The sequence below is a fragment of the Phyllopteryx taeniolatus genome, chromosome 16 (genome assembly GCF_024500385.1).
Source record: "Phyllopteryx taeniolatus isolate TA_2022b chromosome 16, UOR_Ptae_1.2, whole genome shotgun sequence".
In the NCBI taxonomy this organism is placed as follows: domain Eukaryota; kingdom Metazoa; phylum Chordata; class Actinopteri; order Syngnathiformes; family Syngnathidae; genus Phyllopteryx; species Phyllopteryx taeniolatus.
Window position 1 is genome coordinate 12,535,122 of NC_084517.1, and position 105,538 is coordinate 12,640,659.

Genomic DNA, 105,538 nt, shown 5'->3' on the forward strand with positions numbered 1-105,538 from the left:
TTGTTTGCTCAAAATACACAAATGATAAATAATTACAGCACACTTAACATCCACTTGCGACAGTTACGGATGGCAGGATTCTGTCTCATGTTAAGGCAGGGAACACCTTTCATTACCATGAGAACCTGGGGAGAATCTAGGGCTAGGCGAGGGCTACCCAGTGTTGCCAGCTTAGCAACTTTGGCACTTTATCAATTTTTCCGACCTCGTTAACAACTATACTTCAAAAGGTGACTAGCTTTGACACTCCCTCCAGAGCAGGAGATGTTCACCGCTCTGCGCAATTGTATTTTCACTCATGGAGGCAGCATTTCACCACGTCTTGCTTACAGACATATTTTCGGACCTAGGCCGCTAACAAAAGATTTACTTAATCAACTCCAGAGATTCCAATAATGCTGTAAAAGCAATTAGTAATTCCTGTATATATAACAAAGAGCAATAATTCTGTATTCAAACAGAAATGTAATATTTAAAAAGCATGTCAGAGTGTAAGAGAGGCCATATACTAGGAAAACTACAGTACCACCTTCATTAATAGTTGGTGCCCTGCCATTTGTTTTGATACAAAACCGCCAAGGGTTCATATACGGAACTAATCGTGAGTTGTGTCTACCTATAGTTCCCTTGGGAATTGAGCCTGCATCCCAATGTTATCCCTCATTAGTGTGCACTGTAGTAGCAGAGCTGTTGTGCTGCCTTAAGCAGTGAGCAAAGGAGGTTGAGGTTCGGAGAGGTGAAAAGGAAACATTGAGGTGAGGTTGAGGAAAATTGCATAAGAATGTGGAAAAATGCCAGATCTTGTAGTGTCCTAAGTGGACAAAACAACATCACAATTACATGGCAGCCGATTGCTGACCGTAACAGCCTGTGGCGACAAAAGACGCTTGCATGTCATTGTTTTCAACTAAACTAAGGCATCACATGAAGGCAGCTTCAGCCCTGCTGGTAGGCTATAGAGGCTGTTTTGATTCAAACTCTGATATATACTCAAATTAGAACAAGCCTGGAAGCTTTAACTTCCTTCATAGCAGCAGAACCATTCCATTTTGTCTTATCCCTCTTACCCCACTGGATGGCATTAGCTCAGGTTAGTGTTTACGCCCAACATGCATGGAATATCTTGGGTTGCTCTGAACATGAAATCTTCTTAAAATACATCACAGGCACACACAAATCCCAACTTTATTCACTTTAGATAATTCGAAATAAAGATTCTGGTATTACAGCTTTTACAGTAACCGGTCTCATTAATTTGAATTTTAACATTATTAACCAACTCAATATCCTGTTTTGCACATTGTGCAGTTCATACAGAACAGAGAAGTGCAACAGCCCACGCGTAAAATAGCTATATGTACTACAACCTATTGTCGCCGTGATAACGTTAACATGACGGGGTCAGCATTTACTTTCTTGAATGGCAAATGCATATTTTTGTATGTATAGTAGCATTGCCTTCATACCTTCAACGAGGTCAAATGCAATTACAGTGTTGCCTCATTCACTAACACAAATGGTTCATTCACATATTATAATGATTACTGAAAATAATTTTCATTAAGTTTTATTATTATCATTAATTTGAATAAAATATGCATAAAAGAAAAACGAAAATATTAGCAGCGGCACGGTGTGCAACTGTTTAGCATTTCTGCCTCACAGTTCTGGGGACCGGGGTTCAAATCCCGGCCTCGACTGTGTGGAGTTATCATGTTCTCCCCGTGCCTGCGTGGGTTTTCTCCGGGTACGCCGGTTTCCTCCCACATCCCCAAAACATGCGTGGTATATTGATTGAAGACTCTAAATTGCCCGTAGGTGTGAATGTGAGTGCGAATGGTTGTTTGTTTCTATGTGCCCTGCGATTGGCTGACAACCATTTTAGGGTGTACCCCGCTTCTCGCAGATAACTGGGAGAGGCTCTAGCACGCCCGCGACCCTTGTGAGGAGAAGCGGTACAGAAAATGGATAGATGGATAAATTATTAGCATTGCTACTAATACTGCTACTACAAATTTAGTTTGTAAGGCGCAGATCATATACATAAAATTAATTTTTCATCTGTTAATTAATTCTTATGTATATATTCCAAACAACATTTGTCATGTTTTAATTAGTGTATTCAAAACTACAATAGCATAGTCCTCCAGAACGGACATTTATAATACATTTAAATCAGTTAAATATGAAAAGCTACAAACTGGGTTAGTCTTAGACAGCTGCAGATGAAGCTATTGTTAGAAAGACATGGAGGGTTTGAACCATCTGGCAGTGCTCATGAATATCATGAATACTGGACCTGCATCCCACTTAGTAATGTGAGCTGAAAAAGATGCTTTTCGTTATTTTCGCAGGATGAGCTGCTAATTGTAAGAGACTTTGTTGATGCTTCGATGGATTGTATTATCCTCGAAGTGTTTTCATGTAGTTATTTACTGCGTCCATCTGCTATCACTTCTATTGAAATAGAAAAATGTACATGTTGCACACGATGTGATGACACCTAAAAAGTACAACGGGAAAGCTTAATTAGCAGGAGGCTTAAGATGTTTGAATGCTGCTACAGCATTTTCTAATACAGTATAATGTTTTTTAAGGGGTTCCCCCCCCCCAAATATCTCAAAAAAAAAAAAAGAATTAATAAGGATAAGGGGTATAGAAAATGAATGGATTTGTCTAAAAACATGACAAAACTTTAAAAAATTGTTTGATTTGGCCTGAAAAACGTTGATGTTATTGTGGGCAAGTTAGCTGACTGTCCGAAGTGAATTTGAGTCTAATTGCTAATATACAGTAGTTTAAGTTACCTCATCCAGCACAACTGAGTTTTCAGGCCCCGGGCAGATTAACTTCAAATGGCAGCACATTGAGGCTGAAATCTGATTGGATAAATAAAATAAATAAGAATAAGATAATAATAATGATCTAATTACAGTGGTAGCAGTGCCAACAAAATAGAATAGACTATTGAGAATAAATTAATACAAGTTCATGGAACAAATATTAGAATTGAGGTGGTAAATATACTGTAGGTCAGTGCTTTTGATAATGTTTAGACCAGCAGAGAACACTACTACTATTACTACTACTACTACTACTAGAGACACCATTTTGTCTCTACAGCTGAGCTTAATGGGTTCCATTTTGTAACAATATTTTTTAAGCTCCAGTAGTTTCTTTTACCCTGCGATTGGCTGGCAACCAGTTCAGGGTGTACCCCGCCTCCTGCCCGATGACAGCTGGGATAGGCTCCAGCACGCCCGCGACCCTAGTGAGGAGAAGCAGCTCAAAAAATTGATGGATGGATGGATAGTTTCTTTTACAGATGTGGCGTTGCATTTCAATTAAAAAAAGAAAAAGTCGCCTAACAGATCATTTGGGCGTTTTCATCAAGAACCTACTGCTCAGATTTGATTGACACTGATTGCTACATTAAAACAGAATATTATTATCTTGCTGAAGGCATTTTATGTGACACAACTCTTGCTTTGCATCTCATTAGATTGTGCAGGTGTACCTAATTTTGTGGTGACTGAATGAGTCTTGTAGCGCGATTATACGTTGTTCCTGAATGGGTGCTTCTCATTCAGCAATCGCAAAGACAGTTGGCTTGTATTGGTTTCATATGAAGTAAAGGGAAAGGCCGGCCAGCCAACCGACTGAAAAGATGAGTGCAATAATTACATTCTGCAGGTGCCAAATGTCGGCGATGTGAAGTGCGCCTGATTAAAAAGTAGGCCCCGCATGAGGAATCTGCACTTTGCTGCTTTGTAAGTTCTCTCGAATAAAAGAGACGGAATGGAATTGAAATGGTGTGTACAGTGTACAGTAATTGAACCTTTGTCTTCAGTGTAGAATAATCAGTTACCCCGGTACCGGGTTTGTTTAGGATCTTTTTCATGTATCATTTCACTTAAAATGTTTTCTGACAGTAGCTTCTGTGAAATTTTGGGTAAATTTGAACTAAGAGATATGAGATTCATGCGATTCATTCAAGTGGGAAAAGTGATAGCTGTAGTGTAAGAAGGAGAAGATGCTGCGCAGCCTTCTTTCTCTTTCAAGAGTGAAGAAGTTATTTCATGGACACATTTGTATTTGTCCTTTGCTGTCTGATAAGCCAGTGGAAAAATAGTATTAAAGATATTTTCTCTTCGCAGAAGCAGAGCGCAGACAACACCAACAACTACACTAACAGCAGTCACCACAATATCCTCTTTATTATTGGCATGTTTGTAGGCCCCTAAAGTTGATTTATGATCATCTCCAGTGGAGCTTCATTAGAATGATTGCATTTAAGTATGAAGAATTAGTCAGGCGGCTCCAATCAGCAGTACGAAAACAGATAAATGGTGCTAAGTGACTGGAACATTTGCAGAGCCTACAGCTGTGAGATACCATGGTATGGGTTTAACTTGTTAAAGTTTATATGTTACAACTTCAGATACCCAGTGGGGTTTTATATATATAAATAGTAGGGCATCAATACAGGGGATAAAAGTGCAGAAGATTTCTATTAGAAGTTAAGCTAAAGAATTTTTTTAAATATTGGAAGTTTTATTCAAATTTATGGGCAATTAACTGGAAACCTGGGGTAATTTATAGAGACATAGTTTGTACTGCATGATATTTTTTTTTATCATAATTGTACTTAACCGCTTATCAGGAAAATTACTGTACTCTATTTAAAAATCGAATTTCTTTTTATCATCCATTTTTCTTACATAATTTTTTATAAATTGCATAAGCAACACAAATTACTGAAAGTTTTAGTAAGTGTAGCTGCAGAATTGCTCTGATTTTCTTTTTTTTGGGGGGGGGGGGGGGGGGGGGGAGGGCGGCATTTAATGTTTACACAACCACATTTTGTGTGTGTAGAATTTGTGGGGAATAATCATGTGTACTCCTAAAACCAAATGAAATAAAATGGCATTCACCAGCCATGCTCATTATGCTATTTCATTCACAACCCAAAATGCAAAGAAAAGACGGCATGATCTGATAAGAACATGGACTGTATTTTACAGAAGTCATACCCAAAATATTGATGTTATATGAAACATGTTTATTATTATTTACAATCAAATCACTGCTATTTAAGAAAAAAAAGTAGCAAGCTTTTTTCCTACCACTGCTCAATCTGGTGGGAGACTGACCTCCAATATTTGCTCCAAATCGTGATTCTAACAGCATAAACACCTGAGTAATGTTTAAATTAATGTAAAAAATTACCAATGAAAATCATGTTTTTTATTTGTCTGTTTAGATTTTCAGTCATCCAGGTGATAATCCACAAAGGTTGAATCTGTGCAACTGGACTCTTCTTGTTTGTTGAATTTTTATTTCTTGTTTTCTAAAAACATTCCAAAATGAATTGGGTAATAAGAATGAACTCTGAAGATCATTTGAGTCCTTGTGTTTGCATAAAATAAAAGAATGAAATTGTTCTCTAGGCCAGTTGTTCTCACTTTTAACACAAAGTACCGTATTACCTAAGAAAACAACAACAACAACAAAACACTTCTGCTGACCAAGTACCACCATCGTGACCAACATTAAAATACAGCAGCATAGTAGCCCTAAGTGTTAATAATAAAAAAAACGACAGAGGTTTTGTTCCCAAAAATTAATTTTAAAATTATTCCAAGACTGTGACATTATGCACAGTGTGAACATTAACATTGCATTAACTGTAAATATAGGAAAAAAACTGTACTTGTAATGATTCAATTTAAATGTACTGCACATTAAAGTAAAATAAAAATTGTACATAAAGAAGTACTTAAAAAATGCAAATCTGTTGAACTGAAAAGTTAAATACTGAACTGTACTTGGGAATTAATTATTTCGCATACCACTAAAGAGAGCCTGCGTACCACTCGTGGTACTCGGACATCACTTTGAGAATAACTGCTCTAAGCTATCAAATAATGTACAAGTAGTAGACCAAAAGGTACATGGAAAAAACTAATGCAGGAATGCATGGTCAGCTAAAAGCTAATACATTGGTGTATAGTGGAAACCCTTCCATCTGATTGATAGCTTTGGATTTGGAGGTCAGTCCGGGTCACCGCCCAACATTACAGAACGGGCGGCCTGATACCTGCAAACTGACTGACTGATTTACTGGATAACTTACTAACTTTGCTTTCCAAGAGTTCCTGTATAAGAGTGCGCTCGCACACACACACACACACACACACACACACACACACACACACACTAATTACGGATGTGTCCAATAATGGATTTCCGTAAATTTAATTAATTTTGTGCAGTACATCTTGGCTGTACCTATATATCAGCTTTATGTGCTGTCTGCTGTCCAGCTCTCCACTGCTGATCATTTCCCTTGAAAGCAGATGTATTGATCGGCCCTTGTCTTCCTTTTATGAAGTAATCAGTACTGCTTGTATCTTTTTTTTTTCTCATTAACATCTTTGTTATTCTAGACAGAGAATTGTAATTTCCACTGAGTGAATTAATTGAAATGTTCTTTTTTGAAAGAAAGGTCAAACTGAATATGTAGCTGAACCCCTAAGGTACAAAACAATCTGTTCTAGGTCAAGGTCAAACTTTCACCATCGTAACCGAGTAAATGGACTGGATATTATTTTAACATATATAGTGTGATAATAACATAAAACAAATAAAACCCATGATGATGGATGGGAGGTTTTCTGAAGGGTTTTTAACATTCCTAACTGCTATGAAAGTGTAAAAATAAGCCAATCGCTGTATAATAAACCTTAAAAAAAAGAATAAACTGTGAACTCATTAGAACCCTGATGTGTGAAAATCTCTCTGCATGTCTCTCTGCCTCTCTGTCTTCATGAAAATTAATGTTTGCTAGAACCCCAAACCTAAAGATCATATTAAGCCAGTATTAATATTAATATTAAGCCTGAAAGAGGTAATTTTATGGATTAAGGCACAATAACTGATTAATCAAGGAGAAGGGGAATCGTGCATGTGAAGTGTTAGTTGATGAGTTACTTCTGAATATCAAGCCTGGTAGTCAAGTTGAAAAATATTTTAAAAAATAATAATAATACATTTTCCATCCATCCATTTTCTGAGCCGCTTCTCCTCACTAGGGTCGCGGGCATGCTGGAGCCTATCCCAGCTGTCATCGGGCAGGAGGCGGGGTACACCCTGAACTGGTTGCCAGCCAATCGCAGGGCACATAGGAACAAACAACCATTCGCACTCACAGTCATGCCTACGGGCAATTTAGAGTCTCCAATTCATGCATGTTTTTGGGATGTGGGAGGAAACCGGAGTACCCGGAGAAAACCCACGCAGGCACGGGGAGAACATGCAAACTCCACACAGGCGGGGCCGGGGATTGAACCCGGGTCCTCAGAACTGTGAGGCTGACTCTCTAACCAGTCGTCCACCGTGCCGCAATAATACATTTTCAAAATCAAACATTTCCAATCAGTTGAACTACCTTTCCCACCCTAGCTACTTCACTCTAACTGTCTTTTAAAGGTCCCATATTTTACCATACCAACTTTTTGTAGTATTTGGGATGTAATAGTCATGATGGTGCCTCAGTAAATATGAATTAAAATCCTCCATTTTCTCCCGAAAGGCCCGAATTCGGGTCCTTTGAATTTTTCGAGCTCATCTATGTCACTATTAAAGCTCTCTGCCTTCCTCTCCACTCCCAAGCCAGCACTGTGAACACAACAAACGTGTGCTCTAACAAGTGGGTCTTCTACATGGAGGAAACCAATCAGAGGCAAGGGGGCCGTCTTAGCCAAATATGGGCAAAGCAGATACAAATTTGGGTCAAACAGCTGTCAGTGGTGCCTTTTCTGGACACTCGTTTGACAAAACCAAGGTGTTTTTTCAAATGAAATTGACACTTTGAAAACTAAGTCCATGTAGGAGAGTCACTCTATGGAGGTCTAAATAGCCAAAATATGGGACCGTTTATAAAATTACGCTTTGGAACACATGGAAAAAAAATCCAGATGATGTGACGTGGTTGTTCACCACCATGCATTTCATGTCATCATGTTACATACGACATACTGTATAACGTGTTTTCTTTTGTGCCTGTGCAGTTTCCTTCAGGTTGAAGTCGGAAAGTAAAAGCAGAATAGTAATTTCTCACTGATGCTTTATACCCAACCGGTCTGTGGGACATTTGGTACTGGGCTGCACAGAGAGACTGAACAAAAATCAGGTGCGGTTACCCGTACCTCATGTCAAACTGCTTGTCTCAGCCACATCACACGTTATTAAAGTAAGCCCACAAGCATGCTTCCTTTTCCCACATCCAATCTTTGTGAAGCTGGATTTTCTGTAATGATGCCGACCAAAACAAAATTAAAGTGTACACTGGACAACAGTAATTAAGGAACACAATGGGTGTCACTGTTTCCCATTACCCCAAGATGGTACGGGCTAGCTGAAGAGAAACAAGCCCAGGGCTCCCGACTAAATAAAACAGCTACATTCAGCATAATAGTGAGTTGTACTTTTTATAATTTGTGTTTATTTGTTTCCATGCAGGCCCAATAAAATATTACTTTACATGAAAACTCTCTTGCAAAAAATAATGAGGATCACTGCTTTATGCCATGTTATTGATGCATTTGACATTGGTGGTATTTGACTCAGTTTCCTTATGTATTGTTATGAATGAGGTTATTTTATTACATTATTTTCCGTCTGAAAAATTGAGAAGGTCGTGCTACTGATGAGAAGGCGGGATGGTGATTTTTTATTTTTTTTTGCCGTGAGAGGGGGCGGATGCAGACTGAGCTTTAGATAGATCGGGACGTGCTCCTCTTCAGGAGAATTGCACTTTAATTGAGTTTATGAAGCGATGAATGGTGCAGATTGACAGGAGGCATCCATCCATCAGTACCATAAGCTCTCACCTCATGATCTTCTCAGCCTTTCTCCTTTAACTCACTTACTGTCCAACCTTTTCCACTACATTTCCACCACTTCTTCTCAAACAATTTCATATCTTGATGTTCCCCCTTCCCCAGCATTGTCCCCAATCCGTTTTTGTCTGTGTCTCTTGCTCCCCTCTGATATCTTTGGGAGAATGTAGGGTTGCCTTTTACCCATACTCGCATGGCTTGAAAGAAGCACGACAGGATACTGCCTCTCAACTGTCGCTAGCAGAACCTGCAGAGCTGCGCATTTGCATGTGTGTGCTTTGTCAGTATCCTTGTGTCCTTGTGTGTTCTCTGAGGCGTGAGAGAGAGTATAGATTGAAGCCTAAAAGGAAAAATGAAAGACGGCTTTTCGTTTTTTATGTGGAAAATACTAACGAGTGCATGTGAGAATAAAATCGCAGAATGTGATTATGTGTGCAAATACTGTAAAAGGAAGCAGTTAGTGACATCTCTTTTCATGTTGCCACAAATTGTGCTAGCTGTCGCACAGTTTTGTCACGGTGATTAAAATTCCCAGCCCCCATGACAGTGCCTCATTAGTTGTTTACGTTTACTCTTATTTAAAAATAAGAATAATTGCACAATTTTGTTGCTCCAAGTCCCACCCTACAGTTATGGATTGTAATATTCTTTTCAGTCACTGTGATGAAAACAAATTCACCTAACAAGACATGGTCACACGAGATCATGTCATATACATGATTATAACATCTACTAAACCTTGAATGATAATTTTAGTGTGCATCAAAGTGCGGCATACATAAAGGACCTTTAACTATACCTATAGGTGTTGCTATCAGATTTTTTTGATATACAGTCGTGGTTTAAGTACCTGGCTTAAACCAGAATATGCGGAGCATTATATAACACAATATATTAAATAATCAATTATTTAACTCTGTAAATGAATTAAAATCATTAGAAAAAAATTATTATTTGAATTGACCAATTTTAGACCAGCTCTAAATTAATACAAGAGCAGAGTGGGCCATGCTTTTGCCACCCTTGTTATAGAGAACAGAATTATTATTATTATTATTTTTTTTTAATTGGAGGGTAAACTCGAGCTATGGTATAACTTTTACTAACTATACAGGTTAGCATTTAATGTCATTCAAGTGCAAAAACAAAAAACTCGTTGGAATATCTGCTTCCAGTACAAGCTGGACTGCTACTTTCTGTTCCGTTTTCTTTCGAAACAATTATTAATATTGCTGAATTATTGTTGAATTGTATCCATATTGTAGTGAACCCAGAACAGAGAAGTGTATACTGCGTTCCCACTCTGTATAAGTTAGGTTGATGTACAGATGTCTGTATTCTAGATTTGTATAGTTTTTGAACGTTTTGTTCAAATTCCAATTGGTTTGACCAGAAAAACCATTCAGTTGTGCCAGAAGTATATGGAGAGCTAATTATGGTCTGGTGGTAGCTTGACATTGAACAGTTGAGTGGGCAGTGGCCATGTTTGCTGCTGTCAACTCTTCATCAACAAGACAAACTGGATTAACCTTCACACCGGTTGTGTCTCACTGAGCAACACACTTGCGTATGCCCTTTGCTTCTTCCTGCCTCCTTGGCTTTTGGTGCCTTATGTCGCCTTCTGTTCGTGGTGCACGTCTCTCGTCTTCCTCCCTTCGTCCCTATGCAGCTGGAAATGTCATTTCCCTTTTCTCTCACGTCTTTTGTCTTGCCTTTATTCTTTCTGTATTATCTGGGACACTCTCATTCATGCCATCATTCTCCTTTTGACAATGTTTCTTCAGAGGATTGATGCACCCCCTTAACTTCCTCTCTTTCCTCTCCTCCTCCTTACTTTGTGTGCATATTTTTTTCCTTTCTGTGAATGGCTTTGTGTGGTAGCTCCTGTCTTATCTGGCTCTGTCAGGTGCCAGTTAAAATCCATTCATTGGAAGGCTGCATAAAGGTGAGCTGGTAAAATGCCATTCCTCCCTTTTTGTTGCATTGGGAGGAATATGTTTTGGCAGGACAAACTGGCCTACTTGGCACGAATTTGCTTGTTTATCTAACTTTCTGTCAGCGTAGAGTGGGAATTAGGTATCTTCTTTTATTTCTGTGTTGGTGACAATGGAGTCAGACCATCAATTTTCTATTCATTTTGACAAGAGATGGGCTGCACTCCGGACTGGTCACTAGCCAATCGCATACTGTATGAACAAACTTGAACCAGTCAAACTCACTCACAATGTTTTTGGAATGTGGGAGGAAGCTAGAGTACCTGGAGAAAACCCAAGCAAGCATAAGGAGGCAAACTCCAAGATGCTGAGATTCAAGCCCCGAAACTAAGAACTTTGTGGCAGCACATTCAATTAATTAGAATTTTACGAAAGTCTTTTCTCGCTATTTTTAGGTCAGGTGTGCATCTATGTTCCCTTTTTTTTTTTTTTTTTATTCACACTCACAAGTAGATAGTGAGAAAGTGAACTAGGAAAAGACCAATGGTTTTAATTTATTTCCATTAGGTATTTTACAGGTAAATGGCATGCAGAGCTGTGAATTTAAAGTGTTGTTGTTTTTAAATAATTTTCTTTGTCAGTTTCTGGTCATTGTTGTGTCGATTGAAACAGCCGAGCAACAACTGAAACAACAAAAACAACAACAAAAAAAAGGATGTGAGCAATTCTGTTTCACCATCCGTCACCTGCTAACTAGCTAAAACATTATTTTGCACATCGCAAATCAAACGTATGCCGTCAAATCCTATAGAGAATCATATTGTGTTTTGAATAATGAATTAATACATGCAGCAAGGATATTAATGGATTTTTTTTTTCTTTTTCAACTGCAGTTTTGCTGAGAGGAATTTCTTAGCTGATATGCTGCTTTCCTCTAACTAAGAGGAAAGTTGAATAAGTAATGCCAATGTTATATTGCAGAATCCTCTGACCTGAATAAGAGCATTTTTACACTTGCTATTCGCCCGCAGGAGACTCACTATGGCCATGAGATACTTGAACTTAGGACAGCTGCGAAGTATGACAACCTTGCTATTTTTGCATGAACACAAACTCTGCAAGGTTCTGGGTCAAGGGGCGCAATAGTCTATCCCAGATGACTTTGGGCAAAAGGTGGACTGGTCCCCAATCAATCACAGGCCATCCTAGAACACTGAAAAACAAATTGACATTCAGAGTGATAAACAATGTTTATTACCATGGTTGTAGTTTGCAGTGGCGGAGAACCGCATTGCGTCATTTGGCGTATTTAGTCATTTGGGGGCCCAAGGCAAACCCAGTCATGGATTTTAAATATGAATGTTTATCATCAACTAAAAAGTGGGAATTTGAGAAATGCTCCCATTTTCTAAGATAAAGGATTTTCTAGAGGATTGTTATCTAACAGGTGAAGCATCCCATCACTTTTGGTGTAATTGATAAGAACACTAATCAATATTTAATATGGACTGCCCCTTTCAACCACTTTAATACTCACATCGTCGTGATGAAAAACTTCACTTGTGTCACTCTCCACTTCATATCTACCGCATACTCCTCGGCTGACACTGACAGTAGTGCTACTGCAAGTGGAAAGAACGTCCGGTTCTTGCATTTGCAGGGAGTTGCAGTCCTGGGGGGAGGGCAGTGGGCTTGGCCCCTCTGTGCCCCCACCCAAAAATTGACATTCATGAAATGAAATGAAATTGACTCAACATTTTGTTTTGATGTGTTTTTATATTATAATAATTGCTTAAAATTGAAGAAAACGTTATTCATTTGTTTTTTTTGAGAGGTTCGGTGGGGCCCCTTGAAATCTTGGGCCCCCAGGAAATTGCCTGTGTTTCCCTAATAGTATGTCCTGCTCACTGGTGCACATGTCACAAGCACAAAGGTCAAACACTCCTTACCAAATAGTTTTCACAAGCTATGCCGTCAACACTATCGAATATTTTGGAGATGAGACATGAGAGGGGTACCCATTACATTAACAGCGCTATTAAAAAAGGAGCATTATCTGTGTTAATACAGCTCTGATTCTGATTCTGAAATCTCATTAGATTGTTGATCCTGTTGTACCAGTTGAATGGAGATGTACTGTGTGTGCTCACCCGGCTCATATCGCTAAATAACTGCTTATAACTGACTGCTTTGCTCTACTTCTCATAGCCATCTATTTAAATACCCAAATTAGTGATTATAATGTCTGTGTACAATATAGAGGAAAGATAATAGAGGCTTAATGCTCTCTTTCTTAATGTATTCCTGTATTCCTCTAAATGAGGAATCTTTTTTAAATTATTATTGTGCTCCTCTCATGGAGCCAAATAAGTTAACCTAGATAATGGAAACAACTCAGCATAATGAAGTGCAGTTCTACGCCAATGCAAACTACTTACCACAGTAATAAACATATTGTTAAGCCAGAATGTCATTCAGTAAAGCACAGACCTCTGATATATCCGAACAATCATTATTTGAGTCAGTACCCAATTTTACAACTTCATAACGTACTGCGGATGTCTGAGTTTTTTTTTTAATTAGCATTGATGTGAATACATATTCAGATAATATGAAAAAAAAAATGCTAGCCATCTTTTGTAATCCTACACTATTAACAAAACTGTTGTCTCTGGACCTTTTATGATGTTTTCGATGTTGAAAACACACATTGCCAGCTCATATGCCACAGGAAACACATCCGGTTGAATCCCACAAGATGTCAGAACAAATCAAGAGGCAACATGCCTCTTTTGAAGCGCAATACCTAAGGCCACACATGACAAAGAGAGAGAGAACGACAAGCATGCAAAACAAACATGCGGAAGTGCGATGCTTCTTTGTGTTTTTATGGTTTTATTTGAGGACCGTTATCCACGAATTACATCACCTTGTCCATCTTTTCCTGTGCAGTACGATAGTGGTCCGCAATGTAAAATTAGCGTCAATGCCCACCGGTTGTCATCATGACGTTAGCTGAGATTTGCAAAGCGATTATCACATTCATTTTCATTTTCTGTACCGCAATTGTATCCCAAGATACATAAGATTTACTGTGCTGTACTGATGTTGGATACCACCAATTTCGTTTCCAGTCCAGTACAAGGTAAAATTCAAGCAGGGTATTGGTGATACCGATCCCATACCAACACTTTGTGCAAAATAAACCTCTGGTAAATCTAAAATAAGATAAAATAGTAGTGTATTTTATATGACAGCTTCATAAATAATACAAGAGAGTAGAGTGATCGATATATGTATTTATTTTAAACTCAAAAGTATATTGCTCATAGCTGTTAGACACATGCTGTTTTATAATACTGGGTGACCCTAATTGAAATTGCCAGTAAATATTTAATTAAATAAATAAATGTCACAATAATTGCACAAGTTAGTCAATACGGTACATGCATTTTAAAATAATTATTTAACAGTGAAAGCAAATTAGATTGACTATAAATAATAATAGATATATTCTATAGATAATACGTGATTTTTCATCCAAATTTTCCGGTATATGTTTTTCTAAGTTCACAATGGCGAGATAAATTCTTTGGGAAAACCTTACCTGAATGAATCTATCCTGTTCCACCTATATGATATTATCTCAATGATACAAATATGAACTCATGCAGCTATTTGTTGAAGCATGCATGCATTTTGCTACTTCTTTCATAACCGTATTTATTAATTTGCACAACTCCAACAGCACCTATACTTAGCGATGCTTTAAACTCCACAGTTTCTTCTTCCTTTGTAGCCTACCTGGATTGTTCCTTTCTAAAAGTGGAAGAAAAAGTAGTTCCCAACAACCCTGTATCATTTTGCAACTTTTCTCTTAATGGTAGGTTAATTCATGTGCAACTAGTCATCTGTTTTTACCATCTCAATCTGAGGTTTCTATTAAATGTATATACAAACAACAACAAGCGTGTTGTTTGTTGTTACATGAAAATGCAAACTTGTAGAACTGCATCATGAGAGCTGTTTCTAATACTTTGGGTAGCTCCATGACAGAGGGAGGCTCTCATGTGATCAGTACATTTCTACATCACTATGAACAAGCAGGCATTGCAATAAATCACAATACAATTAAAGGGCAACACAAGATGACGGCTGTATTACACAAAGATTTATTCAAACAGGACACATACAGTAGGCCAATGCCATTTTTATACGTTTTTATGCATGAAAATCTGTTTATTATCCCTTCTTCCCTAAAAAACCCCCCAAAAACTTCCAAATAAATTTGACTTCAGTTACAATGTGTGACATCAGATTACCCAGTCTGCTTTAATATCTATAAAAAGCCCTTATATACTGTAAGCTGAGTACCCAACACATTTCACAGCAGACAAGTGGAACAGCATACATACTGTATATACACAGTTAATACATAGCAATCAAAGGCGACCGACCTACTGCTGCCTGGTACAATTTATCATGAAATTATGCATGATTTTTATTTTTATTATTATTATTATTTTTTGCAGATAGAAATCTGAATCCTCCTCCCACATTGAGCTAATGTGTTGGCAAAGCACTTTGATACAATGTAATATGTTATCACATTAATTACATGAGGGCGTGTGTACCATACAATGTCGAAAGATCACAAGCTTCAAAAATATGACATCCTCTGGTAAGAAGGGAATGCGAGCCAGGTGGGGGAGGGGGGGGGGGGTAAAGGTCGTGCAGCCATGAGTCTAAAATCTGGAAGCACGTCTAACTTTCATTGGTCAGATGAACATATCTATATATCTATATCTATTTATCTTTATATATATATATATATATATATATATATATAGTAGTTATTTCAATTCTTGTAAAAGCACAATACAAAACCAATCAAAACGACCAACAAAAAACAGACAGCAAACAAAAACCCATACACCGTAATCTATATATTGCTAGGGATCTTGGAGCCCAAGTATGTCTACCAGGTCGCATTCATGAAAACCTGTGGTAGAATACTTGCATTTGTTTCTTTTGGAGAGATTTACAAACAACAGTCAGTTAGCGCCGAGTTTAGCCAGCGTAGCCATAGTTTGTCATTTATGAGGAGAAATTACACACTAAGCTGATGATCCAAAAACGTCTCGGCATTTACACACTTTTGGATGTCAAAGTATCAGTTTGGTGTACTCACGTTTTTCCCTTTCAAGGCTTTTGGTCCTGTTTTTGAGCCGCAAGGCTGTGGACAGTATATGGAAGATATCATTAGTATTGCACCTCTCTTGTGCAAGTATTTACATTGTCTTGTACATTACAGGCCTGTGTAGCGCTTTGCCAGCAGTGTTTTTCCAAAGTCCATCCAACACTGAAGAAGAAAAAAACATGCTGCATTGCTTCCTGGATCCAGGTTGGAAATAGAAAACCTTGTGTTCTCTTGTTCACCAGTAAATGCATCTCTGATGACGAGTTTCTCCAAAAGAGCACAAGGATAAAAAGGTCTTAATCCACCATTCACGGTGTCTCCTTAAAATCTCACACCCAAAAATGTCCCCTAGAGCTTGCTGCAGGTTCAAATCCATACCAGTAACCTGAGAGCCGTAGGTACTGATTCCAAGTTCCACTCTTTTAGCTCCGTTGTCATAACCTCAGAGGTCAGTGCTGCTTGAAATACATTGCTTACAAAAATTGATAGAAATGCAAAAATGCTGAAACTGTGCAGCTTCAGCCAGAGAGTGTGTCCTTGGTGAGTGTTTGCGTAGAGAGAAAGAACCAAGACATCATGTCAAATCTGAATGTAAAATCACCAATTAATCCATGCAATGCCTTTTCTCTTTTCTGTCTCATCATTAACCAACTAACTCTTATGACTCAATTTTTTCAGTTGGGCACTTATTGCTTCCCTGACACATAACTGTATTGCTTGTTTACTCACCGTCATTCCGTGTTTGTTCTAAACCTCTAATGCATTCCGAGCTGTTCAGGACAGAACCCCACGGAATATTTTGGCGGAGGCTTTTTCCTATGAAGTGACCCACTAAAAGTGTGGCGCCCTGCGAGAATAAGTCAGTGAGAAGGGGAGGCCCCTGACAAAGGAACCTGCAGCATGATGCATTACATAGTGTGCGTCGCTGGCAAGAGCATAAGCGCGAATGTGTTTGATGCACATCCCATTGATGCTTTTGTATTCATGATCCCCGTTCTCAGCTGATCCCTTATTACAAAAGCATGCCAGTAGCACTGAGCACCGCTCCAACAGCTTGCCTAACAGGTTTTTCACATCTTGAAGTGGTACAGTGGAGAAGCCATCGCTGCTGCACAAGTGGGGCATTATATTGCTAATTTATTCTCTCGTATTAAAGTTTAACTATGCTGCTTGCCTCACCCCCACTTGTGTACATTTGTGGCTCCTTAATACTGAGATGTAAATTGGAGAATCTGGATGACTGACTATGGCAATAAAGTATGTACACCAGAAATGCATTGTCTTTGATGACCACAAAGTATAACTGTGAGTATCAGAAAAATGGTTCCACAAAAAAATCAGGTTCCAATAATTAGTTAGTTCAAATTAAAATTATCAAGTGTCTTTATAATGATGTTGAATTTATTAGACAATGTAATAATTACAATTGAAGAAAGCTTTTTTGCCCCATGCAGACGTCTCCAGTACTGTTACATACAAAATCCCACATGATGGCCATGATATGCTGAAAATGCTATATTTTACTGTCAAAATGCCATATTTTATAATTGTAGCATTATTTTCACTGAATGAATTGTATTGGAGGGGAAACATTGGATTCATAGTAGTTAGACTTGAGTTGGCTAAGATTATTATTATTATTATTATATATATTTTTTCCCTACGTAGAACAGAGGTCACAGTTTTATTTGGACGATGTGTGCATTAGTACCAGTATGCGCCATCTCAAAATTTAAGAAGAAAAAATATATTTTTGTTAAATTTTGAAGAAACTATGGCATTTATTGCTCATATATCCTAGTCACTAAACAGTTTAATTTGAACTGACTAATTATTGGTAACAGATTTTACATACCGTATTTTCATGACCATAAGGCGCACTTAAAAGTCTTAAATCTTCTCCAAAATGGACGGGGCGCCTTATAATGCGGCGAGCCTTATGTGTGCACCGAGTTCCAAAATCTATAAATGTTGTTGTGTGATGAGCACTCCGCTTGACTGACTGGGAGCATTTCCTGCCGACATGCTGCTTATATAGAGGAAAGGTGGACGTGACTGAGGACAGCATGCGGACGTAAAGGGGGAAGGGTCCGCGTGACAGAGGACGCTAAAGACACGCCCCCAGTAGGTATATAGTTCCGATATGTGCATCGGTTTGGCTAAGGACCCCCGAAAATGACTGCGGTCAAGCCAGCCGCCACTTGTAAAGTAGCAGTCAAGCCAGCCGCCCCTAATTTTGTTCATATTAGGCATTACTGTAATACGTCGCCAACTCGCGGCGAAAGCCACCTTCGAAATAAAAGCCTCCCAATAATACGGACGTAGCTCATAGATTTTAACAGATGTTTTCAGTCAGGGGTAATGACACCAAAATATGCAGTTTTCAGACTTTTATTTTGAAATACAATATCATATCTTCATCAAACCTCTTTTAGTGGAGTCCTTGGTGGTCTGTCGCACAGATTTGGACTTGTCTTGCGATACCAATGGGATTACGTTGGGGTGGCTTTGGCTCAGTAGGTAGAACAGGTTCGAATCCCTGCTACGACTGTCCGCATGTCAAAGTGTCCTTGGGCAAGACACTGAACCCTAATTTGCTCCCAGTGGGCCTGGCAGCGTCTCGCATTGCAGCAGTCGCCCATTGGTTTATGAATGTGTGTATCAATGCGAGGCTTTGTAAAGTGCTTTGGGCACTGTGATGGTGTAGATAAAGCGCTATATAAGTGCAGTTCATTTACCATTTATTTTTCCCAAGATATCAAATAAACTACATTTTTTAAATGTATCTCAAGATTCAAATTAACTTTGCTGGTTGCATTCCTTAACCGAAGAGCACTGACGTCTGCATTATTGGGAAGCTTTTATTTTGAAGATGGCTTTCGCCTCAAGTTGGCGACCTATTACCGCAATGCCTAGTATGAACAAAATTAGGGGCGGCTGCCTTGACTGCTACTTTACGAGTGGAGGCTGGCTTGACCGCAGTCGAGGCTGGCTTGACCGCAGTCGAAAACCTACAAAGAGACACGCTTACGAAGCACAGTTTAACCCGTAAGCTATCAGTTACGCGGAGGAACATGGGAATCGAGCAGCCGCGAGAGAATTCAAGATCATCGAATCCATGATTCGCAAGTGGAGGAAGCAGGAAAACGAGCTTCGCCAAGTCAAGAAGACAAAGCTGAATTTCCGCGGAAACAAGGCGACGTGGCCCGAGCAATGGATTAATGAGCAAAGAACAGCCGGGAGAAGTGTCTCTACACTCACCATTTGACTGAGTGCAATAACTCGGAGCTTGACAAAGCTTGTGGATGCTTGGGCTAACGTGTCTGCTTGCACTGTTGTTCGAGCTTTTGTAAAACCCGGCATCATTTCTGAGGAGCCGCACGGCAACGAAACTGACTCTGACAATGACGAGAGGAAACCTGGCATGTTTGATGGAGAACTTTCCCAGCTGTTCATTTCGGATACAGAAGATGAGGACTTTGATGGATTTGTGGATGAGGATTGATCAAACATAACGTGAGTACATTGTTAAATACTTCAATAAAGTACAACCAAACTCAGTTTTGCTCCCGCTGCCTTTTTAAAAACATTGTTTTAGCGTGCATGCATGCTACCGTATGTTTTAAGCTAGCGTATGCTTTACCATGCCTGCGCCTAATAATACGGTGTGCCTTATGTATGTGTTAAATACAGAAATAGACCCCATGACTGAGATTGCGCCTTTTAATACGGTGCGCCTTATGATCGTGAAAATACGGTACACATGCTTTATCACAAACATATGGAGGATACTTTAGTGGGACACGTCGTGGTCTACCTTATTCATATACTTCTGAAATGAAATACTTTCTGAGTAATGCAGCAAACTGTATTAGTTTTCTACTCATTGCAGTGATTCGCTTCCCTTCATAACTCTTATGAGAGACTTACTCTGGAGGGAGATTAACAAGGTTCAGGCAAATACTGCAAGAGGTTCAGGATGGTCTTCTAGAAGGCTGTAAGGCAGCAGAGTGAGACCAGGTGCTAAATTGTGTGTGACCCTGCTGGATGATCCTGTTCGATTAGGTTCCAATGTGATAGGTTCCAATGTGATGTACTAGCATGTGCCAAGCATACGAGATGCTCTGCAGCATGTCCTGATGAAAACAAATGAAGGTGAATTCAATGAATAAGTCAGACTGCTTGTTGGTCTGTTGTGTGCAGTTCAGACGGACTGTGTCACAAGGAGGCTTGGGACAACTTTGCTTAAAATAGTTGTACAGCACTAAAGTACTCTGCTGCATTTAGGAACTTCCATACTAGGAAAGTATGCATCACTGGACTCTGACACGGACTCACTCATGATTTTATCATTAGTGTTGATGAAGAGACTTCTGCAAACGTGTGGCTGTTGCCCTCCAAACACTATTATGTTGCTCTTGAAAGATGCGCATGAATTGAAACTATGAAACTATCCTGTAGTATAGCTAGCATGGTTAAAGGTCAACCTTTGTAATTAAAAATAATTTTCATTTTGCATGCAGTGTAAGTGTAAATGTTTCAATTCAAGCTTGCTGGCTTTGCAGCAACCACTAAAGTCATCATGCTGATACATTAGAATTTTAAATTCTGTTGATGGGAAGGGGAAAATGACTTTAAAAAGACCTTGATAGTTGCAATCTTTTGCGCTTTTCAGCTATTGTGGTTCATTCTGAAGTATGTGTAGCCTTTGCGGGATCACAAGGGAGTCTGACTGGAATTACCTACAACAGAGCTTTCTTATTCATGTGCACAGTTTCTGAGGCTGCTGTGTGATGAGAGAGGAATATGTATTTTTTCTCATGCTTTGGGGGTGGATGCGACTGTGGTTTCTGACGCTCCTGGGTACCCTCTGTAATTTTTGACAAGTGTGTACTCTGTACCACTCTTGTAGTTCACGTTCCTCTCATGCTCTTATTTGCCGCTGCAATAAGGCAAATAACCCTCACCCTCCTCTCTGGTATGAATTGCCAGGCTGATCTCTCACCCCTCTGCTGGCTGGAGGGCGGTGGGAACTGACAACATGATGGCATTGTCTCTGGTGATGGGAAGATACAGTCTCGGGGGGGAAACACTGCCCTCGCAGACTCTGATAGGAAAAAAATGGGTAGATTGAGCTGGTGCATGCAGGGTAAATAGGGCCTTCATGTGGGATTTCTTGCCACACAGCAATGCCGAGTCACTAGGGTGGGAACGTTTGGGATGGAACGGAGTTGAGCGCTATGCCAACACACTGAGAAGCCAATCAATTATTTACATCACAGCCACCACCTTCTCAGCTTGTCTGCTGTTTTGATCCAGTAATCTTCCAACGCACACCCACGTTATTACTGTCAAATATGATAAGGAAAAGGCAGTTTAAAAAAAGTCTTATCATACACGATATTTGCTCGCCACTCCCGCAGTTAGGCCGTGGATACAAAAGATATCAGAGCACATCTTTCAAAGTGTATTCTTTTGTTTCAGATCTCTTCGCGTTCAAACAGTGACCTCTGTCTTGCTGTTGGTAGGCAGTCCCTTGTGCTTGGGGTGTGTGTGCGGCGAGTGGCCGTAGCCCAGCGGTTGGGAGAAGAGCTCGGGCAGCGTTTCAATGCTGAACTGCCGTTTGTTGGAGTAGGCTTGGCGCCGGCTGTTGGGTTGATGGTGCAGTGGTTGGTGATGCTGCTGCTGGATGGTGTGGTGATGCTGCGGGCCCTGAAGGACCATGTGTGATGCAGCCGGGCGCTGGACGTGACTCTTGCTGGGGTCCCAGGCTTTGAAGGCTGATCCCGACGTGAGCGGGTGCGTGTTGGTTTTGGATATTTTGGGTTTGGGGATCTGGGAGGCGTTGATGGTAATGGCCAGCGGTGCATGGATGTCGGGTGGCGGGAGGAAGGACTTTTCCTTCGGGTGGAATTTGATTGGCTGGAAAGTAGGAGGAGACTGGCGATGGGTGTAATCTACCATTGGGTAGCTCTTGTAGTAGTCTCTGGGAGTTGTGTCTGGATTGATAAGAGAGAGAAAAAGTCACTCTGACTTACAAGCTCATTTCTTCCATGACCAAGCTCATAACTTAATTTACTTGAATGTCAAATCAGTTTTCCCCATTGAAATGCCATTAATCCATTCTTGTACCCTGCAAACACCACTATTTTTTGTTACGCTTTTAATAAATAAAAATAGAGCTATATTGTCTTAAAACACAATAAATCATAATAACAGACAATGTAAAGAAATAAACAGGTTTTAAACGTGTAATTACTGTCCATACGGTAGTGTTTGTGTTTTGGATGTTTGCCTTTAATTGGTGTGGTCTAGTGTGTGACGTCAAGCACTAGAGTTGGTAGTTCAGCGGGAGCGTCTGGGTGTAAATTGCGGTATACAGCAGCTCCTTGTTCTCATTTTGTATGTGTGTGTTGGACCGTTTGTCACGTTCAATAAATGACTGAAAGTGCTCTCCTCCGCTTTTCTTTCACGTCACTCGTGTGGCAGCGTATCTGAAGCTTGCTCAAGTTCACCTCAAATTTTGGCTCAAGACAAAAAACTAAAAAATCCACCAAGCAACGGCTAATATTAAAAGAAAACTCGTAACTCGGGGCACTCGTAAGTCAAGGTAACACTGTTCAATAGCTTCAACTTGTTACACGTACATAAACTGTCCAAAAGTATTCATTCCACAGGTCTTCTTTTAGCAATCCTACAATGACTATATTGTTACTAGAATATTACACAGTAGATCGCAAACCTCCACCAAGGCCCCACTCTTCTCTTTATTTTCGGCCACGTCGTCTCTCTGTAGCAGCCCGCTTCTTCTCTAACTAGCGCTCTATATTTTTATGGTTTAATAAATGTGATAAAGTACCAAGTACAATAGCCATAAAAGCCTATACAAGCTAGCCATTCAGGGCGTCCATATATGGAATCATTCACTGTACGGGTGTGAGCCTCCCACTGTCATTCTTTTGCACGCCTTAGACAGAAAATGTATTAAGACTAAGTCAACAGCACCTCTGCTGGTTGCAGCCAACTAATGCACTCCATTTTGCCTCAAAATGCTTCAAATCCATTCCACACAATCAATAGAATCCTTAACGATCAATAAATCAATTATTATCCCCATTCCTAACAATCTGTCATTTTAGAACAAATTAAAAAGTCGACGCAAAGGAGATGAAACCTGCAGGCTGTTTGCATCACAGAGGATACGAGTGCTGCAAATCATTCATTTACCCAAACATTGAATTGTCTGCATGCTATTATGAAAAATAGGGAGAACAACTTCACCGAAAAACAGACAACTACAAAAAAGAGGGAGAAGCAAGATGATGAGGGTGTGTTGCACAAAACCGTACAGAAAGAAAGTAGAACGGGTTCAGCATGTCATGACGGATTAAGCGCCAACTCCCTGAGAAGAACACAACTGTGCTGTTCGGTCATCACCATTGCAGTCCCCTCACTCCGCAACACACACACACACAAGCACCCACACATGCACACACAGACACACACTGGCCTTAAGACACCATCAACCTTGTTTTCCTTTTTTATGAATAATTTCCTTCCTCAAGAAAAACCAGCTGTTTAGAAAAAAAGGTGGACTCTTTCAGTATCCTGATGCATATGTACAATACATATGCAGTTTGTGTTTGCGTGGCCATCTGTTCTGTCACAAAGTGAGAAAAATATGTGATGTATATGTAGAGCTGTGTAGAAAAGTAATTTTACATTTGTACATCTTACAATGTGTAGCTTTAAAATCACAAGTGTCTAAGGTCTTCTGTGGTGTAAAATGTGTTCATAAAGACTGCAGAATGGCTCACACACATGCTGCATCACCTGGCAAGCCACCAGTGACTTGTATGTGTGTGTTATTATTATTTAGTTTAACCTATTCTTCCTATTCGAAGTATGTCTTTTTTTAAATATACTTTTTGTAGGAAATAATTCAAACTTGAGTGCAAGACTGTTCAGCTACCTTGTCTGTGCATTTTTAGTGAGTAGTATTTTCCTCGTTGCTCACTCTGTTCTTCTCATTTGTCAGAATCTAATGATGGTATACATGTGCACGTGTACGTCTATGCAAATGATTACACGTTTGTGTTATGTGAACCTACTGTATATGTAAATGTTGCATTAGGGTCTGTCAGAGAACCCAGAGGGCGAGTTGCAGGATTGAACATAGTCGCCTCACCCTGCCTCTGTCCAGACTGTTGTTACTCACCATTAACACCTCGCTTGGGGATGCATGTGTACTTGTGTTGCATTGACACAAACAATACGTCATCTTTTTTTGTGATTTTATTATTGGAGTCGAACTGTACATCATGCAACTTTGTCCCATCTCGATCCTTTTTCCTTTTTCTTAACAGCAAGTCTAGTTTGTCATTGCTGTTTACTTTCTTTCACAGGCTCACATTTCTATTTAGAGAAAGGTCAGCTGTCAATAAATGTCAGCGTTCTAGTGGCTGAGCTTGAGACAGATGAGAAACACATCCATAAATATGTGCTGATCCCAGTTATAATCAATACTGGACTTCCCCGGTTTCATAATGCTAATGGACTATTAATGCGGTTCAATGTTATGCATAACTGAGTTCCAAATTCCAAAAAGGAAGACAACTACAGTGGATATAAAAAGTCTACACACCCTGTTAAAATCCCATGTTTTTGTGATATAAAAAAAAAAAAAAATGAAAACAATATAATTTCAAAACCTTTTACACCATTAACGTGACCTACAGCATAACCCATACTACGTATAACGAAGTGGTAGTGCTGGGGATTTAGTTGGTGTTTGTAACTCTTTTGCTACTTATCTCATGTACAGTATACCATATGTCTGTATTTATTATCTCAGCATATTTTAGCGAGTGAGTGGTATACTTACCTACACCCTTCAGTGAGGAGTACTTATTGAAACCGATTCCCAGGTTGTTATGAGGGTGAGACAAGGCCATGGCTGGACCCAGAGGAGACAGGGCTGCATTATTCAAATGGTTATGATCTAAAAGTAAAAGAGAGCAAGAGAGGGAGAGAGTCTGCATTAAAATTTAGCCCTAAATGAAAAAATAATTACAAGAAGTTAATGTACCATTAGTTTTTAGTTATGATTCTGCAAACCATGGCCACTGTATTCTGATGCTACAAGAATCGGAGCACATGTAATGATTATCAGAGGCTCAATGGGCATTTGTGCTTTTGCGTCAGCCCCTTTACATAATATTTCAGTTTGAAATTTAAAAAAATCTCTTCATATCGCCTTTAGAGGTGCAACTCAACACACACTATGACAACAAAATGACAATTTGACCACAAACCTGAGAGCTCACACACACATTATCTCTCACACACATTTCATCAAATGCTACTATGTATAATACGTAGTATCACATCATTTAAAAATGCTGCCCCACATGTTCTGCCCAAAAAAGCAAAACAGACATACCTGTAGAGTTTTAATCCATTAGTGTTTAAATTTGTTCTTCAGTTCTCACATAATATTCTGATCATGCATCCTTCATGGTGGCAGTTTTTGTAAAAACTTTAGAGTTACATTCTCCCTGAGCATTTTAGTGGCAGTCAGAATCGTAGAACCTCAGGGGCAAACAACCTTGAAGCTTCCACTGTATTCTCTGCCTTTACAGACTCATAAACCTAACACCTGTGTCCGCCATCCCTCCAATGCCTGAGAGTCCCATCAGTGGGAATCCAGAGGAGTGGAAATGGGACAGGGGGCGATGTAGGGTGACTACCATAGAGTGAGAGATGTGCCACAAACACTGACTGATTGAATTTGAAGCACATCTTCAATTCCCCGTGTAATTGATATGCAGCGATGACATGCTGTGTGCGCCGCGCTGAGCTGAGAGGCACAACTGTGTGATGTCATTTTATCTGTGCGTAGCTGCATGCGACCACCGCTTGTTGCCTGGCTGGGGCCACCTGCACTTCCAAAATAGACATCATTTATGACCTATAAATTAACTACGCCAAACAAACAAAAACGTGATGTGTGCCTGCAATTACAGATCTTTGAGTGTTTTTTAATAACAGTGATAAGGGGGAGAGCTTTTGCTCTTTAAGTATCCTACATTCTCAAGCATTCTTCGAGCAAACACTAGTGGAAATAACGGGACAGACAGGGAGAGAGAAAGATGAACAGAACCAGCAAGGGAGTCAGCCAGCGATAGACTGCCGGAGGGGGAAAAAAAATCAACTAATTGATGGAAAGATCCTTGGCCAGTCTCCAGTTTGACCACAGGGCTGTTCCCAGTCACCAGAGAGCTCCCAGAGAGTGTAGCACAACCACGTATGGGTCCTTTTTGCTTTTCTGGCTTTAGTTCCTGCTCCTTTCTCTTTTATTTTTGATACATCTGTTGAATTATTTCACTACAACTAGTTTTGCAGCAGTGCACTTTAGTAAAGTCAAACTAAAAGTCAGAAAAGACGAGCTAATTATTTGACTCCTCGACAAGCATCCAGAGTGAAGTCATTTGAAATATACTGTACATGTTGTGACATGCTATGTTTCAAGTATATATTTTAATGGGGAGATTTTAAGCATGAACCTGACACTAACCTAATCAAAATCCACCAAAATTTCACATGGCATTTGCACAATGATTTATATGGAATTCATTATGAAGTGCTTTTATATTTAAGCGGAAACACAATTCAAATATAAGGTAAGTGACACTATTTAAAGCGGCACGCCAGATTATCAGGAAGTATAACAATGTGATTTATCCAAGCCAACCATAAAAGAAAGGTTATGATGATTAAAAAAAAGTATATCATTACTTTTCTAACAACTATATTGATTGAAAAAGTAACTATAATCCTGTAATGTAGGAGCAAAATTTAAGTTGGTTTCAAACAGTTTGCCACTTGACATCACTACATCTTTTAGGCTCAATTTTACATACAATTATGAGTTACTACTTAAGCTGGAAAGAAGAGGTTACCTCATCAATCAATATGGTATAGACAATGCATTTAGATAATGCATATATGATAACATAATAATACATATTTCTGCCCTTTGTTTATTTTATAATTTGAGACTGTGTAACTTTCCTTCCTTGGAACATCAGCAGTGAGCAAAATGGAATTTCAATTTACAATCATTTACATTTTCATCACCAACGTAATACACATCTATCTATTTTAAATTTAAAGCAGCCTGTTTTTCTCAGAGTGTCACATCTTCAACCTATTTTACATTTTGTGTGCTTTCATGTGTCGTTCCGGATGCTTCCCGTCTGCTTTGTCAGTGTGGTACCATTGTAGAAATAATTTAGGAGTGAGCGTGAGAGAGAGGAAGAGCAGATCGAAAGGAAAATGTTTCCTGTGTTTTGTATTCTTGCATACATTTCCCCCAATGCCCCATTTTTGCTGTGAGTGTGCACCGCGTTTTTGATGCGCTATATGGTACGGGGGGTGGGGGGGCCCTCCGAGGAGAAACACTCATACGTATTCAAATTTATGTTCATTACTAAGAGGCAGAGAAGCAAATGAGGACTTAATCAGTATATGAGTGTGCTTCACAAAGTATGCAGGGACATAGAAATAGGGAGAATAGACCAATTTGGGGCATGTTTGAGTGCAGAAGGACTTTATTTACATAAAGCACCGTGAAGGTCCACATGGCCTCCGAACTACTTTAGTTGGAGTTGAAGCATGTTGCAAGTGCATGCGCTTCAATCAGCATGTGTGCGCATGTGTGTGTAGGCCAGCAGGGCTCAGCATGAACGTAGAGGACTGCTGGAAGGGCTTCTGCCAGCCTCACTCTGACATGAGAACCAACACACACACACATACATATACACACAGAGGGGTGAATGGCATGGGTGGCATCGAGATGGAAGGAGCGACCTGCGCTGTTTAATGCATTAGGAATGAAGAGATTAGCCTTGCTCCCCTCACACACAACGCCGCTAATGATAAAAAGCCAAGCGACTTTTATCGTATACAGTTGAACCTCCGGGGTTGAACACAATCCTTTCCAGATTAGATTTTGGTGATAATATTTTCCCCCATAGAAACAAAGGAAACAGTTTGCATTACTAAACCTCACTATAAAGTCAATGTTTCAAGTCAGTGATTCCAACCAGTGTGCTGTAAGAGATCCTCAAGTGTGCCACAGGAAGTTATCCAATTTTACTTGATTGGTCCCAAAATGATTATCTATTACAAATAATATATCACCTTTCTGTGTAATAATAAGGATAGGACCCAAAAATGCACGACTCCACTACAAATGGACAGTCTCAAAAAAGAGTGGTTTAATATACGGGCAGAGGTCGGTACACAGGCAGGCAATCCGAAAGGCAACAGTTTCCAAAAACATGAGGCAAAAAGGCAAGGTCGATAATCGGAACAGGGTCTAGTCGTACTGTGAGTCGTGGAAACAAGGAATGCTGGTACGCGACGACAAGGTACAACGAACTGGCGACTAGAAAGAATGAGACACGAGGTTAAATGCAAGGGGTAATTAAGGTGAACGAGGCACAGGTGGTGAAGATGCTCTCAAGAGCAGGTGTGTACGAGACAGGGGGAAGATAACAACCAGAACACACACCCATGACAGTACCCCCCCGCCCCCTTTAATGGACGGCCCCAGACGGCCCTGGAGCCCCAGGATGCGCAACGTGGAAGTCCCGAATGAGTGAGTCATCCGCAATAAACGCAGACGTTCCTCAGGCCCGTAGCCCTCCCAGTCCACCAGATATTGGAACCCCCCCCCCCACCCCACCCCCCCCCTCCGACGAGATGACAACAGCCGCCTCACAGTGAAGACAGGGCCCCCATCCACGAACCGGGGGGGAGGCGGTGGCCTGGAAGACGGGATCAGAGAGGACTCCCGGGTGGACCCGCATTGACCTTGGGAGCCTAAGCTTCATGGTGACCAGGTTGATGATCTTTGTGATGGGGACCTGGGAGCAAGCTTCCTGAACTCCACGCGGAGTGGAATATGTTTGGTAGAGAGCCAAACTCGCTGACCCACTTTGTAGTTTGGGGCCAGTGTCCTCCTACACAAAGTCTACGGAGATGTCTGACCAAGGACGTTGTAGTATTGGCAGGGGTCGCAACTCCCCAGAAGGACGTTTACGAGAGGGCTTATTAGCAGCACATACCTGGCAAGCATTGACATAGTTGATAACATCCCTTCTAACATTGGGCCACCAAAAGCGCTATTCGACCACAGATTGAGTTGTGGCAATGCCTGGGCGACATACAGTCCGGTTAGTGTGAGCCAAGTGGATGACTCTTCCCCTTAAGGTTGGAACCACATAAAGCCTGTTTTCAGGGCAACTTTCAGGGCTAAGAGTGTTCTTCAGAGCCTCTTTTACCGCAGTCTCAATGTCCCAAATAAAAGCAGAAATGAAACATGACTCAGGCAAAGTGGTTTTAGGGTCGGATAAAGAATTCGCTATGCTGAAAATACGCGATAAAGCATCTGGCTTACCATTTTAGAACCAGGTCGGTAGGATAACGTGAAAATGAATCTTGTGAAGAACAGAGCCCATCTAGCCTGCCTCGCATTTGATCTCTTAGCAGACTTAAGATATTCCAGGTTCTTGTGATCTGTCCATACTAAAAACGGAGTATGTGCCCCCTCTAGCCAGTGCCTCCACTCCACCAAAGCCAACTTGACTGCCAGCAGTTCACGGTCACCTATGTCATAATTTCTCCTGGCTGGAGTCAGTTTTTTAGAGAGATAAGCACAAGGATGTAATTTACCATCCTTGAGACATTTCTGGGAGAGCACTGCTCCTATACCGGCATCAGATGCATCAACTTCTACCACAAACTGTTGTTTGAGATCTGGCAAAGTGAGGATGGGAGCGGAGGGAAAGCTCGATTTTAGTTTCTGAAAAGCTGACTGACAAAGCGGGTTCCATATGAAAGGTCTGTGTGGCAAGGTAAGATCATGCAAAGGCGAGGTTATAGAACTTAAATTTCTAATGAACTTTCTGTAGAAATTAGCGAACACTAAGAACCTGTCTATGTCCTTGCGTGACATGGCAGTGGGCTAATTAGTCATGGCATCAATTTTGCAAGGGTTCATTTCAATTTCACCTGGAGCCAGCACGGACCCCAGAAAAGAAACGGACGCCTTGTGGAGCTCACATTTCTGACATAAAGTTGATATATTGACATAAAGTTAATTCTGCAGTAACTGCTGCAACACAGAGTGGACATGAATGATGTGAGTCTCCTTATCCGGGGAGAATATCAACCAGAACACACACCCATGACAAGATTGGCCATTGTATATGTATACACATTTTTTGTTTAGTGGTGTGCAGTGAGATTTTTCTTTTTCTTATGTAAAATATATGAACCTTGTCTCAGTAAAGGTTGGGAAATACTGTTTTAACAAGTTTGACATCTTTAATGGAATACCAGTACAAAAAGGAGTGAAACACTAGTGAGAGTAATATGATATCACAATAAAATAGCAAGTCTTGAGTTTAACAATAAATGACAAACACGCGTCTCAATTTTATTCCATGTGCCACACAGTTTTTATGATGCTGGTGAACTGCGTGATATGCCGACATCATGCATGACAATGATTTGAATTAACCTTATGTGAGACACAGGCGTATAAGGAAGTCCTCGAGTTACGACGCACTCGACCTACGACGTTTCGGCTTTACGACGCCCGTGCCTCGTTCGCCATTTTGTCCCCAGCAACATAATGTTTCTGCTTAGCTAGTGCATAGTGCTTGTCTGTGTTTGTGCGGTGGGAGTATCTTTGCCTTTTTCGCCCTCCTTTTTTTCACACTCTCAGCAGTAAAGGCAAGTACAGCATCTTATTTTTTTATTTTAATGTATTTTAGTTTCTTTATACGAAGTGTTAACCTTTCCTGCTACGGTCACCTGAGGAGTTAACTCCCTTCTCTCGTTGCACAGCTGAGCTGGGTGGCGGCAAAAATAAAGGCACGAAGCACCGATTTGTTGCTTTAATGACTTTATTAGCTCCTCTGTACATTCAACGTCAACGGGTCCTCCACTAATCGCTACTCTTCCCCGGTCGCCGTCACTACACTTGCCACTGTACACGCACCGGTGCGCACTCCTTCCTCCTTCGCAGTCCCGTCTCACTCACACATCGACGTACACGCCCACACACACTGAGCTTGCTGTCACAATCACCTGGGACAATACCTGTATTTCGCCGTAAATTTCGACTTTAACGGTGAAATCCAACTTATGCGGAAAATCGTGTTACGTCGCCAGCGTAGGAACGGAACTCGTTCGTAAATCGAAGACTTCCTGTACTGTATTTCCCCCTTCTACCTCAAAGTCGAGAGGTTCTGGTCTCCAATGTCAGCTCAGGCTTCTCACGTAAGGTTTGTGCTTGCTTGGGTTTTTTCCCATTACAACCTTCTCCCACATTTCAAAAATCCATCCATTTTCTGTACCACTTTTCCTCATTGAAGACTAAAATACACATACTGTAGGTGTGAATGTGAGTGTGAATGGTCATTTGCCTATATGTGCCCTGGGATTGTTTGGACCCTGCCACCATTCCAAAATCAGGGGCAGGCTCCAATTCACCTGCGACCTTAGCGAGGATAAGTGGTATAAAAAATGAATGGCTGGATGGATGTTCCCCTCAAATCTTTGTGGAAGAACTAATTGTACTTTCTGCAGAGTGTATGACCTTTGAGGTTCAACTGCAGTTTATACCGTCAGATCTGTTCAAATGAGAGTGAAAGAGAGGGCAGACGAATATACTACATTACACATACATGCTGGGAATGTACCAAAAACTAAAAGGCCTTAAAGTAAAACAAAATGTTTGTGAGTCAGGCTTGCCTTCTGGCAAATGTGCTCATTTAAATTAATAAAGCATAAACTTGAGTCCATTTTACCCCCAAAACTGAGTTTGCAAGGGCTGTAATTGTGCATAATTTGGTCAATTTATTTAACCCCCTTGGAGCAAAGACATTCCTACGGGAAGTTAGCAAACCCTTGTCCTTGCCTTCATCCTCCTTTCCTCTCTCCATATTTTTGCTAATGCATCACCTTGTATCACCTTCTTATTTTCTGTCAGTGTTCATGTCGCTGTGTGATGAGGCTTTTAGCCTCTTCTTCCTTTCTTCCTTTACTGTAACTTTATGTACGAGGTAGGCCATCTGTTGTCCTTTATGAATGAAGCTGGGTGTAAGGACAGTCCTCATGCACTATTAAATCACTTTATCCTTGACCATCCGTCCCAGGACTATTTATACTATACTATTATACTATTACATATTGGATGATATATTGGGTGTATATACCTTTCAGTTCAGATGTACAGTTTTAGACATTTTTATGAGGTTTTATTAAGTCCATGCAAAAAAAAATGGTCGTCAACCACCATCCTGGAATGGATTGTCATCTATCTTCAATATTGGTTGGCAATGTACACGCATGTTTTAAGACAGTGTTTCTCAAACTGGGGTACTAGCTGTAGCTTGGGGGTGCACAAAATAATTAGCAATAAAGTATAATGTAGTATTATTTTAAAAAGTGCATACCTGTATATGGGGAATGGCTTACCGATGAAACAAACAAACAAACAAACAAGCACACAACAACAAAAGCAACAAAAATTACTCCCTACCTTAGCTTTGGGCTCTGATGTGATTGTTATGTATCATTACATAAAGCTGGCATCCCTGTATTATTTAAATTGTTGTTCTTGTTGTAAAAAAAGGGGCATTATTACAGGAATAAAGTCACTTTTTTTCGAGAACAAAAAATACATATTTTGAGACAATAAAGGGCATTTTTTCTAAAATAAAAAGTGTAGGACCATTACAAGAATGAAGTTGTGTTTTTCAAATGAACAAATTAAAACAAATCTATCCTCATCAAACTTTGACTTTAATATCATAATATTCTGATTTTCTCTTTGGAAACAAAAATATTTTATTCTATCCGGACAAAATATTTTATATTTTACTTATTTTTTTCTTGAAAATATATGACTTTATTCTCATAACATTGACTCTCCCCCCTCAAAAATAGGCACCTTTTTAATTCCTATGGCATTTAGGGTTTTTAAGTTATATATAGGGTAGTTGGCATTAGGATTATAAGTGGTTGTTGGAAAAAATTCTTCCCTGTAAAGGGTGCCTGGATGCAAAAAGTTGGAGAACCCTGGTATAAGATGTGTACTGATGTGAATGAGTTCATGAGTTGAACTCTTCGCTGTGTTGTGTGTTGTTTAGAAGGGTCACCTTGGAACAACAAGGCTCTGTGTTTGAACCTGGTCAGTTTTTCATGTTCCGAGAACCCCACGCTTTTCTTGCGGGGTTCCCCACGGATGCTCTGGCTTCCTCCCACAGACATGCACGTTGGGTTAATTGGACATTGTTGCTCGCAGATGCTATTGAATGTGTGTGCGTGTGTGTGTGTGTGAGTGGTTGAATGAAATCACGTCTGTGATCTGTGAACCTCGCCCCATCTTTGCTTGTGTATGACAATGCGCAATTCAGGGAAGCTTCTTTTATACCCAATCATGGCACCCACCTGTTCCCAATTAGCCTGTTCACCTGTGGGATGTTCCAAACAGGTGTTTGATGAGCATTCCTCAACTTTTTCAGTCTTTTTTGCCACCTGTCCCAGCTTTCTTGGAATGTGTTGCGGCCATAAAATTCTAAATTAATGATTATTTGCGAAAAACTATAAAGTTTGACACATTTCTTCATTATTTTCCTCACCTTCTGGTTAAGACCATACTTGAATTATTCTTAATACCACCCCTATTCCCACATTGTGTTTATTTCTATCATGTTGTGTACTGTTTGAATGTGTCAAATCGAGTTAATAGAGTCATTTTAGTCTCCCAATACCAATAGTCTTGCCTGATTCGCTCCATTCCTTCTCTACTCGCACACAATTTGCAGGGTAACTGAAGGTTTATAACCCCATTACAGACTGCAATAAATTTGGCTACTTGTCCAGTCAGCAATTTAAACAATCCAAAGGCCCACTATGCATCTACATACAGTGAAAATAGGGGAAATAAACACAAGGCAACATGAGATGAACAGGTGGAACTTGATATAGACAAGACCTTTTAAAACTCTCTCTCTGTTTTAAACGTATTGTTTGGGATAGTGTGCATAACTTTGGCTGGGAGACAAACATGAAATTAGGGTAACCAACTTGAAAATTCAAAAACACACGTTTCCCTGGTATTGTTTTGCTACCTATTACAATTGATATGTTCATTTTTTTCCATTTAACATAATTGTTCATAAATGGACTACATTGACCTTCAGTGAGCTACTCCATAAAATGTTTAATACTTCAGCCTCATACTGTACTACAAACGCTGTGCTGATAATAATACTATCGTTTATATAGTCTCAAAGTGGATAAGTGGCTGAAACATTTTCTAATAACTTCCATTATATTAGTCTTCTCATCATTTGTTACAGTTGTATTCAGAAAGTAAGAACTGAGGTTATCATTTGCTTTCGAGGTTTTTTGCACTTAAGAAAAAGCAACAAATAAGACAATGAGGAGTCAATATACTTTGTGTTCATTACTCTTAAGATGCATTTCAATTAAATATAACCTTACATGTCCTACATTCTTGAGTGATGACTTCACATTCTTTGAACTAGAAATGTGTTTATCCAAACATAAATAGTCGAGTCAGGCAACAGACAAGTGTGTGTTATTTTGGTCTATACACCGAAACAGAGTTGATGTGTTGTGGTCCAACTTCTGTACAGTATGCATTTGCATGCTCTGTGTGTGAATTAATTTTTGACTCTTGTTATTTCCTTTTCATGCCATACATTCAAAGAGCTACTTTGATTTTGACAGGCATCGAAAGTCCCTCTTGACTCCTTCAAAGGCATCGTGACTCGTCATAATTTCTCCCTCCTACTCTCCTTTATGCTCTAATCGTCCATAACGGAACAACAAAGTGATACTCTATTGCCCGATGTCTCTCTTCTCAAAATGCAAGGATTCCCAAGATGTAATTGTCCGGCAGCATCATTCGCAACCTGACAATACTTTTAAGCATGCACGTATTCCTGTAATCGTCTGTGAGCGTCAGATGTAATATGCGTCTTTGGCAGTGTTGTATAATCATCTCCAGCTCCCCATAACAGCTGCAGAAATTTGGAAGGAGGGGAAAGAAAAAAAACATGTTATGCAAGAGGACTCAATTTGGGTCCAAAATTCATAAGCCTCATTTGCCCCAATTAATTTGCCAGGAAGTACAATGGCTTCAGATTTCTGATTAGCAAGGCGTCACAGCTATCTGCAAAAAGATTATATAATCTAGCTGTCTAAAATTACATTTGCTTATAGCCTCAGCATAAGCATTTTCCACCTGAAAGTAAATCCTTGGCGTACAAAATTCTCCCAAATAAACGCTTCTTTATCCGACTGTCCCTCTACCTGTGGAACTAATGAATTGATAATAACCAATGGTGATGCGTCTGTGCATGTAAGTCACACTATAGCCGCGATTCCCTCAGTGCTGCAGAAGCGATGAATTATTGAGCTAATCTGAGTTTTGAACGTGTCCTTTCATCGCAAGGGCCAAGCAGACCCTGGAGCTTTTATACTTTACACTCACATATATTTTTCCAACTCAAAGGCTCCATCCCTTAAGATAGAAGTTCCCTCGAGTCCGGCTTGTCGAGCGTCTGCTCTCCTACTACAGACGCAGCATATTTTTACTGTGAAGAACTTTGGTGCAGATCCAAATACTGTATTTATAGCATATCATGATCTATTACATTTTACACTACACTGAACAGGTCGTAATGTTTGCCGTTGAGATGCATTATAAATGTGCTGACTCTGTGGGTCCGTGTAGATTTAAAATGTCTTTTTACAGGGAACTGATGGGCCTTGGAAGACGTATATACGCTTTCCTGTGTGTCATTCTACTCTTTATGTATTCAGGCAAAGACCGAAAAGGAATTCAAGATTTACATGTTCTGTGCTCTTAACCGTTGAGTGTTTTTTTAAAATTTTAAATCACAATTTGAATAATGACCATTGTCAGTCCTTCTGGCACAAGGGATTAAAAGCCTCTTTCTTTTTGTTCATGAACCCATCAAAGCTGTAACCAGAGACTTATGTTGTACCCATAAAAGATGTGAGCATAATAAAATAATTGATACATATGATATTATCTTTTTCTTGATTAGGGCCATAAATTCTTTCGCAGTTCGCATCATTCCTCAACCGTCCTTATGAACACAGTTCATGCATGTTCATGTTTGGAACATCCCACATGCATGCATGTTCATGACAATAAAAGATGATTCTTCTTCTTCTTCTTCTTAAAATTGTTTTAATGCTAGCTTAGTATTGCTAGTGCTGCTGTTTTGTTGAAGCTGGATATGCATTCTCTATGAAGTTGAGCATTACGCTTGTGCACGTTAGTGGGGGGCGTGGGTTTGGTCAGAGACTTGGGGGGGATTATTGAATGGAGGCTACATTCAAATCCTGATAGCAGTTTTAACACTGCAAACTCACACTTTGATTAATGATTTTTCAAAAAATATTTCTTTTTAGTAAAGCAGATAACCTCTGCAGAAGTTAAGATGTTGTTTTGAGCAGAAGCTGATGGATCATACAAGTAAAATAAAATATTTGATGAGCCATTGAACTACGAATTATGCCGGTTTTAAAATATTGATAACATCATGAGCTTTGTGTCAGAAGGTTTGACCTTACTATTCATTGAGTTGACAGGATGTAGCTGTTTGTCATAGAAAGTCAATAATAGATTTATGCGTATGTCCTCATTCTGACACAGACATTCTGGACAATTGCGCTTAAACGTGTACAAACTAGACGTAAAGGCTTGAGGTCAGTTTCTCTTGTTTAGCGAAAGTAAGCGGCAAGTGAGGACTTAATGTATTCTTGCACACAAAAAAAAAGGTCATGGGGCTATGCATATTATGTTTCCCATGAAAAATTACAGAAAAGACCTTTGAGCCAGCCAATGGATTGCAATAAAGAAGCAAAAGAAAGGGCCATCAGGAGAAAAATAGAGCAATGCCTAAGGAGGAGCACAGAAAGACAAAAGAGGATGTAAATGGATGTTGTACATGTTATAAGCTTTTAGTTACACAATTGCCTTTCTTCAGTGTCACTTTAATAGTTTTGAAGTGGAGGCAATCTGGTGTAATGTAATTTGACGTGCAATGCTCGATGACAGTGACACAATATTGTGTGCGTGTGTGTGTGTGTTTATGTGTGTGTGAGAGAGAGAGAGAGCGAGCGAGTGAGAGAGATGTGGAATGGTCTACTATTAATGGAATAGGCCTGATACACTGGATGGCGATGAAGCAAGTAAGCTACCACACACATAAAGATACAAACTCACTTGAAATGGCCACGATTGTAGAGACGAGGCACTCGCAAGTTCGCAACTTTCTCGAGCACCCATACTTTCTGAGTGTGTGTGTGCGTGTGTGAGTGAGTGTGTGTGCCCGCATGAGTAGGAATGATCTCATCCATATTCTTGGGATGAACCGCAGTGGCTCAGCTCGCTGACTTTACGTAGGCCCATAAACCCCCCCTGTGGCCATCCACCACGGTCTCCCATAACAACACTAGGCACCACTGATTGCGAATATTAAATGCACGCATCATAGGTGAAATACTCATTCACCCTCTAAAAATTAAACTTAAAAAGACATTGAATAACAAAGAATGTTTTTGTTTTGTTTTGTTTTTATTTTTAACAAAACTGTTACAGCTTTTTAAATACCAACATGTGCAGTGGAACCTCTGCGCTCAAACACAATCTGTTCCGGGATGGTGGTTGACCTTCAGTTTTCCCATAGAAATGGAATGTTAACATTCCATTCCAGAGTCTGACTCTAACCATCATAAACCATTTATTTTCCACACTGTTAATCTTTTAGTTAAAGTGGAATTTGACAATTTAGAGCTTCAATGCATGTTTATGGAATACGGGAGGACACCGGAGAAAACTCACGCAAGCACGGGAAGAAGATGCAAACTGCACATAGGAACGCCCGGATTCGAACGCCCGACCGACCTCAGAATTGCCACAAAATAATCAGTCATTCACAAAAAACACCCACTCATCAACAGGCAGCCTTTCCCTCTGCCCACCTTTTTGGATCAAGAGCTCTGCTATGTGTTTTAGAGCATAAATCTCCTGCCAGTGTGCCCACCCACCATGTCTAACAGAGATCTATGCCTCACACACACACACACACACACACACGCACGCACACACACACTGTGTGGGCGAGATACGTGTGTGTGCTAACACACGCCGGTGTTTGACCTTCAAATCATCTCCCAGCCCTTGCTACCACCTTCCAGCCCCCGTATTTGTGCTTTCATCTTGAGACTGATACCTGATGAACACGGTGGTCTGGGTTGGTGATGCAAAGGCCATCTGAGAATTGGACTGTAGCGTTTGGATGTGTTACTGTGATTTTTACGTGTAGCTTGAGGGAGCGGGGACAAAAGGGAGCGAGCAAAAGAAAAGAAACGATGGGACATTTTTAACAGTAATGGGACTGAAATAAAGACCACGTGAAAGGCAGCAGATGGCTTCGAATAAGAATAATTGACAGGAGGGTGAGAGAAGTTGACAAAACATTGTGAACATTTCAGCTGCCGTCTTGTCTCAGAACCACCTGCTCTTTGTCATATTTGGCCCCATTACTTTTTCCTTCAACACTTGTTAAAACAAATATCAAATCTTATCACGTCATGTTTTTTAATCCTCTCCTTATAAATACATGTCCACATGCACATATAGCTCTACGGTGTACATCAGTTTCTCAGCCCACTTCCTCCTCTTGTCATTTCTGTCGTTCTCTCTTTTTCCCTCCCACGAGGAAGTGATTTGTGAATTCTGTCATATGCTGTGCCCCTTAAAGCCAGGCAAAACATAGAGAGAAGTATAAAAATGAGATGACGTCTGGCAAGATAATTACATGTTCCCTGTCTCCCAAAATAATCCGGCTATCTAAAATATGTATTACTCTCATTTTGAAGAAGTCAGAAATCATGTTTCATATGCCTCACCTTGATAATAAAGGGCTTTACATTGAGGTTTGGGATCCAACACGAGGCCTTCTGTGTGTTAAGGATTGTGTTAAAGTGTGAAGTCTGCTAGAATGCATGTGCAGCTCTCTTTGCAAGTGTGTGAAAATGGGCATTTTGACAAATGTTCCTTCATCTAGCACAAGGACATTTAACAGTTCATCAATTGATGCTTTAAAAAAAAAATGCCATGGTGTGTCCTGCCTCTCTCCCAAAGTCAACTGGGATAGGCTTAAGCTCACCCTTGACACTAATGAGGATAAGCGGTATACAAAATGAATGGATGGATGATTATACACTATTTATATGAATTTGATATGGTGGGGGAAAAAAATAAAGACTTCCCTAGCCAGCAGCCTAGTGGAGATTGAACAGCTGGTTATAATTAACAAAATACTTACAGCAATGATTTTTTTATATCCATCCCTACAACTGAAGTCTAAAGACAAATAACTCAGTGAAACCATTCCATAAAATGAAGTGTTACCTCGGGAGTACAAATTGTTTGACAAGTAAGACGTAATCATCATAAAGATTACCCTCTTGTAATTATTCATATTTATGATGGCAGCTTTCTCTCTCGTGACTTTGTATATTAGGCACAATAAGGATTAGCACAGTTGCTAATAAATCACTGAATGACACTTGCAGCTTTGGGGGACACTTAAAGAGAGAGAGGAGAGCTATCGTTGAAGGGATCAGCTGCACCTGTGCCTTTCCTTATTTAACTTGTCAAAATATCCTGTAAAACACCAGGGTGACTTAGACATGGAAATGAAGGCGATGTTGGAGGCCTGTAATTTGTCATCCTTTCAGCTTTGTGGGAAAATGTCTTTCTTCCAAGCAATTTGTAATTATTTTCCACCACATATCTTTTAGAAACTATTATTTGAGTCACACCTCAATTACAAAGTCGTGAACAGAATGTTCATGTAGCTGCAGACCCATGACCAATACGTACATATATTTTACTGTATACAATCAAATGTTTAATAGCAAAGCAGATTTTTTTTGGATTGGTATGACACCCAAAGAACGCAAAAAGCCATTGAGTAACAGTCGTGATTTTATAGAGCAAGGTCACAACTTTGACGTTTGACTCGATTTGTTATTGATGGAGACAGAGTGGGTGAAGTGTACCACCTCAGGGTGCGGTTTACAACAAACTCATAGCGAGCCACATGACTTCACTATCCTCGACACACATGTTTGTATTTCATACTCAAATTGCGCAACACCTAAGTCTTATTCATACTGAAATAAACATCACTGTTTTTGTTGCCATTGGTGTTTACATTGTAAAGCACTGTGGCTCACTGCTGTTTTTCCATTTGCACTCAGAGGTAAACTGAGTTGCTAGAGGAGAAAGTTTAGTGCAGCTTTTGATTGCAATTTTCAGTTCATAGACAACAAGGTTAGAAATGATTGTCTTGACAGTTTTGTAGGTGATCACAAGAGGTGAAAGCAATGAAAATTACTTGGGGACAAAAACAAATTCCAAAGGAGTGTGCTCTCGCTATTTTTCATCCAATGCATTCCGTCCACCACAGTTGCTCATGTGTTGAAAAATCCCGTGACCTCAAATTTTCTCTCTCAAGGACTTTAAATGCATTCTTGAAGCGCAACCCGTGCCTGTGAGTGCACGTCAAATGATTCTTAAAAATCTAATTAGATGTACAAGATGTTGCCAGAGAGGGATGAATTTGTTCACAGATCATTTTACTAATGTATTACTGGTAGGCTTATACTGATAGTTTTAACAAATATGACAAAAAGTGATTTGTTTTTAACTGCAAACTCCCCTTTAATGTCAAATGCATATTTACAATGTAAAACAGTACAATATTTCACTGAAACATGATGTAAGATTTGATTTCATACAAATGCAGTACTACTGTATTTGTTATATTTGTGCATGCCTCGAGATTCAAAAGAAAATGACCCAGTGACATGCGCGCGAGCAACATACGCACCCACACACGCACGCACGCCTGCATGCTGTGTGAAAGACGTCAGCAATTTCTCCATGCTTGACATTTGTGTTGCTCTGCAGCCAGCACATGGAAGCTGTCCAGTGACATTTCTCTCTCTCTCTCTCTCTCTCTGTTTCGCTCTCTCCCTCTCTCATTCTCTCTCTTTCTCTGTCCGCCCATATTATCGTTCTCACTTCCTATTTTGACTTTCACTCCCTGATTCCCACAATGTTTCTCACCTCATTGTCACCCTGTTGCCGCCATCTGTCACACAGATGCACATACATGCGCAAGCATATGCCTGTGCGTGGATACTCAGGCACACACACCTCTAGTCTCCATATTTTTAGCATCCTAATTCTCACCCATTGTCTTACTCCTGCCTTTACTTAATTTCTGTTCCTGTTTTCTCCCTTCACACATCCACCTGTGTCTTCTCGGAGCTACGCTGCGAGATGGAGACTCCACAGCGAGTGACGGGCTGTGATTGAAAATGCTGTTAGCGCCTCTGTTAGTCCTTGTCCCATTATCTCTTCCCTTCATTCTTTCTCTATTCCCGGGGGCATCAAGTAACTGTGTGGTGGCCAATGCTGGCCTCTCTTTGATCCCCCATAATGCATTGTGATGGCTGTGTCAGCACTCGCCCTGATCTCACAGAAACAAGCTAAGATCAACAGAGCAGTGTTGCCAGGGAAAAGGGCTCCCCTCTCTGCTCTGTCTGTGTGATTATCTCTTTCTTTTAGTTTATCCTTTTCTTTGGTCATAATCAAATTTTTTTTTACAGTTCACCCCCCTTTTCCCAACCTTTTTCAACCCACTCCGTGCCTCATATCGCTTTCTTGTCAGTTTTCTTTCTGCAATTTATCCCGTCTCTACTGTATGCATCTACCAGTTGCTTCTCCAGAAGTCCCTGATGCACATGATACATGGTCTTGTTATTTAAAAGGAACACATTACAGAAAATTGACTTTTTAAATGTTTGTATACAAATAGTTGGGTGTCTGTTCTTGCCGTACCGTAAATATTTAGTGAGCTGCCTATTTCCAAAAATGTCTGATTGTCTTGGGCATAGAAAATGCAACTGGTAAGAAGACCAGTTGCATGCACAATTGCATGCAGTTGTTGAATTCAGCACAGAACACTAGCTTCATTCATTTGAGACAATCACAAACACTAGTCACGTCATGATTCTTGTCCTTGTAAGCGACAAAACGCAATGCTGTGTGGGATGTTGGCGACTGGGGGCTTCACACAAAAGGCAGTCATGTGTTTCAGAGCATCAATATGGGAGCAGAAGAAGCAGTGACAAACAACGTCCTTGTGTTCGCGACCCCACCTCAAAATATCCCAGTGCTAAGAGTACTCTGAATATGAGGGTACTTCCAAGGTAATTTTTTTCCCCCTAGAAGAAACCAGTCCAATGAGGACAGGTTGCAAAAGTGCTCGGATGACAATGAAGACTGTAAAAAGCAACATTATGTAGTTAGAAGGGCATTTAAATAACAACTAAGCCGGTTTAAGCAAACATATATAACAATGTTCCCCTAAAATAAATGCAGTACTTAACAAATAATTTGGATTTAACACTGACTTGTAATAATAACCCACCCAGGAACCCACACAAGCACAGGGAGAACATGCAAATTCCACACAGCTGATTTGGCAAAAAAATAAAATAAAACAATTGCAGTGGCCTGCAATTGGCTGGCTGCAGGGATAGGCTCCAGCTCTGTGACCCGAATTTGGATAAGCGGAATGCCAGATTCGATTTTCAACATTTAGATTCATCCATCGTCTCAAGCTCACGCGACACTCCTTTGTTAACTGTTTTCTCTTGCAATTTAACTGAACACAAAACATTCCCATAAGAGCTTTCAAAGCACACATTGCTTGGATCCAGGGGGCCTGCATCCCACAGTGCGTCTGCTTACGATTTACCGCTATGGAAATGAAACACACAATTAGTCACTCTGTCTGCCTCAAACTCTTTGCTTCCTGCTCCGACCCACATCCCTGTCTCCGACGTCGTCGTGCTGCACAGGTCTTGTGTTGTGCTACAGTTCAACGCATGTGTATTAAAAAGCAGGCTGTCGGTGGGTGCTCTCGAAAGCCCGTGGCTGTCACACAGCACATCGGCTGTCATAACAGACCTGACTCCCCCATCTGAGGTTCACGCATGGCTGAGTGTGATTAGGTTAAACACGCTTGCTGAGATGATTTGATGTGATGTCGCGTTGTGCGTGTGCCTGACAGATAGGGGAACGAGAGGGAGTGCGGGATGTGGGTTTGCGTCACATGCGTCCGTGGGGTGATCACGTGCGGGCAGTTTGTGGTTTCTTGTACGCTCCCCTGCCACAATAATAGGTACACCTGCATCAAAGGAAAGTTTCTCTCTGTCAAAAAAAAAAAGCTAATTTAGTGACTATATATGTATTACCAATAGCATTTCTCTTTGTAGGTCACTGATGTCGTAGTGGTTCATTTGCCTGACCTGGGATCAGTTCCCACTCAGTGAGTGTGAATGTTTGTCTATCTCTGTGCCCTGTGATTGATTGGAGAGTCCAAGGTGTCGTCACCTGGGAGAGGCTCTAGCTGCATGCGCCCCGAAGAGGACGAGCGGTGATAGAAAATGATAGATGCATATCTTTTGTTATTTTTATGTGTCACCCTCTTTGCAGCATGTTAAATTACACTTCAACCCTATTGATTTCTGCTGACAAAAAAGGATTTCAAAAACAATTTGGGGTTCCATTACCGCATGTTGGCATGTATTCTTCCAATTTCCTGTGGCCTGTGTTTGTTTATAAGTCCCGCCTCCCTGCACGTTCTGAATGTCCAGTCATTGGTTGGCTATTCAGTCACTGTTCCAGCAATCATAGTGTTGTCTCCATGTCAGTCATTATGTAACACCTTGATTGTCACTTAACTGCACACTTTATGTGTTAATGGTAATTTAGTTGATGTTTCTTTTTAAGGCCAAACAATAAACTAGACTTAAGATCATTTTAATAAATGAAAAAAATCAAAAGCTCAATTTTAAGTAGGCTGGTTTGTATTTTTCATTTACTACATAAAATGTTCAGTTCTCTGTTTTGTTGTAATATTTTAAACACTCTTTTTAAGTCATTTTTATTACAGCCTTTTTATTGGACAGCATTAGATGATGATGTAACAAAAAAACAAAGACAAAAAAAGAAAGGCACCACTGGAATGTTATGTCTGCATCATTAAGTTTGTAGTGACAAACCCAGAGCTGTCTTCCAAGAACACTGGCTTTCTATTGAGACTGGTTCCCGTCAGACACAGTATGTTTAAAGCATCAATTAGCTAGCAACAACATAGACGCTCACATGCGTTGGTGTCACATTGAGGTCGCCTTTTTTAGCGATAACCATACCTTTTCAGATTGCCCTTCCGAAACACAAGAAGACAAGGTTATTTAAGACATGTCCTCCCTTATTATCGCTTATTGGCATTACTGGTGAGCTCATTTAACCATGAGCCGTGAAAATCTGACACTTTTATTATTCTTAATACCATTTATTCAACAGTAATTGGCAAATGCTTCACGGCAGCACAGCTAAGCCAAGCAATATATTATTGGAATCAAATTGAAATGTCACCTTACTGAAAAGAGGATCAAATTCAAGCGATTCTTTGTTCTAGTATTATCTTAAAACTCTTTTTTTTTTTAAATTTATTTTTTTAACTTTTATTGGACACTAATTAAAGTGGACATTGTATCACACTTCTCTCTGTACTTCACGTCACATGGTACTGAAGAATCACTGATACATAGATCGCTGATAGATTGTTGACCAAAGAAAAAAAATTCAAATAAAATAAGAAATACCCATCTCTAATTTCCATCAGATTATCATGATCAAAATGCTCATAAAGTGCACCAATATGGTTTTCACAGGTCAGAGACGATAGTGGTACTGGTGTATCCGTACTATACAGTAAGAAATAAAGATACAATATTTTGTCCCATCCCTGTAACAGACAGTAGTTAAACTCAAGGCCTGGGGGCCAAATCCGGCCCGCCACATCATTTTATGTGGCCCACGAAAGCAAGTCAGGTGTGTCAACTTACATGATTCTTGCTAAAATCTGTACCAACATTTCTAATCATATATAATGAATAATAATGTTTTTTAAAGTTTTTTTTGGTTTCCAAACCCTTTTTTACAGTAACTTGAACAATAGTTGAAAACAATTATAATCCTTCTTATTTCAAAACTAGTTATCTGTCAATTTGCTGTGTTTATTTATGAATATGATGAGGCAATTAAACATTGCTATGGTTATAACAGCCCTGTGAGGGAAACTGTATTTACAATATGGCCCGTGACAAAAATTAGTTTGACACCCCTCCACATACATATATTTTTGGAGTGTGGAAGGAAAAAAGTTAAATAGTGCAAATCACTTCCAGACAAATCCATAATTACATACAAGCTGGCTTTACCATTAGAGGTTTGTGTATTAATTTTAACCTTCATTTTAGCAGGTAGACTATGGGATTGTAGACATAAAGGTTTTTTATTCCTTATAAAAGCACTTTATTTGTTGGAATTCCCCTTAATGTGCTTGCGTTTCCCTCCTACTCTTCATCATCCCGCTTTTCTGCAAGTCAGCACATGGGCAACCCTTGGCCTGATACATTAAGCAGGAAGACGTTGAGTCCTCAATGAGTGGGGTTATGGCTCATTATGGCCTGATAGCGATGCTGAAATGGAGCGCTATCCCGCCCTTTCCCTCCATAACATTAACACTATCAGTAGGCCTGCAGCAGTGGAGGATAATCCTGGCAGTTTAATGTATCGGCACATGCTGCACCGCTCAGCAGCTCATATCGGTGTCCACGGACGCACACCCCTCTATACGCTGCCCCCCGACACGTTGCACGTCCAGCACGGCAGGAATATTTCAGGATTACCTCTAACATACACGACTGAAACGCTCTCATATTCACGACTGAAATGCTCTCATACACATTACTGAAACGCTCATACACACTACAGATTTTTTTTTCTCACCCACACAGCCGAAACGCTCTCGCACACACTACTAAAACACTCTCACACAACAAACTGAAATGCCCTCTGAGTCACTGTTGAAATGCAGACACACATACAACTGAAATCCTTTCACACATCACACTGTAATACATTCATATAATATACTGAAATGCACATTACAGTACTGTGTATGAGAGCCTTTCAGTAGGGAGTATGAGAGCTTTTTAGCAGTGTGTATGAGTGTTTCTGTAGTTTGCATGAGAGTCTTTCAGTAGTGAGCATGAGAGCATTTCAGTATTGTGCATGACAGCGTTTCGGCAGTGTGTATGACAGCGTTTCTGTACTGTGTATGAGTGTTTCAGTAGTACATGTGAGTTTTATTAGTGTATGTGAACGGAAAAAAATCAACAGTAGTGTGAGAGCATTTCAAGAGAAATGTGAGTGCATTTCTGGGGCATGTAGGAGAGTGTTTCTGTAGTGTGTATGAAAGCATTTCAATGGAGTGTATGACAACGTTGCAGCAGGGTGTACAAAGCTTTTCAGTAGTGTATATGAGTGCACATCAGTAGTGTCAATAAAAGTGTTTTCGTCGTGTGCGTGACAGCGTTTTAGTAGTGTACATGAGCAAAAAAAAATACAAATCGGTAGTGTGCATGAGTGTGGAAAAGAAAATCAGGAGTGTGTTTGTAAAAGCGTTTCAGAGGTGTGTGTGTGTGTGAGTTAATCTTAAATTATGTCCCTGACGTCCCCTCACACTGTAGCTAAGTGCCACTGCATGCATGCGCATTAGAACAACACTCACGCACGCATGCATGCACGCACACGCCATTCATCAATGTCAAATGTGCAGAAACCTGTCAATGTATGGTGGGGGACCCTCAGGATTGATGTTGGTGTAGAAGGTGAGATAAACGAAGCCCCTCACATATACACACGTGCGGTATAAGAACAGGCACATACACACCTGGTGTGGTAAGACAGCCGATTGGCCAAATGTATCCTCTATACTCTCAGTTGTCTCTATAGAGCAGTGGTCCCCAAACTACGGCCCGCCTCCACATTTGGCCCAGCCCCCTGAACAATACCAGAGACGCATTATGATTTTTTTTTTTCAGTCTGGCCACGCGATCGAGACTAATACATGAATAGAACGTGACATTCTATTCCACCCTTCTGCAGTCTGTGCCCCTATTTGCTCAGCAGAATACATTTGTACGTATTTCCTGACTTTTTTTCTGTTAAGATCCCGGAAAGGGTTATTAATATTTGGTTATGTTTTGTTTTCTGTAAAACAATAAATGTTTATGTTTAGGCACCCCTGCGATCGTCAAACTTTTTCTGTTACAAACTGGCCCCCCATCAGAGAAGGGAAAGGTTATGTGCCCCTCACAGGAAAAAGTTTGGGGACCCCTGCTATAAAGCTTCAATTGTCCAATTTCTATCATGGCTGTCACTGGGTGTGTGCGGGAGGCGGCCCTGTCTATATTGCTTTGATGCGTGTGGCCGTAGAGTGGGGTGTAGTGTCCTTGAGTGAGGAAAATCTATTGCTCTCTTGTCAGACACACTAAGTCATGTATTTTCACTCCACATCTAACGTGTCAAAGGCTGTAGATCTTTAAACTGCAACGCTGCAGGTAAAATCCATTTTACTCCCATGTTTTTCTTTTCTTTATCCCTTTAAAAAAAAACAGATCATCCTTTGATTAGAATTCGGTTTTATGATGTGTCAACATTTCCGTTTCTTGTTTGATCCACCCACTTTATCGACTTGCAAACTAGAACTCATATGCATGAAGAATATATTCATAATATTTAATTCTATTTGTTGAAAAATTATGTCAGAAATGACAGGGTGACCTTATTTGTGTCTCATTGTGTTCTCATGTTCACAGTAGATTGTATACAAAGTTAAGCATCATAGTAGACTTTTCCAGTAATGAGTCTCATAGGTAAATATCATACTATCAAAAAAAAACTTCCACTAGTAACTCCAAAAATATGTTATTACATTTCACACAAAATTCAATTACATTCTCATGAGAACTGAGTATTTTTTTAGGCATATGTATACCTGTACATACAGTAAAATATAGTATGTAGAGTTAGAATGATTCTTAAAAAAAAAAAGAATCAAATGGGAAAAAAATGACTCTCAGGTTACACACTATCTGTTCCGTCAGCTGGCCCAAACAATCTTTGCCATTGGAATCAATAGAAACAATAATAATATATTCCAGTGTTGAATTGGGTCAGAAAATCCAAAGAAACAGTAAATCATGGCAAAATAATCTTTTGATGCTCACTGAACTGTGCCATATGCTGAGGTCTTGCACAATAGGCCAATATCAATGGTGGAATTCAATGTCAGTAATGATTTCTCCATGTTTAAGAAGTATGCGTTTCTTTTTTACTCTGCAGTCATTCCCCCACATATTTCACACTTTACGTTAAACTTTGCTGTTGCCCATTTTGCTAAAATATCTGATAACTGCTGCGCTGTGTTTAGCTTCAAACAGTCCGACTTCCAAGTGTGAGTCTTGAGTTTTGTGGATATATGTTCAATTTAAAATCCACAGATACTGACAGAACAAGAATGAATGAGCCAAAACATCCAGACAAACTATTACTACAGTACTATTCTGGTTTGTTATCTTGTACATAGCAATATTGTTACAAGTTTCAGATGATCTAGGGTTGATTGAATCAACGCAGGGCACACACAGTGCAAATTAAGACATCAATTTATCCCTTTTCTATACCACTAATCTCCGGCTAACTTTAGGTGAGAGGCGGGGTACACCCTTGACTGGTTGCTCGCCAATCACTGGGGACATATAGACAAAAAACATTCATAATCATATTCACACCTATGGACAGTTCAGAGTGTTAACTTGCATGTTTTTGAAATGTGGGAGGAAACTGAAAAAAACAAACAAACAAAAACTCCACACAAGAAGGCCAGAGCCGAGATTCAAACTCTGAACCTCAGAACTGTAAGCCAGGCGTGCAAACCACTATATCACTCTGCCTGCACTAAAGCATTTCCAAATACACAACTTAACTCAATGTCTTTTGGCTTTATTCCTGTACGCCATGAAGTCATGGCTTGGAGGTGCTGTCCCAAAAATTGTATTTGAAGTCCCTTTTACAAGAAGAGAGTCATCATCAGATCTATTCATTGTAGCTCTGTGATCATTTCTGGGCGACCTTAGTGTTCGGTCAGAGTGAGGAATCAGACAGTTTGGTCTCTGTCAGACAATGAATGAAAGAAGAGAGGAGAGTTGGTAGCGGCGGGGACAGAGCGATGTCAGAAAAAGCGAAAAGGAGCGGAGCGAATGCCTGCGAGGGAGAGGAAGAGGCAGAGGAGGAGTGACGAAGGCCTGCCTGCTAATGAGCGGGAAGTGAAGAGAGCAAAATGAAACATGAAAGAGTAAGAGAATAGAGCCCAGAGATGCAGTGGAGGATTGCGGATCCTGATTTACACCTTATTTAACCACGCATCAGCATGGACCTTATATCCCTGGGTGACTACTGTATGTGCTGTATAGCTATAGCAAGTAGTGATCCCACATTCATCTAGAGCAGGGGTGGCCAACTAGTCAGAGACTAAGAGCCACTTTTTTTCTGTGTTACTGCAAAGAGCCACATACACGGGTACACATGAACATCATCTTTTAATCATGTATGCACGCATACACAGACCTCTGCTCAGCCAGATCTAATGAAAATAACCACACCAACATGATAATATCAGTAATTTTCAACAGTTAACATTGTGTGCACTGTCTCACACACACAAACTCTCAGTTGAAGCAAGTCCACAAACAATAATAGAATAATTTTCAATAACATCTTTCTCTTACTATGCTGCTTAGTGAGACTTCTGGCATTCCTTATCTTGAACAATCCTCTTCAAATATGGCTTGTATTCTGTTGTTGCCACTCTAAGCAATTCTTTCAAATGAGTGTCAGTCAGAACAGATCGATGCTTTGATTTCACATGTTTCAGGGTAGAAAACACAGACTCGCAGACGTACGTTGACCCAAACATGGACAGTATCTTAAGCGCAGCTCGTTTGATGTTGGGGTATTTTTCAATTGGCACACTTTTCCAGAACTCAACGGTCCCTTCCCTTAAAACAGCTTTCAGTTGATCCTCCTCACAAAGGTCGATCATCTCCAACTCAGCCGCAGCCTCATCTGTGACGAGCGGGGCTTTCAAACAGTCTGGCTTCCAAGCCAGCTGATATGATGCAAGCGTTACGGTCTCCGAGTGTTTTGTAAATTTTTTGCAAAACTGCACCTGCTTTTCTGCCTTGCTTTTCAAAGCGACCAACTTGTTCTTGCGAAGTTCAGTCCCTTTTGGAAATTCCTGTTCGATGTTAGGGTGGAGTGAGCTGAAGTGACGCTGAAGATTTGAAGCTTTGAAATGCGCTAATGTTGCGTGACATATAAGGCAGATCGGCTTGCCATTACGTTTAACAAAAAAATATAAACTCTCCCACTCTGGCAAAAACGTCCTGTGTTTTTCTTCATATTTTCGTTTGGCGGTGCTTTTTTCCCTGCCATTTCAAGAGGTAACTTGACGGAAATTGTTTACAACACAAATGATATCACACCAAAGATTCTCTCGTCGCTCGTTTGACGCCACTCAAACTGGCTTACATGGTCAGTGTGCCATCTAGCTGTAGGGGGAGTGAATGACAGCGCCAGCCAAGCATTTTTGACGCATGTCATGTGACAGCTCCTGAAGGGCCGCATGAAACTAGTTACAGAGCCGCATGAGGCTCGCGAGCCGCGGGTTGGCCAGGCCAGATCTAGAGCAACAAAAAGTCCAGAGAGGCCATTAAGTGAGATGGGCTGTTGGTTTGTGAGCTTATAAACAAGTGTTATGGCTCCAATTCTTGCTAAGTCATCTTTAATGCAGACAAATATGTAAATGAATGTGCATTTACACAGTGGAGTCTTCCAGTATGCCAAAGAAAACTTCTTTGTAACCATGATCAGTGAAATTGGGCATAAATATGCGTCTTTATAACTCAAGTAAATTATTGCAACTTGTTAAAAGAAAAGGTGATGTAACACAGTGATAAACATGACCCTGTCCCAGCTTTTTTGGAACGTGTTGCAGCCATAAAATTCTAAGTTCATGATTATTTGCTAAAAACAATAAGGTTTATCAGTTTGAACATTAAATAGCTTGTCTTTGTCGTGCATTCAATTAAATATAGGTCGAACATGATTTGCAAATCATTGTATTCTGATTTTATTTATGTTTAACACAATGTCCCAACTTCACTAGAATTGGGGTTGTACGTCTGTCGTTGTCTTCATATTACATCATCCATCTTCTGTAAACTTCGATTGGCTGACAGATGGTGTTAGGTTCTCCTGAAAAAGGGCTTGATAACTCGGGAATGAATTTTTCTGTCAATACTAGCAATGGGTTCAGGCTCTGAGGGAGCAAAGCAGTCTTAAAACTCTGATGCTCCCTCCACCATACTACACAGTCATGCGAGGAGGTTTTGCTAGTTGGGTGCTTTTTCTTTGTGTTCCTTCCAAACAATTCAGAATCCTCTTTATCTTCTTTAATACCAAGTATGTCAAAAACACACATTCAACATTGGTTGCACCTGTCAGTAGTTTGCCAGTAGTGATGTGGAGCATCCAGGCGCTCTTTTGTAAATTGCAAACCTGTAGCAACGTTTCTTTTTTTTTCTGTGTTTTTTTCTGTGGTGTCCTCCAATGACATCCATTCTTGTTCAATGTTTCACTTCTCATAGATTTGTCAGCAGAGATGTTGCCTGTGTCAGAGATTTTTGCAAGTCCTGAGCACACACTTTTCTTCACTTCATTGAGCATTTCACACTGTGCTTTTGCAATCATATTTCCAGTGAGAGTGAGAAGCAACGGTGCTCCACTTTCCCTGTTTATAGACGATCTGTCTCACTATTGACTGATGAAAACCAAGACTTTTAAAGATACTTTTGAGACCTTTCCAGCTTCGTGAAAGTTAACAATTCGGTATTCCGAGAGCTGAGGCATTGTTCACATCGTGCAATGTTGCTTGAGAATAGCAAACTTAAAACTGGTGTGTGTGTGTTTATTTTTAATTTTTTTAATACCAACACTTCTAAGCTTGTCACATTGACTGGACTCTAAGTTGGCTGACTCCAGACTCTGATTAGCCCTTGGAGAAGTTATTAGAGGAGTCACATAGGAGTTTTTATTCCCTGCACTGTGAATGTTTACATGGTGTGTCCCATAAAAACATGGAAACATATAATTATTTGTGTGGGATTAGTTTCAGCAGACTGTGTTTGCCTATTTTGGGAACTTAGATATTTTGCCAAACAAATTAAATGAAAACTGAGCTTGTCAGGCAGAAAGAAGCCCCTATCTGGAACTTTCTCCATCAGTTTAATAGCTCTGCGTTGCAACTGTTTATCCACTGGATCCGCAGTGAGCTGCTTAAAAATGTATCCAAACTCATCTAAGTTGCAGATTTCTACATTTCTTTGTGCCATTAACATTTAAGAACCCTAAAGCTGTCAGCATCAGCCTGAACGCACATCCATGGGGGCTTCTAGTTGTTTATATTCACATAAACAGCCCCTTATTTTCAGTTTCTATATAACAGTGGTGTAAGTAGCCGTCAGCGCACAAGAGTAAAAGATAAATTGGTGACCCAGTGTAGGCTCACGCATTGTTGTATATGTTCATGCTTGAATGAACTTCACACTCATACACGTATAGAAATAATTCCCAAAATAATAATGCTCTGTTTGGCTGTCATCCCTCTGTGTCTCAAGCTGTCTCTGCAGTGGGGTGTCATTGACAAGCTGACAGAGGATATAATTGGCACCGGCCCCATGTGGCCATCTGATGACACTCCATGGTATTCAAGGGCGCACAGATGTAAACAAACACACTAAAGCTTTACACACAACACCCCCCTACGTCTTTTCACTTAACAGCCGCTCTGCAGGATCCCGTGATACTCATTTTCTTATCACGCTGATTCCTAGCTCAGTCTTCCACCTTGTCCATTGACAGAAGCACATACTTATCCTCTTCCTTTGCTTTTGCAATTCCTGCTTCCAACCTTACCTCCCCTCCTCCCCTTCTAACTGGGATTGGATGCAAATTATGCCCCACACATGCAAATCTGTTTTAAAGGAGGCGTTCCTGTGGTGAACTGGAGCGCACCTTTTTATGCCGTGACAGAGGTGGAATTTTTTTGTTTTGAAGGTTACCTGAGAGAAGTGCTGAATAGAGGATAAAATGTACTGCTCTGTACTGTATAAAACAGTACAGAGCAGCATGATGGTTGAAACAACAACAACAATGGTACTGATTCAACTTCCCATAATATGATTATTCATGTTTGTTCTAAAAAAGAAACTGATCTTCTTATTTTGTGTCAAGTCAAACACAAATATTTGTACCCCTTGCCATACCTGCCTGATAACTGTTTCACATTTTGCAAAGAACCAACATACTTCACTCTCACTCATATGGGATGTTAAAGCCCATGTAAAATGTAACAGCGCTTGTACCAACACAAACTCTTGTCTGATTTAAAAAGTATTTTAGTTGTTTTGCCCTCGACTTTGCGTGCAATTGCTGTGCTCGCTCACACCTGTCCGAAAGCAGGACACCCAGGAGGTAAATCACCCAAATGTAAATCAGCTAAACTTCCCAGCAATGAGTAATCCTGTAACCTCAGCATTCTGCACAAATCACCACAGGAGTGTTCTATTCTGAGAAATAAATTAGGCAAAATTATGTTTATTCTGATTTTCATTTTACATGGGTAGCAAGTTTTAAAAAATAATAATTACTTGAATTATGCATCATTGATTTTGTCATAATTTAGCAGTGTTCATTCCATTTTACAGTGCAATCATCTGCCGGAGGTCTTGTAGACACTGTAGCTCTAGAATATTGCATTTCATCGAATAGCGGGGGTTGTGCTATCCATGGAGCTGAAATCATTACAGCAGTAAGTTTAAGTTTGAATGCCCCAAAAGTTCAACCAAAAATTTCCTGAAAAATATTTATACGGTTTGGACCATCATCATACATAATGCCAGCTTGTTTATAAGGCAGTGAGATACCCCCTAGCTACTTCGCCCCCTTCCACTTTCCCTCCCCCTCACCTGCTCACTTACTTACTTTTCTCTTTTCCCGTACTTGCAATTTTTCCACATCTGCTCTGTTATAACACCCATTTCATTTCATTGTATGAGGTCAAAGCTACTTTTCGACCACACACAATCGTTGCTCTCCATCAGTCAAAAGAAGTGCGTGCACTTGTGTACCCCTGTGTGTGATGTGTTCAGGTGACGCAAGCTTAGGTGCAGTTTGTTTGTTAGTATACATGCAACGATCTGCGAATGGATTGCGAGTATGAGGGTATGTGGGAATGTGAGAGCAGGTGTGTGTGTGTGTGTGTGTGTAGAAAAGGGTGGCTGTCCTCAGGGCAGCTCTCCCCACTAGAAGAGAGTGGGGCAGCAGCTGACCAGCTGTCCCCCTTGCAGCTAGCAGCATGTTGACTCTTCTATCTGCTCTCTCTTTGCTTGTCTCTCTTCACCTCTCCTGCTGACCCCCCTCTTCAAAACTCTTTATTTTTTTTTATTTTTTATTTTTTGCTAGCTTCATCGTTTCTGTCCTGTTTCACCAACTGTATCTTCACATGACCTATTTCTTTCACCAGCTTTCCTTTACCCGCCCCTTTCTCTCTCACAAGTATTCCTCAAATTTTACATCCTGCAGGTTTCATCCCTCCCTTCATCTCTTAAGCAGTATCAAAAACATCTCAGCCTAAACATGAGCTCAGGAGAGCAGGGGAGGGAGGGGCAGTGGATGCTTAGAGGATTTGGCTCGGGTCTTAAAAACTTGCGAAAAAAACATGCTCAGTCTGTGTTCATCAGATTCTTCCCGTGACTTGTGGCGCCCGTCCCTACCTGCTGCAGGCCGTGTCAGGATCAGAGCATTTCTAATCATCTAACGTGCAGGTCATTACTTTGCACGACGTGGCTCAAAAGAACTATTCCGTTTTATGGCTAGCGATGGGGTCTCCTTCATTCATTTTTACCTAAAATATGACAAATTCAGCTGACAATCAGCAACGATATTCTGGTGACATTCATGTCAAGTCGGCAACAAAACAACAAAAGCAGAATAAAAAAGATAAAACAGAGTTTGTTTGCAGGTTTATGCTGGACTAGCTACAACAGTTTATGGTATGCTGTTACGTGCGGTGGTTCCTCAGAGTGATCCGACGAGTTTTTGAAGATTTTTTGCTTTGACTTGCGGGCGAACATTTGAGATACAAGCACTGTTTGGTGGCAGTCAACTCAACTCAGCTCACTTGACAACAAGCAGCACTTTGGCTTCAAGCTGTTTTTTGCTAGTCCCAATTGAAGTTCACCATCAAATTAAATATAAAACAAAGAGAACAACACTGTGCATTTAAAATAATCACACAGCTTCAGCTTTGGCTAACCAGTCTGTTTAGCCTAATGCTAGCAAACAATGCAACACAGCATAGACAGGCTAATGAATAGCATTGGTGTGGTGTTACAACTATTTAAGCAACAGCAATTTGAACATAAATGGTGAAACAACACATACAGACAGATAATGTCCATTGAACTGATTTAAAAAAAAAACGTTTTAATTATTTACATTTAACTTAATTGTTTTACTTCTGTATGCTTTTAGTAAGTAAAATAGTATAGAGGGCTATTTTGCCTCATGAAAACAGACTGCAATAGATTAATGGCATTTCCATTCATTTCAATGGGAGGAAAGATGAAGTTACTCTTTTTCAGTATCTTAGTCCATGCCCATATCTGACCACAAGTCTATCATTTTGTGGATAATTTAAGTGTATTTCCGGATCAAAGATGTGTAAATAATGCAGCAAATGCAACCATGGGATCATTACTGTCAGTGAGCTTTGATCTAATTTATCTCTATTTATCTCAAACTCTGGCCTCCAACATCACATCACAATAGTGGACTGTGTGTGTGGGTCTCTCTCTCACCCTGTATCTCTTTGGCCTGAAGGATTTAAATGAGTTTAATTAAGTGGTAATTATACAAAGACAGCTGACACAGCATGATCACGAAAACCTCATCCTCCTTCCCTCAATGTCATCACTGTGTACCTGTACTACTGCTGCCAACACGCTTCCATTCTTCCTCCTCGTTATAGTTGTATGACATGAGCAGTATAAAAAAAATATCATAGAGCTCTGAGCTAACCTACTTTGAAGGTAGTGGGGAAAATAGAACGAACGCTTACAATTTGGGAGAGGGAAGATTTTCATAAATCCTAAAATGATAAGAACAAATTGCGCAGTATGAATGTTCCTTGTGGTATTATTATCCACATACTTCTTCTTGACCCATTAAAAGAACAAACAAAACAATATACTGGCTGTGTTGCCTTAATGGGAAAATGCACAGCGCTGAACATTTTTTTTCCTTCCAGATAATGATGTTATGGAAGTAAAGTACTACGACAAATTGGTGTGAGAAGGCAGGGGAAGTAAAGAGAGTAGGATTTAATAGCAGGGGAAGAAAGAAAAGAGGCGTAAGATAGAAGAGTGCTAATAAGCACAGTATGAGGTGAAAATGAGGCCAAAATGTGTTTACAGCCATGGTGGGAAGATAAAAGTAAAGTTAGGCTTTTTTCTATTGTCTGCATGCACGAATAAACATTGCATGGGTGTTTTTGATCATGTGAAGTGAGAAAATAAGACTGCAATAAATTATAGATGAATCAGCTTATACATGATCTGTATGAATCATGTTCAGTGCATTCATATTTGGTTACGTAACTACCTTTTGTGAGTGTTGTGACGCACTATAATTATAATTAATCAATAAATAACACCAATACATGCATGCCGGCCCAGCAACAAATAGTTAATATCATGACGCGTTTGATAATGAGGGCAGATGTGACGCAGCAGGGAACTTTTGTCCCCAGTCATCACAAATGAGTCGTCAGGAATCATATTTCATTTCTGTGTGTGGTGTCAAAGAGTCGAAAGAAAGAGAAAAACAGATGGGTCACTCAGCATTCACTCTGAGGGTTGGGAGCTCGTGTAACGGGGCTAATTACCTCTTGATTAAATACAACCTGTCTCGTGGCTTTGTGTGTGTAATGACGAATCAGACAGAAACAATTCACGAGTGACACCTGTGGCTTCCTCTTTGTCCAAATACAGTGGAAAGTATCTTAACAAATCAGCGGCTTGTTCATAGGACGTGTCGAAACAATCCACCTCAGTGTCATAAAATATGCGTTACCTGTACTTTTATGTAATATTTTAACATAATCAATCACCATACAAGTGTAAGTGTCATATATCAAAACCTAAAAGCAATAAATACACTCTTAACGTTAACAACAAGTGACCAAGGCGTAATGTTGGGGTTAGACGTGCTGCAGATTGACCTCACACATGAAATTTCTTAACATTAAATCACAGTAGCTGGGATGAAGCGGTTTACAACCTGATGAGAAACTGTCAGAACATTTCAGATGGTTAGACCATAAGTTTGCTAAACAAAATGTGATTGATTGTTTGATATTGCTGTTTAATTTTAATATTTTTAAAAACTTTTAAAATTCATTATTGTCACATCCTTTTTCAGTGGTGGGAAGTAATGAAGTATGAATACTATATTAGTGAGATTAAGTAGATGTATTGGGCATCTGTAGTTTTTATTAGTACAACCCCAATTTAGTCAATTAAATATAGGTCGAACATGATTTGCCAATCATTGTATTCTGTTTTTATTTATGTTTAACACAAAGTCCCAACTTCATTGGAATTGGAGTTGTATTTATTAGTAGCTATTCGCTTTACAAATTTACTTTTAATCCCTACATTTGAACACAGATATCTGTAATTTCTACTCATTTTTTTTCATCCTCTGTGGATGACGACACAATGCACAAACTCATATGTCAGCAAATCTTGGTTAAATCCCACTTTGTAAGATTTTAGCAGTTTTCATCTTGTGTTTCAGACTACTATCGTGTGTGTGTCTGTGTGTTGTTACACTGCTCTGTCCCTTTCTCCTCATATCTTACACCAAACTAATAGTCATGAACTAAAATGCCCAAGTCTGTCTTGTCAGTTTGCGGGTAAGCGTTTGTGTGAGGGCTGACCGTTGTTGGAGCGTAACGCCCTGGCCGAGATCCCATTGGCCCCTATGGGGTGGTGTATTCCGGTTCCATCCACAACTCCTGCCTCGCCTGGCTGCTTCAGCAGCTCTGTCAAAGTCCTGAGGAGAAGAAAAAGAACATTACATAAAGCAAAAAAAAAGTGACCATGCATGCATTTCATTGTAAAATCCCAGCACAGAGAACCTGAGGCTAGAATTGTAAGGAACACACGTACAATGTAGACATTTGGAATATCCTCTAGATAGCCAAACAGCCTTTATATAAGCGGCCCGGTGTTCATCTCCATAAACCTACAGACTTTAAAGAAAGCTTTTTTTGAGCTTTCGTCAAAAAAGTGAAATCAAAGATAAAAAGGAATACTGCATGTCTGTGGATGTTCGCCAACGGCAATATGGAACAATGAGTTACCCTCTCTTGCCATTTTTTATTGTGTGATGCCCTTTGAACAAGTTCTGCTGCCTCAAAAGTAAAACATTCGGCGAGAAAAATCTCAAACCTGTACCAGCAGATAAAAGCTGTCTTGTAACAGACTGAGAACAGACGGCTTTATTTTAATAAACGTAAACGTTTCATTTGTTTAGTGTGACCTAACCTAGAGTAACATTTTTAGAAATAAGCAGAACTTAATTTCTTTAATACTTCTATATAATATATTTTATAAGCTACGGGAGGCGGCACAGTGGGCGACTGGTTAGAGCGTCAGCCTCACAGTTCTGAGGACCGGGGTTCAATCCCCGGCCCCGCCTGTGTGGAGTTTGCATGTTCTCCCCGTGCCTGCGTGGGTTTTCTCCGGGCACTCCGGTTTCCTCCCACATCCCAAAAACATGCATTAATTGGAGACTCTAAATTGCCCGTAGGTGTGAATGTGAGTGGGAATGGTTGTTTGTTTGTATGTGCCCTGCGATTGGCTGGCAACCAGTTCAGGGTGGACCCTGCCTCCTGCCCGATGATAGCTGGGATAGGTTCCAGCACGCCCATGACCCTAGTGAGGAGAAGCGGCTCAGAAAATGGATGGATGTATAGAAGCTACTGCACTTTGTATTTACAAAGTGTTAGCAGGAAACACAATGTGATGTAACACATGGGGACTGTTTTTCTAACAACAGCAAATCTCTAGAAAATCATTTCCAAATGTGCACCCTATTTCAATATTTTGTCATTACTTGGTAGTGGTAAGGGTTTGTAGATTGTAGTCAGTTCATATTATTTATTAGATTTATTATCCGACAAAAGCCTTTTTTTAAAAGGCTCTCTCATCCTCCCAAAATGATTTATTTTATTTTATTTTTGTACTAATTACAGTGTATTGTTTGCCATCCATCCATCCTTGTCCCAGACAACTTCAGGCGAAACCCTGACTCAATTCTGATTTGTTTTGCAAAACGTTACAGTATTTACATACATTGCAAAGCTAAACGTCTCAACTGGGGCGTGCAATCTTCAAAATCCCCTAACCTGACAATAAAAGGTTTAGCACAACCCTGTAAAAACCCAACTTGGAAATCAGCAACTGAAATGATGCCTGTGGTTATGAGAGCCCTAAACATCAAACGTGAGTAACAGCGGAAGCTAAATGCTGTCACAACAGTGCGACCTCGAATACTGTAGGTAGCCTTGCTCTCACGCCAGGACGCCATAACTGCACGCTTTGCCACACACGCACACCTGCGGCGTGTGATACCGCCATGCACGGAGTGCACAGTGCTGTGCAATCTAGGACAGTAGACAAGACTTTCACCTCTACAACATTGATTTATTTAATTGAAGTGCATCACTAATACACTTTTAATATGTCCCTAATTCTACTGAAACACACGAAGGCCTACAAAGATGTGTCATATATATATGTTTTGTCAGTATGAATGTGTACAATTGAGCGTGAGTGAAACACAAAGGCCATGCTTAAAAATACCTCAGCCAAAAAGTGTTTTGGGGAAGGAGTGGTGCTACAGTCCAACCTACGCACATCATCTGAGTTGAAAAGTGTGGCCAAAAATATTAAGGAATAAAAAAAGTATATAAAAAAGAAAAACTTATTTTGGTAATGCACATTTAAAAACATGTATTTTCTTCCACAATTTCCCTTTTGAAAAAAATCTGTCCAGCATCACACAATCTGTAATATAATTTTCACTTATTTTTTGGTTTCTGGTTGTACATTTAAGTTGCAGAAAATTGTACAGTTGAACTATTACAATGCTTAAGTTTTTGTATGATACTAATTTCAGATAACAAAGTAATCTGGAAGAATGACAACTGTAGAGATTGGTTTGATTTACATATCTAAAAAGTAGAAGGCAAGAAGTACAAAACCTATTTATTTCCCACACCTTCGCCAAAAACCAATATTTGTAAAATACCTTGCTATAAAAAATAAGTGTTATTCTAGTATTCTTTATTAATCGCCGGTAATTGGTTTTATGATGCATTACAATGCACACTTATTGCAAAATATTAACAGGTCATACTTTAATGTTTTCGGAAAACAAGAAAAAAAAAACAAATTCAACAAACAAAAAGAGTCCAGTTGCCTTAATTCAACCTATGACCTACAGTGGTTTACTAAGAATCGTCGTGTACACAAAGAAACAACAAAACCTTTGCCAGCACATTCGTATTTTGTACTCATATTGTAACAGTAGGTTAAAAATGACTCAGGCAATTACCATATGCTATTCGGCTTACAATATGTATCATAGTTAAAATAAAAACAGCCCACAGCTACGCCGGGGTCAGTACAAAGAAACCAGCTGTCCTTTGTGACCCTCCTGACAGATTTACGTTTGACATTTGTCAGTAAATAAGAGCAAACTACCATGTTTGTTATTGCTATTTTTCTTAGTTGTAAACGAGGACAGCAAGCGGCATCTCGTACAAGGACAAATGGCTAGATTGACGAGCGCAGCCATGAAGAACATCATGTGGCCATGCTCTCACTGTGATCTCACTTGCCCTTGCACCAATTCTCTTTCATCTCGTTAATATCTGTCCATTTCCATTCCATTTCTGCATCTGTTTTCCACCCCCATGCTCTCATTCTCCATGGTAATAAAGGGAGCTATATGCCACTTTCTCTCTCGCTCTCTTCAGGATGCTGAAAGGCGCTTGTTGTTCTCTATCTATGTCCCAGGAAAGATCTTCCCTTTCCTCCTCTGATCTTGTCTGTCTTATTGTCTGAGCATTCCACTTCTGACGACATCCAAACAGCACCCCCACCCCTTTCCTGTTGTGGTGGTGCTTCATTTCCATGCCTCCTGTATCACTCCCACAGCTGTCTGACTTTTGTTTTTCCATCTTGTCATCTGATTCGGTCCATTCTGAACTGTCCCAGCAGTGTTTAGTTTGCCACTCAATTTTAGGCGAAGATTTTAAGTCATGTTCCTTCTCTCTCTTCAGGACATTCTAACCTAATTCCGTTTGGTAATCCTAATTTACAAAGATAAATAACTGCAAAAGTCTTAGCCCATCACTGGCCATTGCAGTCATTTTGACTCCAAGTAAAACAATAAAACATAATGTACGGGCGTGCAGGAATTCGGGGAATGAGGGTTCCATTCCATTTGGTTGGAGGCAACTTTCTGCAACTTTACATTTTGTTTTTAAATTTAGTGTATAACTGTATTTTAACACTGCCATCCCCATATTTTAGGAGTAGTGTAAATGATGTGTGATACATTTAACTGTAAGCTATACAACTATAACTCTCAAGACATCATCTTTTATTCATTGAATAAAGGTGCAATATCTATGTTGTACTTTTCTTGTCATCGTGGCTGTTGTCATTTGTTTACAATAGGCCATTTACTCAATATCAATGATAATTGATAATTGTCTGTAATGTGTATTTTTTCTTTTATGCTATTCTATGCAACCAGCTGCTATCCATGTATTCTTTTTTGTGACAACTCGGTAAAAATGTTATTTCAAGCATCTTTTAGTATATTTTTTTGCGCTATAGTCTGGACTGGGCGGCACGGTGGCCGACTGGTTAGAGCGTCAGCCTCACAGTTCTGAAGTGTGGGGTTCAATCCCCGTCCCCGCCTGTGTGGAGTTTGCAAGTTCTCCCCGTGCCTGCGTGGGTTTTCTCCGGGCACTCCGGTTTCCTCCCACATCCCAAAAACATGCATTAATTGGAGACTCTAAATTGCCCGTAGGCATGACTGTGAGTGCGAATGGTTGTTTGTTCCTATGTGCCCTGCGATTGGCTGGCAACCAGTTGAGGGTGTACCCCGCCTCCTGCCCGATGACAGCTGGGATAGGCTCCAGCACGCCCGCGACCCTAGTGAGGAGAAGCGGCTCAGAAAATGGATGGATGGATAGTCTGGACTGACATATATTTCTTTCACTTCAAACTTGCATGCAAATTTTCACCCATTGAATATCATGGCAGTTCAGAGGTCATTGTGACCTTCTTGTCACATTGTGTAGGTGATGGATGGATATCAGCACTTCAAATGACACGTCGTATTTTAAACACAAATGTTTTTTGACAATATGTCACAATTCATTTGATTGACTTTGCGACTCAGTCTTTCTGTTGCTATGGCGCTTCATTTAACACTCCTCCATGGCTGCTTTGATGGGTTTCTTTTTCCACAGCAGTTAAAAACATGAAATTGAAATTGTATCCATCTGCACTAGTTCTCTAAACTTTTATTAGCTCTTTTTCTGCAACAATCAGTGTTATTCTAGTATTCTTTATTAATCCCTGGTAATTGGTTTTATAATGGATAACAATGCACACTTATTGCAAAATATTGTTAGCCTAATAGCATAGTTGCCTAGGTCATAATTTAATGTTTTCGGAAAACAAGAAAAAAAAAAAAAGTAGGAAAGCCCTTTAAACAAAGTGCCAAATCGATCCACAGGCACGGCGACACTTTTATTATTATTATTATCGTAATAAACCACTGAAACTTGGCATCATCATTAATTTCCCCCATTTTCTACCACTTTAGTCAATCCCATCAATCCCAGCGCCCATCACATATGGAAACACACAGAGTCCCCCATTTTATTCATTAAAGCATCGTACATAACAATAAAAAAAGCAATGGCTTTTCCATTGAGCTTTTCAACAGTGCACGACAATGAGTAATGTCATCAGCACGTCATTCAAACAGCTGTGATTATTTCAACACTTAGATTGGAAATAAAATGGCACCAGACTGACAAGTGCACCGATATTACAGTTGATTGCAAAATAGTAAGTGGCACTTGATTACCAAATGAAATACTAAAATGAAGACATTTTCAGCAGAAGAGGAAGATGAACACCAAAGGAATCTTACAATCACATTTGAATGTGTGTGACGTTTGAGGTAAATTTCATTATATCTGCTACCGAGGTACCAGTTGGTAACTGAAGCCGTTTGGTGAAGGTTTACAGTTAACAAGGTCTGATGGCGGTGAATGTTGACAGCAGCAGTTTTGGGAGAATTGCGTGCAAGGAACTATGCATCTATTCTGCCTTCTTATTAGAATAATTAGCTGTTCAGCCGACCATTTTTCACAGTGGAAGAAAGTGGACGTGTGGAGTCCAATTTAGATCATGGATACCTCGAAATAGATACTGTGCAGACCAAAGGTTAACTTAGCATCGTAAAAAGCTACTGCAGTCTTTAAGGCCTGAAGATGATTTCAAGCTTCATCTTCTGAATAGAAGTTAGACTTTCTGTTCCGTGATATATAATTTATATAGTTATACTATGAGCGTAGTACAGGAGTAGTGTAACAGTATCAAACTGTAGTTCTTGTCTGTGATTGACTATTTACTGTACAGTAAATACAGTAAATCTTTTTTTCATTAGATCGGTTTTCATGAAACTGTCAGAGGAAGTAATACAAAATATACACTAGCTAAGATTTAAATTGAGAGAACTTGTGCAATTTTAAGAGGAATTTGGGTGAATTAGTTCAAGTGTGACAGCGCGGTGGAAGAGTGTTTCACACGTCTGCTTGACATGTCTCCAGTATGGAGTTGGTTTCAATCTTGGCTCCGGCCTTCTCGTGTGGTGTTTGCATTTATCCGGCTTCCTTCCACATTCCCAAAATATGCTTCTTAAGTTAATTGAACATGCTAATTTGTCCATAGGTGTATATGTTTTTTTTTTTATATATATACATATATATATTTACTGTATATCTGCCCTGCGATTGGCTGCAGACCAGTCCAGGATGTATCCTGTTTCTCACCCAAACACAGCCGTGACAGGCTCCAGCTAACCTGCGATCCTGATCAAAACAAGCTCCATAGAAAATCACTCGATAATGTAGGAAGCGTAAAGTGTCCAACGTTGAATATTTCCTGAATCTCTGAGCGGTGAAAAGTACTTTTATTCCCCTCCCATAAATTCCAGACATCGTCCATTACTTTGCAACTCTGCTCGAGTCTACTACACAATGACAGGAGCACTTCCAGTTTAAGTTGAATTAGGTCTCACACTGTTAGAGCTGCAAACACAAACAATAGTTTTATAGTGCCCAACAATATTTGTGTGCCGCAGTTCCCAGGGGCAGTGTAGTGGCTCAACTAAACACACTTAACTTGCTTGTTGTTGTTATGACGTGACCAAAACTTACATGATTAATTCATTCACCCACATTGCCCCTTCTCGTTTGAGAGTGGAGGAGAGAAGGCAAAGACACTTTAGTTTGTAAATAGCATATCAGAGAGGGTGAAGGAGTCAAGCACTGTGAAAACAAACAGCTGCAGCAGTGCAAGTTGCAGATGATCACAAGATTGTGGCGGCTCGCTGCTTCTTGTGTAACTAAATACGCTCGCCAGTTCTGAATTGCCAAAGATGCTAAAAATAAAGTGAGAAAACCACCCTCTGGTCATTGAATAAGACATTGACTGTTGTACACACACACACACACACACACATCAGTTCCTGGGGGCGTATAATATAACACAGCATTTTGGAGCTGAATCACTCCTCACTGTCAAAGCAGGTTAGTGTGGAGTAAACACCACCCACAGATCATTCCAAGGGCCCCTAACCTAACGTGGACGGAAACTTGGAGGCAGATAAAACAGTGCTTCTGGTTTTAGACACAACAATGGACTCTCTAAGATGCAGGACAATCTGTTGCGGGACAATCGATCGTCACCTCCGAGTTGTTCTGATTTCAAAACTAATATTCCTAGAGGAAATAATGGAAATGATCCATTCCAGGGTCAAAGTGTCAAACTTTTGCACAAACATTTTTAAAAGTAAAATCTCAACATTCGTAACAGTCATTTAAAAAAAAAAAAAAAAAAAGAAAAGAAAAAATAAAGGCAAAAGGAAGACAACACCCAGGAATGGTCACCAGCCAATCATGGAGGACATCACACTCGGCTTCATTGAACACGAACTTCCTGCACCGAAGTCAGGCGAGCAAACAACAATAACATCAGTGACTCAACAATCACACAATGTAAAAATAAATTAAGCCACTCTTAACTTTAATCATGAATTTCAAAGGCAATTTGCAAATGTGACCCCCATCGCAGATGTGCCCATTTTCTATGTTTAGCACAAACATTCATCAACTTCATTTCTTGAGATTCTGATCATGTATTTGTTGCTAGCATTGATTTAAAGTTATTATTGAATGAATCATAAACCCTCCGTGGGATTACGGGGCATCTCTTTAAAAAATTGTGATTAGATTTTATTAGAATATTTTGACAATGATTGTAATTATACCACAATGCGGTGATTATATGAGTGAAATATTTTATTTGGGGCGGGGGGAACAGAGTAGGAAAAACGTCTAGAAATATGCTCTTGTTTTATGCGCTTATTTTTTTTGTGAAGCAAAAAAAGATGACTTGCTGTATTTTATGAAAGCCACAGCATCGGCTGTGTATTTTCGCAAGGCATGTAACTCATTATTGCAAGGTTTATAATATCGGGCAGCAACAGTGACCTTACATCAACAGCGGGTATCGATGTTGTGATAATGTGATGTATCTTGGTATTGATATTTTAATAACAAATGCCTGTGCAAAATATCTACCGATATTCTATATTGGATATATTATATCAACAGAAGCCCCGCTATTGCTTTAAGTGTTCTAATTATTAAGTCAATAGAATATTCCATGTGTTTATCTGATATTTGAGTGACTGTTTTCTAGGTTTCCCAAAGCTGCTTGTAAAATCTACAATGCAATCAAATTACCTTGGATTTCTGTCTGTTAAGCTTTCCTTTTCAAGTATTCCATTGTTAAGCAATTGAACCTGGTGTTCATATCTGTAAACAGTATGCAACTTTTATAATAACGTCACAAGGCAATGGTCTATTCATCACTAGCTTTGTGTGTCTTTTCATCACGATACTCATGCAAACTAGCCCACCAATGCCATCAGAAGGAAGCCCACAAATACATCTGCATTTAGATACACAAAAAAATGCACACACAAGGTCAATTCACCAAAAGTAGGCTAAATGAGCACTCATCATCTCAGACATAGTTGTGTTATGGCTGCCAGATAGTGCTCCCTTGTAGGCTTGGTACTGAGCCTGGATATGTCTCCCACCCTGCTGTATTCGTATTAGAGCTGACAGCTGCCAAATAATGTCCCTTGGCGTGGCCTGTTTGTGTTCATACATTCCAAAACAACAGAATCAAGCGTTGACCTACTATTCATAAACACACACTTTCTCCTGCTAACAGTTTGAACACACATGAATTAACGTAAAAGCGTAGTAAATTCAGAATATCACATAGAAAAATAAGTTAACCAAAAAGCACTGCATCTTTGAGAAGAAGTAAAGATTCATACAGTGATACTTGAGTGTTACAATACTGCTTTGAGTCTGTATACTAGGTGTGAATTGCGATGTATATATATCCTTCTTCTGTTTTTGTTCCTCTCTTTGGTTCAGGATGTTCCTTTTTTTTGCAAAGGGATGCAAGAAATCTACAAAAAGCCAAAGAAAAAGCAAAATGGACATTTGACCAATTGAGAATCTTGAGAAGGGCATGTTTCCTAAAACATTTGAATCATATAACCTTAGTGGATATTTGTAGGCTTATGTAGCTACTTATATAATATTAGAAGTTCATATTAAAATGATTTATTGCAATTGGACACCATTGTTAACATATTGATAATTTAATACTTCTCTTAAAGGGCCAATCAAGAGCGAGCATTATTATCTTTGTAAAGGAAGTATGCAGCTCTTGTATTGGATGTCATTACACTGTGTATGTACTGTATCCTGTTGTGGACAATGATTTACAGGATTATGATTTTTCAGATCAATATCACGGCCCTGACTTTTCTGGAGAGTTTAATCCATGTTTTTTTTACTTTTTTTTATTTATTTATTTTTTTTAATCTCCTTCTTTTCTCCACAGTGGTTGCATCTTGGTCACTGATGGTGTAGTGGTACAAAGCCTGACTTTGGTGCGGGCAGCGGGGGTTCAGTTCCCCCTCAGTGAATGTGAGTGCGAATGGCTGTCCGTGTCTATATGTGCCCTGCGACTGACTGGCGACCAGTTCAGGGTGTCGTCCGCCTTTCGCCCGAAGTCAGCTAGGATAGGCCCCAGCGCCCCGCGACCCTAACCAGGATAAGCGGTGTTGAAAATGGATGGATGGATGGTTGTATCTTGTTGTGACAAAATGACAAAAAGGAGCCAGCATGCTGCAGGCCCAATGAACCAGTTGCTGGCAGGCTTTCAGTGCTGAGAAGGCGTTGTTGGTAAAGATGATGTCACAGAAAATACCATATGTCACATTGTGAGTCACTGCCCCCACTCATTATTTTTAGGGTTTGGGACTATTTTAGTAACAACAAAAAGCACTCACAAAGAATCATTTAGCTTCAAGGGATTTGTTCTGAAACATTCAGCAGTGTGACGCACATGCAGCCCACGCATGAATATGCCTACACGTAACACACAAACGCAACCCTAGACACGCACAACACACACACACATACACATTTGTCAACAGGAAATCAATCATATTGCCAGGCCTTTGGCATTATTAATGATAATCAATAATGCTGTGATGATGATGATGATGTGATACAGCATCATCCATCATTACACACTATTATATTGATCTTTTTTATCAGCTCTATATTATTATTATTATTATTATTATTATTATTATAAAAAGTGGTCGAGTGGATACCAATGTTTATTTGAAGGAGTCTTTTATTTGAGAAGGGGCCATTTTTGTACAAATGTTTGTGTATGGTATAAACTATGTGCCGCTTTCCATTGATTTGTTGACAGAAATGGGTTATCGGTAATTCTGTGTTGCAACGGGAATATAATAGAACGTTAACTGTACCTGCTTAACATTAGATGTTCATATGCATGAGTACTTTTATTTTCCATTCCTAGCTTGAGACATGACAAACCTGTATATTAGTGTGGGGGCCACTATATATGGATAGGTTCAGTACTAGCACTAAGCAGTAAGTAATTGAACATATATATTTAAAAAAAGAAAACGAATTAACAAATTTTGTTCAAAAGAAGACCCAATCACAGAAGCAAATGCTATGAATTAATTATTAAAAATGGAACAATACCAGTCCTTGGGTTTTTACTGATGCCGAATGCGGATTTTATTGTATGGTATACACACTACTGCAAAAGTTAAAAAACAAAAAAACTAAACAAAAACAACCACTTCAACTATCTAATTAGCTTCAATACAAGAGCAAAAAAAATTTGTTTGCATAGATAATAATGCATCGGTATTAGTTTAACAGTGTTTATTATTGTGATTGTACTTTGCACTGCATCAAATGTGGTCTCAATCTTTGAAATTCCCAAAACAAAGTTTGTGACCTTAGCTGATTTTAAGATTCCAACTTAAACAGCCATTTGGGAGTCTCATGCGCTTTTTAGCCTTACATGTGCTAGCTTGCACACCTACAGTACTTACTGTTCCTTTAAATGTCAAAATGGGTTTGCGTGCACAGGTTAATCAGAGAGGGCAAGTTTCCATGTAAATGGCTCCACACTCTACATTTTCCTGTCAGGATATTTAAAAAGTCACTATAATGCCTAGAAACAGAAGAAAAATATTACCCCTTAATCTCACCCGTGAGGGTCAACATCTCAACCAACCATCGTTTTGACATGACTTTTGAAAAGTTCAATTCTTCTTTCATTCCATTTATGAATGTGCATGCTTGGCCCTCATACACAGGCTGTACATCTCATGTAAAATGTGTCAAAGTCAGGGCCATTGTGAAAAATTAGTAGCCCCACACCACTGTCATCGGTGCACAGTAGGAGACAGTGGATCATGAAATGCAGAGTTAAGTGACCTTGGATTTCAACCTCAGGCACGGATGCATGTGACCTGCACTGGCCAGGCACTATGATGATTATTCACCCGAGGCACACTCTTTAAATGGAGGTGAGACACAGGCTCATTCCGAAAGTGAAAGGATGCACGTGCGATCAGAGGATTATCATTCTTTTGATTTTTGGACGCTTGAATGAAAGGGATATATGGCAATCTACCAGACTGCTTCTATTTGTGGTTGAGGGAATGCAGCTGGTTGGAAGGCAATGTGAACTAAAAATGAACTTACAAGCGGCTTAGTCAGTATTGCCATAGTGTTCGATTCATGCTTTAAAACAATGTGTGTCACTTTTTGTCATAATCGTCTTCGGCAAATCCAGAGTACTGCTCGTACTTTTGTGGAGTTGATGCAATAAGAAACTTTAGATGCTACACAATGTGGTGAAACTGAGAGCAACCACACAAAACAGAGTAGTCAAAGTGACTCAGCAGCCAACCTGTGTTGAACCCATTGCACGCATTCACACATATTACCTTCACACTGCATTTACCTCAAAGTTCTGCAAAGGCGTGAGAGATATAACAAATATAAGTACACACAAAGACACATACACTGCAAGGAGCGACAAGTGCAATGCAATATAGTAATGGATCAACAGGCCTTGCCAAAGTCTTGAAAATAAATGAACACATCACTCACTTGTGCTCCCACATGTACTGTAAATCTTGTCTCCCACCCCTCGCACGACTAAGTGAATAGTTGTCATCTATCAACCTGTCCATTCCATTGCACCCAACCGTGTGTATCTCATGTCTTTGCTTTGCTCTTTATGTCTGCTTTCCTTCCATCCGTTCACTTGGACCTACAGCTGCACTTAAGAGACTGAGAGATTTAGCTTTTGACCGAGATAATCCAGATACATTTACACTGTTTAGACGATCTTCAATAGCATTGTGATCAGGGCTTAAATAAGGCCACTTTACAATTGTCCCATGTTTTGTTCTGCGACATTCTTGTTTTTTTTTAGCTCTGCGTTTTGAGCAATTATCCTGTTGGTGGACCCATGACCTGTGGCTGAGTTTAAGACACTGTGATGCCCAGACACTGGGCATCACATTTCACTTCAGAATGCCGCGATAGTCTTGAGATTCAATTGTATCCTGCACGAGACACAATTGTTGCTACTCTTCCGGTATTGTACAACAGCATAAAGACCCAAAGCACACAGTTAAAAATACCAAGTGTGGCTAATTAATTAAATTAAGCATTGAAAATTCAGAAGTGGCATTCTATGAGTTCTGATCTAAATCTAATTGAACATCTGTAGAAGGAGGTGAAACATGCAGGAGCACAGGAGTTTTCTCTAAGGAGTGGCCAAAATACCTGTCAACAGGTGCACAAGTCTCACTGAGAATTATGAAAATTGTTTGATTGCAGGACCAGTCTAGGCCTGCACAAAAAAAGCAAGACCTGATTTTCACTAAATTTGTGTTTATTGATAGCTTTTTCTTTATATATTGGAAGGGTGTCAGCCATTTAGCCTGCATGTTTTTTCATCAAAGTATTGCATTTACATTTTACATTGAAATCAGCGTAATTTATAGTTTAGGCAAATGTAGCCACGCCATTTTGATCTCCATCAATCAGACTTGGTTGAGTGAAAATATGCTGAAACTTTATTGTCAGTTATCTGCTCAAAAATGTTATGTTCATTTTCATAGGTTGTGGACACTTTGTGAAAACAGGGTGGTCTAAAAAGGACGTAAGACAGTTCTGGTGGTCAGTGGAGATGACATTTCATTGGTTGTTTAGCTACACTGCTTGAACAGGACAGAATCTGTGTACTCCAAATACTCATTATGTTTTAAAAGTCAATTACAGTATAACCACTCCATCTTGCCTGTCAGATAAAGACCATTCATTTGTGAATGAAATTGAATATCGTGAAAACTGCTTTTTTTTTTTTTTTTTTTGCCTTGCATTGTAACTGACTTTAGTTTAAAGTCTCTTTTATTAATGTGTTTAATATTCAGCAGTTCCCGTGTTGCGCCGGGCACATATCAGAGAAACTGCTAATGGAGTAGGAGTGCAGAAAGTGGCGAGAGGTGGTGGTAGATTAATGGCGTGAAAGAATAAAAAATGTACCCGCTGAGTTAGCTTCTTTGATTAAATGCCAATTTTAACCAATCTTTTCTTCTGTCTGTTAATCTCAATTCCTTTCTTTCTTCAAATTTCTGCATCTTTCTTCCTTCCCTCTCTGCACGGCATCTGCCTTGTTCTCTTCTTAATTGCGCTCTAACTCTGATCTTGCCATTGCTGGTTTTCTCACACTGACTTTGTCCCTCTTTCCTTGTGTCCCACACTCTCCGATTGTCTCACTTCTCTGTCTCGCTTTCTCCTCTTCTCTCTCTGTGTCTCTCCATCTCCCTCTCCTCCGTTACGTGTGCTGTTTAGCTGCGCTTAGCTTCACCTGTCAGCTCGGATCAGAGCTGTGGAGCAGCAACATGACAAACTGCCCTCTGATTCACTCACACACTCACCGACAACACACAAACACTAAAGTGCACACACACTTGTAGCATCTTCAGCCCTTCCTGGCTTTCTATCCTCGGTTTATTGCTTTGCATGGAATGTATATTTATCATGATCTTCTGTTGTACACAGCCCTGAACAATTTCAACTAATGTGTTTTTTTTGTCCCAAAAATATCTGTCCAACCATTTTCTATACCGCTTGTCCTCATTAGGGTTGTCGGTGAGCTGGTGTCGCCGGTGAGTCCATCTCAGTGGCAGACAAACAACCATTCCCTCATTTGAAAGCAATATGCTTCACGATAGCCAATGGTGGGACAGACAAATTGCGCAGGAAGGCGGGACTTAAACAGAAATGTGAGCCCCACCAGAGGAATAATACACGCCCACTGATAATATGAAAATCCTGGCTGGACACTTTTTACTAGTCCCAAAAAAGCAAGAAAGAAAAAAGCTGTTCCCCTCAATGTAATTATAACGTTTGTTACTGAGACTGCAAAGAGTATAATGTATCCATTTTCGACAGCACTTATCAACATCATCATTAGATCACAGCCCCGGGTGAACTGAAGCCTATCCCAGCTGACTTTGGGTGGTAGGCGGGTTACACCATGGACTGCCACCAGCCAATCGCAAGGCACGTATAGACAAACAACAAACACAAATCACATTCACATGCAAGGACAATGTAGAGTCTTCAATGGTTTATATAAAGGTGAGGAGAGTTGACTTTCCGAAGAGGCCCCATCTCCTCAGTCTACATCTATGCTAACTTATCAATATGGTTTACAGATGGTCAATTCCACGCACAGTGTCGCATCATCGCCGACTTGCATAGTACTAAAATACTCCTCACTCAAACTGGAGGACGCTGGCGTCTTCATGCTTCGATTGGGAGTCTTCTTATTTCACTATACTTCTTTTGTATGCAAGTAAACCTACTTTTCTCATGTTCTTCATCTCTTAACACCCCATATTGAGACAGGTTCTTATTTTAGAATAAATGTTGCAACAAAGCCCCAAGAAGCCTCCCACCGTCGTGGGGGAGAAAAAAAAAGAAAGCAAAACACATGGAAATATTTTACTGACTAACACCAAGGTCTTGCTTGCTCCAAATGATCACAGTTTGACCTGCAAGTTGTGTGACCTCTGCGGTATTTGAATTTGGAGGTACCACTGTTTGTTTCTTCAGAAGTTTTTCCCAGCACATTTTGCGTGTAACACTCCAACGTACTGTTACACAAATTGGTATTAACACTTTATTAACTAAGGACGCTGTGTTTTAATTAGCTGTTTTCTCTTGTGCCTCCCTCATTATCTTCTATTGTCCCTCCTGTACCGTAGTTGCCATTGTGGTGTAGGTATGTTTCTTGTCTTCACCCCTGCCATTCTCTTAGCGCTTTATGTTATAAAACTGCTGTACCAGCTTTCAAAAAACTTAGATTCCCAGTGCTAGTGTGTAATTGTATAGCTAATCCTATGAGTAACCTTTGATTTTCTTTCTTTCTCTTTTGCAAAGTTCATGTATCTTAATGGCAAAGTGACAATTTAGTGCTAATTGAAATTCTAAGTCGACTTTTGTGGAGGTCTGCGGTTTAAACATCTTTCAACATGTTCTTGCCTCTTTACATGCTGCTGTCTCATATAAAGTATTCCCATATCTCACTGAAAAAAGGAGACAGGCATGCATCAATAGAATAAAATGGGATCTTAGCAATGCTACTATAGCTGTCAGTGAGAGGAAAACCCCATAAATCCACTTAATGGCTGCAGCTCAACTGGTTGGAAGCACATCATGTAAAGGGACACGGGGAGCTGGGGGTAAATAGTGAGAGACAGATGGCACCACAAAGAGATTTAGAGGAAAAGTGAACAGTAAACAACAGCTTATGATACACTGAGTGCTTATGTGAATGTATAAATAATGCCGTGACACATACTGTATATGAGTGAAGATGTAACACACACACACACACACACACACACACGCACACGCGCACACAGACAAGATGGACGTGTATTAGATGAATTGTTTCATTCATTGAGTGCTACTGGAGACAATCATTTCATTGGTGAAACTTTATGGCACTGAATTGTCTCATGATCTGTTTTTGGTGTTTAGTTCTGTTTCATGTTATGTCTTGTTTTCTTGGGACCCATGTTCTTGTTTTGCTCGTTGGGTTTTCGTTTCCACCTGTTCTCCTCAGACCTGTCCTTTGTGTTTACCAACCAGCTCCCTCCAGCCACTCGTGTCTTGTCCAGGTGTGCCTCGTTGTCTCGTCAGTTTGCTTGTATTTAGTGTCCTGGTTTCGTTCAGTCTCTCTGTTCTTGACTTGACTAATTGAGCTAGTATCTTCATCCTCAAGCATAAAAAAAATTGACGTAAACACAATTACAATTCAGATTTTGACTGAAATCAGTGGTTCTCAATATTTTTTATACAAAAATACTTAGCTTTCCAAGTACCACCATCATGGCCAACACTAAAATACAGCAGCTGATCTGATCTTTTGAAAAAGCATCCCTCTCTGGCCTCATGACCTCTAATTTTCATCCATTTTCCATACTGCTTATCCTCACTAGGGTCGCGGCCATGCTGCAGCCTATCCCAGCTGAATTTAGGCGAGAGGTGGGGTACACCCTGAACTGGTCGCCAGCCAATCGCCAGATTCTTCAATTAACCTACCATGCATGGTTTGCCCCCAACTTACAATGAAAATGGTACAGTAGAGTGAACCCTTTCGTCACCACCACCATCTTCTAACTCGCATTACCTGTGACTTACATAACTTTGTGCAAAGGAACGAAAAGGGCAATATTTCTACGAAGAAGCTGATCCATCCACAATCAAAAACAACTATCTGTCCGTTTGCAACATCTTAGGTCATCATCCAGCCTGATAACTGACAAACAACTGAGCATATGTTGCTTGTGGGTTCAGAAGGTGGCATTCTATTACTATGCTGGGCCCTCCTCCCCCTCCTAAATGAAAGCAGTTAACATCTGTTAGAACATCCACTGGCTTTGAGCCACAATGTGTGTTCAGCATATTGAGAGGGCTGCATCCTTCTTAAGATTTATCACGCTCATTTGTGCAAAGAGAGGCAGGAGCAGTTGTATGTGGCCAGAATGTAAATGCAAAAGATGAACAAAAAGGTGAACGGACAATTGAGAGATGTGAGAGAAAAATGACACTCAAAGGTGGAACTGTTAACAAAAGTGTGTGTTGGGGGGAAGTGTGTAGCATCTGAGTGTAGGCCAAAATCTGATTGATGGTATACAAAGTAAAAAAAGGATTTAGGACTTTCCCATTTTGTTATGCTGGGGCAGTGGGAACAGTTTGGACTTTTTAGTTATTATCCTAAAAATTGCACCATTGTTTGCGCGTATGTATGCGGGCTCCTTTCTGGTTCGTGGACAATTATGTAAGAATTAGTCAGACTGACAATCATTTACATTCCGGGACATAGTGAAGATGGAGTCAATCATTGCTGTCACCAGCTATGACTTATTTGAGGTCAAGACCAATGTTCAAGGTGGAAGGTAGAGGCAATTACAAAATGCAATCCATACTAACAATGTTGGAATTACTTACTTATATTACTCCCGAGTAGTGCAACTCCCCCAGCACACTGCCAAGAGTGTTGCATGTGTAGCATGCCCATACGTTGTAGTGAGTATACACACATACTGTAGCTGTTGTCTTGAAGGAATTCCCAAAGGTTGGATCTGCCATTAAGTTGTTTGAAACTAACTGAGTAATAACATTTTCAACTGAAATGCTTCATTCATCCTGATCTGATCCTGTTCATCCTGTCTGGATTAAATGTTTCCCCCCATTTTTTTTTAGCAGTGTACTTGACTCATCCTTGCTATGCGACTGCTTTGCTTTATCATAATTACAGATTGTCAAAAAGCTCGAATTTACTTACACAACTAGTTAACTTTATAATCACTATGTAGAAAAAAAAGACACTTTTAACATTGAGGATGTTAACAAGACACAATGCACCACTTTCTGTGGTATTCTGCATTTTCCTAGTCACCATATGCTGTCCTTATTCCTTTGTCTTTCATGGCGCCTTTCTATGAGCTTATTTGTCTTCTGCAGTTTCTCAAGCCAGCTGTCTCCGTCAGGTTTATTTCTTCCCATCTATCTTTTAACAGCCGAGTCGCATAGACAAGGCTAGATTTATTGGCTATAGCGGGAACAGGTAGTTTCTAAAGCTTGTTTTTGGAGGCAAAATTGAATAATAAGTAGAAGTGGCTTGCGCTACCTTTAAAATGAATCAATAATGGCATAATTCTTTTGCACTTCACATGACATGTTTGGGTATAGACAAGTGGGAGCTGATGTGTGAGTGAAGAATGAGGGAGTGAAAATGGGACGCAAGGTGATGGATTACAAAAGAGATGTGTGTCGAGACAGAGGAGTGGATGGATAAGATAAGTTGAATTTTGACCATCATGGCTGACTTGTAAAAATAAGGAATCTCGCTTATCCTGTACTTTTCTATCGTCACCATGTTTTTTTCACTCTTATTTCATGGCAGCCCATTAGGGAAAAGCGATTGTTCCCATTCTATCTCGAGACCGAGGCATCAGAATCTCTTTCCCGTTCTCATTCTTCAATTTGTCTCCTTCTTGCTTTGCTTCTTTCTTCCTTCTGCCACTGCGATACTTGACATTGAGATATTGACTTAATTAGAATGCAAAGAAAGACTGTTAGTGCACATTTATAGTTTCCTCTTGGTAAAAAGGTTGTAATGCAGTCCAAAATAGTCTTTTGGACTTGACCCTTATAAAAAATAAAAAAAATAAAAAAGCCTGTGTCATTTGGAAGAAATGGCACACCAGGCTTCTTCTGCTGTAAATAGTTCTCAGTGGTCTTGAGTTGCACCGAAATTGACAAATACTGCGTATTTCCTCAGCTGCTCATGCCAACATATTTGGAATTGGCAGCAAATGTGCTGTAGCTGCCACTATCAACCCCAAAAACTAACTAGGGAGAGGAAAATGGGACAAAGTGGCTGAGAGAGTGCAGAAACGATCAAAAAACAACAATGGTGGTATGAGAACAATGGATGAAGATCAAGCACAGGAAGGGGGATGAAAGATGAGAGCAAAGTAAAGATGTGAATTTCCCCTATTCTCTTTTCTTTCTACTCTGTTATGGCACAACAATTTGAGCTGGCGTGTATATTTATTTTCGGATTAGAACGAAAAGCAAAGGTACAAATACGCAGATCACAAGAAGGAATGCTGAAAAAAGGGAAAGGAGAAAGACGAATTGTTTAATTTAGTTTTGTCAGTCGAAATGAGAAAGCAGAAGAAAACATTTTTTGAGGTTTGGCCAAGGAAAGACAAAAGCAATCAGATCAAAGCAAATGTGTAATTACAAGTGGACCAGAGCCAATCAGGAGTAGAGCTAAGATTACAGGAATGCGATTTTAAACTCAAAATAGATCCAAAATAATCATGAATAAGAAACTTCACATTTATCAAAACGTGCTTATGTTTCTGTTTCTGAGAGGCTGTTCACGTAGGGTATGTGTGCCATCATCCAGTTTTCTTTCTGCAGATCTTGGCTCAAAATCCGTCCTGATTTGCTGAAATAAGCCAGTCATGTCCAGGTTTTCAGCAGAACCCATTTTTAGAGTCGGAACTCACAACGCAAGGCTGGGTAACAACAATGCATGGGGTGTATACTGGTCCAGGAAATCATTATAGTGTGGAGAGACATATTAGATGTTATTTTTTGCAACCGTTTAAGCTTGAAAACAGCCTTCAGAGGAAGGTTATTGTGATTTTCTTTTCTTCCATCCAATGCAAACAAAATGTTTTTAACCTTAACTTTTCTACATGACTACACGAGATAGAATATCAGACAATGTTTTTTTATTTTTTTTATTTTAATATTCCCTGCCTTTACAATGGTAGAATATATTAAAGACTCCATTCGCCACTTGTCAGGTTTCTATGAAATGTAGTGTTTGGTTTAGAATTAGATGGGTGGATCCATAGATAGACTCGAAGCTATATGGCACATAGACGATCATAATGCTTGCCACTGTGAATGCTCCAACAAGCAGCTCCATGTAAGCCGTTGATTTTCTGTCAGCGCGACTTGTAGCAAGTGTCAATCTCCTCTGGAACGAGACCATTATCAGGATCGCTGGAGTGCAAATGGAACCCACGTTGGACGCCATGTTCCTAAAGTTGACGCCCCACACATATAGTACATACAAGTCGACCCAAGACTCACACCGACATAACCACACAATCTAACAACTCAAGTTGGAAGGTGCTGACAAAGCGGTGTCAACTCACAAACCTCTCAGTCTTAAATATCAGTGTTTATGGAAGTTGAAAAACAAAAGCAATATAATAAATATAATATGTGAATAGCTGGTAGATTTCTCAAGGAATATAAATACCTTTACTTATATTGAGATAGAAAGATCACATATAAATTCAGATTTAATTTCAGTATTCATACACATGCTACTTTGCATTTGTATTTAACATAAAGTAAGGAAACTGATTAATGGACAGTGAACGCGATAATGTTGGATGTCATGGCTGCAGTCCATAAAAGCAACACAACACACTTACGTTGTCTCATTTATTTTTTATATTGCACATGAGTAATTTGACCACCTGGATGATATAAATACTGTACTATCCTTTCTATATGACGATGTGACCATCTGTCATGCACATGTGTAGCCAGAGATTAGAAACATGCAATGCTTTCCACTGAAGCCTTAAAGGAAGACGATGAACGCTGAATGAAGAAAATGGGAGCGGGACTTTAAGTGACTGACATAATGAGGAAGAGAAGCATAAACACAGCTGACAGGAATCAGATGAGACAAAGAGGCAACATTTTTTAAAAAAGGTGTTTTGATTTGCAGGTGCGGCGAGGAGCCTCTGCAGCAACAGTTGAGCTCAGAGGAGGAGGTTCTGCAGCAAACTCGCCCGCCCTTAGGGATAGTTTGCACGGCCACTTCTACTTGACACTCACTTTAAGTGGATGGAACAAACCTAAACCACCGATCACGATTAGCGATTTATCAAAGACAAATGTGTATGTGTTAGAAATTGAAATAGAATTGAATAGATGTATAACTTTTAAAGGAACCTCCACTGTGTTTACAAAATACCCAAAATGTTGTCAATGTACCTATTAGGCTGTCAGGGGTTTGGTTCACTTGACTAGTTGTAAGCATTAGGGTGTCTTCATATTTTACACAGTTGGTTGAGTTAAAATGAACACTGCAAAGACTCGGCTCATCATCTGATCAAATGCCAACCAACTTTAGTGTGTTTTGTGTCAATCCAGCTGAAATAGGAAAACAGACCAAAGACCACTAGTCAAAATGAAAATGAAAAGCAAGGTTGCCTCCCTACAGTATTTTACAAACCCCAATTCCAATCAAGTTGGAATGTTGTCCATCCATCCATCCATTTTCTGAGCCGCTTCTCTTCGCCAGGGTCGCGGGCGTGCTGGAGCCTATCCCAGCTGTCATCGGGCAGGAGACGGGGTACACCCTGAACCGGTTGCCAGCCAATCGCAGGGCACATACAAACAAACAACCATTCACACTCACAGTCACACCTACGGGCAATTTAGAGTCTCCAATTAATGCATGTTTTTTGGATGTGGGAGGAAACCGGAGTGCCCGGAGAAAACCCACGCAGGCACGGGGAGAACATGCAAACTCCACACAGGCGGGGCCGGGTATTGAACCCGGGTCCTCAGAATTGTGAGGCTGACGCTCTAACCAGTCGTTCACCGTGCCGCCGTTGGAATGTTGTGTAAAACAGAAATAAAAAACAATACAATGATTTGCAAATCCTTTTCAACCTATATTCAATTGATTACACTATGTTCAAACTGATGAACGTTACTGTATTGCAAATATTCTCTCATTTTGAATTTGATGACTGAAACACATTCCAAGAAAGCTGGGACGGGGGCAACTAAAGAATGGGTAAGTTGAGGAATGCTAAAAAAAACACCTGTTTGGAAGATTCCACGGGCGAACAGGTTAATTGGAATCATGTGAGTGTCATGCTTGGGTATAAAAGGAGCATCCCCGAAGGACTCGGTTGTTCACGAGCAAGGATGCGGCAAGGGTCACCACTTTGTGAACAACTGCGTGAGCAAATAGGCCAGCAGTTTAAGAACGTTTCTCAATGTATAAAGGCAAGAAATTTAGGGATTTCATCATCTCCTGTCGGCGGCACGGTGCACGACTGGTTAGAGCGTCTGCCTCACAGTTCTGAGGAGTGGGGTTCAATCCCGGCCCCGCCTGTGTGGAGTTTGCATGTTCTCCCCGTACCTACGTGGGTTTTCTCCGGGCACTCCAGTTACCTCCCACATCCCAAAAACATGCGTGGTAGGTTAATTGAAGACTCTAAATTGCCCGTAGGTGTGAATGTGAGTGCGAATGGTTGTTTGTTTGTATGTGCCCTGTGATTGGCTGGCAACCAGTTCAGGGTGTACCCCGCCTCCTGCCCGATGATAGCTGGGATAGGCTCCAGTGCTCCCGCGACCCTTATAAGGATAAGCAGCTCAAATAATGGATGGATCATCTCCTGTCAATAATATTATCAAAATATTTAGAGAATCTGGAGGAATCTCTGCACGTAAGCGGCAAGACCGAAAACCAACACTGAAAGCCCGTGACCTTCGATCCCTCAGGCGGAACTGCATTAAAAAACGGCAACATTGTGTAAAGGATATTCCCATGTGGGCTCAGGGACACTTCGGAAAACATTGTCAGTTAACGCAGTTCGTCGCAAGTGTGCCATTTCCATTTGATGAGGGAGACGTTACAAAATATTTTTATGTTCTGCATTACACAGTCAAACATTTTTTGAAGAAAATGCAATGGGAATATTGAACTGATTTCAGTTATTCTAATGAGTACCCTTTGATCAATTTGGAGATATTTGTAAAAACAATGAATACCGTTTTAATCCCAAAATAATTACGAGCTAATTCAACGAAAACGGTGTCTTAATTTCTATGACTATGACTTAGTTTCCTGACAATAGTTTGTCCCTCGTGTGGATGTGTTTTGAAGATACTGAGGTAGTATGAGGGATAAAAAACATCACAGGATGGAAATAATCATTGTTATCATCCGCTCCCAAATCCCTGCAGGAGGATGAAGAAATTATTATCAGATCATTATTATTAAGAGTGTGGAAATGTTTTTTGTTTTTTTTTGCACCATCAAACAATGTTTTCGAACTGAGACTTGTGCATACTGGGAAATTTATTTTACAAGAGTTGCTTTTCTGAAATAACAGCAACTTGGTTTTGATCTGTTAAGTGATCTTAATCTTAATCTTTATTTTTCATTTCTTTTCTGATTGTTTCACTGTCTTCTTTGACATTTGTGATCCAAAATCGTTGTTGTACATTAAAGGCTGATCAGAATCCGATCTAATCACCCATGTTACTTAGAAAAACAAAGACGTTTTAAGCAGTACTGCTCACCACAAGCGCTGAGACTCGAGCTGCGGCTGTAACTGTTTGAGAAAAGCCGAGCTGCTGTAAACACCTGTCAATGGCGATGATGAAAAGTGCCACTGCGGCTGAACAATAAAGGAAATAGAAAGCAGTGAGGATGAAATACAATATAGTAAAGCAATAGAATGGCCCATGGAAATGGCTGTTTAGATCCCCTGTGACTCATTCAATCGGTTGTGCCCTTGAACGCAAAGCTCTTCTTGGGAATAACTTATGATGAGTTGAGCAGCGCTATTAAAAGGAAAGGGAGGGACATTGCACTACTGGATGTGTTTGTGTGTGTGTGACACTGTAAATACCAATGGATTCAACAGCAAAGTTGATCTCCAAACAAACAAAAAAAGACCAAAAGGTGTGGCTGTTTAATAAAAGTGATATACAAATTCGTACAATTCCTACATGAACATAACTGCTTTCTTTTTAGCAGGGAGGGGCAACCGGCAGACCTCGGGCTACCACGCTCGGAGTGGCCCCTCGATTAATTTTTGAACATAAAAAATGCTTCCTCCTCCATACATGATCAATTTTAAGTTGTTGTCTCACCGTTCACCCCCAGATGGCAGACATTGCTTAATAGCGCTTCCACTGGTTGTTTCCCGTTAGAGAAGAAAAACCTTGAGACCCTTTCAGTCATGAGTGATTTTATAGTGCTGTTGTATCGCGTAAGAAAGTGGCCAGTCTAACAACACAGAGTAGAAGAGACAATAGTCGCATCATTAACTAATAGAAAAAGCATACAAGCATATCCTGGTGAGACACCAAATAATACTATCCTATGCTTAAATTTCGCTGGAACTCACAAGGATGTTACTGTATTGCGCACAAGTCACAGTCGGGGTTTTATGTTAACAACGTGGACAAGCAGCTGTGACCACAGTTAAGAAGAGAAGACTAGATACGTCAGCGCGCTATAACGGCCCGGCCGACAGACATGCCTGTGACGTTCCCATAAATTGCAAAGTCGTAATGTTCTCATTGTCACAAGGTTTACTTTTTTGTCAATGTCACAGCATGTTCTATCGTTACAAAACATTTGGAGACTTTGAACGACATGCCGCAACATAGTATAATACAAAATCTTTGAGTGAGTTGATTTTGGTGGGGGGAAAAAATACACAAAATTAGTTCTTGCACTTCATGTCGGTTTGCTGTTCAAGAGGTTTTGTGCCATATTTGAATGGTAATTTTTATGCATGAGATGCCTTTGCAGTGGAAAAAAAGAATCACAGTGTGTGGTTATTTTGTTGTTTGCTTCAAAACCTTTGTTGTTGAAGAGTGGATCTTTTATACATGCATTTAAGCATGACATATAAAGATGCTGTGATGTACATTAGTTCAGGAGAAAAACAGACATATGCATATATTTTGTCCATATTTATAAGGGAATATTTGTCATACATCTGTTTAGGAAGTGTGTGGTCATATGAGGCCCCCCGGTAGCGCTGATGAAAATCTGTGGCCCCTCCCATCATTTAAGTCGTCCATCCCTGCTCTATAGAAAGCTGACCCATATTCATCTGGTAATGATTTATGTTAAAACGCTCCTGTGATTTCAGTGTGTCAGTTCTTTCTTAAGAACAGACACGGAACAAATACGTCTGCCAAATCACATGATATCGCTCATAGTGAAGATGGTGTTGATGCGAGATAACACTCAATATGTTATTGTTTGTTAAACTTAAAAAAAGATCCCTAACAGCAGACATGCTTACAACTTTATACCTCATATTCATCTTTAGTCTCGTGGAACTTGAAGCTCAAAATATTTTTACTTTACTTAATTACCTTGTTGTCATAATTCTATGACATTGTTTGCATATCACTACTATTTATTTATTTTGTAAAAATTCTACCTGCTTGCTTTAACATTTAGTTGTGATACATATTCTTGGACTTTGTCTACTCTTTACATTCAGCGATGTTGAAGTTTAAACTATAAACCCTTAATTTGCACAGAAAAATATGTTTTATAATTTTTATACTGCTTGTCCATTTGGGTTCCAGGTGAGCTGGAGCACAAGTATTCAGTCAAATAATTTTTTTTTTTCACAGATAAAATGCTGTACTTCCAAGTATTTCAAAAAGTGTTTCAAGCGTTGGTAGTTGTTAACTAGTTAGAAAAATATTTGGTGAATTACTTCCCTTAAATGATTAATGTATCAAAGGATACCATTTATTTTGAATCTTACTCTGCAGCAGTATCAGACTCGGCAACTGACAGACGACGAGGAAAACAAAAACACAAACAGCCTCTTGGGAGATGAGGAGCAGTGCATTGGAGGGGACACACAGGGAGCAAAGCACACCTATAATGAGAGGTCTGCGCGTGTATGCGTGCGTGTGTGTGTTTTGTGCTGTCCATCATTGCACTACTGACTGTGGTGATTGCCTGACCCAAGCTTTCAGCGCATTACCACCTTAACAGCTTTGTGGCGAGATTTATTTTGTCTAGTGCATGTACGTGATACAATCAAACACACACACACAGAGTAGCAGATCCTTTCTTGATCGCAGCTGGGTGGAAGGGCTTCACGATAAAGGGTTGAGAAGTAATTTGAAAATGTGATTGGCGTGCAAAGATGAGCTCATCTATTTTGAATAAAGACATATTTCTGTCTAAACAAGGCAGCATCTGATGTCAAGCCCATCATGCTGTAAAAGGTCGTGAGTGGGAACTTGGACCTTTTTTGTAGTGTTTGCAAGATTTTTCTGGGAACTCCACCTTCCTCCCACTATCCAAGAAGAAATACTCTAAGACGCCTTTTGTAAAAACAAACCGAATTTTTTTTCACAATTTAAAACAATTCCCGGGTGTCTTAATAGCACATGTGACATGCTTCCAAAAAAGGCCCCAAGGATCAAGAATTACATCACTCTTAACATCTACTTTGAAGGGAGCAGTACTGTCTCATGCAAATTCACCCCTCCCCCTATATTGCAGCGCCAATGCTGAATATGGCTTTCTTTATCATGATGCCTACAGGAATTGAGCTAGGGGTGGCTACTTGTGGATCCTCAAAGCTAAAAAAGCAAATGGAAACTGCAAAGCACACAGAAGACCCCTCCAAGAGAGAATTGGTTGCCTTTGTATTTGTGGGGACAGCGCTTTATTATCAAGCCACTGAATTACACTTTAATTTAATAGTATAGTGGATCCGTACATGTGGCGCATGCAGTGGTCACATCGCCAAACACAAATACACCCCATCCCCAAGTCGACAACTTCGCCGAGCATTCAAGTATCTGCCGCTTATCAGAAGCTGATGCCGATATTGTTTGCTAGCGTGAAGATGTGCATCTAATGCCTGGATCGGACTACAAGACAAATTTGATCTTTCACGATTGCACTATGTCAGACTATTGCCATAAAATATTGTATTCCGAAACCACCGCATGCCGTCTTTTACGATCACTGGGATTTATCTTGTCAAATCAAACACTGTCGAGGAGGCGTGACCAGAAAACGTGTCACCTTTCACCACAACCGGATACAACCGTTACCATGGTGACAACAATGGATCGGTGCGGCAATGTTGGGGAAAAAAGAACAAAAACAGAGAGAGAAAAAAGCATGCAGTGTCACTGGTTGCTCGGGAGATGAAGTTTTGTGTTGTCCATTCAAGGATCGCTTGAGTTATGCTCACATACCTTTTAATACAATATGGCTTGCAAGCAAGTATAGCAAGCGAGTGCTACCACTAATGTTTGTACATAAACATGCTCACTTTCTTTTGAATCATGCTCCAAAACTTCAGTAAACATTGGTTTGTGTGTGTGAATAAATGTTGACAATGGTGTTGACACAACCAACAATTTGGCCCTACAATAACCCCACGATGCCAAAAAGAAAAGTTGACGATTTGGAAATCTCCCGTGCAGTGTGATATATATGGCGGTCTGGGATAGAACCATACACATAAACATGAGTGAGTTTCACATCGCTGGGAAATCCTCAGGAGCTTATAACACCATTGAATTTTGATTACGTTGTGCACATCGCAACACAACAATGTTCATGGTATCCTTTGTGTTGCTGTCAGAGGGGGGGAACTTTTTTATGGTTCAGACTCAGCTGTTTACTTGAGACTACAAATACTGTCACATTGGGCAAAACTGTAAAAGGGTCAACTGTATTATTCGCGTCAGATACGATGTTACGGCGTTGTGTGCAAAGAGCCCATTGGTAACAGTAAACTGCTTTGTACAATGCTGCATAGATAGCATATGTGCTGCTGATGAGGACTATTGTGATACCTAAGGAGGTGGGGTTTATTACAAGTGACTGAAATTCAGAATAATCATTCAAGTAATTGCATCATTTAAGAAGATCACATTTCAGAGGATCGCATCTGCCAAGAGCTGACAGTTTTCATCATGTCATGGGGGTCACAAAGCCGAATTAATGAATGCTGGTGTCCAGTATTCCTCTCTCTCCGTTAAACCCCACACCATCGTCTTACTCATCTGCCGAGCAGGCTGAGAGATCTGGTCATGACGGCATTTTAAAGGAGCCCCAGTGGTGCAATTCTTAACACCCAATGGGCTGGCTGGTCACACCCAACACACTGACACACACTCTGTCTGTCTCTCCCTTGTCCTCACTGTTCTGTGTACTAGAATTAACCATTGGCTCCTCTCCAGTCACATCCAGTCAATATTCCAGCCATCCAAAAACCACCCGCTCTATTCGGATCGTTCACTGGAGGCCAAACATTGGCAGAGTCACAGTTGTGTCACAGCAATCAATCCAGCATCAATGTGAAATAGCTATACCACCAGTATGCAAGCAAAAGACAACACGACTCCACATGCACGTTTTGTCAAATTCCCACCAGAGAAAAAGAACTAAAAGGATAATAATGCAAATGGGAAACAATGACGTATATAGACAGTGTAAGATGGAGGAAGGAGCTTTGACTTTTATATTGCATCTTCAGAAGAAAGTCATATCTGACTTTCATAAATCTGAAATGAATTTTATAATTTTTTTTTAACCAAATCAAGTTTTTATTTCTAAACATAACGAGAGCCAGAAAAAAATACTTCCATGACATATAGTGTAGCAACTACTTGTTCAGTGGTATTTGTGGTTTAACAATTGGATGCTTTAATTCTTGGACAGTAATAATGAATCAAGTCATTAATAAGGTATAAAAGTATGTATGAAACTTTGTGGAACATTGCGATAAATTGAAACCTGTACTCCACCATACGTGGCAAAAATGACTGAGAACAGCAAATTCGACTTCTGTTGACCCAAAGCACTTTGGCTTGGTTATTCTCCATAAACGTGTGTCGTCTGAAGCTAATGTCTTTCTAAAAGTCAGTTACTAAACATTTCAAAATCAGAAAATTTATTTGATTATGATGTACTGATAATGGAACAGAGCATCTTCTTTTTTAAGGTCTTACCTGGAATTGGTCATGTCCGTTTGTCCACCCCGACTCTTCTCCAGCCCCAACTTTGTGAAAATTCCGATGAGCACCATGATGGCCACCACACCACAGATAATATACACGATCATGTGGGTTCGATCGCGGTCGGGTTCCTGCTGGAGCTCTGTAACGGGTGCCGCCGGTCGCCCGGTGTTTGCCCAGACGGGTGTGTCATAGTTTGAACAAGAAGTCTGATCCAAACTGTGGATTTTGAATTGGCAGCAGAAGCGGTAGAAACAAGAGCCACAACAAAAGCTATAGATCCCCGCGTTACAATTGAAGGGTGGGTCCCACTGGCCCATGACATCGTAGTAGCCCCAGCAACGATTAGCACCGCCTGGTGCCGTTTTATCCTCTGTGTCTGCAGTCGGTGTTGCCAGGGCAGCCTCTGGAAGCACTGAGGGTTCAGTTGTGAGATTATTTGGAAAAGCCTGGGCTGAAACCTGGCCCAAAGGCCGTGGGTTTAGTCCCCCCAGAGAGGTCAAACCTAGAAGAATGGCCACTGAGAAACTGACCAACATTGGTTGCATGTAGCTAGACATCTTGGATCCTTGGTGTTGATGCCTCAGTGCTGATGTGTAATTGATTGACCCAACATTGAAGAACCTAGGTTTGGAAAAACAACAAATAAAGTGTTATATATCGTTCTCACACAAAACTTCCATTTATTACCAATCAAGGAGTCTGTGTGATCATACAACAAGATACAGTCACCGTGGTAAATCTTGAAAATTATGTATTTCAGATGGCCTGTAATAATTTAAGCAGTGCCCGCCTTTTAAATGTAATAAATCGCCGACGATCAGGGTCATTTAAACGTGGCAGCCAAAATCCCTATCACGAGTAAAATTTTATGAATTGTGCAGCCCTAAATAAAACCTCTCGGTTTTGGAATTTAACAATAGTGTTTGAGAAAAACATGCTTATAAAGTGTGCAAAATTTTGATAGTTTGAATCGCGGTCATGCATGACATCACGTGAGACCTTGGCATACCGCACAAAACCTCAATTTCCAAAGCGTTAAACAAGTAACTCTTGGTGTGTGTTTTTGTGATTTCTTTAGCTTTTTTGCATCACTTATTATAACAGAAGGACCAGACTCAACAAGGGGTGCTAAGAGAAGAAGAACACTGGTTCAAAATTTGCATAAACATGAAATTCGTAAGACTCCAATCTGACCATATGCTATTACTTAAAGTTAGTTATTTTTCTTTTACTGCTTTTACGTCTTACTATTAAAAAAGGTCTTTACAGGTTATAACAATTAAAAATGTTTAAGTGAAATGCATGAGGCACATCTGTGACAAGAATCAAGTTAATCTGATTATACGTTAAATATTAAAGAGTTGTCATGTTGAACAATGTTTAAATGTTAAATACAACATTGCCTGTAATATTAATAAATGTTTGATGATGTTGTTAGTTTGACCCTAGGATGAAATATTGCTTTTTCCATTATTTCCTATGAGAAAATGATAATGGTACAGTAGGTGTACCTGTATCCCAGAATATATTGTCTTCAACCCCAAAGGGTCTACTGTGGCAAGCTCATTTACATGCATGTGTGTAGAAGCGTGTTTGTGGGTGAGTGGTCCAAAATAGTCAAAATGTCACCTTTCACAGAGCCATATGGCATCCAGGAGTTGGAAACAAATCCAAATCCGCTGGCTTGCAGTGGGTCCAGTTTAGGAGCGCTTGTTGCCCACAAATAAACGTGCTTGTAGCATTTCCTGCAATCAGTTTCCCACTTTGCTCAATGAAAGAACAATCTGTATGAAAGTATCTGTTGTCAAAAGAAGAGAGAGGGATTCTTCTAAGACTCACAGTCCCAAGCTCCCATCTTGGTGGCTTTCTCAATCCTGAGACATGCTCGTATTCCTGAGTGGGTAACACATCTGATGCGCAGCGCCAAATTACTTCTGACGTCCCAAGGAAAACTCACCGGAGTGTGTTGTTTCCCACAGGAGTTGTCTGCCTCTTCCACTCCACTCGCTTAACTTGCATCTTTCATCCTCCCGCTAACAATGTCACTGCACAATGGACTCGCTTTATTTTTAGTGGTGGGCATCTTTTTGCAGGTATTCTATTTTCAATTGTCTCCCTATTCTCAGTCAATGAGCCAACAGGTGAACACCGCTTTAAAAGAAGACTCTGGCACTCATCCAGCTGTAATCCTCAGATGAGGACTGTCCAGAATCCTTTTGCACCTGTGGTATCTTTTCCTATCACGCATGCACAAACAATTTCAATTCCCCTGCTACTCTTTCTTTGTCAGCCACTTCCAGTCACCACACAGGGAGTCCAGTGACTTTTTTCAACCAGTCCGCTGTTGCTTGACCCCTCTCCCATCCACCCTCCCCTGTGACCCCTCCTATCCCTGGATCCCAGGATTTGTAACAGAGCCTGGACACCAGCTGCGTATTGTCTATTTAGCCTTGTCCTACTTGAGGAGGGAAGGATGCGGGAAAGACAGGAGGGATGGTGTTGTGATGTTGATTTCTCAACGTCTTAGTGATGCCGCACAACGGAAGATGTTAAAAAAGGCGCTGGAAATACTTCAGAGGAATCTCACAGCATGGATCATTGTTGGCTTTTGGTTAAGTTCTCTCTTAAAAGGGGTAAACAACTTCCTACCCTTTTGAAATGTCCAACTCTTGTCCTCTCCCGCAAAAATACCTGACCTCTTTCCAAGCCAGACGGTTGGACTTTTGTCGAAGCTAACTAAATACCAGCATGAGATCAAGATAAAGCTGGTCTCTCAGCAATTTTTCTAGGATAAATCTCCCCGGCTTGTTGTGGAGTACGGAGGCAAAGTGGAGATGCGACAGCAGTAACTGTTTTCAAAGGAAGCCCTCTCGGACTGCAGCAGATGCTCTTTAGTTGTTATTGGGGCTGGTTCAGGTGCAAGTTTGCCAAATTTTCCATTCACATTATGAGGACCTGAGCAAAAATTGACCCCAAAGCATCTCAAACCAATAATATGCAACAGTTTTTGGGAAATTGTTGTATATTATCTATCACGAATCACACAAAAGATTGTTGTCAATTCTCTCCTTGTCCAGCTTCAGCTTCTTTGAAAACAGGCATAATTTGATATATATGTATAGGAATTTTATATATATATCATATGTATGTGTTTTCACTGTGAGATGCTCCAAACAGAAGTGGGAAGAGACAGGAAAGCCCGGAAGCAACAAACTGCTTTCTCTTTTTATGTCATTCCATCCTTTCTCTTTGCAGATCTTCGTCCATGTGTGTTCCTTTATTTCCGCATTCTTCCCGTCTCATCGCTGCGTCTTTATCCCGTCACTTGGTAATGCTTCCACTGCCGTTCTCTTCTGTTCTCTGACAGAACTGGATGGCAATATCTCAAACACGCCTCCCTCTTCTGCTCACTCCTCCCTCTTGCACTCCTCTCTCTCTCACTCTCTCTCGCTCTCTCTCTTCCTCTCTCTCTCTCTCTCTCTCTCACACACACACACAGACTTTTGTTGGTAAATGAGCGCACGGTCTTTCTTGCTGACTCTCCTCCTTTGCCCCCTACTATGTATCACTACCACGCTTGTCTCAACAATGTCCCACATATTGCTTTGCTTTTTTGCCATCAGAATTCCTTGTTTCATTTTCCTCTCATTCCTTCCTTCCTGTCCTTATATTTTTCTTTTCCAACCATCTCCATCTGCTGTTTTCCTTGGCTCCTTCTCCTCCCTAGTCATTGCGTAACCAACTATGAAGGCTTTGTTATCCTTTATATCCAATTGTTCCACTTTTCCAAAATTACTAGACAGTCCAACCAAGGAAAACAGTGGCGCTGACTAAGGAGCAGTTGGTAATGTGCAGGCGGACATGCGTGTGTGATTCATGGGTTGTGTGTGTGTGTGTGTGTGTGTGCGTGTGTGCGTGAGTGCTTAATTACTGCGCTATAACACATCTGCACACCCTTGCCTCAATATGGGCATGTGTGGTGCACGTGTACTGCTGCAGTCTATCGGGAATGATTTAGTGAGCGAGATCACAGGGATGGATGGCAGAGGAGAGGGAGAAGAGAAATTGGGGAAGAGTGAGATAAACATAGTGTACTGGGAAAAAACTGCCGGAATAGAGGCAGGGTGAGGAGGATGGTGGTGTACCTGCCAAAGAGAGAGAGAGAGAGAGAAGGGGGGGAAGAGGTAAAGAAGTGAAGAATTATCACCAGGGAGGGGGGATTAGAAACATGGGAATAGATAGTGACAGAGGGAGAGGGGAAGGATGTGGGGAGGGCGTGAGGGCAGATAGTAGAAAAAAAGAGTACGGCTTCCTCAAGGGAAAGTGACATATTTTGCCAATAGAGAAAGGGAGACAAAGAGAAAGAGTCAGCGTACAATGTATTTCCTTGGACACTCACTCAGGATGTAAGATAGGAAAGGATAGAAAAGCAGATGACTTTTAAATAATATAGAGTGCACAGAATTTTCTCAAAAGGAGGATGTTGCTACGACCTTGACTTTGAGGAAATATACCCGTAATAATAAAATACAATTTTAAAAAAAATCAAAAAATCATGGTGAATCTCCCATGAATGCTTAAGAGATTCTTGTGCAAGCTCTTCCGTGATCCTCGTCAACTTGTTATAACTATGAAACCATCTCTGAGAACATTTAACAGCAATAAACAGTTTGAGTCCATGTCAATTGCGCCTCTCCCTCAGAACAAAAATCTCTGTTAGTTACCAATAAAATTCCTTCTTTTCTACTTTGAGCTTCAAAAGTCTCTCCATTTAAATAAAAAATACTGCCAGTGAAGAAAGTCTTCCTTGAGCAGTCCTATTCCACATTATTGTTTTGAGGGTTTGTAAAAGTGAGAATGATCTTTTTTTTTTTTTAAATACAAACATTGGTGGCACAGTGCGTGCAAGCTGGAGTAACTTTGTTGACTCCGGTACAGTTTACCTGAAATCCTTCATAGCCAAAATGCTTAAGACGCTTGGCTAGCCATAGACATCTGTAGACAGCATGTTTATGAGGCGAGCTAGCTTTGTGTATGCCTGGTTTAAAAAAAGAATGGCACCAATGTAAACCTGTGTGCTCTCATACGCTCTCTTCAGTCACACTGAAGGAGGCTGCCTGCCACAATGTGGAGGCAAGAATATTGTCTGCCTCACCTCACACTTTTTGTGAAGTTTTTCTGAAGTTTAATCTGATCAGCAAAACCAAATCTGTAAAAACAAATATTAAATGCATTAGCCTGACTACTCAAAATCAGACTGCATATTAGGAGTGTCATTATGTAGGAGTTGTGAAGAGAGAGCACAGGCAGTTGCCAATACCCTCGATGTAGTAGTACAATAATCTTACCACTAGATGATGCCATTACTCTGCTCTATTTCTGCTTTTAGTGAGGGATTGCGCAATCCGAGGTGAGGCTGGCAATGACGTGTATACCATTCTTACGTTCTGTTCATAGTTTTATGACCATCATTATATTTTTTGACTTTTACATTCCTGGTACTCTTCCATGGTGGCATCAGATAGTTAATACTAGATGCTGCAGTCAGATAGAGCATCACAGGATATACTCAAGTCTTTGAAGACAATCCAACCTTCACATTTATGTGTGAATTTATGTTGACTTTGGAGTTTTTACAGTGTTTATCTTTTTGTCCCTCTCACATGAATACAATTTGTTTGTGCTGCTCTACTTTTATCATCCAAGTAATCCCAGTTTGTTAGTGCTCATTTGGTGTGCTTATATTCCAGCTGCAGTGTCTTCAAATAAGCACACAGGCACATTACAAATGTGTAGCTTCACACAAATGCAAATGGGCACACTCATGACACCACACTATGTGATACGCCACAAATCAGCTAATCCGTTTCCGCCATGCAGCCAATTTGAGCCTGACATTAAAGTGCCCTCTGTTGAATTTGAGGCATGTCATTCTTTAAGTATAAAAATTGCTGATAGAGGATTGGCCCACGATCAAATACTCCATCATTTCTACAGGACGATGCGTGTGAGTTCTATAACAGGAAATGTCGAGGGTGAAAGGTGCTGAAGGGGAGCATAATGGGGAAGAAGGAGGGATGAGGTGGGTGGAGAGGCAGAGGGATGGAAAGAGAGTCCTAGGGGACGGATGAAGACTAGCGAGTACAGACTGACTGGAATATGTCTGCGTGGCTGTGGTGCAAAATACATTCCAAATCCCTCTTCCTCTCTGTCCTCTACTTCCCATTCACTCACCCCTGCAAGGTAATTTACTGCTCAAATTGATTTCCACATATACGCACACCAAGCACTTCATTACGTATACCGCACAAGCCAATGAGAGCGATACAAGAGCTGTATCGAAATTTCTGCTGTTACAAATATATATTTTTATATTTCTTATTTAACCTTTATTTAACCATGGTCTCATTGCAATCCGAGATCTCTTTTGCAAGAGAGACCTGGCTCATATACCAGCATGAAATTTCAGACATTAACAACATTAAAGGAACATAAAAACATAATACGCACTTTTGATTAGCAAAGTCAGAGACTTATTGTTTAACAATGACAGCTTGGGAACTTACCTGTGCCTTTTTCATTCTGCAAAATGTGCAGTCACACTGGAGTCCAATAACTCACCTAGAAGGATATAAATGGGGAGATAATGTGCCTTAAGGGAGGAAAACGGCCTCTGTTTGTGCAGTACACCTAATTCTGACATGCAATGTGTAGAAAACTGTTCAAAACCAGAGTCTTAGAAAGGTGCACATATGAAAATACAAGATGGCGCCTACCAGTGTGGTCGCCTCGGTAACGCGCTCTCTAGTATTGTCTTTGTTTTTGTGTTTTTCGTCCGTCTTTGGAGACCTTACACGACTCACTTACACAAGGGGAGACCTGCTAACCATCAAGGAGTCTACTCCAGACTTTCTGTCACCAACTTTCGAATATCCGCTCAGTTTTTTCCCCGAGTTACTCACCGGAGCGGCGTCCGCGGTTTTCGGCGCATGGAGACGGAAGCGGCGCCACAGAGGGAAGCGAGCTGGCATTCAGGTGAAATTCCGCAAGAGAGGACACAGATTGGCGTTCCCGTCGATCCACCTCGCGAACGTACGCTCCCTACCCAACAAAATGGACGAGCTTCATCTTCTGTTAAAGACAAAGACTTCGGACGTTCCGCGGCCATGTGCTTCACGGAGACCTGGCTCTGCGACGCTGTACCCGATGCCGGCATTATGCTTCCCGGTTTCCACATTCATCGAGCGGACCGCGACATGGAATCATCGGGGAAAACAAAGGGCGGCGGGATATGCCTCTATATCAACGAAAAATGGTGTACGGACGTCACGGTGATCAGCACACACTGCAGCCCGCATTTGGAGTCGCTATTCTTAAATTGTAAACCATTCTACTCGCCACGTGAGTTCGCATCATTCATTCTCGCTGGCGTCTATATTCCGCCTCAAGCTAACACGAACGCCGCATTGCTAACGCTCGCCGATCAAGTCAACGAAATTGAAAAAAAACACCCCGACTCACCCCTCATTATTCTCGGGGACTTTAACAAAGCTAAACTCAACCACGAACTCCCTAAATACAAGCAGCACATCGACTGTCCTACCAGGGAAAATAATACTTTAGACCACTGCTACACTACGGTAAAAAACGCATACTGTGCTATACCTCGTGCAGCCTTGGGCTCGTCTGATCACTGCTTAATTCACTTAATACCGACGTACAGGCAAGAACTTAAATGTGCGAAGCCTACAGTGAAAACAGTCAAAAAGTGGACAAATGAAGCCAAGATGGAACTTCAAAGCTGTTTAGACTGCACAGACTGGAGTGTCTTTGAAAATTCTGCTGGCAGCCTGGATGAATATACGGACACTGTCACATCCTATATCAGTTTCTGTGAAGAGGTCTGTGTACCAACAAAATCATTTCGCACATTCAACAACAATAAGCCGTGGTTCACTGCTAAACTTAAGCAGCTTCGCCAAGCTAAGGAGGACGCATATCAGAGCGGGGACAGGGCCCTGTATAATCGAGCTAGAAACCAGCTGACCAAAGAAATTAACATTGCAAAGAGGATCTATACAGCAAAGTTGGAAAAACAGTTTAGCGCAAACGACTCTAAATCAGTCTGGCATGCATTCCAGTCGCTGACTAATTACAAGCGACGATCCCCCCAAGCTGAGAACAATAGCACACTAGCCAACGACTTGAATACCTTCTACTGCAGATTTGAAAAGGACAGTTTCACACCACACACCAACCCGGCCGCACCCGCGACCACAATCACACCTCTGACCTCTGCGTTAACCATCCATGAACAGGATGTGAGACGCATCTTCAAACAACAAAAGATTAACAAAGCGGCAGGCCCGGACCACGTGTCCCCATCCTGCCTCAAAGTCTGCGCGGACCAGCTTGCGCCAGTCTTCACTCAGATCTTCAACAGATCACTGGAAATGTGCGAAGTTCCATCCTGTTTCAAACGCTCCACCATCATCCCAGTCCCCAAGAAACCTGCAATCTCGGGTCTGAATGACTACAGGCCTGTCGCTTTGACATCTGTGGTCATGAAGTCCTTTGAACGTCTTGTGCTGGACCACCTCAAGAGTGTCACAGGTCCCCTGCTGGACCCCCTGCAGTTTGCCTACCAAGCGAACAGATCTGCGGATGATGCAGTCAACATGGGACTGCACTTCATCCTAGAACACCTCGACAGTGCAGGGACCTACGCGAGGATCCTGTTCGTGGACTTCAGCTCAGCGTTCAACACCCTCATCCCTGAACTCCTTTCATCCAAGCTTCTCCAGCTCAGCGTCTCACCTGCCATCTGTCAGTGGATTTACAGCTTTCTGACGGGCAGGACACAGCAGGTCAGGCTGGGGGAGGCCACCTCATCCACACGCAGCATCAGCACTGGGGCGCCCCAAGGTTGTGTCCTCTCTCCGCTGCTCTTCTCTCTCTACACGAACGACTGCACCTCAGCGAACCCGACTGTCAAACTCCTGAAGTTTGCAGATGACACCACTGTCATCGGCCTCATCAAGGACGGTGACGAGTCTGCATATCGACAGGAAGCGGAGCGGCTGGAGCTGTGGTGCGGCCGACACAACCTGGAGCTGAACACGCTCAAGACTGTAGAGATGATCGTGGACTTCAGGAGGCATCCTTCGCCACAGCTGCCCCTCACGTTGTCCAGCTGCCTTGTGTCAACCGTCGAGACCTTCAAGTTCCTGGGAATTACAATCTCCCAGGACCTGAAGTGGGCGACCAACATCAACTCCGTCCTCAAAAAGGCCCAGCAGAGGATGTACTTCCTGCGGCTTCTGAGAAAGCACGGCCTGCCACCGGAGCTGCTGAGACAGTTCTACACAGCGGTCATCGAATCAGTCCTGTGTTCTTCCATCACAGTCTGGTTTGGTGCTGCTACAAAAAAGGACAAACTCCGACTGCAACAGACAATCAAAACTGCTGAAAGGATTGTCGGTACCCCCCCTACCCACCCTTGAGGACTTGCACGCTGCCAGAACTAAGACAAGGGCATGCAAAATCCTCTCGGACCCTCCCCACCCTGGTCACCGGCTCTTCCAGCTCCTTCCCTCAGGTAGGCGCTACCGATCATTGCAAACTAGAACTAGTAGACATTCCAACAGCTTCTTCCCTCTTGCAATCAACTTCTTAAACAGCTAACTTACAATTCCATTACAACAAGCTGGCAATTTTTTTTTTGACTTGAGTTCGTTGTCACATTTCTGTGGGGCCAATTATGTATTACTCGTGCACTCACTGTAGTTGTCTCGCCGTGCTGCACTATTTGCATATAGTGGCCACTCATGCCAGAGTAGCATCTGCTCCATTTGCACACTGATTGAGGAGTATCTGTAACATTTGCACAACCATTGTCCCAGATTATCGCACTACTCGTCACACTCCTTGAAGTCTCAGTGCCCTTTGCACAATGGTCATTGCACCGGACTATTGCGATATTAGCCATTCGAACTGCTCTAAGTGCTAGAGGACTCTGCATCTTTTTGCACAATTGTTGTTTGTTGTTGTTTTTTGTCAATGTCTTTATGTCTCCAAAGTGTTCTGTAAATTGACTGTCTGTTGTACTACAGCGGCTCCAACTACCGGAGACAAATTCCTTGTGTGTTTTGGACATACTTGGCAAATAAAGATGATTCTGATTCTGATTCTGAAATCAGATCTGAAAATGGAAATTTAAAAAAATGAAAAATCTGTGTTAATGGAGGACATACATGTTCAGTGTAGAATTTTGCTTATAATGTTTCTGCAGGAAAATGTATATTTACTCGACCGCTATCACAATAATTTCATTATGCCACTTTACGCTTTTACAGTATTCCTTTGAAGGGTCACCAGAATAGACTTTCGGATGGAAATAAGGAGACTAATTTATTAAGATCCCAAAAAGCGGGAGATAAATTGTTTGTTCACTCAGCACACAGTACAAACAAAAATGAATATGAGAATTGAAGAGGGATTAAATGATATTTGAATTGAATCTGTGACTGACAGGGGCTCTTGAAAATAATATTTACAATTTGCCCACATTGAGGTGGTGGGTCCCAAATGGATTTGTTTTCCCTCTGGGCCTGGCAACACATATGCACATATACAAAGAAAAAAAGCGTTTAGGTATTTACTACCTCATCGTCGCGTAAACATTCACAAAGTTGCCTCTCGGCCTTTTTTGAGACTTAAGTGGTATTGGGATCGATAATGTAGGTAATGTATAGTTAACACCGTATATTGATTGCATTGACTGACCTCCACTGCTCAAAGTTATAATTTTGAGGCTGCAGTATTGCGCGTGTACTCCAGGAACTCTCAACGTCACCATAGGTGCCTCCAGGTGCACATCAGTCACACCACATCAGTAACTCAAATAGCTGCCTCGAAGCCAACCTTTCTCATCATCCCTGCATCTTCTTCAAAGCCCTTCACCTCTTTATACCTTGGCTTCATTCTTTGCCCAGTCCCCCTATTTCTCAACTCATTTCCCCATCCGCTCATATAAATGTCTGCTAAATTTCAGTGTATGTCACACCACACCACGACACGCCTGTCACTCCTACTCTGTTTTCACTCGAGGGAGCGGAGGCTTTTCCTTGCTCCATGTCACTCCCTTTCGCTCGCTTAGTTGCTCATCATTCCTGTACTCTCTGACTGTCACTCACAGTAGATTAGTTCAGGGGGGAGACGAGCATGGGGAGGAGAGGATGGAGTCATGGAACTCAAATAAGGCCACAGGAGGACATTTGGTACAAGGGAAAAGTCTCATCATGGGGATGCGATGGAGCCGATGCACACCAAAAGGGCAAAATGCAGTCGAGAAAGTAACGGGATTAAGTTGAAGTGGGATAAAGGTTGGATGACATCTGCAGGTTTGATTGTCTGAGATTGTCTTTTTTTTTTTTTATTTTTTTTTTTTTTTTTTTATACTCTTTTAGAATACTCTTGACTTTGTCCTTGTCCACACAAACGTGAAGTCTAATTGGGGGACAGTGAAAAATACAAAATGTTTCAGTCCTGCCAGGCACTTTTACAAAAGTGATAGATTTTAACTTTAAATAGATAGATACAATAGACAGTTGTAATTGCAATATTACACTTCCACAATCTTGCTCAACGCCTCCAAGCTCTTTTTTTCCCTTTTTGTTTCATAAAATTAGAATCTTCTCTATAAATTTTGGTGTAATTCAAATAACTAATTGAAAACTAATTGAACAAACACACTACTACTACTACTACTATGCACTTAAAAATATAACAACAGATGTTTACACATTACATTTAAATTATTATATTTTTGCACAAAAAACATGTTTTGACACAATCTAATTGCCCACTGTGGCACTGCGTGTACTCTGAAGTTCTCCGCTTTCCTTCCTCTTCCTCACAAGAAAAGTACAGAGCGACTGTCCTGTTTCCACCCTGCCGCCGCAAAAAAATAAGATAAAAGACAGAGCATGTTGTGAAAGAAGAACCCTTCGTTGACCTCTCTGCAGAGTGAGTGAAATTTTTTTTTACTAGGTGTATATCAAACTAATGGAGTAGTGTTATATTTGCTGTATTTTCCATATAGGGCATGACCTTTTCTGACCATGACATCCAAATGTTCTGGAGTTAATTTAAAACTAAACCTAGTGTTGCATGCTATGCACAAAGACACAGGAATATTGGGATGTTTGTTGGAACTTAATAGTGTTGTTTTTCTAAATTATCTCTCCTACACCTACATGATTAGTGGAATTTTTTTTTCTAAAGCTATTGTTTTCATTAGGGTTGACACTTATCCCAGCTGACTTTGGGCGAGAGGTGGGGTAATCCCTGAACTGGTCTCCAGGCAGTCACAGGGAACATATATTTAAACTCACATTCACACCTATAGACAATTTAGAGTCTTCAATTATCTAACATGCATGATTTTGAAATGTGGGAGGAAGTCGGAGTACCCAGAGAACACCCGATAAATAAAACAATGTAAGGACCAAGTCCGACAATCCGAAAGCATGTACCTCTTCTAAGGTTCACATTTTTTTTTCACCTGCAAAATCAATGAGTAAAGCTAAGAAAAAAGTTCCCAAAAAAAACTACTATAACTGCTCAAGCCCATTTCTGGAGGAGAAAACGATAATTGTTGATTTGTTAAACAAAACCATCCACAATAGTGTTAATTTAATATAAAAATCTCTCTGATATTTGGATAGTAATTTAAATAAAAGTGAACATTTTAGACAAGAAAAACAGATTCTCCCTAAAATACATCATAACCATAGGAACGGCTGCGAACACGGCGTCCATTATTTTGCCTTTATCTGTGACAGCCAATTCAACTAATTTGACCTCTGGTTTTGGTCCTGCATGTATCAGTAAAACTCAGTTAAACCTAATGAAACTTTTATTATCAATTATAAGATCCACAAATTACCCTCATTAACCAAGGTTATCTGCATTTGTTTTATTAAAACAAAGTAATTATGATTGGATACATTCTTGGTATTTGTGTATTTGTTGTTATTCACATCAGATTAAACACTCCATTTTACAAGAGTGCAACTGTCTGACAGCACCAGTAATCATATCAGATGTTGATAAAGTACTGTGAGTACAATTGGACACAGTGATAAAGAGAATATTTACTCATCCATATCGAGATGTAATGGATTTTTCCTTAGCTAGCATGCCAGCCATCCATACATTTGCTTGGAAATTATCATTATTATTTTTTTTTATTTTGCATAATCCTTTGCGCAGTCAAAAAGAAAACTATATCACTCACTTTAATAAATAAAGGCACACTGCTGGAAGCATTACATCTTCTTCAATCTTTTTTTTAAGACGCAAAGTAAAAAACAACAACAACAACAACACGTAAAGATGTTTGCCCAGCAAGCGCTATAAAATATAATATGTTTTTTTCCCCCACAATTTTGGATGGGCAACATATATCTCGATTGATGGATGAATGCAAATGATTTTAACCCAGCAAGCATGTTACCAAGTCTAACTAGTCATGCTTTCCATTAGACGTCAATAGAGGATAATCCTACCGCTTCTCGGTGGGAGCTCTGTGTCATTATTAGCTGTCTAGCTGGCTCTGTTTCATCCTAATGCAGTATCAGCCCCCTCCCCCAACCTCCCCTCCCCGCTAAGCCTTCATGGTGTGTATGCTGTGTGCCTCTGTGTGTTTGTGCGTGTGTGTGTGACAGCGAGCACAACCGCAGTAACTCAATCAGCCGGTCCGAGATGGCTTCTGTCCTCACTTGAGCCAAAGAAAAGAGGCCGAGTGCACAGCGATGCTGCCCGAACAGATAGAGAGACAAGAAGGTCATCTGAAGGTGAAGAAAGAAAAAGTGCTTTGGTCAAATGGTGGAACAACACAAAAGATTGAGGAGCCAAGAGAAATGACTGTCTCCTTCACACACTGAGGAGATTGAAATGTTCGGAGAAAAACCTTGTTGATGCAGAAACCCTCCCCAAGTTGCTCTCGATGCTTCTTGCTCTCCTTCTGCTCAACTTTTTGACACAAAGCCGCTTTGTAAAATCCTGTAGAAAGGAATGGCAGCATACCCAATTCACACATGTGTGCAATGTGGCATGTTATACTTCAGGGTTACGGTTCTCATTTGCTTTAGATGATCAGTACATTCACAAGCTTGTGACAATACACTGTTTGAACTAATGCATTTCAATGGATTAGCCTAGTTTCCGGCTGATATTTTTATCAGCGAAGTTCCGAAACTGGTGGGTGAGTCATTATTCGCCGGTGACGTCACATTGCATTTCACAGCGCTTCTCCCTGCAGCTATTTATCCAGTTCTATATTTATCAACTTCTTGCACTTAGAGAAACACGTTTGAACTTGAGCAGGAGATTACCTGCGAGCTGAGGATAATCTGTTGATTCTGTAAAGGTCCAAAACCGCAATAAATCCAATATATTTTTTGAGATATAAATATGGAGCATGTGAAGCTATTTTTACTGATATGATCTAAAATGCTCACAGTGAGGTGCATGTATCAAAGTCGGAGCTTCCTCTGATTTGGTCCTGAAACCTTTTCAAAAGAGGAAGTCAAGTCAAGGAATCTTATAGCAATGCCCGAATTACTGATTCCTCCATTTGGCTTGCGAGGAGTGTAACTGTGAGAACTTGTAAACATTCAAATGAAACACAATCCGTTCCGGGATGCCGGTTGACCTCCGATTTCACCATAGGAAATAATGAAAACTTGAAATAATTTACCCTGTGAGCCTGAACAGGATAAGGGGCATTGAAAATGGATTAATGGATAAAAGGATGAACTAATTTAAATTGTTGCCAACGGAAAACCTTTATTTGCAATAAAAACACAGTTTTAATTAACAAAAGACATTAACTGCTGTTTATAGTAAGTGCCAAAAACAATAAATCTAATCATCGTTAAATTTGATGCAATTGAGTGATGGATACGGTGGCGAACATGCAGAGGGAGGCTTCTGCTTGTGCCTGGGAGGTGAGTCTCTTTATGGCACCGCTAAATAAATGCTAATTTTAAAATGTAAAATCTGTTTGTCTTGTTATTTTTGTCAACTTATTGTTAACTGTCAAACTTAAACTTATTAAAACACACTTTCTATAGTATTTCTTAGCACCTATTCTGACTTTCAACCACACAGTTCTCGAAAGAGGCAAACCATGCTTGGCTCAAGCTGTTTATTTGTCACTCCCAGGGGAAACTGACACACAAAACAAAAGAGAATTAAACATTAGATCACTGACGTCGGGCTGAAACTTCATAATTTGGTCAATTTCATATCTTTCCACAAATCAATGCTAATAATGTTGAGTCCGCAGTGGGTCTGATATTTTTTGAAATGATTGACAAATCTAAAGTACAGTATTTAAAATGGCTTGCTCTCTTTGACGATGCAATGTTAATGGCTCAACAAACAGGATGTTTTTGTTGTTTGTTTGTTCTGTTTCCTGAAAAGTGATGTTTTTGAAGATGTGAGGTCTCCGCCCGATGCCATTGACATATTTAAACACCAAACTGTTCAACCTATTTTTGTCTGACAAATGTCTGCTAGCTTAACATACAATCCAAAATGCCATGGTCGGGCTAACAGATATTAGCATAGGTGTTACGGGAATACATTTTGAAACCTTCAAACAACTTCTACTTTAACACATATGGAACAGCAACACATATAAACACAGAACACAACAAAATTTGCAGTACCCTCTCTGCTCTGTGGGAACTACAACTGTTACAAAAGTTAAGCTGGGGACCAGCTCTGCCTCCTATTATTTTTTATATTTTTTAACTAACACAGAGGTGTTCGTATGTCCATAATGTTTGTAAGGTGAATGTTTATAAGTAGTATTAAAAATATGCGATATGGCAAGCGTGTGGGCAATGAACCGATATAGTGGGGGAACACTGTATGTTCAGATGCTCACTGAGCTGAAGTCTCACAAAATATACTGAGATCTTTGCAATGTCACGACAGTGACTCAAATTCTGTTGTTTTAAAATGTATGTTATGCATTTTTCTAACAAATAGTTAGTTTGAACTGAGCGTCTTTTAGAGGTTCCACTGAACAAACAGTTTATTAAGTCCATGAGTTACTCACCATATTTGTGTAATTACTCATATGCGGGCAAGGTCGGGGGGCTCATACATTGCATGCTTATGTCAAGTGTCACTCAAGCATTCATAAATGGCTGCATCAACAATTAACTAGTGAGCTGTGGCTGCTGGAGCACGTCTGGTTTAATACTGTGCTCAAATGATACTAGCCGCCTCGTGCCATCAGCGCTTAACAAAGTGCCGCAAGCGTTACGCAATTCTACTTCCAGACGAACAAATTCAGTGAGGCCTTAAAGGGCCATTCGCCCCGGATACTCTCAAAGATAAACCCTGGGTGGCGGCCAGTTGTGTGCATTAGAGATTTACTGGCACCACAAGTGATTTTGTGGTCCCTCTGAAAATCCCTGATGTTGACAACAAGCTGCAGCACTTTTCTCTCTTTTCTTCCCACAGCTCTAAACTTCAAAGAAGAGCTTTTTTTTCCCCAAGTAGTGCAGGTCAAAGAAAACTCCAGTTTAATATTCTAAACTTGTAAGTAGTCCTACTGACTTTAAAAAGGTATTTTTTTTTCTCCATCACCAAAGTCCATTGCAGTGACCTTATTGGTCCTTTTATAACAAAACAAAGCTTACTTTTTATTTTCCAATGGCAGATTTGCGGATGTCTTATACCATGTTTAAGGTTTCTCAAAATTGAAGCTTGAAGTAACTTTATGTGCCTCGAAAGCTGAATTGCAAGTGATGTTGATTCATAGCTGCAAAACAGCAATTGTTGTATTGTACAAAAAGCTTTTCTTTTATGAATGATCTAAAACACTCATACAGTGCAAACATATTGCGTTTTGTTGGTTGAGTCAAAGCAATTATTAACTTTCATTAGCATTAGTTTGGCGGCACGGTGGCCGACTGGTTAGAGCGTCAGCCTCACAGTTCTGAGGACCCGGGTTCAATCCCCGGTCCCGCCTGTGTGGAGTTTGCATGTTCTCCCCGTGCCTGCGTGGGGTTTCTCCGGGCACTCCGGTTTCCTCCCACATCCCAAAAACATGCATGAATTGGAGACTCTAAATTGCCCGTAGGCATGACTGTGAGTGCGAATGGTTGTTTGTTCCTATGTGCCCTGCGATTGGCTGGCAACCAGTTCAGGGTGTACCCCGCCTCCTGCCCGATGACAGCTGGGATAGGCTCCAGCACGCCCGCGACCCTAGTGAGGAGAAGCGGCTCAGAAAATGGATGGATGGATGGATGGATAGCATTAGTTTGATCATTGAGAAAAAATAGAAACTTTTATGTCAATCCTTTCCCATTGAAAAAAATAAGAATGATTGCTCCAGTATGTTAATGTGCAACCTTTTTAGGTCAAGTTTCATTTTCATATACAGTCAAAGTAATTCACCACCTGAAGTCTAGACATTTACACATATTACTGTAATTGAAGGTCCCTTAGTGCTGTTCATTTGGTTGTTTTACGTTTGATGATTTTTATCACTGTGTATCACAGATACTGTATAAATGCCATGCTCAAACACACACAAACAAGCACTCTTGGTTAGCACAAGCCTCCAGTTAACCATTGATAACTTCTGCAAAACCTTTGTATTAACTGTAATGACCCTTAACAGTGACTGAGTCACCTGCATGCACACATACTTCTTCCTCTTCTATGAGGGGCCGACGTTTTACATAACCACCAAAGGTTTATCGCAGATGTAATCAATACCTTATGACTTTCATTAGCTTTGCAGATTGTATTACGATCATATTATAGCCACAGAGAAGTGTAGCTCTATCTTTTAATGTCATCATCTCTCGTCTAACTGGGATTATTAATGGTAATGGAATGGATATTGTGCAGAAGAGCAAGTGCAGGAAGTACAGTGAAGCATAACCACTTAATCTGTTATGAGACATGGTATTTAATAAAAGTTAAGCATTATATTACACTGCTGGAAAGTTTTCAACCAATGTGAGTCCCTGTGCCCTGCGCTTGACTGGTGACCAGTCCAGGGTGAATCCTGGCTCTCGCCCAAAGTTAGCTGGGATAGGCTCGCACTCAACCGTGACCCTAATGAGTACATGCGCTATAGAAAATGGGTGACTGGATGGATGAGAGTCCCTGAATGGTGCACATAATAAGTAGAAAATAAAGCTGTCATTATATGTGGATAAAGTTGCAATATTTCATGCATACACCCTTAAAGGCAGAGCTGTGTGCGGTTTTAAAACTGCTAGCTAGATTTAGCTTTATATTATTATATTTATATTATGAAAAGTGCATACATTTTGTTTAAACAATGTGACTTCATTCTCATACATTCTGATATTATTCTAGTAACCCATAAAGGGTTTTATTTTA

The 105,538-nt window shown here is 40.4% G+C and overlaps 1 protein-coding gene across 1 annotated transcript; it reads right to left on the reverse strand.

Moving 5' to 3' along the window:
• Window positions 1-14,993: 14,993 nt before the first annotated feature.
• Window positions 14,994-90,439, reverse strand: LOC133466343 (protein shisa-8). The gene is made up of 5 exons (XM_061749931.1): window positions 88,724-90,439; window positions 87,086-87,715; window positions 58,307-58,422; window positions 24,922-25,038; window positions 14,994-22,036 (listed from the first exon to the last, which is right to left on the reverse strand). The coding sequence occupies exons 2-5, from the start codon at window positions 87,649-87,651 to the stop codon at window positions 21,534-21,536; spliced, it is 1,302 nt and encodes a 433-aa protein (XP_061605915.1). The 5' UTR covers window positions 87,652-87,715; window positions 88,724-90,439; the 3' UTR covers window positions 14,994-21,533.
• Window positions 90,440-105,538: the final 15,099 nt, after the last annotated feature.

Bases quoted from the DNA above. Each gene is read 5' to 3' on its own strand.
- LOC133466343 (XM_061749931.1), bottom strand. From the start codon at position 87,651: ATGTCTAGCTACATGCAACCAATGTTGGTCAGTTTCTCAGTGGCCATT. The intron at 58,423-87,085 runs GTAAGACCTTAA...TCTTCTCCTCAG, and splicing joins ACGGACATGACCAATTCCAG to GACTTTGACAGAGCTGCTGA. The intron at 22,037-24,921 runs GTAAGTATACCA...TTATCAATCCAG, and splicing joins CTCCTCACTGAAGGGTGTAG to ACACAACTCCCAGAGACTAC.